Source organism: Triticum urartu, chromosome 3A (genome assembly GCF_056163025.1).
Source record: "Triticum urartu cultivar PI428250 chromosome 3A, HENAU_Tu73, whole genome shotgun sequence".
Taxonomy (NCBI): domain Eukaryota; kingdom Viridiplantae; phylum Streptophyta; class Magnoliopsida; order Poales; family Poaceae; genus Triticum; species Triticum urartu.
In genome coordinates, this window is record NC_141875.1 from 678,222,591 (window position 1) to 678,363,627 (window position 141,037).

The 141,037-nt window shown below is 43.8% G+C and overlaps 3 protein-coding genes, 2 long non-coding RNA genes and 1 pseudogene across 7 annotated transcripts; 5 read left to right on the top strand and 1 right to left on the bottom strand.

Annotated features, from left to right (window-relative positions):
* Nucleotides 1–27,232: 27,232 nt before the first annotated feature.
* LOC125545937 (uncharacterized) lies at nucleotides 27,233–45,539 on the top strand. Of its 3 annotated transcripts, XM_048709991.2 has the most exons (9): nucleotides 27,234–27,390; nucleotides 27,618–27,683; nucleotides 29,977–30,067; nucleotides 33,325–33,394; nucleotides 38,376–38,632; nucleotides 39,499–39,615; nucleotides 43,203–43,251; nucleotides 44,142–45,053; nucleotides 45,177–45,539. In XM_048709991.2, the coding sequence occupies exons 3-8, from the start codon at nucleotides 29,978–29,980 to the stop codon at nucleotides 45,035–45,037; spliced, it is 1,479 nt and encodes a 492-aa protein (XP_048565948.1). In that variant the 5' UTR covers nucleotides 27,234–27,390; nucleotides 27,618–27,683; nucleotide 29,977; the 3' UTR covers nucleotides 45,038–45,053; nucleotides 45,177–45,539. The 3 variants fall into 3 exon arrangements, with proteins under 3 accessions (XP_048565949.1, XP_048565948.1, XP_048565951.1); XM_048709992.2 differs by lacking the exon at nucleotides 33,325–33,394 and having other exon boundaries at nucleotides 27,233–27,390; XM_048709994.2 differs by lacking the exons at nucleotides 27,234–27,390; nucleotides 27,618–27,683 and adding an exon at nucleotides 37,639–38,125 and having other exon boundaries at nucleotides 30,045–30,067.
* Nucleotides 45,540–54,450: 8,911 nt separating this feature from the next.
* LOC147981478 (uncharacterized) lies at nucleotides 54,451–80,525 on the top strand. Its single transcript, XR_015598933.1, has 4 exons — nucleotides 54,451–54,556; nucleotides 54,950–55,014; nucleotides 76,263–76,311; nucleotides 80,146–80,525. It is a non-coding gene; the product is annotated as an uncharacterized LOC147981478 (long non-coding RNA).
* Nucleotides 74,057–74,827, bottom strand: LOC147981479 (uncharacterized). The gene has a single exon (XM_087545762.1). The coding sequence runs from the start codon at nucleotides 74,825–74,827 to the stop codon at nucleotides 74,057–74,059; it is 771 nt and encodes a 256-aa protein (XP_087401888.1).
* A 25,250-nt stretch (nucleotides 80,526–105,775) lies between the features above and the next one.
* On the top strand, nucleotides 105,776–107,278 carry LOC125549175 (F-box protein At5g49610-like). The gene has a single exon (XM_048712648.2). It carries the CDS (start codon nucleotides 105,887–105,889, stop codon nucleotides 107,063–107,065), a length of 1,179 nt encoding a protein of 392 aa, XP_048568605.1. The 5' UTR covers nucleotides 105,776–105,886; the 3' UTR covers nucleotides 107,066–107,278.
* Nucleotides 107,279–111,801: 4,523 nt separating this feature from the next.
* LOC125549156 (F-box protein At5g49610-like) lies at nucleotides 111,802–113,821 on the top strand (annotated as a pseudogene).
* A 145-nt stretch (nucleotides 113,822–113,966) lies between these two features.
* Nucleotides 113,967–115,851, top strand: LOC147981480 (uncharacterized). The gene is made up of 3 exons (XR_015599911.1): nucleotides 113,967–114,228; nucleotides 114,594–114,693; nucleotides 114,795–115,851. It is a non-coding gene; the product is annotated as an uncharacterized LOC147981480 (long non-coding RNA).
* Nucleotides 115,852–141,037: the final 25,186 nt, after the last annotated feature.

Sequence of the window (141,037 nt, forward strand, 5' to 3'; positions counted from 1 at the left end):
CCCCGGGGAGAAGTAATGGGCCATATGGGCCTTAGTGGAGAAAGAGAAGGGCAGCCAGGGTGGGCCGCGCGCCTCCTCCCCCTGGTCCAAATTGGACTAGGAGAGGGGGGCGGCGCCCCCCTTTCCTTCTCCCTCTCCACTTCCTTCCCCCTCCTAGTAGGAGTCCTACTCCTACTAGGAGGAGGACTCCTCCTTGGCGCGCCTACAGGGCCGGCCGGCCTCCTCCCGTTGCTCCTTTATATACGGGGGCAGGGGGCACCCCTAGACACACAAGTTGATCCATGTGATCGTTTTCTTAGCCGTGTGCGGTGCCCCCTTCCACCATAATCCTCGATAATATTGTAGCGGTGCTTAGGCGAAGCCCTGCGACGGTAGAACATCAAGATCGTCACCACGCCGTTGTGCTGACAGAACTCTTCCCCGACACTTTGCTGGATCGGAGTCCGGGGATCGTCATCGATCTGAACGTGTGCTAAAACTCGGAGGTGTTGTAGTTTCGGTGCTTGATCGGTCGGGCTGTAAAGACATACGACTACATCAACCACGTTGTGCTAACGCTTCCGCTGTCGGTCTACAAGGGTATGTAGATCACACTCTCCCCTCTCGTTGCTATGCATCACCATGATCTTGCGTGTGCGTAGGAATTTTTTTGAAATTACTACGTTCCCCAACAGTGGTATCAGAGCCTAGGTTTTATGTGTTGATGTTATATGCACGAGTAGAACACAAGTGAGTTGTGGGCGATATAAGTCATACTGCTTACCAGCATGTCATACTTTGGTTCGACGGTATTGTTGGACGAAGCGGCCCGGACTAGCATTACGCGTATGCTTACGCAAGACCGGTTCTCCCGACGTGCTTTGCACAAAGGTGGCTAGCGGGTGTCAGTTTCTCCAACTTTAGTTGAACCGAGTGTGGCTACGCCCGGTCCTTGTGAAGGTTAAAACAGCACCAACTTGACAAACTATCGTTGTGGTTTTGATGCGTAGGTAAGATTGGTTCTTGCTTAAGCCCGTAGCAGCCACGTAAAACTTGTAACAACAAAGTAGAGGACGTCTAACTTGTTTTTGCAGGGCATGTTGTGATGTGATATGGTCAAGACATGATGCTAAATTTTATTGTATGAGATGATCATGTTTTGTAACCAAGTTATCGGCAAGTGGCATGAGCGTTATGGTTGTCGCTTTATTGTATGCAATGCAATTGCGCTGTAATGCTTTACTTTATCACTAAGCGGTAGCGATAGTCGTGGAAGCATAAGATTGGCGAGACAACAACGATGCTACAATGGTGATCAAGGTGTCGCACCGGTGACGATGGTGATCACGACGGTGCTTCGAAGATGAAGATCACAAGCACAAGATGATGATGGCCATATCATATCACTTATATTGATTGCATGTGATGTTTATCTTTTATGCATCTTATCTTGCTTTGATTGACGGTAGCATTTTAAGATGATCTCTCACTAATTATCAAGAAGTGTTCTCCCTGAGTATGCACCATTGCGAAAGTTCTTCGTGCTGAGACACCACGTGATGATCGGGTGTGATAGGCTCTATCTTCAAATACAACGGGTGCAAAATAGTTGCACACGCAGAATACTCAGGTTATACTTGACGAGCCAAGCATATACAGATATGGCCTCGGAACACGGAGACCGAAAGGTCGAGCATGAATCATATAGTAGATATGATCAACATAGTGATGTTCACCAATGAAACTACTCTATCTCACGTGATGATCGGACATGGTTTAGTTGATTTGGATCACGTAATCACTTAGAGGATTAGAGGGATGTCTATCTAAGTGGGAGTTCTTTAGTAATATGATTAATTGAACCTAAATTTATCATGAACTTAGTACCTGATAGTATCTTGCTTGTTTATGTTTGATTGTAGATAGATGGCCCGTGCTGTTGTTCCATTGAATTTTAATGTGTTCCTTGAGAAAGCAAAGTTGAAAGATGATGGTAGCAATTACATGGACTGGGTCCGTAACTTGAGGATTATCCTCATTGCTGCACAGAAGAATTACGTCCTGGAAGCACCGCTGGGTGCCACGCCTGCTGCTGGAGCAACACCAGATGTTACACGGACTGGGTACGTCGGTGGAGCACCGAGGGGCCCACAAGGCAGGGGGCGCGCCCTAGGGGGGCGCCCCCCACCCTCGTGACCACCTCTTTGATCCCTTGCAGTAGGGTCCAAGTCTCCTGGATCATGTTCGGTGAGAAAATCACGTTTCCGAAGATTTTATTCCGTTTGGACTCCGTTTGATATTCCGTTTATCCGAAACACTAAAATAGGAAAAAAAACAGCAATTCTGGGCTGGGCCTCCGGTTAATAGGTTAGTCCCAAAAATAATATAAAAGTGGAAAATAAAGCCCAATATAGTCCAAAATAGTAGATAATATAGCATGGAGCAATCAAAAATTATAGATACGTTGGAGACGTATCAGGCATCCCCAAGCTTATTCCTGCTCGTCCTCGAGTAGGTAAATGATAAAAAGAGAATTTTTGATGCGGAGTGCTACTAGGCATAATTTCAATGCAAATCTTCTTAATTGTGGTATGAATATTCAGATTAGAAAGATTCAAGACAAAAGTTTATATTGACATCAAAAATAATAATACTTCAAGCATACTAACAAAGCAATTATGTCTTCTCAAAATAACATGGCCAAAGAAAGTTATCCCTACAAAATCATATAGTCTGGCTATGCTCCATCTTCCCCACACAAAGTATTTAAATCATGCACAACCCCGATGACAAGCCAAGCAATTGTTTCATACTCTAACTTTTTCAAAACTTCTTCAATTTTCACGCAATACATGAGCGTGAGCCATGGATATATCACTATAGGTGGAATAGAATGGTGGTTGTGGAGAAGACAAAAAGGAGAAGATAGTCTCACATCAACTAGGCGTATCAACGGGCTATGGAGATGCCCATCGATAGATATCAATGTGAGTGAGTAGGGATTGCCATGCAACGGATGCACTAGAGCTATAAATGTATGAAAGCTCAACAAAAGAAACTAGTGGGTGTGCATCCAACTTGCTTGCTCACGAAGACCTAGGGCAATTTGAGTAAGCCCATCATTGGAATATACAAGCCAAGTTCTATAACGTAAAATTCCCACTAGTATATGAAAGTGACAATATATGAGACTCTCTATATGAAGAACATGGTGCTACTTTGAAGCACAAGTGTAGAAAAAGGATAGTAGCATTGCCCCTTTTTATTTATTTATTTTTTGGGCCTTCTTTTTTTCTTTGGCCTTTCTATTTTTTTATTTGGCCTTTCTTCTCTTTTTTTATGGCCTTTCTCTTTTTTTATTTGGGACAATGCTCTATTGAATGATGATCATCACACTTCTATTTATTTACAACTCAATGATTACAACTCGATACTAGAACAAAGTATGACTCTATGTGAATGCCTCCGGCGGTGTACCGGGATGTGCGATGATGCATGAGTGACATGTATGAAAGAATTATGAAAGGTGGCTTTCCCACAAATACGATGTTGACTACATGATCATGCAAAGCAATATGACAATGATGGAGTGTGTCATAATAACGGAACGGTGAAAAGTTGCATGGCAATATATCTCGGAATGGCTATGGAAATGCCATAATAGGTAGGTATGGTGGCTGTTTTGAAGAAGGTATATGGTAGGTGTATGATACCGGCGAAAGGTGCGCGGTATTAGAGAGGCTAGCAAGGGTGGAAGGGTGAGAGTGCGTATAATCCGTGGACTCAACATTAGTCATAAAGAACTCATATACTTATTGCAAAAATTTAGAAGTTATCAAAGCAAAGTATTACGCGCATGCTCCTAGGGGATAGATTGGTAGGAAAAGACCATCGCTCGTCCCCGACCGCCACTCATAAGGAAGAAAATCAATAAATAAATCATGCTCCGACTTCATCACATAACAGTTCACCATACGTGCATGCTACGGGAATCACAAACTTCAACACAAGTATTCTTTAAATTCACAACTACTCAACTAGCATGACTTTAATATTATCACCTCCATATCTCAAAACAATTATCATGCTTCAATCTTTTCTTAGTATTCAACACACTCAAAATAAATTTTCACAAATCTTGAATACCAAGCATATTATTATTAGGCAAATTACCATGCTATTAAGAGACTCTCAAATTAATTTAAGTGAAGCATGAGAGATCAATAGTTTCTTTAAAACGAATCCACCACCGTGCTCTAAAAATCTAAGTGAAGCACGTAGAGCAAAATTATCTAGCTCAAAAGATATAAGTGAAGCACATAGAGCAAAATTATCTAGCTCAAAGGATATAAGTGAAGCACATAGAGCAAAATTATCTAGCTCAAAGGATATAAGTGAAGCACATAGAGTATTCTATCAAATTTTAATTCATGTATGGCTCTCTCAAAAGGTGTGTACAGCAAGGATGATTGTGGCATACTAACAAACAAAGACACAAATAATACAAGACGCTCCAAGCAAAACACATATCATATTGGTGTATAAAAATATAGCTCCAAGTAAATTACCGATGGAAGTGGACGAAAAGAGGGGATGCCTTCCGGGGCATCCCCAAGCTTCGACTTTTTGGTGTCCTTTGATTATCTTGGGGGTGCCATGGGCATCCCCAAGCTTAGGCTCTTGCCACTCCTTGTTCCATTATCCATCAAAATAATTCACCCAAAACTTGAAAATTTCACAACACAAAACTCAAGATAGAAAACTCGTGAGCTCCGTTAGCGAAAGAAAACAAAAGACCACTTCAAGGTACTGTAATTAACTCATTATTTATTTGTATTGGTGTTAAAACTACTGTATTACAACTTCTATATGGATTATAAACTATTTTACTAGCCATAGATTCATCAAAATAAGCAAACAACACACGAAAAACAGAATCTGTCAAAAACAGAACAGTCTGTAGTAATCTGTAGCTAGCGCAAAATATGGTACCCCAAAAATTCTAAAATAAATTGCTGGACGTGAGGAATTTATCTATTAATCATCTGCAAAAAGAATTAACTAAATATCACTCTTAAAATAAAAATGACAGTAGTTCTCGTGAGCGCTAAAGTTTCTGTTTTTTTACAGCAAGTTCAACAAGACTTTCCCCAAGTCTTCCCAACGGTTCTACTTGGCACAAACACTAATTAAACACAAAAAAACACAACCAAAACAGAGGATAAATAATTTATTTATTGAATAATAGCAAGGAAAAATATTGGGTTGTCTCCCCACAAGCGCTTTTCTTTAAAGCCTTATAGCTAGGCATAACGAGCAAGAATAGATCTAGGTATTGCCATCTTTGGTAGGTAATCCATAAGTGGCTCTCATGATAGTTTCATATGGTAATTTTATTTTATTTCTTGGAAAGTGTTCCATGCCCTTTTTTTAATGGAAATTGAAATCTAATATTCCCTTCCTTCATATCGATAATCGCACCAACCGTTCTAAGGAAAGGTCTACCAAGAATAATAGGGCAAGAAGGGTTGCAATCTATATCAAGAACAATGAAATCTACGGGCACATAATTCCTATTTGCAACAATAAGAACATCATTAATTCTTCCCATAGGTTTCTTAATAGTGGAATCCGCAAGATGCAAGTTTAGAGAGCAATCATCAAAATTACGGAAATCTAGTAAATCACACAAAGTCTTGGGAATAGTAGAGACACTAGCACCCAAATCACACAAAGCATAAAACTCATGATCTTTAATTTTAATTTTAATAGTTGGTTCCCACTCATCATAGAGTTTTCTAGGGATATAAACTTTCAACTCAAGTTTTTCTTCATAATATTGCATCAGGGCATCAACAATATGTTCGGTGAAGGCTTTATTTCGATTATAAGCATGTGGAGAATTTAGCACGGATTGCAACAAGGAAATACAATCAATCAAAGAGCAATTTTCATAATTAAATTCCTTGAAATCCAATATAGTGGGTTTAGCAACATCTAGATTTTTATTTCTTTCCATCCCAGTTTCATCAATTTCATCATTAAGGTCTAAACACTCCGAATTTTTAGAATGCCTTCTAGGTAAAGGAAGATCATATTCAGTTTCATCATGACTCATATTGCAAAATAAAGATTTAATAGGAGACACATCAATAACTTTTAGATCTTCATCTTGATTTTCATAGGTATTCGGTTTAGCGGCCATCTTATTGACTAAGGTGGCTTGCATGTCCGAAATTTCAGCAGTCATCTTCTCTAGACGAGCAATCTGGGATCTTATACCCTCAAATTCTTTAGACATATCATCAAGCTCTTTATTCATATAACTCATAAAACTTTTTTGTTCTTTAAGTTCATTTCTAAAGAAAATATTATGCTCAAATTGCAAAACCATAAACTTCCTAATGTTGTTTTCGATCTCCTCTAACCTTTTAAGGTGAAGATCACCAAATCTTGGTTGAGCCATCGCGACAAACAAGAAATCTAACACACGAGCAAACAAAAAGCAAGCGGACAAAAAGAGGCAACCAGAGAGGGAGGATAGAGAGAGAGGGCGAATAAAATGGCAAGGGTGAATTGGGGGGAGAGGAAAACGAGAGGCAAATGGCAAATAATGTAATGCGAGAGATAGGGATTGTGATGGGTACTTCGTATATTGACTTTTTGCGTAGACTCCCCGGCAATGGCGCCAGAAATCCTTCTTGCTATGTCTTGAGCTTGCGTTGGTTTTCCTCGAGGAGGAAGGGATGATGCAGCAGAGTAGCGTAAGTATTTCCCTCAGTTTTTGAGAACCAAGGTATCAATCCAGTAGGAGCCCACGCTCAAGTTCCTCGTACCTGCACAAAGCGATAGCTACTCACAACCAACGCGAATAGGGGTTGTCAAGCCCTTCACGGTCACTTACGAGAGTGAGATCTGATAGATAGAATATTTTTGGTATTTTTGATATAAATATGCAAAGTAAAAAGTAAAAGCAAAGTAAATAGCAAAACAATATAAAAGTGATGGAGATTGATATGATGAGAATAGACCCGGGGGCCATAGGTTTCACTAGTGGCTTCTCTCGAGAGCATAAGTATTCTACGGTGGGTGAACAAATTACTGTTGAGCAATTGATAGAATTGTGCATAATTATGAGAATATCTAGGCATGATCATGTATATAGGCATCACGTCCGTGACAAGTAGATCGAAACGATTCTGCATCTACTACTATTACTCCACTCATCGACCGCTATCCAGCATGCATCTAGAGTATTAAGTTAAAAACAGAGTAACGCCTTAAGCAAGATGACATGATGTAGAGAGATAAATTCATGCAATATGAAATAAACCTTATCCTCGATGGCAACGATACAATACGTGTCTTGTTGCCCCTTCTTTCACTGGGTAAGTGTTGGGGAACGTAGTAATTTCAAAAAAATTCCTACACACACGCAAGATCATGGTGATGCATAGCAACGAGGGGAGAGTGTGATCTACGTACCCTTGTAGACCGACAGCGGAAGCGTTATATTAACGCGGTTGATGTAGTCATACGTCTTCACGATCCGACCGATCCAAGCACCGAAACTACGGCACCTCCGAGTTTCAGCACACGTTCAGCTCGATGACGATCCCCGGACTCCGATCCAGCAAAGTGTCAGGGAAGAGTTCCGTCAGCACGACGGTGTGGTGACGATCTTGATGTTCAACTGTCGCAGGGCTTCGCCTAAGCACCACTACAATATTATCGAGGATTATGGTGGAAGGGGGCACCGCACACGGCTAAGAAAACGATCACGTGGATCAACTTGTGTGTCTAGGGGTGCCCCCTGCCTCCGTATATAAAGGAGCCAAGGGGGGGCTGCGGCCGGCCCTAGTAGGAGGCGCGCAGGAGGAGTCCTACTCCTACCGGGAGTAGGACTCCTCTCCCTTTCCTTGTCCAAGTAGGAGAGGGGGAAGGAAGGGAGAGAGGAGAGGAAGGAAAGGGGGGCGCCGCCCCTCCCTCCTTGTCCAATTCGGACTAGGGGGAGAGGGGGCGCGCGGCCTGCCCTGGCAGCCCCTCCTCTTCTCCACTTTAGGCCCATGAGGCCCATTAACCCCTCGGGGGGTTCCGGTAACCCCCCGGTACTCCGGTTTTATCCGAAACTTCCCCGGAACACTTCCGGTGTCCGAATATAGCCATCCAATATATCAATATTTATGTCTCGACCATTTCGAGACTCCTCATTATGTCCGCGATCATATCCGGGACTCCGAACCAACTTCGGTACATCAAAACTTATAAACTCATAATATAACTGTCATCGAAACCTTAAGCGTGCGGACCCTACGGGTTCGAGAACAATGTAGACATGATCGAGACATGTCTCCGGTTAATAACCAATAGCGGAACCTGGATGCTCATATTGGCTCCCACATATTCTACGAAGATCTTTATCGGTCAGACCGCATAACAACATACGTTGTTCCCTTTGTCATCGGTATGTTACTTGCCCGAGATTCGATCGTCGGTATATCAATACCTAGTTCAATCTCATTGCCGGCAAGTCTCTTTACTCGTTTCGTAATACATCATCTCGCAACTAACTCATTTAGTTGCATTGCTTGCAAGGCTTAGGTGATGTGCATTACCGAGAGGGCCCAGAGATACCTCTCCGACAATCGGAGTGACAAATCCTAATCTCGAAATACGCCAACCCAACATGTACCTTTGGAGACACCTGTAGAGCTCCTTTATAATCACCCAGTTACGGTGTGACGTTTGGTAGCACACAAAGTGTTCCTCTAGTAAACGGGAGTTGCATAATCTCATAGTCATAGGAACATGTATAAGTCATGAAGAAAGCAATAGCAACATACTAAACGATCGAGTGCTAAGCTAACGGAATGGGGCAAGTCAATCACATCATTCTCCTAATGATGTGATCCCATTAATCAAATAACAACTCTTTGTCTATGGTTAGGAAACATAACCATATTTGATTAACGAGCTAGTCAAGTAGAGGCATACTAGTGACACTCTGTTTGTCTATGTATTCACACATGTATTATGTTTCCGGTTTAATACAATTCTAGCATGAATAATAAACATTTATCATGAAATAAGGAAATAAATAATAACTTTATTATTGCCTCTAGGGCATATTTCCTTCAGTCTCCCACTTGCACTAGAGTCAATAATCTAGATTACACAGTAATGATTCTAACACCCATGGAGCTTTGGTGCTGATCATGTTTTGCTCGTGGAAGAGGCTTAGTCAATGGGTATGCAACATTCAGATCCGTATGTATCTTGCAAATCTCTATGTCTCCCACCTGGACTAGATCCCGGATGGAATTGAAGCGTCTCTTGATGTGCTTGGTTCTCTTGTGAAATCTGGATTCCTTTGCCAAGGCAATTGCACCAGTATTGTTACAAAAGATTTTCATTGGACCCGATGCACTAGGTGTGACACCTAGATCGGATATGAACTCCTTCATCCAGACTCCTTCGTTTGCTGCTTCCGAAGCAGCTATGTACTCCGCTTCACATGTAGATCCCGCCACAATGCTTTGTTTAGAACTGCACCAACTGACAGCTCCACCGTTTAATGTAAATACGTATCCGGTTTGCGATTTAGAATTGTCCGGATCAGTGTCAAAGCTTGCATCAACGTAACCATTTACGATGAGCTCTTTTTCACCTCCATATATGAGAAACATATCCTTAGTCCTTTTTAGGTATTTCAGGATGTTCTTGACCGTTGTCCAGTGATCCACTCCTGGATTACTTTGGTACCTCCCTGCTAGACTTATAGCAAGACACACATCAGGTCTGGTACACAGCATTGCATACATGATAGAGCCTATGGCTGAAGCATAGGGAACATCTTTCATTTTCTCTCTATCTTCTGCATTGGTCGGGCATTGAGTCTTACTCAATTTCACACCTTGTAACACAGGCAAGAATCCTTTCTTTGCTTGATCCATTTTGAACTTTTTCAAAACTTTGTCAAGGTATGTGCTTTGTGAAAGTCCAATTAAGCGTCTTGATCTATCTCTATAGATCTTAATGCCTAATATGTAAGCAGCTTCACTGAGGTCTTTCATTGAAAAACTCTTATTCAAGTATCCCTTTATGCTATCCAGAAATTCTATATCATTTCTGATTAGTAATATGTCATCTACATATAATATCAGAAATGCTACAGAGCTCCCACTCACTTTCTTGTAAATACAGGCTTCTCCAAAAGTCTGTACAAAACCAAATGCTTTGATCACACTATCAAAGCGTTTATTCCAACTCCGAGAGGCTTGCACCAGTCCATAAATGGATCGCTGGAGCTTGCACACTTTGTTAGCTCCCTTTGGATCGACAAAACCTTCTGGCTGCATCATATACAACTCTTCTCCTAGAAATCCATTCAGGAATGCAGTTTTGACATCCATCTGTCAAATTTCATAATCATAAAATGCGGCAATTGCTAACATGATTCGGACAGACTTAAGCATCGCTACGGGTGAGAAGGTCTCATCGTAGTCAATCCCTTGAACTTGTCGAAAACCTTTTGCGACAAGTCGAGCTTTATAGACAGTAACATTACCATCAGCGTCAGTCTTCTTCTTGAAGATCCATTTATTCTCAATTGCTTGCCGATCATTGGGCAAGTCAACCAAAGTCCATACTCTATTTTCATACATGGATCCCATCTCAGATTTCATGGCTTCGAGCCATTTTGCGGAATCTGGGCTCACCATCGCTTCTTCATAGTTCGTAGGTTCATCATGATCTAGTAGCATGACTTCCAGAACAGGATTACTGTACCACTCTGGTGCGGATCTTACTCTGGTTGATCTACGAGGTTCAGTAGTAACTTGTTCTAAAGCTTCATGATCATTATCATTAGCTTCCTCACTAATTGGTGTAGGTGTCACAGAAACCTGTTTCTGCATTGTACTACTTTCCAATAAGGGAGCAGGTACAGTTACCTCATCAAGTTCTACTTTCCTCCCACTCACTTCTTTCGAGAGAAACTCCTTCTCCAGAAAGGATCCATTCTTAGCGACAAATGTCTTGCCTTCGGATCTGTGATAGAAGGTGTACCCAACAGTCTCTTTTGGGTATCCTATGAAGACACATTTCTCCGATTTGGGTTCGAGCTTATCAGGTTGAAGTTTCTTCACATAAGCATCGCAGCCCCAAACTTTTAGAAATGACAACTTTGGTTTCTTGCCAAACCACAGTTCATAAGGTGTCATCTCAACGGATTTTGATGGTGCCCTATTTAACGTGAATGCGGCTGTCTCTAGAGCATAACCCCAAAACGATAGCGGTAAATCTGTAAGAGACATCATAGATCGCACCATATCAAGTAAAGTACGATTACGACGTTCGGACACACCATTACGCTGTGGTGTTCCAGGTGGCGTGAGTTGCGAAACTATTCCGCATTGTTTCAAATGTAGACCAAACTCGTAACTCAAATATTCTCCTCCACGATCAGATCATAGAAACTTTATTTTCTTGTTACGATGATTTTCAACTTCACTCTAAAATTCTTTGAACTTTTCAAATGTTTCAGACTTATGTTTCATTAAGTAGATATACCCATATCTGCTTAAATCATCTGTGAAGGTGAGAAAATAACGATATCCGCCACGAGCTTCAACATTCATTGGACCACATACATATGTATGTATGATTTCCAACAAATCTGTTGCTCTCTCCATAGTACCGGAGAACTGTGTTTTAGTCATCTTGCCCATGAGGCACGGTTCGCAAGTACCAAGTGATTCATAATCAAGTGGTTCCAAAAGTCCATCAGTATGGAGTTTCTTCATGCGTTTTACACCGATATGACCTAAACGGCAGTGCCACAAATAAGTTGCACTATCATTATCAACTCTGTATTTTTTGGCTTCAACATTATGAATATGTGTATCACTACTATCGAGATTCATCAAAAATAGACCACTCTTCAAGGGTGCATGACCATAAAAGATATTACTCATATAAATAGAATAACCATTATTCTCTGATTTAAATGAATAACCGTCTCGCATCAAACAAGATCCAGATATAATGTTCACGCTCAACGCTGGCACCAAATAACAATTATTTAGGTCTAATACTAATCCCGATGGTAGATGTAGAGGTAGCGTGCCGACCGCGATCACATCGACTTTGGAACCATTTCCCACGCGCATCGTCACCTCGTCCTTCGCCAGTGTTCGCTTAATCCGTAGTCCCTATTTCGAGTTGCAAATATTAGCAACAGAACCAGTATCAAATACCCAGGTGCTACTGCGAGCTCTAGTGAGGTACACATCAATAACATGTATATCACATATACCTTTGTTCACCTTGCCATCCTTCTTATCCGCCAAATACTTCGGGCAGTTCCGCTTCCAGTGACCAGTCTGCTTGCAGTAGAAGCACTCAGTTTCGGGCTTAGGTCCAGATTTGGGCTTCTTCTCTTGAGCAGCAACTTGCTTGCTGTTCCTTTTTAAGTTCCCCTTCTTCTTCCCTTTGCCCTTTTTCTTGAAACCAGTGGTCTTGTTGACCATCAACACTTGATGCTCCTTTTTGATTTCTACCTCCGCAGCTTTTAGCATTGCGAAGAGCTCGGGAATAGTCTTATTCATCCTTTGCATATTATAGTTCATCACGAAGCTCTTGTAGCTAGGTGGCAGTGATTGGAGAATTCTGTCAATGACGCAATCATCTGGAAGATTAACTCCCAGTTGAATCAAGTGATTATTATACCCAGACATTTTGAGTATATGCTCACTGACAGAATTGTTCTCCTCCATCTTGCAGCTATAGAACTTATTGGAGACTTCATATCTCTCAATCCGGGGATTTGCTTGAAATATTAACTTCAACTCCTAGAACATCTCATATGCTCCATGACGTTTAAAAGGTCGTTGAAGTCCCGATTCTAAGCCGTAAAGCATGGCACACTGAACTATCGAGTAGTCATCAGCTTTGCTCTGCCAGACGTTCATAACATCTGGTGTTGCTCCAGCAGCAGGCCTGGCACCCAGCGGTGCTTCCAGGACGTAATTATTCTGTGCAACAATGAGGATAATCCTCAAGTTACGGACCCAGTCCGTGTAATTGCTACCATCATCTTTCAACTTTGCTTTCTCAAGGAACGCATTAAAATTCAACGAAACAACAGCACGGGCCATCTATCTACAATCAAACATAAACAAGCAAGATACTATCAGGTACTAAGTTCATGATAAATTTAAGTTCAATTAATCATATTACTTAAGAACTCCCACTTAGAAAGACATCCCTCTAATCTTCTAAGTGATTACGTGATCCAAATCAACTAAACCATAACCGATCATCACATGAAATGGAGTAGTTTTCAATGGTGAACATCGCTATGTTGATCATATCTACTATATGATTCATGCTCGACCTTTCGGTCTCAGTATTCCGAGGCCATATCTGCATATGCTAGGCTCGTCAAGTTTAACCTGAGTATTCTACGTGTGCAAAACTGGCTTGCACCTGTTGTAGATGGACGTAGAGCTTATCACACCCGATCATCACGTGGTGTCTGGGCACGACGAACTTTGGCAACGGTGCATACTCAGGGAGAACACTTTTGTCTTGAAATTTAGTGAGAGATCATCTTATAATGCTACCGTCAATCAAAGCAAGATAAGATGCATAAAAGATAAACATCACATGCAATCAATATAAATGATATGATATGGCCATCATCTTCTTGTACTTGTGATCTCCATCTCCGAAGTACCGTCATGATCACCATCGTCACCGGCGCGACACCTTGATCACCATCGTAGCATCATTGTCGTCTCGCCAATCTTATGCTTCCACGACTATCGCTACCGCTTAGTGATAAAGTAAAGCATTACAGCGCAGTTGCATTGCATACAATAAAGCGACAACCATATGGCTCCTGCCAGTTGCCGATAACTCGGTTACAAAACATGATCATCTCATACAATAAAATTTAGTATCATGTCTTGACCATATCACATCACAACATGCCTTGCAAAAACAAGTTAGACGTCCTCTACTTTGTTGTTGCAAGTTTTACGTGGCTGCTACGGGCTTAAGCAAGAACCAATCTTACCTACGCATCAAAACCACAACGATAGTTTGTCAAGTTGGTGTTGTTTTAACCTTCGCAAGGACCGGTCATAGCCACACTCGGTTCAACTAAAGTTGGAGAAACTGACACCCGCTAGCCACCTTTGTGCAAAGCACGTCGGGAGAACCGGTCTCGCGTAAGCGTACGCGTAATGTCGGTCCGGGCCGCTTCGTCCAACAATACCGCCGAACCGAAGTATGACATGCTGGTAAGCAGTATGACTTATATCGCCCACAACTCACTTGTGTTCTACTCGTGCATATAACAACAACACATAAAACCTAGGCTCGGATGCCACTGTTGGGGAACGTAGTAATTTCAAAAAATTTCCTACGCACACGCAAGATCATGGTGATGCATAGCAACGAGGGGAGAGTGTGATCTACGTACCCTTGTAGACCAACAGCGGAAGCGTTATATTAACGCGGTTGATGTAGTCGTACGTCTTCACGATCCGACCGATCCAAGCACCGAAACTACGGCACCTCCGAGTTTCAGCACACGTTCAGCTCGATGACGATCCCCGGACTCCGATCCAGCAAAGTGTCGGGGAAGAGTTCCATCAGCACAACGGCGTGGTGACGATCTTGATGTTCAACTGTCGCAGGGCTTCGCCTAAGCACCACTACAATATTATCGAGGATTATGGTGGAAGGGGGCACCGCACACGGCTAAGAAAACGATCACGTGGATCAACTTGTGTGTCTAGGGGTGCCCCCTGCCTCCGTATATAAAGGAGCCAAGGGGGGGTGCGGCCGGCCCTAGTAGGAGGCGCGCAGGAGGAGTCCTACTCCTACCGGGAGTAGGACTCCTCTCCCTTTCCTTGTCCAAGTGGGAGAGGGGGAAGGAAGGGAGAGAGGAGAGGAAGGAAAGGGGGGCGCCGCCCCTCCCTCCTTGTCCAATTCGGACTAGGGGAGAGGGGGGGCGCGGCCTGCCCTCGCAGCCCCTCCTCTTCTCCACTTTAGGCCCATGAACACTTCCCCGGAACACTTCCGGTGTCCGAATATAGCCGTCCAATATATCAATCTTTATGTCTCGACCATTTCGAGACTCCTCATTATGTCTGCGATCATATCCGGGACTCCAAACCAACTTCGGTACATCAAAACTTTTAAACTCATAATATAACTGTCATCGAAACCTTAAGCGTGCGGACCCTACGGGTTCGAGAACAATGTAGACATGACCGAGACATGTCTCCGGTCAATAACCAATAGCGGAACCTGGATGCTCATATTGGCTCCCACATATTCTACGAAGATCTTTATCGGTCAGACCGCATAACAACATACGTTGTTCCCTTTGTCATCGGTATGTTACTTGCCCGAGATTCGATCGTCGGTATATCAATACCTAGTTCAATCTAGTTGCCGGCAAGTCTCTTTACTCGTTCCGTAATACATCATCTCGCAACTAACTCATTTAGTTGCATTGCTTGCAAGGCTTAGGTGATGTGCATTACCGAGAGGGCCCAGAGATACCTCTCCGACAATCAGAGTGACAAATCCTAATCTCGAAATACGCCAACCCAACATGTACCTTTGGAGACACCTGTAGAGCTCCTTTATAATCACCCAGTTACGTTGTGACATTTGGTAGCACACAAAGTGTTCCTCCGGTAAACGGGAGTTGCATAATCTCATAGTCATAGGAACATGTATAAGTCTGAAGAAAGCAATAGCAACATACTAAACGATCGAGTGCTAAGCTAACGGAATGGGTCAAGTAAATCACATCATTCTCCTAATGATGTGATCCCATTAATCAAATAACAACTCTTTGTCTATGGTTAGGAAACATAACCATCTTTGATTAACGAGCTAGTCAAGTAGAGGCATACTAGTGACACTCTGTTTGTCTATGTATTCACACATGTATTATGTTTCCGGTTTAATACAATTCTAGCATGAATAATAAACATTTATCATGAAATAAGGAAATAAATAATAAATTTATTATTGCCTCTAGGGCGTATTTCCTTCAGTAAGGACACCGCAAGATCGAACCCAAAGCTAAGCACTTCTCCCATGGTAAGAACTACCAATCTAGTTGGCCAAACCAAACGGATAATTCGAAGAGACTTGCAAAGATAACCAATCATGCATAAAAGAATTCAGAGAAGATTCAAATATTATTCATATATAGACTTGATCATAAACCCACAATTCATCGGTCTCAACAAACACACCGCAAAAAGAAGATTACATCGAATAGATCTCCACAAGAGAGGGGGAGAACTTTGTATTGAGATTCAAAGAGAGAGAAGAAGCCATCTAGCTACTAACTATGGACCCAAAGGTCTGAGGTAAACTACTCACACTTCATCGGAGGGGCTAGGATGATGTAGAAGCCCTCCGTGATGATGGCCCTCTTCCGGCGGAGCTCCGGAATAGGCCCCAAGATGGGATCTTGTGGATACAGAAAGTTGCGGCGGCGGAATTAGGTTTTTGGCTCCTGTTCTGATCGTTTGGGGGTACGTGTGTATATATAGGAGGAAGGAGTACGTCGGTGGAGCACCGAGGGGCCCACGAGGCAGGGGGGCACGCCCTAGGGGGGCGCCCCCCACCCTCGTGACCACCTCTTTGATCCCTTGCAGTAGGGTTCAAGTCTCCTGGATCACGTTCGGTGAGAAAATCACGTTTCCGAAGATTTTATTTCGTTTGGACTCCGTTTGATATTCCGTTTATCCGAAACACTGAAATAGGCAAAAAACAGCAATTCTGGGCTGGGCCTCCGATTAATAGGTTAGGCCCAAAAATAATATAAAAGTGGAAAATAAAGCCCAATATAGTCCAAAACAGTAGATAATATAGCATGGAGCAATCAAAAATTATAGATACGTTGGAGACGTATCATGTATACGATGAAAACCTTGTGACACAAGAGATGATACCAAGATATGCACCAATGATGTATGTATGCTATGGGAAGTATGATCACTAATGTGCACAAGTCACGTTGCCGGCAATACTCAAAGGCTAGTCTCGATGGTAAGCGACGCAAAAGAGGAAGGCTATGATGGCTAGCAAAGTAATGGCAAGAATGATGTATCACGATACCAAGATGAGGGTACCATTCTTGCTTACGGTATGGTGTCAAAATGGTGTAGCGGTTGTTGTCGATAACGCGTCCATGGCGAAGATGAGCGGCGGTGATGTTGATGTCGAACCGTACCTAAATAGCCGAAACACAATAGGATACGGAACCGCAACTCAAATTCTCAAAGCACAATGTGGCAAAAATGTAGCGGAGTGCGAAACAAGTAAGCAATGGTGGTTGCGGAAAGTGGTGGAGGTATGGGTATGTGTATGCGGAAGTGGGGCGGTGGCTGCAATTTTCGAGGGGGGGGGTTCAGTTTCGTCAAGGTTTTACGGACGTCCGAGGGTTTACGGTCGTCCGGTCGTCGGACGTCCGGTGCCTGGGCGAAATTCGGGCACGGGAAGAACGGCTAGGGTTCGCGATGGGGGGGACGAAATTCGTCGAAACCGAGCGATTTCGTGGATGGAAAAGGTGGAGACGAAGGGGAAAAGCTAGATCCACTCAAGGAAAAGCAAATCCACGGATCAAATCCAACAAAATTTCATCACACCAACAAATCACAAAAAATTGGGGCTATTTTTGCGGGGAATTTTCGAATTAGGAACAAAATCAACAAAAACAAAGCTAGAAACACAACGGGGAGACTCCAAAATCGTGATCAACGTGGCTCTAGATACCAAGATGATGTAGGGTGGAACCCTATGTGGCCGATCTTTCACGAAAGGAGCGGATCCCAATGAAGAACACGGGGAAGAACAAAGGGAAATCACAAGGGGAAACACTAAAACCAACAAGAAATAGTCACACATATGCTAGATCCTCAAACACATAAAAGATACATGATCCACGGTCAACTAAGGATGGTACAAGTAGCACGATCTTCTCCATGAGGAGGTCTTGAGGTTCTTCCCATGAAGGGGTCTTGAATCTGCTTGGGGGATCTTCTTCGAGGAGGCGCTATCTCCGAGGAGAAGGTAACCAAGTGGATGAGCAAAGCTCTCATACAAAATATGAGCTAATCCTTTGCTAACCCTAACTAGGAGGAGGGAGAGGTATATTTATAGTCTTAGTGCAAAAGAGGGGCGAAGTGGAGGGGTACATGGGCTTCGGCCCGAAACTGGACGCAGCCTGGGTCCGGTCGTCCGTGAGACGCCGGTCGTCCGGAGGCTCGCGGAGGTACGGACGTCCGTAGATCTTCGGATATCCATAGATTAGGTTTTGTTGCCACGGCGTCGGACATCCGTAGGTGTCCGGTCGTCCGGTCTTCCTCGGACTTCCGCTAATTTTGTTCTGTTGGCGTAGCGTCGGTCGTCCGGAGGGTTTCGGTCGTCCGGAGCCTGGGAGTCGTCGGACGTCCGGTCCTGGTCGGACATCCGGTCGCTGTAGCTTTCGTTGGCCTGAGTTCCTGGGGCTGGCGTGACCTTCAGGGGCCGGACGTCCGGGCTGCGCCGGTCGTCCGGTGGCTGTAGCTTCCGTGGCAGTTCTTCTTCTCCGTCTTCACGTCCACCTTTCTCTTCGGATTCTCCTTGCTCCTTAGCTTCTTCATGGCTAACTCCTTAATACCTGAGTATGCACAATGTCTCCGTTTGAGGTAGTAGCCATGTCTCATGTGCATTGAAGTGGACTTGTGAGAGGAGAGATGTCACCTTGGTTTCGAGAGCTCTTGCACGTGCTTGTATCATGGGTCCACTAGGCACTTGGTGCGACGATGGTAGGTCCATGGGGATGACCTTGGAATGCTCTGCATCATAGTCTCGTCCGACAACTACAGTAGCACTTTCTCCGGTCTCAGCTAGGAGAGATGCATCGGTATTTATTTTGACTACACCTTGAACTGGCGGGATCCATTTTTCGTCGAGCCTTTTGGTTATACAAACTGGTTGTGCAGTAGCCTGGGTACAGTTCCCCTGATCATTTTTCTACAGCCTTCCCCCATACTGGTCAACTGAAACCTCTGCCTTTCTTAAATCTTCCTCGTATTGTTTCAGAAACTGCACAGACCCTTTGATTGTCTCCCTGCCATTATTTCTCAAGCAATCCTCCCTGTGGTACCAACATCGCCAGAGTAACAACAGGATTTTGGCGCGCGTTTCCTCGTTCTCTGTGTCCAGTACTACTTGTAGCCAGTTCTCGCCCGTGAAGCAGAATTTATTTTCAGCAGGTAGGTTCTAGACCTCTCTCGTAGCAGCTCTCAACGCTCTACTCCATGTACACATAACCACTGCATGATGTTCATTTTCTATCCCATTTCCACAAATACTGCAGGTAGCATCCAGTTCAAGTGTTGTTTTCCATTTGTTCTCCTTTGTTGCTAGGGTATTGGTGGCCATCCTCCATCCAAAGATTCGTACTTTCCCTGGCACCTTGGATTTCCAAATTAGGTCCCATATGCTCCGGCCGTTTGGGTCCCTAGCCGAACTTGAGGCATTTTGTGCTAGTTGGGGGAGGCTCATCGCAACAAGTTTGTAGGCGCTTCTCACCGAGAACTCGCCATTTTTTTCGTGATGCCATGCCACGCAGTCCTCCACACCCGAGGACGGAATATGAATTTTGCATATTTCATCTGCATGTAACTGTTTACTTCTACCTCTTCATCAATGAAAATCAGCAGTCTGCTACTTTTTCGTCAAAAAAGATGCCAAATACTTGACATGAGAAATCACAGGCCCTAATCTTGAGTGATACTGAGTGTTAGATTTGATTCTAGACACCAATGAAAGGCAATCAGATGCCATATTGATGGATAGCACACCTTCAGTTTGATAAGCTTTCATAGCACGCCGAAATAGCTAAAGCTTCAACAACTTCAGGATCGGGCATCCCAGGAAATCGTTCATTGCATGCAATCGACGGTGATTCCTAGCAATGAAACCAATACCCATACAGTGAACATCAGGAAAGATTGCGGCATCAACATTGATATTAACCATACCTGCTTCAAGTCTTTCTGGCCGAGATTCCCTCGCTTCCACACTACGGTGCAGAGGGCGTGGGATCGCCCAGTCGCCTCAAGCTGTGCTTTCAAGAGAATCAGCACAAAGCTCGTGCGAATGGCCCGAGACCTGAAGATTTGGGCCAAGGGCTTCTTCAGCGAGACAAAGCTTCAAATTCACTTCGCAAACGAGATCGTGCTCTGCCTCGACATAGCTCAGGAAAGTAGGCAACTGACAGTAGATGAACTCCAGCTGCGGAAATGGCTCAAGATGCGAGTCCTTGGACTCGCCGCCATCGAGAGGGCGCGTAAGAGACAGGCCTCGCGCGTCACCTGACTACGTGCGAGGCGACGCCAAGATGGCGTTCTTCCAGGCAAAAATCTACTCACGGCGCTAAAAAAACTTCATCCATGCCCTACACACCCGAGACTCCATTGCCACCTCCCACGGCAACAAGGAGCGGATCATTCATGAGCACTTCCGATCCTCGCTAGGCACAAAATCGCCTCGCAGCCGAACCATCAACGGGGAATCCATCCACCTGCCGTCCTTGCCGGTAGCCGGCCTCGACAACCTCTTCACCGAGGATGAGGTGTGGGTGGCGATTTGCAAATCTCCGGGGCCGGACGGCTTCAATGGCACTTTCTTCCGCTCATGCTGGTCCATCGGCGATCAACAACGCTACAATCATTCTCCTGCCAAAAAAGGATGGGGCAACGGAGATCACCCACTTCAGGCCCATCAGTTTGATGATCCATTCGATAACCAAGCTATCTCCAAGGTTCTCTCGATTAGATTGGCGTCAGTCATCGGCTCCATCATCTCACCGGCGTAGACGACATTCCTGAAGTCGAAGTGCATCCACGACAGCTTTCTTTTCGTACAGAACTCCATCCACGCCCTTCACCGTCGCAAAACGCCGGGCCTGCTAGTAAAGTTAGACATAGCAAAGGCGTTCGACACCGTCTCCTGGGAATACCTGCTGGAGCCGCTCCAACAGCTAGGGTTTAGTGCGCGATGGCGGGACTGGGTGGCTCGTCTGCTCGTCTCGGCTTCTTCAGCGGTCTCTCTCAACGGCTCGGTCGGCCCAAGCATCCTCCATCACCGTGGGTTGCACCAAGGAGACCCGCTCTCCCTCTTCCTCTTCATTTTGGCCATCGACCCACTGCACCACCTCATCGCGGCGACACTAGATCAGCAGCTGTTACATCGCCTCCCAGGCCGCGACCTGGTGCTTCGTGTAAGCCTCTACGCCGACAACACGGTTATCTTCATAAACCCTAGACGAGAAGAGGTAGATTCTCTGTTGCACATCCTTAGCAACTTCGGCAAGGCAACTAGGCTCTGTATCAACCCGGCCAAATCCACGGTCTTGCTGATCCGTTGCGAGAACATCAACGCCAAGGAGGTGCTCCAGGGTTTTGCAGGCTCCATCGCCCCCTTCCCCATCAAATATCTTGGGCTGCCGGTCTCTACAGGCCGCCTTCGTTTGGTCCACCTCCAGTTCATCATCGACAGAATCAAGGCAAGGCTTGCGGGCTAGAAGGGCAAACTGCTACCGATGGCCGGCCGCCGCGTCCTCGTCCGATGCACGCTGAGTGCCATGCCAACCTTCGCCCTCACCGTCCTACGTGTCCCAAAGAAAATTCTCAAGGAGATCGACAAGTGTAGGCGACGTTTCCTCTGGTGCCAGGACGACGAGATTTCGGGCGCCAGCTGCAAGGTCAACTGGCCAGCGGTCTGCGCCCCGACGGAGCAAGGAGGCCTGGGCATCCCTGACCTGCATCGTTTTGGCAGAGCGCTACGGCTGCACTGGCTCTGGATTTCCTGGCACCACCCGGAGCGGCCTTGGGTGGGCACCGAGCTGCCTTGCGACGGCGCGGACAAGGCGCTCTTCGCGGCCTCCACCAGCGTTGCGATCGGCGACGGGGCTCGGGCCTCCTTCTGGCTCTCTTCATGGATCGGCCAGGGCTGCCTCTCGCAACAACTCCCACAAGGTTGTTCAGCTACTTGCGGCGCAAGAACAGATCGGTGCGGGAGGCCCTCAGAGACGACACGTGGATCCGCAACCTTGTCCACGACAACAACCGCCATCTCCTGCCGGACGTCCTCGCCCTTCATCGTCTGCTCCAGGGGACGGACGCGCAACTACAACCAGGAGTGCCGGATGACCTGACGTGGAGTAGAGCGAGCTCAGGAAAATACACAGCGAAGTCGGCCTACCTGGCGCAGTTCTAGGGTAGAACAGCGACCCATTTCAACCGTCTGGTTTGGAAGGCCTGGGCGCCTGGCAAAGTCAAAATCTTCGCCTGGTTGCTCCTCCAGGATCGGCTCTGGTGCAATGACAGACTCCAGAGGCGGGGCTGGACAAACGCTTACTTCTGCCAGCTCGCATCAGAAACCTGGAGTCCTCGCGCCACCTCTTCTGGAGCTGCCAGGAAGCAGGACGGGTGTGGGCCGAGCTGGGACTGTGGCACGGCTGCTCGGCTCTCACCCCGGCCGAGAGCTGGCGCCACGACAGCTCCACCGCGATCGTGCAAGGCATCCTGGAGCAGACCCCACACCAATGGCGAAAAGGGAGTACGGCCGCTGTGCTGGCTGGCTTGCTTGCTGTGAGATATGGCAGGAGAGAAACCACTGCACCTTCAGGCAGCATCTGCCGTGCGTGGCAAGAATCATCAAGCGCGTAAGAGACAGCATCGAGTTATGAAGAACCACAGGAGCTACATGCTTAGAGAGCCCCTTCGGGGACCCCCCTTGAGAGCTAAACCCCTCCTTGTTTCTAGGGTTTTTGGCCGTGCGTGGCACTCCCTAAAACTTTGATCCTAGGATCCTCACCACCATTGTTGTTTTTCCACTGCTTTCTGTTATGATCAATGAAAACGCCAGCAATTGCTGGATCTTAAAAAAATGATTTGTAGATGAAGAATTACATCTTACTACAGTCCTAGATTTTGAGCAATACTGTACCACCATATGGACATAAGCACTTATCTTTCTTTGAAGCTACTCTCTGAGGATCCACACTAGTAGCATTGTTACGGACATCATTACAAGTGCCTCCCAAACATGCAAGAGAGTCATAGACAGACCATAGCCTGAAGTTGCGATGTCGTGGAGAGAAAATCAAAGAGCCAGTCGAAAGCATTGCAAGGATTTTCTATGCAAACTGATACAAAATTCCTCCTTGACACGACACCAAACCAAACGAGCAAAAGGACATGGAAGAAAGAGATGTTAAATGGACGCAGAGTTCTTGCACCCGAGCTGTGAACAATAAAATCGAAACAAAATGAAAAATAATTGAAAAATTCCAAAAAATTTAAGAAACATTTACAAAAGTTTTAAGTGCTTGCAAAAATTCGTCATGAAATCACATTCCTAGAAGGCGTAGCAAAAAAAAAACAGAATCGGTACTCTGAAAATGCTACTTTCAAAAGCATTTTGGAGCACTGAAATTTTTTTTCCACGCCTTACAGGAATGTGATTCCATGACGAATTTTTGGAAGCACTTAGAACATTTTTCCAATGTTTCTCTCAACAAAAATTTAGATTTTTTTGATTTTGTTTTGATTTTACTGTTCACCGAGCTCATTTGAGCTCGGAGCAGAAAGGCATTTTTTATGTTAAATATGCTTTGTACGATTGCGGAAGCAACAACTACCGTCATCAGATATATGCATGGCTTTTAACCATTTGATGTCCCAGCGACAAGCAATCCTCTGTTACACTCCAAAGGACAATCTCCATTTTATTAGGACGGTTTATAGCCCAAATGGTCTTCCATTGCTTCTCTCGTCATTGAAGAGTAGAGGACAAGCCCTGCCCTTTGTTACTGTTTGAAGAAAAGAAAGACTCACACCTGGCCAAATTTGTAGCCAGACTTCACTTATAAGATGTTGTTCTTGTCATGAGACCATGAGAGGAAATCCTCCCCTCACTAGTAGGAAAAAGGCTATATATGATATGAACATTAATGGCGCACCATATATGTGATGCACCATTGCTATATAAGAGTGGCGCACCAGATACATGTGCGTCATTATTGACATATTACTAATGGCGCATCGCACCTGGTGTGTGGTGCGCCATTAGTAGTTTTGAAAAAAAAATTGTTACTAATGGCGCACCATGGGATAGTGCGCCATTACTAGTTGACATAGTAATGGTGCACCAAACCCACCGTGCGTCATTAGTAGTTTTGAAAAAAAAATATAAAAAATTTGTTAGTAATGACGCACCAGTGGACAGTGCGCCATTACTAGTTTTAACTAGTAAACTAGTAATGGTGCACTATCCCATGATGCGCCATTATTAACATTTTCTTTCAAAGCTATTAATGACGCACCATACATCACGTGCGTCATTAACTAACCTTGGTGCTAAATGCACCCCCCGTGGACCGCCTTTTCAGTTTTTAAAGAAATAAAAGAAAATGATAGAAATGTCAAAAAATAAAATAAAATAAGTTACCCATGTGATATGTGGTCTAGTTGTTGGGAAAATTTACAAATATGAATTTCGACTTTATTTGCAAAATCTCTCTGAAATTTAGTAAAATGGGCATAACTTTTGCATACGAACTCGGATTAAAAAGTTTTTTATATGAAAAATCATCTACTCGAAAAGTTACATCCGAATTGAACCGGGAAAACCCCATTCAACATCTTCAAAATCCCTAAAAACCTAACAGAACGAAAGATATAGGGCTTTTAAGATCTAGAGGGGGAAATGAAAAAAAAATCAAACTTACTAGTGGCGTACCATTTGCTAGGTGCGCCACTAGTAACAGAAAAAAAAATTGGTTTAAAAAAATTGGATTTTTTTTCAAAATATGATATGTAATATGACCAGGAAGTTTGAAATATTTTTTTCAAAATTTCATCACACTCATCAACATGAACAAAGTTCTAAACATCAACAAGGTTAATAGGATTGATATGATAGATATATCAACAAGTGCCTATGAAGTGAGTTGGTGCTGGGGTTGGATAGAACTGCGAAGTTAAGCTTGTTCCGGCTAGAGTAGTGTGAGGATGGTTGACCTTTCGGGAAGTTTGACCAAAGAGTGCGATTTGACTTGAGATTAAGCATTGACCCGAGATTAAGCCATAGTGACCTGAAATTAAGAAAAAAGCGGAAAAAAATTATTATTATTTTTGAAAAAATATTTTTTAAAAAAAAAATAAATTTTTTTATTAGAAGTGCGCCATTACTAAGCCAGATAGTAATGACGCACTATAGGTGCGCCATTACTATTTTGTTACTAATGGTGTGATAATAGTGGCGCCCTGTACCACCATTAATGGCCAAGACAGGTGCGCCATTAATTAGCCCTTTTCTAGTAGTGCCTCCCGTAATACTGGCAGGTACCAATAGGATCTGTTTGACAATAATATCAACAAACAAACTACGGACAACCTCTTTATTCCAAAATAATAAAGAACCATTAAGCAAGAATTGAATATTGTATTTTCTAGGTTGGGTAGCAAGGGAGTAAATGTACTAGGCAAGAAGCCCGGGATCCGGTTGTCCTTTAATATTATAATCTTAGCATCATTAACAGCCCCCTACCCCACAAGCTCATTTCTGGATGAGTTCACAACCGAATAACAAACTTCTCCATGTGAAAAAAGAGGATGTTTGGTTGTGTATCATTTCAGAAAACCACCATCACGGAAAATACCGCCCCTTGAGCACCCTTGCCCATAAGGAATCAGGTTCAGTGATGAGGCCAACACTATCGTGTTAGCATAGCTTGATTGAACAGTACCATGTCACGAAGCCCATCCCACCCAAGAACTTCGGCGTAGATAACCACTCCCCAGAACACCAATGCATTTTCTTCCAACCTTCCTCCATGTCCCACCAATGATTGGCGATGCTAGATTTCATTTGCTCACATGTTGAGATAGAAAGTTGGATGCAGCTCATGGAAATTTTTTGGGAATCGCATGTGCCACTACCTTAAAAAACCTCTTTTCCCCGTTCTGGACATGGGTCTACCACTACAACCATTAAATCCGCTTCCACACACAATCTGGCTTTTCAGAGCCGAACAAGACAACTCTTGGAAATGCAGCATAGGAAATTGTCCCGCCAAGCGGCCGGATGTATGAGAAATCCTTCTTTTGTGCAAGTTGGCCATCTCCTTCAACATTCCCAATACCGAGGTGATTTATGTCACCTCGGAGGCAGATCAACAGTAATTTTGTTTTTCATAAGTCATGGCAAATAGAAAATCATTGCAATTTTGCTAGGTGCTTGTGTTCACTTTTTTTAACATAGACCATGAAAAAATTGCTAGTTGTACTCTATGACGACATTTTTCTTTTCGTAGGTACTTTTTGTGTAGTAGTTTAACAAGTATAACATTGCAATTTTATCAGCTTATACAAGTATATTATGTTAGCTATTTTTATAATATGTATTTCTAGATTTTGGTGGCATTTTTATTGTTAAATATTTTTTCCTTAGTTTCTAAGTAGGTTTTCTGCATTTTTTTTCATGTTTACTACGTAGATGGCCTAGAATTGGACCCATTCCAAATAGCGAGAATTAGGATTGTTGATCCCTCTCGATCTCTCTTTCAATTCGAGGATCTAGAGAGGTGTTTTCATAGTTATCTCCGAGTATTTTCCATTCCCTTGTCAGCTCGTGCTACCATTTTTTTATTTTTTTAGGGCAGCCATTTTTTTATTTTGTTGAGTAACAGCCATTATTCTAGTTTTTTTAGGGAAGCCATTATTTTAGTCGAGCAGTGTCATTTTCCTGTAGGTTTTGTAGGGATCGTCAAGTGTTGCTACAAAGGCCCAATAGGAAAAGCCCACATGTAAATCTCTTAACTTTTGTGCACTTGTAAATATAGCTGGCCGAATGGGTCATGCCAACCAGGCCAGCCCGCGAGCACGCCCTGCACGGCCCGCCATGGGCCAGGCACGGCATGCAGCATGCGGCACGCCCTGCGCCGTGCTTGGGCTGCTAGGCTGAGCACGTGGGCCAGCACGACAGGCTGCATCACACGGGCCGGCACGACACGGCCTGTATAATAATCGTGCCTGGGCCGGGCCGTGCCGGACACGATTAGGATGGGCCGGGCCGGCCCGTTCGGCCAGCGCTTGTAAACCCGATTAGCTGAGGTCTGACACCGCTGCAACGGCGGAAGAACCACCAGATTTTCCAAATTTGGCTCCAGAAACCCTTTATCGCCCCCGCCCACCGATTGCCTCGAGGAGTCCAGGTGCGCCGCCTCCCCCTCCTCCAAGAGGAACCCTTCCTCTCCCCGGCCGCGCGGCGCGGCGCGTGGTGTCTTCCGCCGGTCGATTCTCCCGCGGAGTTCAGGTGCGCCGCCTCCCCCTTCCCTCTCCTCCGCCCCTCTCCTCTACCCCCTCTCCCCCCGACCCCGCGCCGCCTCCTCTGCAAAAAAAATCCCCAATGTCTTTTTGTTGACCGGCAAAAGAAATCCCCATCGACGGCGCATCGATGTGGCTAGTTCCCAAGCCTAATTTGTTTCAACAGGTTCCGTGTCGAGAGTAGTTCTCGACTCAAATCGCTTTGTTTTTGTGCAGAATCTCGGGTTTCTCAAGATACGTGGGCTTGGGACGGGTCGGGAACATCAAGAAATTCAGATTCAGGTAAATCCAGCATTCATTGCCACCAGTGGTGATATTGTTTCATGATGAGATTTATGCTCTGCTCTATGCACATTCCAGTGGTTAAGTCGAGGGCAAAGAAGAAGAAACCGGATTAACCACATACATTCCTAAATGTCGATACATCTTTACTTATGCACTAGAACGCAAGTAGAGGAGGGTAGGACACTTCTGAAAGTGGTGTTTCTCCCCTTGTTACTTTATATATGTGTACTGTAAGGGAAATCCTGTTAAAAGAAGTTCCAATAGATGTTTCCTTTATCGTACATAAAGGGGGCGACGACAGGGAGAGGCCTGGCATCTCGATTTTGGTGGTTTCAAAGTACATTTCACTGAAACGCATCTGCTTATAGGATAGGATAAAATCGTGGTAAATAAGAAGTAAACTTGATAGCCTATGACCCAATCCCATTTTGCAATTCCCCTATCGAATCTCATCTTTCACTAGGTTGCCATTTCCACTGAACCTAGGCAAGCTGACAATATTATTTTCCAAATCAAATTCCCTAACCCCAATTTACTTTTGTCTCTTGCTAATTAATTCTTAAGTGACTATTAGGCATTGTTCTAAATATCGGCCGATATCTTTACCTAATAACAAAGTGCCGATGGCTTTTGTTCATCCGTCATCGCACATTTGCAGAAAAGTCCCTGCACTTTCATGAAATCAACCCGCGGTCCCGATTTAAGTGAGAACATCCCCCCTTGGTTTCGGTTAATCAACTTACAGTCCTATTTTAAATGAGAAATAGAAAATGTGTCACTTTTTTGCAGAAATCCCCCTAAGATTTTGGTTAATAAACCTGCTGTCCGTCTAGAAAATAACATTTTTTATATAAATTCAAATGCTTTTAGAAAAATATTCATATATTTTAAACCATAACTCCAATTTTAACATGTTATATATGAAAATTGATTAGAAAAATGTGTAGAATATGAATATGATGTTATTTTTACCCGTTAATCGTTTTAAATGTTGTATAGGTATAGATTCAAGTGCTTCAATAAAAATATTCATATCTTTTAAACCCTAACTCCAATTTTAACATGTTATATATGAAAATTGATTAGAAAAATGCATAGAATCTGAATATGATGTTGTTTCACCTATTAATAATTTTATAATGTTGTTCAGGATGCAACGTTAATTAGTAGTGCATGACCCGTCTTTCTTTCGTACTGGTGCCGATTCAAATGGAAAATGAACACCTCAACAAAAACAAATTGGAGATGAAAGAAATCATCTATGACCATGCTTGTCTGTCGGCAAGAGTGGAAAGGATAAACGGCAAGACTGATAAGATGCCATGTTGAAATAAAGGACATGGACCTATTGGGGTCTTGAGTCATGGTTATTGTGTTAGGGGCGTGTGGTATTTTTTCTCTCCCGTCACGGATGCGATAACGCATATCCATCGCATTAGCTGGTCTAGCTGATTAATCAGCTGTCAGACCGATTTATCCATGTGGTCTGATTAATTGAATAGAGGGAGAGAGAAATTCAGGCTCCAAAATTTGGCCCGTTCCCTACTTTACCCCAAAATTGGGCGTTTTAGGCTAGGTCCCTTCCTTCCCTTCTTACCCTCCCCTCCCCTAGTTACCCTCGTTGGAGAAGGCGAGGAGCAACAGCTGCCGCCCCTCTCTGCGCAGTCGCCCCCGCCCTGAGCAACTGTCGGTGCTGTTCGCCAGAGGCGCCTCCAGTCCTCCAGGATCCAGGCACCCAGCCTCTTACTCCTGCTCGAGCTCGCCGCCCCATCCCTCACTCCTCTAGGATCGATCTAGTCGATCATCACAGCTGCACGGCAGACGAGCTCGTCGCCCCCTCCCCTGAGCTTGCATCACTTCCTGCTCTAGGTCATCGCCCCCTCCCCAAGCAGGCGTCCCCTCCCCCAACTCCTCTTGGATCCAGTCGATCCCTCGAGCTCGCCACCCCCTCACCTAGCAGTCGCCGTCCCTGTCCCCTGTCCATGGCGCCACTAGCAGCCGCAATTTTCCTTGTTATATTCATGTGTACAATAGCATATTTAGACGTTTAGTACATTGCATGTTGCTATGTAGCCTAAGATATATAGATATGGCCCTAGCTAACCCACCGATAAACGTGTTACCGATAAACTCAGTTAATAGGCTGATTCACCGATTAATTTGTACAATTATTTATTTATGTAGTTTAGTGTTGATATTGAGGTATGCATTTTATTTAACTTAGTTGAGTGTGTGATTCTTAATTTTCCTAGTTAACACAACTTTTTATTGGTGTACTTGGGTGGCTCAGAATGGACCTAATACTTCCGTTTAAAGTTGGAGATGTCGTAGAGACAAGATCCTATAATGTTGGTTATAGGGGTGCATGGTTCCGTTGCAAGGTACAACTTGCAATTTCTTTAACCATTGCTTGTTTATGTATGTAAATACATCTCTCTTTAGTACGTTTTGTCAAATTACTATGCATATGCATTTTCATAAATGATACTTTCCTAAATTATACTCCCTTTGTTCCATAATGTATTTTATACAGCTTTTTGAAAATTTAAGTTTGGTATACTTCGACAAGTTTATATATAGAGAAAATGTCTAAATTTTGGAAAATGTCTAAATTTATGACACGAAATATATATCATTAGATACATCATGAGACCTACTTTGATATTGTATTTATTTGGTTTTAGTAATGTTGATATTTTTCTCAATTAAGCTGATCAAACTATACAAGGTTTGACTTACAAAAATAGTAAGCTATATGCTCTATATTATGGAACAGAGGAAGTATTATTTACTTTTTGTGGTTACTATGACACATTTCATAATTTAGCATCTTAATTATGTAGCTATATCCCTGTCTTTTACCTCATTAGAAAAGTACTCCCTCTGTTCGGGTTTATCAGGCCCATTTCCAAATCTGAAATTTTGAGATTACAAGGCCCTTCATCTATCCTCCTAACTGTGGTGGTATTTACTCAGTGTCTCTCAGTTTCCAAATTGACATTAATTCCCCTGCATTCATGCAAGCCATTTTTGCCTTGTTATGAGCGTTTTTGGCATCAAATCACACTAATTCTCTCTCTTCTTGCTTTGCCTTGGAACTAGTGTTCTTTCAAGAAGGGCCTTGTAAACTCGAACAGGGGGAGTATGATCAAGAGTATTGATTCAACTTTGACATTCTCATATTTTGTCATGTTTGTTAATTTGCACTATATCTTGTGAACTTTTTCCATGCCAAGTTTGAGTTTAAAGATGCAACTCCAAAATCTTTTATTTGACACCCTCTATTTGTAGAGATCTCCTGCTATGCGTGTAATATCTCAAATTTAAACTCCAATTTTGCCTTTAGCTTCTCTTAGAATTATTATTTTCTCTCTTGCTTATGTATCGTAGCTCGTCCAACCTGACAGTGGTAGGAGTGCCAAGTTGCGTACCATCATTATAGGATTAGATAAGAGTAAATAGCATAAAACCACCACAATCAGTGTTAGGGTTCTGGAAAGTCTCCACATTTCAACTTCGTTCCCATTACCATTGATATTGTGCTAATTTTTTGCAAAAAACACTGATCACACAATTGGTTAATTACCATGTTTATGATTGGTTTGGGCCCATTCGTCAGGCTGTCGCATGAGATAACGATTGTAGGCGATGGACGCTATGTGGACGTTAGAGGCATTCTCTCAAATACTTGGATGTGCTGATGCTGCCATAGCTGGTTGTAGTGTGCGTTAGTCACGATACACTTTCCCCATGGCGAGCTGGTGTCGAGCACCGTCCAGGAAACACTCGACATTGTCGCTGCCAGCCATGAGCGTTGTGCCTTGGTTGAACAACACTAGAAAGTCCACTTTTTGTCGTGGTCGTAGCCAATGTCCACCTTGAGCCAAACCACCATGTCCATTAGCTTCACCTTCCGTTGTAGAGCCTCCCTCCAAATTAATTGGACAGAATCGGTGTAAATCGACAGCATGGTCTTCATCTTGTTCGTCACTTGGTATCTCCAGGACCTCCTTCGGCTCACCTGGGCTTTGGCTGTAACGCTGGTGATCTCCTCCCGCCTGCCATGGCCACCTAGTCACACCATTGCGCCTGGAGTTGCATGCACATGCTTGCTGCTAGCATGCCGTGCCAGCTGCTGCGGCGACCCCGATGTTCATGAGTGTTTCGTGAGTTGTCCTACTCTAGATCGACCAGGCATCCGATGGCTAGTAGTTTGCTGCACGTGTGAAGTTACCTAGCCTGAAGGATCCATCAACGCCAACTCTACGTGCATGTGTCTTTTGGGCAATTCGATCTGCATGCGCGTGATGCCGCGGCTCTACATGATAAGATCGTGACGTGCGGTTGTGACACACTCCATCTTCAAGGACCGAGGCCGGTGTGTGCGGTCAGCAAAACGTCACCGTCGCCAGGCGCTGGTGTGGGGGAGGTCAAAGACAAGAGGATGCGGCAATGATTTGTGGAGGAACAGGGAGGCTTTGAGGGATGGGAGCCCCGCCTCCCCAAATGCCTCGGCTGCAACGCCCTCAGTTTTCGCGAGCTCAGTGGGGACATTCTTGATGGCAGAACTACACAGGCGACGGGATGATCTGCGTGGTGTGGTCCACCTCGATGGCACATGCGACGGGGATGCATGGCGTCGGCGCACTGGTGGCAGGGAGGAGCAACTCATGCTCCGGTCGCAATTGCGTCAACATGCACGCAAGCTGTTCGAGGAAATGTTGTAGAGAGAAAATGATTTAAGAGAGGAGGGTTGATGCTGATGGGGGAGCCCCACACCCAACTTAACGGTCAATACAAATGGAGTTGACATTTTGTGCCATGTCCATGCTTACATGCAAGCTTGACTTTTCATATGCGTAGTCAAAACTAACCAACTGCGCCATTAGTGTTTTTATTAAAAATTAGCACAACATCGGCGGTATTGGGAACAAAGTCAAAATGTGGTGGTTTTCCAAAACCCTAACCCAAATTGTGGTGGTTTGATGCTATTTACTCGATTAGATGGACACGCCTAAAGGTGAGGATTCATCTTTCATGCCATATCTTGGCCATATGTATACCAACATTTGCGACACTTGGTACTTTTAGTGCTTGACAAAGTGTAGTAGTCCATGGTGGCCGCCGTGTCAAGGTCAGACTAGATCTCAATAAATACATGTCTCATGAGGTTGGTTGGTACCTTGATGATTGACAATGGACCACCAAACAGGAGGATGACACCCTATAGAGCAGAATTCTTAAGGTTTCACTACTTTCTATTGGCATAATCTCCACCCTAGAGGACTAAGGCACAACCCATGATGGTTTTGACGTAGACATCTAGCTACTGGACTTGTGTTATTTCATATGTCGTTGACGTGAGCCATCTCTTGGTCGTGTGGTTTAGTTGGGAGGTGTGTGTCTCTAGCAAAGAGTTAGAATCATGGTTCTCGGGGGCTACTTTATAGTCTTTTTGTAAAAAAAATGTGCATTTGAAAGAAATGTACCTTAACTAATAGTCTACTTATCTCATTTTGTGATAATCCATCTCGTACGTTCCACCTTGCATATTTTTACCTTTTGGTTTGGACAAAGGCCTATTTTGTTTTGTATTGCGAGATTGGATGTTGCTAAATCATCTCAATTTTACTCTCAGATCACCGATATGTGTATCAGGAGCGGTCACATGGAGTGTCAGGTGGAGTATATAGACTATCCAGATGAAAGTAAGGATTTGTTTTATGTTGAGAAATCAAGAATCTAATAATATTAGTTTCTTCTTTGAAATTTGTTATTTTGTGCTCTAGGTCTGCCCGAGTGTTTGTCTATTTGGATAATTGTTCTAATTCTTTGGCCTTACTTTTTGAGGGGAAGTTATGCTGATTATTGTAGTCGAGGCTATCTTGAGTTGACGGTGAACTTCACAAAAAAATTGTAGCTTAGCTCACTTTCCACCACTTACATTTCTTGTAGCTTACTAAGGCAAACACAAGGTTGTGAGGAGCAGCTTCACCTTGCTGCCAGATCAACACATGTTGAAGGCAGCAGCAGACCTTTATTTATGGCCTTTTAGAAGCCTTTACATCTCATATAGTTGAACACTCTAGAAAACATTACTTAAGATGCAATATTCCACTCATAGCTAGAAGGCTCTAAAAACTAGTAGATAAAGCTAAGAAAACAAACAAATACTAGGTTGTAGAAATAGTCAAATGGATTTGCCTTATGATTTTATTTTATTTTTCCCTCTATTGTTCCTCATCATTCTCCCCTGGTTGTTTGGAACTCGACCTCGAGTTATCTTCATAGAGCGCTTCTTCTGGGTGGTGCAGAGTCAAGTCTGCAACATGGAAGTGTTGGATATACCCATCTCGATTGGAAGATGTATCACATAAGTATTATCATTTATCTTCCTGGGAATAGAGAAGGGCCCATACCTTCGCTGCCCAAGCTTCCTTTAACACCTCCATGTGGATCTATGTTGGGAGTTGTTGCGGAACTCTGTAAGAGATTAAGCCAAATCTCATTGTCCCTTCTCTTTCTCCACAAATGCAACGGATTAGATTATCCAAAAAATTCTTCACTACTTTTGTTTGTCCATCTGTTTGTGGATGGGCAGTGCTACAAAATTTTAATTCAGTGTTGAACCGCTTCCACGAAGTGAGCTAAAATGCAGCAAGAAACTTGCTATCACGGCCTTAGATAATGTACCTTGGAACGCCATCAAGTCTAACCACTTCTCAAAAGAATAGGTTTGCCACATGATGAGCATTCATTGTCTTGCGGCATGGAATGAGATGAGCCATTTTAGAGAATCTGTCCACGACCACAAATACAACATCACTCCCTAGTCTTGTTCTTGGCAAACCGAAGACGAGTCCATAGGGATGTCCTCCCTTGGAGCAACAGGAACAAGCAAAGGCATGTATAGTCCTTGCAGGTTTGACATATGGGGCACCGTGAACAAACTTTCCAGCATTTCTCTTTAGCTGTGGCCAAAAGTAACGAGCTTCCAGGTTAGCGATAGTCTTGTCCTGTCTAACATGGCCACTAGGATCACCTGAATGGAGCTCTCTAATCTGTTTGTCACTTAGATAACTTCTTGGAATGCGTGAACAATCATTCTTGAAGAGAGAGCCATCTTGCACGAAATAGTCATCACCCAAAGTTATCGTCATCCTCATACAACTCCTTTATTTGATGCATGCTCGGAAGTTCAACCTAAAAATAAGTTAGGAGACATGCACAACAACTCGAAGCATGGGCTACTCGATTGGTTGCTCCAAATTTATGCACTGTTAAGCCTCTCTAGATATGTTGCCCAACTTGCTAGCATACGATCAACATGCTTTTGATTTCTAAAATGCTGGATTGATGTCAGTGTAAATGATGAACTCTTTAGGCAGCAAATAGACTTCTGAAGTTTTTAAAGCTTGGAAAGTGCATACAATTCTTGCTGACAAGTACTCCATTTCTGCCTTCGCTTAACTTCACGCCCCAACTCAAAATTCTTGTTGAAATAGGTAGCACTAGGACATGAGCTTGTGATAGTTTTTGCTTGATCTCATTGAAACTAGGTTCAGCTGCATCTGTCCATTGGAACTTTCCTTTCTTTAGATACTTGGTAATTGGTGCCATGATAGTGTTGAAATTTTTCATAAATCATCTATAGAAAGTTGCAATGCATCAAAAATTCTGACCTTCGAAACGGTCTCCAGAGTTGGTCATTCTTGGATTGCTTCAACCTTAGAATCGTCAACACGAATACTGTCGCATGTTATGACAGATCCTAGGAAAAAAAGTTGTGTTTGCAGGAAAACACATTTCTTAGAGTTGACTTAGAGCTCATTTTCCTTTAATACTCCTAGCACCTTTCAAGTGTGCTCAAAGTGTTCATTCTTGTTTGCTATGGATCAAGATGTCACCAAAATAAACCACAACAAATTGGGATTAGAAGGGGCGAAGGACTTGATTCATCAAGTGCATAAAGTTACTTTATGCATTTGAGACTCCAAATGGCATGACCAGTCATTCAAACAACCCTTCCTTTATCTTTAAGGTTGTTTTCCATTCATCCTCGGGTCTGATACAACTTTGATAATAACAACTTCTTAAATCTAGCTTTGTGAACACTCTTGCTCCACTAAGCTAATCCAACATATCATCTAGACGAGGAATAGGTAATCTTTACCTTACAGTGATTCTGTTAATGACTTAACTGTCCACACATGCGCCAAAATCCATCTCTCTTTGGCATGAGCATGGTTGGTACAACACATGGGCTAATATTTCCTTGAATGTGCCCCTTTTGCAACAATTCCTCCACTTTTTCCTTCAATATATCATGCTCTTTTGGGCTAATTCGGTAGTGTGGAAGATTAAGAAGACTTGCTCCTGGAATTAAGTCAATTCTATGTTGAATTCCTCTCATCGGTGGCAGGCCTTGTGGCTCTCCAAGTATGTTATGAAATTCAACTAATAAGCCACGTACCTTTATCGGAGATGCAATTGTCGGGTGCTCTTCTCCTTTTACAATAAGTGTAGCAAACAAATTTGCCTCCTTCAAGTCTTCCATAAACTCATTAGAGGTGTGGGAGATAGCTAAGGTACTTCTCCCCTCCTCCTTAGAGGTATTATTACCATCAATTTGGTTTGGTAGAATAATGATATTTCTCTTGGTCCAAATAAAAGAATAAGAACTTTTCTTCCCTTTATGTGTAGTATCCACATCAAATTTCTAAGGTCTCCCAAGAAGAATATGGCTGACCTCCATATCAATCACACCACGCAACATATTTGAGCGATAATTCTTGTACAAAGAAAGTGGCAGGTTGCATTGTATGGTGATTCTCATATTCACTCCTTTCTTGATCCACCAAATAGTGTGGGGATTTGGATGATCATGAGTTTCAAGCTTTAAATGGTTCACCAAATTATGAGAGATAAGATTCTCGCAACTGCAACTATCAATCGCTAATTTGCATACTTTGTCATCACCATGCATTTGCTCTCAAATATTTTCTTCCGTTGTGTGTCGTCAGGTGTGGTGTGGAGCATAGGAGACGCTAAATCACACATACCACCTCTCCACCTTCTTGACAAACCTCTTGTCCCTCTACATCTTCATATTCGTATTCTTCCTCGTCGTCTTCACCATCATGGATAGTTGTGTTAACAAATTTCTCAGTGGGCAACCGCTGGATACGTGTAAATGTTCACCACATTTATAGCATTTTGGGCCTTTATGTGCCTTACCCTTGCCTCTAGTTTGCTTCGGGATGCGTCGATCGTTTTGCCTTTGGTGGAGCGGTCTTTTCTTCCACTCTATTAGTGTAACTCTTCGATTACAGTATGAGGATATGGGGCCTTAGTTGTCCTTTTTGTCCTCACAAACCTCTCGGCCTTTAAGGCTATAGCTTGTGCTTGATCAACTGTCCGGATTTGCTGCATTATCAATTGATCTTGAATAGTATCATTGAGATCATTGATGTACCTTGCGACTTGTTGATCTTGAGTCTCACAAGGTTGCACCTTACTTGTAGCATTAGAGACTCCTCCGTGTAATCTGAAACAATCTTATTTCCTTGTGCATAGTTCTGAAATTGGATAAATAGGATCTTGTCATATCAACAGGCAAAAATCCCCCTTTCAAAAGACTCTTCATTTGCTAAGTTCTCCTATAAGCATGCATTCTTCTTGAAGTCGATGCCAACATGCTTCGGTTCCTCCTTTCAGCTTGTACGCGACCAAAGGAACTCTGATCTTTCGGAATATCCATGACCTCAAAGAAAGTCTCCACTAAATATAACCAATCAAGGCACCCTTCAGTATCAACCTTACATTAAAAGTTGGGGTCTCAGCGTTCACCTTATATGTATACCTGGCATATGTAGGGCACCCTTCAGTATCAACCTTACATTAAAAGTTGGGGTCTCAGCGTTCACCTTATATGTATACCTGGCATATGTAGGGTTGGGTACTCTTCGATATGCAGAGATCGGATTCTTCACCTTCAAAAGCTTCAACATAAGTTGGCCTTCTTGAAGTATGCTGAACTGTACGTTCTTGTGGCGGTGTTGCACCAAGATTACATCCCTTTCTTCATCGTTGAACAAGTCCTTCTCTTGATAAATCTTTTTCATTGGTAGCAGGGGAACACACCTTTTCTTGTCATCTCAACCAGCTGATCGAATCTGCGGTTAAGATCTTCATGCGATGCTTTCATTTGCTGTTCTCAGGCATCTATTCTCTTCTCCAATTGCTTTATTGCTTGTTGTAACTCGCTCTCAAAGAAGAAACCAAGAACTATTATGGATCAACAAGGCTCTAGTACCACCAGAGGCAGCACAAGATTGTGGAGGAGCAACTCCACCTCGTTGGTACAAAGTGTACAACACAAGTGTTGAAGGCACTACTTCAATGTCCCGTACTAGATATTGCTCTACATGCAGAAATAGGTGAATCTGCCCTGCATTGACCCAGTCAACTTAGCAAGATGTTTTGCCGTGTTTTAATTCTAATAGATGTTGTACACTACTCGTGTGAAGTTGAAAATGTATCAGAAAGATTTTTTTTGTGATTTTGAGTGTTGGACTTTAGGTTAGAAGAGTAAAGTACTGTACAATTGTGCTAACAGACCTGAAATAGCACATAATTTATCTGAGACTGTCTCTAGTTTTCTAAATTATTCCTTTTATGTACTGACAGGAAGGAAATGGAATAGACTCTTCAAAATCCCCCCCAAATGCCGTAATCAGAAAGCAAGTCAGAATAGGGAGATCATGCTACGACCTCCTTTTCCTCGGTGGTGTTGGGAGAATGATATTGCTGAGCTTGGGCCACAAACGGATGTTGTAGCAGTTGTAAGCAGTCCTTGGAAAGTAGGTGACTTGATTGATTGGTGGTACACTGATTGTTTTTGGACTGGGAAAATTACCGAGTTGATGAGTGATGACAAAGTTAAGGTAATAATTTATTATGGTGAACACTAATGCCACTTGCTTGGCCCTTCTGTGAAATCAAATAGCTATCCACTGTTATTTGAACTCATTTTAATTGCCTTGTTCAAAAAGTTAGCAAAATTTTCATGTTCAGAAAATCACATGAGGGTTGGAGTATGAATGAATATTCTTGTTTATTTATATATAATGATTTCTCAACTTATTATGCTTTTTTGACTAGATGCAATTTATTTTTCTTTTTTGATTGAACACAAGTTATTTTACTGTTTTGACTCAAGTTTTTATGCTTGCCATATTTGCACATGATTATTTATTGAACATGTTGCATGCATGCTGATTTCAATTGTGCTTGCTATATTTGCAAATTATACTAAATATTAATGTGTTGTACTGGTGATGCGATAATGTGAAACGACGAAGGGAGTAAAATACAAGTTGTAATTTATCACACATTTAATGTTCCTTAATGGTAAGACAGAGACATTTCTTAAAAAAAATCACATTCATAACACTAGGAGAAGAACCACAACTGTAAATATATCTGCCACTAGTGTTGTTGGTACCAAATTTTGCTGGTGTTATAGATGAAAAATTGAGACTGGTCTCAACCAAAGTATGAGGGGTATGGCATCCGAAAGAAGGCAATGCTTTCTATTCTAGCAAATTTTTTTGAACGTCTCTTTGCACATATTGTTTTGTTGTTTTGTGTGTAATGTAATGCTTTCTTGTTGGCTTTTATTTGTAAGGATAATAAACTTATTTTGCTTTTCGTTGCTCTAGAATATATTTTACAATACCTGCATTTATGGCTACATTTGGTGGTTACATTTAATATGAGTTGTATTGTGCTTTCTCTACTTGGTTTACAGATAATTTGTCCTGAAATACCATTAGGTGAAGGTGGATGTTGGGTTGCCGATCCCAAAGACCTGAGGCCAGCGCTTGATTGGTCCCTCGAAAAAGGTTGGAGTGCCCCTCTTTCACAGGTAATTGCACCATCATCCACTGCTTGATGAAAAATTCCTATTTGATATCATCCTTCTTGATAGTGCTATAAATCGTTTTTCGAATACCAACGAACACATTTTTAACGGGTGGTAAAGATCATGTGCAATTAACAAGATTCTACATCGTATGTTAAAGTTCATATGCAACTAACATAAATCTACATCATAGTTTCAAATACAATAGTGAGCTGATCATTTAGATCCTAATAGCTAGGATCTTCAAGTCCATGTCATAGGATGATTCTCTATTATGAAAATGTAGAGAAGAGCACTACTAGAAATTATTATTAGCAAGAGCAAAATTAACCTTTTACTCCATACTCAGTGGCTCTTTCTGAGTGTCTACTTGATTATTGTTTTTCCTTTTTCTACCGCGCCCTTATTCGATAGTTTACTGAATCCAATAAAGTTAATCTCTTAAGTGGTCATGTGGACTAAAGGCTTTGTTGTTGTTGTTGTTGTTGTGGTAAGTGGATTAGTGTCATGTGGCATACAACATGATATGGAATAAAAACACAGATGTGGGGAAAAGACAGAAAAATAGATAAATCAGATCATTGTTGGTACTCTAAAGACTAGGGGGTAAAACGTTGAAAAATACTCTAATATAAAAATTTCCTTGATTGTATGAATTGATCAACTCCCTAACAATGTGTCTGAAATACAAAGCGAAACTAAAAGCAGAGAGAAATCTTGAAATTTTTTGATCGTGATCTCTTATCGCTACCTTTAGAGGTGTTGATATCATATGCATCCATGAAACCAAATGGAAGGGGTGGAAGGTGAAGGTGGAGGATACCGACTTCAAGCTGTGTTAACGGGGACAACTACAAACAAAAATGGAGTAGGCATATTGATCAACAAGAGACTCAAGTATGGAGTCGTAGACGTCAAGAGGCAAGGGACCGGATTATCCTAGTCAAGATGGTCGTTGGGGACTTAGTTATCAGCGCATATGCCTCGCAAGTAGGCCACAATGAGAGCACCAAGAGGGATTTTTGGGAAGGCTTGGAGGAGGGCATAGTTAGGAGTGTACCTATTTGCGAGAAGCTCTTCATAGGACATCTCAATAGCCACGTGGGTACATCTAACACATGTTTTGGAGGGATGCGCGAGGGCTTTGGCTACGGCGGTAGGAATCATAGAGAGGATGTCTTAAGCTTCGCTTTAGCCTATGATATAATCGTAGCTAACACCCTCTTTGAAAAGAGAGAATCCCATCTAGTGACTTTTAGTGGCGGTCAACACTCTTAACCAAATTGATTTCGTCCTCTTGAAAAGAGAAGAAAGTCATGCTTGCCTGGATTGTATAAGGTGATACCTGTAGAGAGTGTTGTCCCTCAACATAAGCTTGTAGTGTCCGATTTCAGCTTTCAGATTCGTGTCTAAACGGGATAAGTGCGTCGAAGTCGTTAGAACGAAGTGGTAGAAGCTCAATGGGGAGGCAACTCAGGCTTTCAAGGGGATGGATATCAAGGAGGGGCCCTTGGGAGGAGGGCGGTGATGCAAACAGTATGTGGATGAAGATGGCGAGTAGCGTTTGGATGATGGCTTAGTTTGGGGTGACCAGGGGAAGTAGAAGTGACCTGGTGGTTGAACGATGATGTCCATAAGGCTATTAAGGAGAAGATCGTTTCAGATGCCTACATGTGGATAGGAGTGTAGATAACATAGAGAAGTACAAGGTGGCAAAGAAGGCCGCAAAGCGAGTTGTGAGTGAGGCAAGGGGTCGGACGTATGAGGACCTCTACTAGCATTTAAACACAAAGGAAGACGAAATGGACATCTGAAGATGGCCAAGGTCCGAGAGAGGAAGGTGAGGGATGTCAACCAAGTTAAATGCATGACGGAGAAGATCAGCTTCTGGTGAAGGTGGCGATCAAGCACAAATGGCGAGAGTACTTTGACAAGCTGGTTGATGAAGAGAATGATAGCCCTACCATTGAGCTGGACGACTCCTTTGATAATACCAACATGTGTTTTGTGCGACAAATCCAGGAGTCCGAGGTCAGGGAGGCTTTATAAAGGATGAAAGGAGGGAAGGCAATGGTCCCTTATTGTATCCCATTGAGATGTGGAGAGGCCTTGGAGACATAGCGATAGTATGGCTACCAATCTTCAAGAACAAGGGGAGTGTTCAAAGTTGTACTAATTACCGTGGAGTTAAGCTGAAGAACCGTACAATGAATCCATGGGAGAGAGTCATTGAGCACCACTTAAGAATGCCAAGCGTGACCAAAAATCATTTGGTTTCATGCCTAGGAGGTCGATCATGGCAGCCATTTTCCTGGTGTGACAACTTATGAGGAGATATAGGTAGCAAAAGGACATGTATATGGTGTTCATTGACTTGGAGAAAGGCTGCGATAAAATTCCGCGGAGTGTCATTTGGTGGGCCTTGGAGGAACACAATATCCCAAAAAAGTACATTACCCTCATCAAGGACATGTACGATAATGTTGTGACAAGTGTTTGAACAAGTGATGGTGACACTGATACTTTACGATTAAAATAGAACTGCACCAAGGTTGCTTTGAGCCCTTTTTTGTTTTGGTGATTGATGAGGTCACAAGGGATATCCCATGGTGTATGCTATTAGTGGGTGATGTGGTGCTAGTCGATGATAGTGGGACAGGGGTTGATAGAAAGTTAGAGCTGCGGAGAAAGACTTGGAATCGAAAGGTTTTAGGCGTAATATAGAACTAAAACTGAGTGCATGAGGTGCAATTTTAGTACTACTATAGGTGTTGAAGTGTAATATGGATTGCCTAGCCTATTCCATCAGTTTGGACTTTTGGTTGCATTGACTAGTGCATGAAGCTACCATGTGTGATGTGGAAAGTCAACACGTGAATAGACTCAGAGGTATGGCTCAGGAGGCCTATACGTGGACACAAAGGGGGAACAACAATTTTTGGACAAATTGCAAAAGCTAGGAGACCTTGGACCCTGATACCATATTAAGCTTCATGCACTAGCCAATGCAACCCAAAGTCTGAACTGAACCTGGGCATTTCTTAGGCCGGGCCGGGTTTTGGGCTGGGCTTTTAAAAGACCGACACTCAATAGTCAAGCCTGAGCCCGGCCCGATCAAAGAACTAGCCATAGACAGGGGTGCGTGGAAGTTAGCAATTTACGTGCCAAAACCATGACTTGGTTTCAAGATCTTGTGGGTTTCAACTCTAACCTACCCCAACTTGTTTGGGACTGAAAGGCTTTGGTGTGTTGTGTTCTATCTGTTCACACTTTACAATCTGATTGTCGGTCCTGATACGGCTTACCAGTTAGATTATTTGTCTTTAGATATGGCTACCCAGTTAGTAAATTCTCTAAGATGGAAATAAATAAACAAAGAAATATGCTTTTAATTTTAGCAAAATTTAGTACTTCCTCCATCCCATAATATAAGGCTTTTTGTAACACTACACTAGTGTCAAAAAACGTCTTACATTATAGGACAGAGGGAGTATCAATTAATTATGTAACTAATATATATATTTATTTATTCAATCAGTTAGATATTCATTCCCATATAGTGGAATTAACAGTTCATTTTATTGTACCAGGAAAACGGCGAATGCTGGCATACTGCTCGTTTGATTGCAGGGAACCAAGGTATTACTATTACATTTAATTGTGACATGCACAATTTTAATATTAAGATTATTTTCTGCTTATATGCAGAAATTTCTCACATAGTTAAAATTGTAAGGACTTAATTAGCGAAAATTGCTTTTGGAGCTCGGCCTCCATGGAGGCCTCCAAATTCAAAATTCATACTTTTACGTTTCAAAAAATTCTGAAAAAATACAGATATGCATGAAGGCATAACAGACATTTGTTTAAATTTTCAGTGCAAAATATGTTGAAATGAGGGCTGTGCAAAAAAAAATCTGGAGTTTCTTAACACATGATACTATTCGTCCTCCCAGGCCATGAATTTGTCTTTTTTGTACAGATGGGATTTCAAGGTATTTCATCCTAAAAATTTACACACATACACATAACATCCTTGTTTACTTGCACAATTTTTTTTCAGATTTTTTTGGAACCGTAAAGTTTGAATTTTTCAAAATTTTCGAGCTCCAGTGAGCTCGGTCACCAAAACGATGTTCTCCTTAATTAGTATTCTACACAATTTTTTGAAACTATATATCCAATTCCACGGCAAGGCGCGGGGTATCATCTAGTTAATAAAACCCTTAACCCATTGCGACTAATCCTTTTCCAGGAAATGACCAATGCAGTACATGCCTTAAAGAACTTCACAATGATCACACAAGCCTCCTATAATCTCAAGCAAAAATACCTCAGAACCATCACTGTAATGCACCCTCTTGCCACTTGCCAGTGCTGCAAAACCCTCATCACTTGCCAGTGAAATCTTAGTGATTACATTATCCAAAACCGTCATCACTAACGCTCAAATTATTTTTAGAGTTACCTTGTATACTAGGGCACTTAACTTTTTTGCACCGTAATATTTGTTTGCTATTGGTATACAGATACATTAAGTAGCAGCTCTGATGAGGAGGACATTGAGCAATCTTGTGATGGTAACAAGGTACTACAAAGATGCTTGAATGGATCATTTGATTCATTGGAGCAAGAAATAAGAAAATGCCTGAATGGAGCATCTGATACACCAAAGGAGTTGGTCGATCAAGATGTAAAACAGCCAGCCAATAGAAATGGCAGGTGCTGCCTGGAAAGTCAAACAGACAGTGAAGGGGAACCACAAAAATGCATGAATGAAGAGCCTGGCGTGTCTCTGGAGGCCATCTGTTCAAAAGTGCAACTCGCTCCCAGTGAAACTGGTGAATGTTGCATGAACAGCCAAGCAGACTGTCCGACGTCTCCTGTGGCCAATTCAGGACAGTCTCCTCAGTTCATTACCAATGAGCAATCAAGTACCCCCAATTTCAAGAAACTCAAGACCTCAAGTGAGCCTGACGCTTCTCTCGAGGTCACCAATACAAAAGTGCAACTCGCACCCAATGAAAATGGTGAATGTTGCATGAACAGCCAAGCAGACTGTCCGACGTCTCCTGTGGCCAATTCAGGACAGTCTCCTCAGTTCCTTACCGATGAGCAATCAAGTCCCCCCAGTTTTAAGAAACTCAAGACCTCAAGTGAGCATGCATCAGTTAAGCCTACTGGCACCGTTAGCGAGGCCACGATGAAACTGCGGGAACTAGTAAACAAAGTCAAGACCTCAAGTGAGCATGTATCAGTTAAGCCTACTGGCACCGTGAGCGAGGCCACGATGAAACTGCAGGAACTAGTAAACAAAATCAGACGGGCCCAAGATCTCCTGCAGTCTGTTGACTATGCTCCATCAAGCATAGTGCTGGCACCTTGGAAATTTCAGGAAAATAACCCATGGCAGAAGCGTAACTGAAGTTACGTTTATTCTGGTAATTAATCGTCTTGCTCAGGATTTCCTGTTGCTAGAAGTTAGCTTCTCTATACCATCTGATGTCGCTAATCTCAAATGAATCTTTTTTTAATTAGTGCACCAAATTTCTTTTGCCGTGCAGTGCCTGAAGATATATAGCGGTAGTGCAGATGGACTGATCCTGACTCGGTTGTCCTGTTCGGACAGGGAGTGATACCTGACCATCTGTAGATAGTGATTCAGAAAGGCAACTGGTCATTTCCAGTATTGTAGCTAGCAGCTGTTGCATCATTTCATCGTACATAGCTCGGTGGTGTCGTTTGGTCAGTGTCTGTATGCTCGTGCGCCTATGATTGTAATCTGATGTGCGCAGGGCCGTCTCATGTCCAAGAAAGACCATCTTTCTCTGCATGATCAGGTTAAGACACTAGGAACAGTCTAGTTTCTGTTACTGCTATCTGCAATTAAATTTACTGTCAATAATCAAGAGTTCTGTTATTGGTAATTGGTTTGAGAATGGATGTACTCTAACCTTGCATCATCGTAGATGAACTTGTGTGCTTTTTCCAACTTTCGATGGACTCTCATGCCATAGGCCATAGGCTGTCTTCAGACCGGGTCGATCTCAGCATTCGGGCCATCATGTACATTTCTGGTTCTCTCTTGAGATGACTAGATTGTTGGCAGTGTATGTGGGGCGTTGGAGAAGCTGAAACAGTGGATTTCCGGGGTGCACGAGGTGTGTTTTGGTCGTATTATTTTCTCTTTTTACACATGGTATAAATGGTCATGTCATTGCACAAAAGCTATTTGAGATAAAAATAAAATATTTTTTAAATGGGTCATACCTGAATATTTTTTCAAACACATAAAGGTATACTGTTAGATAGGTTTTATAAATTGGATTCAAAAAATCCTTGGTGCCTTTGCAAGGGAGCTCCTATTCCCCGCTTCATGAAACATGTTGCTATATTCTCACAATTTTTTTCTTGAGACAAAAAAAACTTGTCGGTCGCGATTTGTTGTGTTTATCTTGTTTTTTTCACTCTCTTATCTACCCTTGCTCTTCTGGCTCAAGAAAAAAAGGATGATATGTTCTTTTTAAAATTGGTGTAACCAAAAAATGTTTGGAAACTATTCCTGAATTTTGAATTTTTTGCCAACTCAAAATTAAAAAAAGATATTTATGAATTTAGAAAATGACCGCAATTTGAAAAATTGTTGATTTGAGAAAATATTCATGGTTTTGGATTTTTTAAAACAATTTAAAAATGAAAAAAAAGAGAAGAAGTAAAATAAAAAGATAAACGGCAAATACCAAAATAGAAAAGACAAGAAAGATCTCTTCTATATCTAAATAGCTAGCCCCCACTAATCTATTTCTCAAGCATGACACCTCATCAAGCAACATGCATTAGAAAAGGTACAGCTATATTTCCTATTTTTTTTCCCACGAAGACCTTTTGCTCGCGAGATCCTATTTGACCGTCTGTGGCTCAAAATGTCGACTAAACGCACACAGGGGCGGGATCAATCGGGCCGGGCCATCTCCTGCAGTACGCATCCATTTAGGAACCTTCTAGAGGTTTCCAGCCAGTTTTTACTGGTTTAGGAAAATTTGTAGAAGGTTACTGAACCGGTTCTTCTCGTCCTTTTTTTTCTTTTATTGTTTCTTTTTCTTTCTTTTTGTTTTTTCTGTTTCTTTTTTATTTTCTTCTTTTTCGTTTCGTTTAGTTGTACAATTTAGAAAATTGTTCCAATGTCCAAATTTGTTTGTGTTTCCGAAATTTGTTCATTATTTTAAAAATTGTTTGCAATTTTTCAAAAAATAATTCATGCTTTACAAAATATGTTTGTGTTTTTTTTCGAAGTTTTAGAAAAAATGATTCCATTTACATTTTTTTCATATACACAAAAAGTGTTTGTATTTTCAAAATTGTTCGGGATACTCAAACTGCACCTAGTTTCAAAATTTTGTTCTGGTTTTCAAAATTTTGTTCTGGTTTTCAAAATTTGTTCCCATTTTAAATTTTTGTTCACCAATTTAAAAAAGTTTGGGTTTGAAAAAAATGTTCAGGATTTCAAAATTTGTTCCATTTTTCACAAATAATTCACCAATTCAAGAAAAGTTTGTGTTTTTAGGAAAATGATCTGGATTTTAAAAAATATTTATATTTCTAAAAATGTTCTCAAATTTTAAAAATGTTAGCATTCTAGCAGTTTTTCCAAATTTGAAAAGATGTACATTCTTCAAGTCTTTTGTACAAATTCAAACAAAAAATATTTGCTTTTTTGAAAAATGTTTGAGAATTTTAAAATTCTTTTGCTGTTTGAAAAGACGTTTTTCAATTTTGAAATTGTTCACGTTTATCAAAACTCCTAAAATTTCAAAAGTGATCAAAATTTGAAATTTTGGTTGCAATTTCTTAAGTAATGTTCAGTTTACGCTGCTGCTCATAGTTCTTTACGGGTCGCGCTACGTAATATCAACAAAACTCTGTAGCCGTGCTAGCTCCTGGCAGGCGGCCATGGCGGAGGCCGCAAGGGCAGGAACTACGTCTCCTCACCGTGGCCTCCCGGATGAGATCGCCTTCTGGGAGAACCTCCTTCGCTTGCCCCCGAAATCCCTCCTTCGCTGCCGTGCCGTCCACCGTCCCTGACGCAGCGCCACCTCCGCCCGTGACTTCCTCCTCGCCCACCATGCTCGCTAGCCCACCCTCCCCCTCGTCTACGTCCGCAATAGACTCGGTCGCGACTACTACAACATCAGCGACTACCTAGACATCACCCCCTTCGACCACCGAGCCTCCGTCGACCAGCTCCAGTCCGTCACGGGGCTTGATGAAGCCTCCGACCTCTATAGTCTGGAGGCCTCCTGTGATGGCCTCGTTTTCCTCTCCTTTGGCGACTCCTTCCATTCCATGCCACGCACTTCGACATCTTCAACCCGGCGACCCGGCAGTATGCTCCCCTTTGTCTGCCTTCTGGCTTCAACTTCGTGGGAATGTATCGTCACCCCCCAATCGGTGAGTAAAATTCTAATTGAGAATCTCTGGCTGTTACATAGCTGCATGAAATCTATGCTTGTGTCGATACTCTTTTCAGAAATAATGAATTATTGTGAGTGTTGGTGCCAAAATTACCAAAACATTTTGGTGTGTGTTTGAAATATGTGCTAACTATTCTGCCCCATGTCACCTTCAACTGGAGAATTGAATTTGGTATTTTTATGTAGGCCTCTAGGAGTCTTCTAGTACTCACTACCAGTTAGCAATCTACCTGCCTCATGTCTCTGTTTCCCATTTTATCTAGGTCTTCTTTTTCTAAGAGATTATCTTGTTGCCTCCATAATAATCAATATTTAGCAATGCATATGTGTTTCATGCTTCTTTGTTTTGTTTTGTTTTTGTGATTGTCAAATGTGTCCAGATTGTTCTCTATTTTACTTGCAAGCTGCACCTGACTCTTAGAAAAGCCTGAGCACTGCTCCTCAAATTAAAGGGTTAATTTCTATATGCCACTGTGAACTTCGTGTATGCAAAAAGTGCCACCGCAAAGAAGGGTTAATTCACAGTTTCCAAGTGTTGGCAGTGACATTTTTTCTTAAATTTTCTTCATAGTTGCATTTTCCAAATACGCGAAGTTGGCAGTGGCAAAAAAGAAAGGGTTGATTCGGTATATGGCGCTGGCACAGTGGCATATATCGAAGTTTCCAAGTGTTGGCAGTGGCATTTTTCTTAAATTTTCTCCACAGTTGCATTTTTCAAATGCGTGAAGTCGGAAGTGGCATATATCGAATTGGTGCTTCCATGTCCATGATGAAACTGCTGGAACTAGTAAACAAAATCAGACGGGCCCAATATTTCTTGCAGTATGTTGACTATGCTCCATCAAGCATAGCACTGGCACCTTGGAAATTTCAGGAAAATTACCAATGCCGAAGCGTAACGGAAAGTTATGTTTATTCTGGTAACTAATCGTCTTGCTGAGAAAGCTGCTTGAAGTTAGCTTACCAATTGTGAATATGTATGTGTAGGTCATGGATGCAAAGGGGGAGGGGTGGCATTTTGGCTCCCGGGAGCACATGGTCCTGCGTGAACAGTAACCGGAAAGCAAATAGTAAATGTTTTCAAAAAATTCTAACTTTTTTGTGGATGTTCGTGTTAGTATCGCAAGCATGCTTGACAATTTTCGTGCAGAACAGAGCATCCGTGTTTCGTCGAATGTTCTAAGTCTAGTTTATTCTTGGTTTTCAATTCGTCAAATGACCAGAAATGTCACTTCAGTTTAACAAGTATTTGAATTCAATTTTTTCCTGAATTGGGTACCTCCTCATTTTCGTCATTTATGAGAAAATAATCAGACTAGCTCATGATTTGATCAACAATGACACTACATCTTACCTGTGCTTCCGCAGTTCCATGTACCATATTAAATCATCAATGTGTACATCACAGGTAAATAGGTGAAATGGCACAAGTAAAACAAATTAAACTACAGTAATAAATCCTCAATTCACCGATTGGTCATTGACATGCCTCCTTCACACGTCAGATTGGAGAAGAAGCTCTCAACTCTCAAGACACTTGAGTTCAGTCCTCATGGATGTGTACTTGTGTTACTACCTGAGGCCTTTAGTAGCTCATACACACAAGATCAAACATTCATACCTTTGCAGACCATCATCGTTGCAAAATTTTCACAGGGAAATTACATACTCCCTCCGATCCGAATTAATTGACGCAACCTCATACTGCGTCAATTAATTCAAATCGGAGGGAGTACCAACTTCAAACTTATTTTTTCATACGGAAGGAGGTCCGTCGTATGCAGCCTCAGTTGATGCACGTCACTCCATCCAAAATTTCTACATATTGACCGTAGTTGCTTGCCAAACCTTTTTCATGGCAAGGGCGAAGAAACGGGTACATAGCAGTGCTTCTCTCTGAGAACAACAGTTGCGACTTCCATTACTTCTAGGGTGGCGCCACACCTGGAAGTAATGAAGTCGATCTCAGCATTCGGGCCGTCATGTATATTTCCATTTCTCTTTTGAGATGACTAGATTGTTGGCAGTGTGTCGGGGGCTTTGGAGAAGCTGAAACAATGGATTTCAGGGTGCACGCAGTGTGTTTTGGTCATATCATTTTCTCTTATTACACATGATACAAATGGTCATGTCATTGCACAAAAGCAATTTGAGATAAAAGTACATTATTTTTAAATGGGTCATATCTGAATATTTCTCAAACACATAAAGGTACAACATTTGATAAGTTTTATAAATTGGATTCCAAACATCCTTGGTGGCTCTGCAAGGGAGCTCCGATTCCCCGCTTCATGAAACACGTCGCTATATTCTCGCAAAAAAGGAAGAAGAAAGAAACATTTCTTGCATAGACTTACCCCTGTAGAAAAAGAAAGAAATATGTCCGGCCGGGAAGTTGGGAGGCCTTGCCTTAGAAGAGCGGCAAGAGCATCTCCTTCATAAACTTACCCCCATAGAAATGACCTTTGATAGCCCGAGTGGGGTCCTCCTTCCCACTGAACATTCACATTGGATGTGCTCAGGCCTGAAGGGGCTGGATGCCATGGCTGAGAGACACGTACATCACCCGATCCAGAGTCAGCTCCTTAACCCAGCGAGCCACCTTCTCGACGATCCTGGCCACCTCCTTGGAATCATTCGAGGTGTTGTTCCTCGGCCTACAGGAATTAAGCTTGGAGGAAGGCATCAGAGTGAAGGGAGTGACTATCCCGGCCAGAGGACGATTCTCCAGTGGCATATCCGAGATGTAAAACTACTCTTCCTGCGAGTTCTTGACAGTCCCGATGAACGTCCCCTCTAGGTAGCTGGCACCCTGATCTTGTTGATCGTCGCGCCACCGCACTCACATGCCTCTAGGCCATTGCTTTGTGGCTTCACCGTGAAGAATTGGCACCACAACTCAAAGCTTGGCTCCAAGCATAAGAATGCTTCACAAAAGATGACGAAGCAGCTTATGTACAAAAGCGAGTTCATGGCGAGGTGGTGGAGTTGCAGGCGGTAGAAGTGAAGCAAGCCTCGGAGAAAGGGGTGGATTGGAAAACGGAGGCCGCGCAGGAGGTGGGAAACAAAACATAGCTGCTAGCCTTCACGGGGTTTGGGCACCCTCATGGAACAGAAGCCGGCGTCCCTGGTGACTAGAGCAGAACGGGCAGAGATGAGCTCCAGCGCAATCCCTCCATTCCAAAATAGATGACTTAATTTTGTATTAACTTTATACAAAGTTGAATCACCTATTTTGGAACGGAGGGAGTATCTGGTTGAAGATAGCCTGCCCAGCTGATCCCGCATCACCGTGTAAGATCTCCACTTCCTCCTTGTCTGGGAAGCAACCAGAGGCTCTGCCGCCGACGTTCGAGGACTTCGCCGCCGACTTTGTTTCCCCTCTATGGGAATGGTCAGGCGAGGGTGGGGAAGGAAAAGGCAGTGACTTTGGCTCAGGCGTGTGGGAAACGTTTGGGCATAAGAACTCGAACAGGAAGATGAAGATTGAGAGGAATCAGAACGTAAAACCATCCTCCCCATCGCCTCTGGCCCTTTATAGGTGGGGCGAAGCACGAAAAGACGACAATATCACGCCGTGTTACAACAAATCTCCCATTTTCCCATGCGTCATGTGTTAATCACACATGGGAATCTGAGGGGCGATTGATAATTATTGTACTGTCCTGTTTACTCTGCATATTAGAATTCTCTGAAGTCAAACTACCGTATTTATATGAAAAAATATCAACATCTGCCATGTTAAAGTTATACAATATGAAACTTTAAGTCATGACACATCTATTGATATTGATTTTACATTGTGAATGTTGGTACTTTTTTCTATAAAGTTAGTCAAATTTTACGAGACTTGACTTCAGTCAAATCTTATATGCGAACTAAAAAGACCGGAGGGAGTATCTCTTTTCTGATGAGACGTGACGATGGCTGGGCCTCGGCCCACGTCCACACACCATGCTGATAGTCAAGACACCCATGCCTTATGGCCACGTGGGCCCATGGATGGGATTGTTCTATATTGTCAGAGCTAGGCCAGACCATCATCATGAGCCAAGCATGAGAATACTTTGCGACTAAGGAACGGCCGCGCTGGAGAATCTTCGACATGCGATGCTTCACAGAAATGATGAGACGCTTAGCGGAAACCAGGTGGTCTTGGGGACCTCGGATACGATCCAACGATCAAGACTTGACTTTGGAGGACTAATTCGTTGAACCAGTCTTCAATACTGATGACCGGAGATGAAGATCTGCTCGAAAGATCCCAGGTGCGTCCAGACATGAAAACCGGCTTAGGGGCTGGGTTGAGGATCCCTGTGTATGAAAGGAAGGTTCCCAAAGACTTGTCGTATACTCCAACAAGATGCTAGAAATCGTCCACAACTTATTCTGCTTGTACATAGCTGACTAGGATGTAACCCTAGAACCCCCTGATATCTATATAAACAGAAGGGTAGAGATCATAGGAGACTCCATCGAAAAGCAATAAAACATGAGCATGACATAGGGTTTTATCTCCTTCGGAGAGTCAGAATCTGGGTAAAAACTTGTGTCATTGTTACCATCGTCTCTAGACTCTTAGTTCGGGACCCTTGCCTAAGATGTGCCGGATTTAGTTCCATCGCTTAGCGACATATGTATGAAGACCTCCCAGCTATCATTGAGAAAGTCAAGCCAACTCCGGTAGGGGCCGTTCGGTGGTCAGAGACCTCGATGTATTTTTATTATGTTTGAGATGCTTTGTATTTTGATGAACATTTATAACAATCTAAATCTTTTTCGAAAAAAAGGAAAGGACATACATGATCCAAGCAATAAAAATCCTATTAATCTTCTAAATCTGATGCTAATTAAGAAGAAAAGAGTTGCACGATAATTAATAAAATTATGGGGAAAACATTTATAACCTTGCCGATGAGCAAACTCAAATACAACTCACGCCACTGCTAAGAGAACCTCATTAAAGTTGCAGATTGGCTTCACCGTCCTCACTTCTCCTAGATTAACCGACTCCGACTTCGTCGTGAACGACCATCAATCAAACTTGCATCGCAAAGTACCCATGCTAAATTTGCAACCCCTCAAAACTTGACAAATTAAGGCTATAGAGGTAGTTTGTGGAGTAGAGTTAAAATACGGAAAAGGGGGTAGAAATACTCTTAAGCAATAAATAAAAATCCACTAGTCTTTTGAATTTGGGGAGAAATCTCTAAACTTTTATGCACTTGTAAACTTGATTAGAGCAATGCTACACACACACGGTCCATCGTAGTGGCGGTATCTTTTGATTTTTTTCTGAGAAGACGGCGGTATCTTTTGATGGGATAAAAATAAGGCGAGAGGCCCATCTCGCTGAAATTTTAGAGGGCTCCTATTTGGCAGCACGCTTCCTCCTCCTCCCACGCCCATTTTGGGCTAGCCCATGCACAGGGCAGGCTGCACCCTACTTTTTTCTATTTCATATTTTTGTCTTTTTGTCTTTTATTTTTTAAACGAATTTTTGCTTTCAAAAATATTATAAATTTCAAAACCAATGTGAATTTTAATTTTTTTTCAAAAAATCATAAAATGTTTGTGGATAAAAAATTATTGTGGATTAATAAAAATGTTCGTGATTTTGCAAAAAATGGTAGCATATTCAAAAAATATTCATAAGTTCGAAACAAATGTTCATGATTTTTCCGAAAATGTTCACAAAACTAAAAAAAGATTGTGAATTAAAAAAAAATTCATTGATTTCAAAAAAGTTCATTTCAAAAAATGTTTGTCCAACAAGAATGTTCATTAATTTCAAAACTCTTTTCCAAATTTTATGAATGTTCGTCAATTTTAAAATTTTCAAGAGTTTCGAAAACAATGTTCACGTTCCAAAAAATCTTGTTTTTGAATACGGAAATTTTTCACTATCAAAAACAATGTTTGCGAATTTGAAAAATGTTCACGACTTTAGAATATTTTTCTTGATTTGAAAATAAGTTCAAGAATTAGAAAACATGGTCGCAAAATGGAAAAGGAAAATTGGAAATGAAAGAAACATGAAAAAATGATAAGGAAAAAGTAATAACAAAAAAGAAAAAAGGAAAGAAATAACTAAAATGTAAAAATAAAGTAATTAACGAAAATGAAAAAACCCGAAAGCACGAAATAAAAAACCGGAAAAACTAGTTGGGCCGTCCCAAAATGTGTACGTGGTGGAGGAGATTTGTTTGCTTTTTAGGGGAGGAGATTAGTTAGAAAGATACTCGTAGAATGTCTGTAAAAAGCCCATTGGATTAGCCGAGCGGCCCATTAGCGCGGAACAGCCAGATTTTCCAAATTTGGCTCCAGAAACCCTTTATCGCCCCCGCCCACCGATTGCCTCGAGGAGTCCAGGTGCGCCGCCTCCCCCTCCTCCAAGAGGAACCCTTCCTCTCCCCGGCCGCGCGGCGCGGCTCGTGGTGTCTTCCGCCGGTCGATTCTCCCGCGGAGTTCAGGTGCGCCGCCTCCCCCTTCCCCTCCTCCGCCCCTCTCCCTCGTCTCCCCCCACCCCGCGCCGCCTTTTCTGCGGGAATTGTCCTTTTGTTGACGAGCACCGCTGTAGGGACGATAGTTTTTCAGACGGAATCTGCACGACAGATCAGATCATCCATTAGATTGTATAATCATTTCGCAAATCAGCACCGTTTTTTCAAGATAGGCGTCGTCCAGATTTCGTCCGTGCACTATCGACCGTTTGCAGAGGAGTTTCGTTTGTTGAACGGCAAAAGAAATCCCCCCATCGATGGCACCGCACATTCAACTGGCCAGTTCCCAAAAGCTCTTTGTTCAACAGGTAGGTTCCGTGTTTGACAGTAGTTCTCGACTCAATCCGTTTTGCTTTTGTGCAGAATCCCAGGTTTTTCAAGATACGTGGGCAGGGACAGGCCGGGAACATCAAGATTTTCAGACTCAGGTAAATCCAGCAGTCATTGCCACACCAAAGTTTTCCAGTGGTCAGTATTGGTGATATTGTTTCGTGATGATATTTATGTGCTATTGCGCCACTCTATGCACATTCCAGTGGTTAAGTCCAAGGCAAAGAAAACAAACCAGAATTGTCTTCGTTTATGTATACCACATACATTCCTAAATGTCGATACATCTTCACAGAACACAAGTAGAGGAGTGTAGCGCACTTAGGAACTGGTGTTTCTCTCCTTATTGCTATTTTGTTGCAAATATCACATATCATTCAGCGTATGTGTATAAGGGAAAAAGGCTGGTAAAAAGAAGTTCCAATAGACTTTCTTGGTATCATACATAAAGGGGTGGACAGAAGGGAGAGGCTTGGACTTTCTTGATTATGGTGGATTCAGTGCACATTTCACTAGAACACATCTGACTATAGGATAGCACAAAATCACAGTAAAGATAAACAAACTTGATAGCCATATGGTCCAATCCCATTTTGCAGTTCGCGCATCAAAGCTCATCTTTCTTTAAGTTGCCATCTCCACTGAACCTAGGCAAGCTGACAATATTTTTCCATATCAAATTCCCTAACCCCAATTTACTTTGCTCTCTTTTGCTAATTAAGCCTCAGGACTATTAGGTAAAGATGTAACTTAATTGGATGAACATATCATACAATCTACGGGTAATAAATAAGGGAATGGAGATTAAAAGAAGAATCATAGTCAAAATAATCTGCCTATTTTACATGATAGACATGTTTACGAACGTGGGATCAATTGTTTGCCCGTGCTTGCAGTATTCAATCGTAGTAGTAGGATTATGATGCTAAAAGTTCCTTCTATTATCCTCAGAGGCCACCCAACGCTTGAGTTGCAATTTTTTATTCTGCCTCTGCCAACCTTTTTTTTTTTGAGAACCCTCGGTTTGTGTCCATATTAAGATATAGAGGGGTTACAATTAGAAGGAGATATTCAAAGGTCTCAGATATAACCACGCCACAACCACAACTAAGGCTAAGTAATCATTCTCATTAGACTACCATTGTCTACCAACTTCCGTTGTCGGCATTGATCTTTGATTTGGTTAGTTACATTGCTGCTGACATGAATTTCTTCTTGAAATCACACTGATTTCTTTTCGGTCAAATATATCGCATGGTGCAGTGGCCATCCAATTGAAACCACCGCTAGTCATAATGGGGAGCCAGTAACTAGTTCTTTCCTATCAAATGGATTGCATGGTGTTGTGGCCACCAAGTTGAAACCACCCCTAACCACAGTGGGGAGCCACTATCTGGCTAGGCTCCATGAGGACTGTAACATGTCATGCCTTGTAGGAGGCAACATCAATTCATCACATGATACTGACGCACACCTTGCGAGAGGATAGACAACCGACTAGGAGGTGGTTGATAGTTTTCAGTGACCTTGTACACAAAGGGCACACATCTGGATGTGGAAGGGCGGGAGGCTGCAACACGCTAACCTCTCAAAGGTCCAACATCTATCTAGCAGTGCAGACCAAGCAAAAAAGCTTATATTTGGGCGCATCCCAAGGTTTCACACTAGCGCATACATGCAATACCGAAGCCCAGGGTACCTGGTAAGCAATACACCAGGCCTACTGGGGAATGGCGCAAGTTCAGTCGGCATTTCCCAATGTCGAACTTGATCCGCACTATCACACTCAACCATATTCACGCACAAGCCCGAAGCCCCCACGAACACCTCTAGAAAGTGTCGAAGGTAGGCATGGTCAACATGCATGGTCACACCTAACCACCACGGCATTGAGCATGTTGATGACTAGCATGAAAAGCATCAAAGATTGGTCCCCCTATTGTAGGACACAAGCATGCCAAATGAGGTCCCTCGGGCTACCATTGATGATGACCCGAGCTAATGGTGCACGAAAACAATGCAAATTGCTCCCTCCGCCTCAGACCAAACCGAATCAAAGTGCGCGAATTGTCGAGCTTAATGAGAACGGCATCAACTTCCTTTCTATGCATCATCTTGAGCATTTGCTAAACCAGGAAAAAGTTTCGGAATGCTATGACCCTTCGCAATTGCTCCCTTGTTTGCTGCGTCAACCTCAGGCAGGCGAGACACAAGCCGATTCTCCATCATCTTAACAATGAGCTTCGAGGAGTGAACTTGGCTAAATAGGATGGAAATCCCTTTCATTTGTCTCCAAATCTTTCTTTGGAAGCAGTGTCTAGAAAGCCTGAATGAGAAGGTGTAACAAGCTTCCACTGAGATGGTACAATTTTACCATAGCCACCAATAAATCAACTTTGACTGTTACTCAACGGGATTGGAAGAACACGGGAAAACACTCGTCCAAAGCCCAGAGTCATCTCCTTAGGCAAAGCATGGATCATGGCTCACACCTCCATAGAGAGAGGTAGCTTGAACTTGGACAGGTTTATCGCTAGATGCAACTCAGTAGATCAATGCAATTGGCGTGTTCCATGGGTTCGCCGAGGATGGACGAGAAAAGTGACGAAGCGAGAGCTTCCATCTCTTGCTACGACAAAGCCACGGCACCATCTAACCAAAGCTCGGAATGGAGTTCAGTTCGCGACGCTTGCTCACATGGATGTGGAAATAATTGCATGTTCGTGCCCCCTCCTTCATTCACAACAGGCGGAATCGCTACCACACTGTTGTTCCTTGAGGAGAGGCGAGGCCTAGAAAGTTGTGTTTGAGCTTAGGACGAAGCCACAACCTTTTCGGTTGAAAGCCGATGGAATTCTCTGAGACACCTTTGGTGGCTAGATCATTTCTTTATGGCTTATTTCTAGATCTTTTTGTGTTACCCTACATACATTCAGATGATTTGAAACCCTAGTTCATGATAAAAGATGCAACCCTTCTAATGTAAGTGTTGGCTATTTAGGTAAATTTGAATGACTGTTTGTTATGCGTATGCGTGACCGTGTCTTGAACTTTTGATATTTTAACCCGTATGGATCTAGCTATGCATTGTGTGTGTGTAATTTTTTTACTTTTGGTGAACATTTGGCACACGAATACATTCATTTTTGTAATTAATTAGTTGACAGACAAATATGCATGTATCTCAGAATATGAGCTCAGGTGTTGCATGTATCACGTGTTGAGGTTTACTTGGTTGCTAGTGCTCAAATGAGTTAGTATAGTGCTCTCAAATTGTTCTTTATGTGTACATTTGTTGTTATACCTAATCTTTGGTATTCCTCTTTTCATCAAGCAAGATCCAAAATGAAACTCAATGCTTGAATGCCAAATACAACACCTTCTCCATATGTTCCATATTAGAGGGTGTATCGTTTTTTTCTAAGACCAATGACACCTCCAGGGGGCACAATGTTCCTTGACGCTTTCGGTGCTGAGGGTTCTTTTACCTCGAGCCTCCACTCCGTGGAGGGGAGGTAGTCGAGGACCTGGCTGAGCGCCGTCGTCGGCGGATTGGATGACGCGTGTGCGGTCTGTTTTGGTCAGGGTCATGACAATACCTATGGAAACCTTGTTATGACTTCTCCTTCCTCTAAATGATAAGGTTTAATGGGCTTCTCGCGACGTTGGGGGCAGCGAACCACCCCCGTCATTGCGATTCAAACACTTGAGCGGACCACTCAATCACTAGGAGAGACGTGCGGTGTGTACAAAGGGTTGGGATGTAGTCAACGCGAGATGATGACTCGCGCTTACTAGGCATTCCTCATTGAAGACCAACAATTGCAATGATCTATCCCCATCACGATGAAATTTCCTCTTTTCATCAAGCAAGATCCAAAAGGAAACCCAATGCTTGAATGCCAAATACAACACCTTCTTCATATAGTTCATATTAGAGGGCATATCGTTTTTTTCTAAGACCAATGACACCACTAATTAGTCCTTGTGCTCACTCCCACATGCCTCAGGCCACACATGTTGTACCAAAATTAACAGTGGGCTATAGCATGTTGCATGGTCACCATCAATTAGCATGCGCTTTGTGCAGCAATTAGCGGGAATCGCTCGCATGCATGGCCACGAACAATCAACACCATGTAACAATTAACAGGGAAAGGTTAATGGCAAAGTAAATGAGGTGCTATTCAAAGAGTGGTGCCAACTATTGAAAGGGTGGTGCCAAGGCAGATCCCCTTTCACAGAGGCTCATGAAAGGGGATCTGCCTCCTGCCTTGGTGCTTCAGGTTCGGCCATAGCGGGCTTCTTCCTCTTCTTGGCAGCCATCCTGGGGTCGATGCCAGGACGCCCAAGGGCCTTGCGCTTCTCAGCCTCATTGTAGGCTTGCACACACCTATCAGCCAGGACCTTCATGCGCTCACGAGAACTCTGAGCTTCTGCATGTTTCTTTAGAAAGGCTTCCTTGAGCTCGTGCAGCATAATCTTGAAATTCTTCACGTCTTGCACGCTGAGCTTGGCCATATGCTTCTTGAACTGAGATTTCTCAAAGTCAATCTTTTGCTTCAGTTCAACAATGCGTTGGGCGATAGCTAACTCTGAAGCAATGGCGCCATGGAAGGCGACACTGAGGCCAATGGGTAGTTGGAGATCGTCGAAGCTGATGTTTGGCGTGTCAAACCATTCATCAATGAAGTTGTGGATGATTGTTACATCAAAGAGAGGCAGATCATTGAAGATTTCTGCTTCTTCTTTGCTCTTGATGAGTTTCTCAAGAGCGTCATCTGCAAGATCTTTATCACTTGACAGATCAATGGCATCATTGTGCAGAATGGCAGCAGCTGTTAGCTCTTGGCCGGTGCGTGGCAGAGGCATCTTGACCTTCTGGGGCTTAGAGATGCGTGATAAATCTTCGGACTGCACACTGTCTTCAGGAGGTGCAGTTGCCAGTGGCTTCGCCCGTGAGATTTTTGGTGAAGGGGCAGGCTTTGAAGCTTTAGGCTTCTTCAACTTCTTTGGCTTCGGCGCTGCAGGCGCTTCATCTGATTCAGCGTCAGCTGCAGGCTCATTCACTGCAGTCCCTTGAACCAAGATATGGGTGATGAGGCCTTCAAGGTTGTAGAAAGGACCGACGACATTGGGTTCTGCATCTCGTGTGCCATCAGCCCTTGGAGCTGAGGGACCAGGGTTGAAGTCTAGTCCCAATGTCTTCTTGTTTTGCTTCGCTGAGTTCTGGGCAAACTGGAAGTTGCGCTTGAATAGAATGTCGTCACGACACCATAGTAGTGACGATGGGTGTGCATCAGCAGGCTGTGGCCCACGGACCATGCAGGGATAGAAGCCTTGTTCAATGGCTTTATCTCTGGACCTGGGTTGAAGATTCTTGTATAGGATGTCGCCCCGCGGTCTCTTGATGGCACTTTTCTCAGCATATTCCTAGGTTACAAATCGGTATTTGAATCATTGTTCTGCCCAATATCTTCGAATCCATTGGATTCGGGTCTTGCGCTGATTGTAATCCTCTTCAGGATCTGTCTTGTACAGTTCTGAGAGGTCATCTGGCAGATCTCTAGATGTTTCTCCACGACGCTTTCTGCCACCCTTCCTTGCTGATTTCTCTGAAGCCATGAACTTTAAACTGAAAGGCTTCAACACGTTCAAAGGCTTCAAAGATTTTCGCTTGCTGGACAAACAAGAACTTGCTTCGGGAGAATTTATATGATGCTGTAAGAATTCTGCAAATGAATGCAGACTATGAGAACCAAGGGATTCTCCCACGGACATGTACCTGTGACAGCATTAAGGTGCGAGGGAAGGGGAAGAGGTCATATGCATTCTCAGAAGATTTTGAATATAAATCAGTTTAGAAGACATTGACCTCATCGTGCGAAGACATTCACTCATAGATAAGGAGTTGGTTCCAGATTTGTACGAATCCAGAGATCAGTACAAGTGAGGAATCTAACTACTTTGTGAAGCATAAGTGAATATACTAGGCATGTTATGAGATGCAGTATGAGAGAGATCTAACTTGTGTGAATAGAAACTGCTTGTGGTAGAAAGTGATAAAGCCATAGGATCAACGGTGCCGTAAAAAGGAAGTTTTATTTACCACACTAAGAACTGCTAGACGGAGTGGAAGATGAGGCCGAGCAGTTCGATCTTCCGTGCCCTAACTTGGCGACGGAGGACACCTACGGCGACGGCGGAGAGGACGATGTCCGCGGTCGGCGTGAAGACGGCGTCGGAGAGGTTGCGGCAGCGAAGCGCTTCGTTGTCGGCGTCGTCGAGGGCTAGCGGTGGCGCTAGGGTTCGTGCGAGAGTGGAAGAAGAGATAATGACCGCCGTGAAGTGTGTATTTATAGGTACAGGGGCGACACCGCGTTATTACACAGGTGCCCCTGGTGATTCGCATCTGAGGAACACGTGGCCATCATGCAGAATTTTGGGGTTTGTTCCACGTCCCACGCACGCCTGGATTGTCGGGTGGTCGTTCCTACTTCTCCGGGTTTCATGTGGAGGAATGAGCATTGAAAGTGGACTTAAGGTTTGTCTTTGTATCTTCTGCTGACAAGGACGCAGAGAAGACATTCGACAGTTTCAATAGAATGCATATGATTTGGAGAGATAGAGTTTGAGATAGATAGCATAGAGAGGTTAGGATCCGATCACATTCACTTAGTTCAAAAGATTCAACAAGAAGACATAGCTATAAGTGAATGCTGTAGAGCACAGAACACTAGTATATTTATATATATATTCAAAAGATTCAACATAGTGAAGATAATCATGAAGACATGTTGAGATTGAAGCCAAACCAAATGTGAAGACATAGCAAGGTAACGCCATGAGTGAAACACTTCAAAATAGAACATTTGGTGGTGGCGTTACCCACCGTATAGGAAGTATTAGACCCAGACACGGCGCACAATTATCGTGGCGCTCCGAAGTCAAATTCCACATTAATGTATTCACACTTAGAATGTATGTCTTCATTGATTGAAGATATACTTTACTTCGTGTGTTGCACATCTAAGTCATCAATATGCATAAGGGTTAGGATGTGTGCTTAATCACAGGACATTTGAGGATTCCAGGATATTTAGCTCACACCGTAACTTGCAAAATCTCTTCTCATCCAAGGGCTTGGTGAAGATATCTGCCAATTGCTCTTCAGTGTTGATGTGTATGATATCAATATCTTCCTTCACAACATGATCTCTGAGAAAGTGATGACGAATTTCAATGTGCTTTGTCTTCGAGTGTTGAACTGGGTTGTTGGCAATCTTGATGGCGCTTTCGTTATCGCAGTAGAGTGGCACTTGCTTCAGATGAATGCCATAGTCTTTGAGCGTTTGCTTCATCCACAAAAGCTGAGCGCAGCAAGATCCAGCAGCAATGTATTCAGATTCAGCAGTGGAGAGAGATACACAGTTCTGCATTTTGAAGACCAACATACAAGTGATCGTCCCAGAAAGTGACATGTGCCTGATGTAGACTTGCGATCAACTTTGTCACCAGCATAATCAGCATCCGAGAATCCAACCAGATCAAACTCTGAGCCCTTTGGATACCATAATCCTAGAGTTGGGGTGTGAGCCAAATATCAAATAATTCGCTTCATAGCTAAGTGATGCGACTCCTTTGGTGCCGCTTGAAATCGAGCACACATACAAACACTAAGCATAATATCTGGCCTAGATGCACATAGATAAAGTAAAGAACCAATCATGGAGCGGTATACCTTTTGATCAAACTCTTTACCATTGTCGTCAGGACCCAGATGATGCTTGGCTGGCATTGGCGTCGTGAAGCTTTTGTAGTCTTGCATACCGAACTTCTTGAGGCAATCTTTGAGATACTTCTCTTGAGATATGAAGATGCCGTTGCGTTGCTGTCGTATTTGAAGACCGAGAAAGAACTTCAGCTCTCCCATCATAGACATTTGATATTGCTCTTGCATCATATATCCAAACTCTTCACTGTACTTCTGATTGGTGCAGCCGAAGATAATGTCATCCACATATATTTGGCACACAAACAGTTCACCATCATATGTCTTCGTGAAGAGAGTGGGGTCGAGAGAACCAGGTATGAAGCCTTTGCTCTTTAGGAAGTATTTGAGTGTGTCAAACCAGGCCCGAGGGGCTTGTTGAGGCCATACAGTGCCTTGTTGAGCTTGTATACCATGTCAGGATGTTTTGGATCTTCAAAGCCAGGAGGTTGTGCAACATACACTTCTTCTTCAATCTTGCCATTGAGGAAGGCGCTCTTCACATCCATTTGATAAATAAGTATGTTGTGATGATTTGCATAGGCCAGCAGTATGTGTATGGCTTCAAGTCTAGCCACAGGAGCAAATGTTTCATCGAAGTCAATGCCTTCCACTTGAGTATATCCTTGAGCAACGAGACAAGCTTTGTTTCTGACAACTTGACCATGCTCATCTTGCTTGTTGCGGTATATCCATTTGGTGCCTATTATGTTGTGCTTCCGAGGATCGGGACGCTTGACCAGTTCCCATACATTATTCAGCTCAAACTATTGAAGCTCGTCTTGCATAGCTTGAATCCATTCAGGTTCCATGAAGGCTTCTTCAACTTTCTTGGGTTCTGTTATTGAGACGAATGCGAAGTGCCCACAGAAATTTGATAGCTGAGTTGCCCTTGAATGAGTGAGTGGACCGGGTGCATTGATGCTATCAATTATTCTTTCAATCTGCACTTCATTGGCAACGCGAGGATGTACAGGGTGAAGATTTTGCTCTTGCTGATCATTGTCATTGTTAGAAGGAATGTCTTCAGGCTGAGCATTGTCTTCATGTTGATCAGGTGCTGAGATGATAAGTTCTTCTTCAGGATGAGCTTCAGAAGGTATAATTTCTCCAGTTCCCATTAGCTTGATTGATTCACTGGATGGAACTTCATCTAGCACATTTGGCAGTTGCTCTCTTTGTGAACCGTTGGTCTCATCGAACCGCACATCCACTGTTTCAACCACTTTGTAATGAAAGAGATTGAAGACTCTGTAGGAGTGCGAATCCTTTCCATATCCAAGCATAAAACCCTCATGTGCTTTTGGTGCAAACTTTGAGGTGTGATGTGGGTCCTTGATCCAGCACCTGGCGCCAAATACTCTGAAGTAACTGACATTTGGCTTCTTGCCAGTAAGGAGCTCATAAGATGTCTTGTTCAGAAGCTTGTGAAGATAAACACGATTGATTGTATGGCATGCAGTATCAATGGCTTCAGGCCAGAATTTTCTTGGAGTCTTGTATTCATCTAGCATCGTTCTGGCCATCTCAATGAGTGTTCTGTTCTTGCATTCGACGATCCCATTCTGCTGTGGCGTGTACGGGGCTGTGAATTCATGTGTGATGCCCAAGGTATCAAGATATGTATCAAGGCCAGTGTTCTTGAATTCAGTGCCATTGTCACTTCTGATATGCTTTATCTTGGCGCCATAGTTGTTCATTGCTCGATTGGCGAAGCGTCTGAAGACATCCTACACTTCAGTCTTGTAAAGGATTATGTGCACCCAAGTATATTTAGAATAATCATCAACAATGACAAAGTCATAGAGACAAGCAGTAGTAGTAAGAGTTGAGTAATGAGTGGGACCGAAAAGATCCATGTGAAGCAGTTCGAAGGGTCGAGTAGTGGTCATGATTGTCTTCGAGGGATGTTTGGCCCTCGTCATCTTTCCTGCCTCACAGGCACCGCATAAGTGATCTTTCTTGAACTTGACGCCCTCGATGCCTATGACATGCTTCTTCTTTGCCAGGGTGTGGAGGTTCCTCATGCCAGCATGCCCAAGCCTCCGATGCCAGAGCCAGCATTCTGAAGCTTTTGCTAGAAGACATACGGCAAGCTGTGGTCCTGCTGAGAAATCTACCACGTACAAATCATCTTTTCGATACCCTTCAAATACTAGAGACTTGTCAGATTCCATTAGAACAAGGCAACGATATTTTCCAAATATTACGATCATGTTTAAATCGCAAAGCATTGAGACAGACATTAAGTTGAAGCCAAGGGATTCAACAAGCATGACTTTATCCATGTGTTAATCCCTTGAGATTGCAACTCTACCTAGACCCAATACCTTACTTTTACTAGTGTCAGCAAATGTGATGTGGCTCTTGTCAGATGGACGTAAGGTTGAGTCCATAAGAAGGCTTCTTTTGCCAGTCATGTGATTTGTACACCCACTATCAATAATCCATTCTGAAGACGCTGGTGTCGTACCCTACAGTGCAGTTAGGAGGATAGGCTTCACGAAGAGCATTGTGAAGCAAAAACATTTGACGAACCAGTGGGTTATGAAAGCTTAGATCCAGATTAGGACTAATAGGGAGAGTAGCAAGCGATTCAGGAACGAAGTACATAGTAAGACCATTCGGGCATTTGATCTTGCGCCCTACAAGATGTTTAAGGTCCCCAGCAATAGCGTCAGACGATTCTGGTTTTCTGCTGGAGACCTTTCCCTGCAAAAGAGAGTTAAGCTTTCTTAGCCACCCACATCTTCAAGGGTGGCTTAGAAGCAATAAGTCTAAGTGCAGCATCTGAGAACTTTGGCTTTGGAGCCCTAGCAAACAGTCTTGCAGGCGGACAATAGTACTCATAAGAATAAGCAGAATAGTTCTTGGTCTTATATTCATATGCCTGAGTATGGTTTCCCTGCAAAACATTTGCGTTAGTGCGACTCAGGTGAGTCCTCTGTCTGTATGAAGCCTTTGGACTGTATGAAGCCTTTGGTCTGAGGTTTGTCTTCTTCACGTGAGGTGTCATGATGACATTCACAGGAAGATTCTCCAGACACCTTTTCAGAACCCAGATCTTCTTCATAGGCGGTCCATTCCTGCAGTTAGTACCAATGTACCTGGCAAACACTTCACCATTCTGATTCTTAAACAGTTTATAGTTTGCATCAAGGGATTCATCAATGATAATGGGGTTAGCACAAGTGAAGCCACATAGATTGGATGGATCTGCTGAAGGTTCCTTTGCAGCAACCCATGTGGTTTTGGGGTACTGCTCAGGTTTCCAGTAAGAACCATCAACATTCATTTTCCTTACGAACCCAACACCCTCTTTCCTCGGGTTTCGGTTCAGAATCTGCTTTTTGAGGACATCACATAGTGTCTGATGCCCTTTAAGACTTTTGTACATCCCTGTTTCAAGCAATGTCTTCAACCTAGCATTCTCATCAGCAATAGCAGTGGTATCCTCAGCAGAGGGGTTAGTTACCACATCAACAGTTGAAGATATTGCAACAGTAGTAGCAGTAGAACATTCAGCAACAGAAGTAGCATTATCACGCTCAATGCATTTAAGACATGGTGGTTCAAATCCTTCCTGAGCGGAACTGATCTGTTTGGCGCGAAGTGACTCGTTTTCCTTTTGAAGATCTTCATGAGCCGCTCTCAATTTCTCAAGATATTGCTTCCTTTGAAGATAATCATAGGAAAGCTTTTCATGAGTTGTTGAGAGAGTTTCATGACGACTTTCAAGTTCCTCATACTTAACGTGAAGATTTTTTATGTCTTCAATTAAGGATTCAGATCGAGTCATTTCAGCACCTAACAGATCGTCGCTTCTGTCTAACAGTTTTTGAATATGTTCCATAGCTTTCTGTTGTTCAGTTGCAATTTTAGCAAGTGTTTTGTAGCTGGGTTTTGAACCACAATCAGAGTCATCGTCACTAGATGTTTGATAGTGAGTAGTGCGTGTGTTTACCTTGGCACCACGTGCCATGAAGCAGTAGGTAGAAGCGGAGTAGTCCTTGCCATTTGCATCGGTGTCGGTGATGAAGTCATTGTCTTCAGTGTTGAAGATGGACTTGGCAACGTATGCTGTAGCCAGACTTGCGACGCCTGAATCGGACTCCTCCTCAGACTCCACCTCCGCCTCCTCAGAAGCGGACTCCTCCTCTGAATCCATTTCCTTGCCAACAAACGCACGTGCCTTGCCAGATGAGCTCTTCTTGTGTGATGAAGACTTTGAGGAAGACTTGGAAGAAGACTTTGAGTATTTCTTCTTCTTCTTGTCGTCAGAGTCATATTCCTTGCTCTTCTTCTTCTTCTTCTTCTTTTTGTTCTCATTGTCCCACTGTGGACACTCAGAGATGAAGTGGCCAGGTTTCTTGCACTTGTGACATGTTTTCTTCTTGTAGTCGTGAGCAGAAACTTCATCATTCCTTGAGCTTGATCGGGAAGACTTTCTGAAACCTTTCTTCTTGGTGAATTTTTGGAACTTCTTCACAAGCATAGCAAGTTCCCTTCCAATGTCTTCAGGATCATCCGAACTGCTGTCAGATTCTTCTTCAGATGAGGAGACAGCTTTTGCCTTCAAGGCATGAGTTCGCCCATAGTTTGGACCGTAGATATCTCTTTTCTCAGAAAGCTGAAACTCATGTGTGTTGAGCCTCTCAAGTATGTCAGACAGATCGAGTGTCTTGAAATCAGGACGTTCTTGAATCATCAGGGCTAGGGTGTCAAACGAACTATCAAGTGATCTCAGTAGTGTCTTGACGACTTCATGTTTGGTGATCTCAGTAGCGCCGAGGGTTTAAAGCTCATTGGTGATGTCAGTGAGTCGGTCAAATGTGAGCTAGACATTCTCATTGTCATTTCGCTTGAAGCGGTTGAAGAGGTTGCGAAGGACACTGATTCTCTGATCTCTCTGGGTTGAGACGCCTTCATTGACCTTGGAGAGACAGTCCCAGACCAGCTTAGATGTTTCCAAAGCACTCACACGGCCATACTGTCCTTTGGTCAGATGACCACAGATGATATTCTTAGCAGTAGAGTCCAGTTGAACGAACTTCTTGACATCAGCAGCAGTGACACCTTCTCCAGCCTTGGGAACGCCGTTCTTGACGACATACCATAGGTCGACGTCAATGGCTTCAAGATGCATGCACATCTTATTCTTCCAGTAGGGATATTCAGTTCCATCGAAGACGGGGCACGCAGCGGAGACTTTAATTATCCCTGCAGTCAACATAGTTAAAACTCCTGGTGGTTAAACCGAATCACACAGAACAAGGGAGCACCTTGCTCTGATACCAATTGAAAGTGCGTTATATCGACTAGAGGGGGGTAATAGGGGATTTTTATGAAAGTCTTCAAAACATGGAAGTTATGAAGACAAACGATAGAAATAAACATATTACCCTGCAGCGGAAGGTACACTACACTAGGCAAGCCATAGTCAAGTATTCAATAGAGTGAAAGCACAATGACTAATAGCAGGAATGTAGTAAGGATCAGGTAGGAAGATATTGTGAAGCCACACAGAACACGCAGTCACTCAGTGAAGACAAAAGATAGTGCGAACATACAATGACTTCACAAGGAGTAACAGTAAGTAAAGGGAAGGGAAGATGAAACTAGTGACTCGCTGAAGACAATGATTTGTTGGACCAGTTCCAGTTGCTGTGACAACTGTACGTCTGGTTAGGGCGGCTAGGTATTTAAACCTTAGGACACACAGTACCGGACACTTAGTCCTGAACACGCAGCTCAGGACACCCAGTCCTCACCGTATTCCCCTTGAGCTAAAAACACAGACCTCGCCCAATCACTCTGGTAAGTCTTCAAGGTAGACTCCCAAACCTTCACAGACTTCGTTCACCGGCAATCCACAATGTCTCTTGGATGCTCAGAACGCGACGCCTAACCGGCTGGAGGATGCACAGTCGTCAAGTGTAATAAGTCTTCAGATCACACAGACAAGAAGACTTAAGTGATGCCTAATTCTCTTTGGCTCTGGGTGGTTAGGGCTTTATCCTTGCAAGGAATTCTCTCTCAAAGGCTTCGAGGTGGGTTGCTCTCAAACGACAAAAGCCGTACTCTGAATCTGAGCAGCCAACCGTTTATGGTTGTAGGGGGTGGGCTATTTATAGCCACTTGGCAACCCGACCTGATTTGTCTGAAATGACCCTGGGTCACTAAGGAACTGACACGTGTTTCAACGGTCAGATTTCAAACTCACACGGCAACTTTACTTGGGCTTCAAGCAAAGCTGACTTGCCCGACTCTGGACAAGATTCGCTCTCAAAGTCTTCACTCGAAGACATAGGTTTTGTTTAAGCATCACTTCAGTCATTCTGACTGGTTCTCTTGGACCCCACTTAATAGTACGGTGGTTCCTATGATTCAACACATAAGAAAGAGAACTACGAAAGATCTAAGTCTTCGAGCTCCATAGGCTTCATGTGGTGTCTTCACTTGTCATAGTCTTCAATGTGAATATCTTCATATACCACCTTTGGCTTTAATGTCTTCATACATTTTTAGGGGTCATCTCTGGTAGGAAAACCGAATCAATGAGGGACTTCTACCTGTGTTATCCTGCAATTCTCACAAACACATTAGTCCCTCAACTAGGTTTGTCGTCAATACTCCAAAACCAACTAGGGGTGGCACTAGATGCACTTACAGGGAATATGGTGAGGACTGGGTGTCCTGAGCTGCGTGTTCAGGACTGGGTGTCTGGGATTGTGTGTCCTAAGGTTTAAATACCTAGCCGCCCTAACCAGACGTACAGTTGTCACAGCAACTGGAACTGGTCCAACAAATCATTGTCTTCAGCGAGTCACTAGTTTCATCTTCCCTTCCCTTTACTTACTGTTACTCCTTGTGAAGTCATTGTATATTCGCAGTATCTTTTGTCTTCACTGAGTGACTATGTGTTCTGTGTGGCTTCACAATATCTTCCTACCTGATCCTTACTACATTGCTGCTATTAGTCATTGTGCTTTCACTCTATTGAATACTTGACTATGGCTTGCCTAGTGTAGTCTACCTTCCGCTGCAGGGTAATAGGTTTATTTCTATCGTTTGTCTTCATAACTTCCATGTTTTGAAGACTTTCATAAAAATCGCCTATTCACCCCCCCTCTAGTCAATATAACGCACTTTCAATAAGTGCACCAGAGTCACTAGAATGAAGTGGGGAAGCTCAAGGGGGAGGGGGCAACTCATGCTTTCAAGGAGACGGGTTAGTAAGGAGGGCCCTTGGGAGGATGGAGGTGCTAAAAAATTGTGGATGAAGATGGCCACTTGCGTTTGCAAGGTGGCTTTAGAGGAGTTTGGGGTGACCAGGGGAAGTAGAAGCGAAGCTAAAGATACCTAGTGGTAGAACGATTGTGTCTAGAAGGCTATTAAGGAGAAGAAAGATTGTTTCAGACCCCTACATGTGGAAAGTAGTGCAGACAACATAGAGAGGTACAAGGTGGCAAACAAGGCCGCAAAGCGAGCTGTTAGTGAAGCAATGGGTATTAAGGAGAAGAAGTCGGGTGTTCGAGGACCTCTACTAGCGTTTAAACACAAAGGAAGGCAAAAGGGGCATCTATAAGATGGCCAACATCCAAGATAGGAATTTGAGGGATATAACCAAGTCAAATGCATCAAGGACGGAGAAGATGGACTTCTAGTGAAGGTGATGATCAAGCACAAATGGCAAGAGTACTTTGATAAGTTGTTCAATGGAGAGAATGATAGCTCTACCGTTGAGCTGGACAAAGTAAGGTGAAAGGGACATCTATAAGATGGCCAAGATCCAAGAGAGGAAGACAAGGGGATATAGCCAAGTCAAATGCATTAAGGACGGAAAAGGTCGACTTCTGGTGAAGGTGATGATCAAGCACAAATGGAGAGAGTACTTCGATAAGTTGTTCAATGGAGGGAATGATAGGTCTACTATTGAGTTGGACTACTCCTTTAATGGTACTAATAGGTCGGGAAGGCTTTAAAAAGGATGAAAGGTGGCAAGGCGATGGACCCTGATTGTATCTCCATTGAGTTATGGAGAGGCCTCAGAGCCATACTATAGTATGGCGTATGGCTAGTGAAGCTTTTCGACCTCATTTTTTGGCAACAAGTTGTTAGAAGAATGGAGACATAATATATTAGTACCAATGTTCAAGAACAAGTGGGTGTACAAAGTTGTACTAATTACCATGGAATGAAACTATTGAGCCATATAATGAATCTATGGGAGAGAGTCACTGAGCACTATTTAAGAAGAAAGACAAGCGTGACCGAAAATCAGTCTGGTTTCATGCCTGGGAGGTTGACAATGGAGGCCATTTTCCTGGTATGACAACTTATGGAGAGATATAGGAAGCAAAGGACCTGTATATGGTGTTCATTGACTTGGAGAAGGCCCACCATATACCGTGGAATGTCATGTGGTGGGCCTTGGAGAAACAAAAATGCCAACAAAGTACATTACCCTCATCAAGGACGTGTATGATAATGTTGTGACAACTGTTCGAACAAGTGATGAAGTGATGACTTTACTATCAAAATAAGACTCCACCAAGGGTTGGCTTTGAGCCCTTATCATTTTACTTTGATGATGGATGAGGTCACATGAGATATATAAGGAGATATCCTATGCTGTATGCTCTTTGTTTATGATGTGGTGCTAGTCATTGATACTCGGGCGGGGTTAATAAAAAGTTAGAGCTGTGGAGACAAACTTTGAAATCGAAAGGTTTTAGGCATAGTATAACTAGGTTTCAGTACTACTAGGTGTTGGCCTAGTCTCGACGCCGAGTACTTTCCGGCGACGATGATACGACCGACGACGAATAACGACGATGAACGAAGCTTGCTGATGAACTCGACGAAGTGCTTTACGTCGAGACACCCCACCATAGCAAACTCGCCACCAAATATGCACGTACAAACTAGCACCCTTGATCCCTTGTCAAGGCACGTACCAGTGCTAGTTGGTATAATAGCCAAAGCTAGCTAGCTATCGATCAGCTTGATCGATTCTAGCCGGCAACACAAACATACACACTTTGATAGCCAAAGGCTCGTCTCGATCCTTGTTTACTTTATTGATCAACTCACGGTCCGGTGTCTACAAGGGGTACGTGGATATATATACTACTCAGGGTAGCCAACTAGTACTAATCCTATTCCACGTCTAACACTAATCCTACACCGACACGATGCATATACACGTATACGTACAAGACGCGGACACGGACGTTGGGTTTAATTCCAACAATCATCCCCTAAACACGATGTCATCACGTCACTGCATTGACGCCTATCCTTCTTCGTATCTTCAAGAACTTCTCTCGATCCAAAGCCTTGGTTAGGATGTCCGCCAGCTGATCATCAGTGTGATTGTAGTTGACTTCCGTCTTCCCTTCTTCCATGTCGTCCTTCATGTAGTGATACATCGTATCAATGTGTTTGCTCCTATCATGCCGCACTGAATCCTCGCGTAGAAAAGTCGTAGACTCACTGTCAACATTGAGCACCACTGGATCCAAATCTCGATCCATGAGATCACCGTGTAGTCTCCCTAACCACACACCTTGACACTCTGCTTCACTTGAAGTTGATGTCACCACTTTATGTTTTCGTGATAGCCAGCTTACTATGCCTTCACCAAGGAAATATGCCACGTCCGAGGTACTCTTAGGGTCATCAACAATCCCTTCCTTGAAACTACCACTATAGCCGAGTAGTTTCACCAGCTCCTTCTTGCTCAGCTCAAGACGAGGTTTCATTGAAGCGACAATGTGATTGCAACTTTCATGCCACGGCTTTCAAGTACCTTCCTTGTGTATGCCTCCTGGCATAGTGTGATCCCCTACGGTTTTTGATTTACCTCGATCCCGAGGTTGCAACTCAATAAACCTAGATCATCCATCTTGAAAAGCTCCTTCATTTGTAGCTTGAACGTTGCAATCACCTCTTCATCTGCTCCAGTTATCAATACGTCGTCGACGTAGATGCCAACTAGTAGACGATCCCTTCACCTCTCTTGTACATCGCATGCTCTAGTGAGGCTTTCTCAAATCCAAGAGAAATCATCGTCTGATCAAGTTTGATGTTCCACGTCCGAGAGCCTTGCCGTAGCCCGTACAAGACTTTGTGTAGCTTCAGTACCTTGTGTTCCTCTCCCTCTTTGATGAATCCCGGTGACTGATTTACATACACATCTCCTTGTAACTCGCCATTCAAAAACACAGATTTACATCCATGTGATGTATCTTCCATGATTCCTGAAGCGCAAGAGTGATGAGTAATTCCACCGACTCCATCTTTGCAACGAGAACGAACACTTCTTCAAAGTCCACACTTTCCTCTTGCACGTACTCTTTGGCCACTAGCCTTGCTTTGTGCTTCACGGACCCTTCGACATCTCTCTTGATCGTAAATTCCCACTTGAGATCCATGGCTTTTTCAATGTTGGGAAAATCCACAAGCTCCCATGCATTGTTATCGTGGATCGACCTCAACTCCTCTTCCATAGCCTGACGTCAATACTCCTTTGCATTTGCGTCTTTGAGTTCCGCCGGTTCCTTGACGCTTGCTAGACACAGTCGCCCACTCCGTTTCACCTTTTCTGAGTCTTTTGTCCAAAGAGCTTCCTCCGGACATATATCGATCACCGGGCGTAGACGATCGGTTGTAGGTAGACATGTCCTTGCTTCCTTCATGAGCACAGGCGTTACGTTTTCGTTCCCATCTCCACATGTGGACGCGGTCCCTCCTGGACCTCCACTGTACGAGCCACCATGCATTAGTAACTTGCCACACCTAGTTGGGCTTCCTCCGGCCGTGTAGGCCACTTGTGGAGCTTCTCCACTTGATGGGACAGGTCCATCACGTCTCGTTCCTTGCCCGCCTACTGGAGACGTACTCCTACCTGTACGTGGGCTGCAGCAATCTTCATGTCCATCGCTTGTTACTAGGTAGCATGGCACGGCTATTGCACACGTGCCCACTTTGGCATCAACATATTTCGCTTCGTGGTCTTCAGGCGCCACGTACGCCGAAGTGATGTTCGTGTCCGTAGCATCGACACAAATTTCAGAATTATGTCTCGCGTCAGTAGCCTCGACACGAGTTTTGGAACTATGATTTTGAGAGTGAACTTTTTCTTCACGGAGCTTGACAATTTCTTTAGCCGACGCTTGAAGAACTGGATCCTCCTCGTCCACGAGTTCACACATCAACATCATGTCACCTTCATCTCCTTTCTGGACCATGAGTGCCTTCTCCTTCGGGGGATTCTTGCACTCCGACTTGAAGTGTCCGAGCAGATTATAGTTGTGGCAGCGGATATTCCTTTCGTCGAACTTTTTCTTCCTTGGCTTCTTCGACTATTCGTCGGTGTCCTTTGCGGGACGGTACTTTCCGCCGCTAATGGATGCCTTGTCAAAATTATTCTCCTTGGAAACCATTGCCTCCCATTGAACACGCGTAAGCATCAGATACTCATCCTGCTTCGCATCGCCGTAAGTCAACTTCATCCGCTTATCATGGGCCTTGAAGCGACCAACCAAATCATCCAAAGTGAGAGTCTTGAGATCAACACATTGCTCGATCGCTGACACAATCGGCATGTAGCGCGGTGGTGCAGCACGTAGAAAACGCCGGACCATGGAGATGTCCTCTAGCTTCTCCCCGAGATCGCGAATCCCGTTTACCATCGAGGCAACCTTCGCTGTGAAGGCGTCCACCATCTCATCTTCTCCCATCCTCAGATTCTCGTAACTCTTCAGCAAAGTTTGCAAGTTCGCCTCGCGCACACGCGAGTGCCCTAGATGCAACATCTTGAGCGTGTCCCACGCCTCCTTCGCTGATGTCTTCGAGATAAGATGCTGTTGCACGTCCACCAGCATCACCGAGCAGATGGCCGTGATAGCCTGGTTATCCTTCCGATACAAGACACCACCCTTCAGGTACTCGTCACCGCCGGGGTCAACGGCTTCCCAGAGCTCATTGGCCTCGAGCGCACACTCCATCATGGTCGCCCACACCACGAAGTTCCCACGGTCGAATCGTGGATACTTCGATCTCACTGGAGTAGCAATTACTTTAGCCACATCGGAGTACTCCGCCAGCTGCTTGTTCTTCTCGTCGTCTGACATGATCTCTCATTACTAGAAGATCAACCTTGCTCTGATACCAATTTTTGGCCCAGTCCCGACACCGAGTACTTTCCGGCGACGATGATACGACCAGCGACGATGAACGAAGCTTGCTGACGAACTCGACGAAGTGCTTTACGTCGAGACACCGCACCGTAGCAAACTCGCCACCAAATATGCACGTACAAACTAGCACCCTTGATCCCTTGTCAAGGCACGTACTAGTGCTAGTTGGTATAATAGCCAAAGCTAGCTAGCTATCGATCAACTTGATCGATTCTAGCCGGCAGCACAAACATACACACTTTGATAGCCAAAGGCTCATCTCGAGCCTTGTTTACTTTATTGATCAACTCATGGTCCAGTGTCTACAAGGGGTACGTGGATATATATACTACTCAGCCTAGCCAACTAGTACTAATCCTATTCCACGTCTAACACTAATCCTACACGGACACGATACATACACACGTATACATACAGGACGCGGACACGAACGTTGGGTTTAATTCCAACAATAGGCATGAGGAGGAGCAGGAGGTTAGCCTTGATGGGCATGTGGTACCTCAGAAAGACCCGTTTCAATATTTGGTGTCAACGTTGTAGAAGGATGGTGATACCGACGAAGATGTGAGCCATCGAATCAAAGTTGGATGGATCAAGTGGCACCAAGCTTCTAGTGTCCTGTGTGACAAGAGAATGCCACAAAAGCTAAAAGGAAGATTCTGTAGGATGGCGATTTGACCTGCGATGTTTTATGGCGCCAAATGCTTGTATGTCCAACAGTTGTGTGTAGTAGAGATGAGCATGCTGAGATGGATATGTGGCCACACAAGAAAAGATCGGGTCCAACATCACCTGAGATGGTTGGGGCATATACAACACTGGCCTCCAGGAGTGCCAGTGCATCGCAGACAGTTAAAGTGTGTTGATAATGTCAAGAGAGGTTGGGGTAGACCGAACTTGACATGGGAGTAGTCCATGAACACAGATCTGAAGGACTGGAATATCACCAAAGAACTAGCCATGGACAGGCGTGCATGGAATTATTCATATTCTATACCTTACTTGGTTGATCTTACGTGTTTCAACTCTAACCTACCCCAACTTGCCTGCGGCTGAAAGACTTTGTTGTTGTTGATCTTATCCCTGCCTTTCTATTCATGTTTTACATTGTGGTCATCAATTCTGGTACTTGTTAATCCAAAAATAATTCAACCTAAGATTATCTCACTGACAACCTTGATTATTTATATTTAGATACAGCTTACCAGTTAGTAAATTCTCTAAGATGGAAATAATATAAACAAAGAAATGATTTTATGGTGTCAGAGTTTAGTATCAATTAATTATGTAACCAATATGATTTTATCATTCAACTAGTTAGATATTTATTCCCTTATACTGAAATTAACAGTGCATTTTATTGTGCCAGGAAAACAACAAATGCTGGCATACTGCTCGTTTGATTGAAGGGAACCAAGGTATTACTAATTCACTGAATATGAGTTCTTCCATTATGGGGATGCTAATGTGGATAAAAGTCATGTTCCTGATGATAGAATACTCAGTTTGGTGGATAACTTGTCTCCTATTTTATCTAGAAGAGCTAAGAAAAATCTTAAAAAGAAGAGTGTTGAGAAATTTTTTAATGTGGTGTCCCTTAGTGGCATAGTATCCCTAAGTAGGACCGGCAAAAACTACCCTTTGAGTGAGATTGTTTCAGGCCCTAGGACTCGCAACAGAACTAATAAACATCAATGATTGGTCTCATGGAATTGCAGCAGGGGTGGGAAAGAGAGGCATGTCTTCCTGTTTGAGATCTTCTTTCTGATGATAATGTTGACTTTGTGGAGCTCTAGGAAACTATGAAGGAGCATATTGACTCCTGTGTAGCGGAAATTTGATACTGGGGCTGTATGCTCTTGGTTTTGGTCCCCTCCATGGGCAAGTCTGGTGGGTTATTATGTGCCATCAAATCCCCTAGATTTGATATTCATGATAGTGATGTTGGTAGATTTTTTGGTGCGGGTTTTATTGACTGATAGAAAATCACTGCATAAATTGTACTTGGTGATTGTATATGGGGCTGCTCAGAATTGTGATTAAGAATCTTCCTTAGCTACTTTATCCGATTTGTGCGTAGTTCAATTCATTCCTTTGTTAATAGGTGGTGATTTTAATATTTTGCGTTTTCATAGTGATAAGAATAAAGTTGTGAACACATACAGATATATGGACATGTTTACTTCTGTTATTAAAATTCATAAATTAAGGGAGTTGCATATGGTTGGTGGGGCATATACTTGGTCTAATAACCAAGAGGAGCCTACTTTGGAGAAGTTGGATAGAGTTCTGATTAACGACAAATGGGAATTGACATTCCCACTAACAACATATGTCAGGAAGTTGCCTAGAGCTGTCTCAGAACATAATCCCTTGATTATGGACATTGAGGAGATTTGTGAACAAAGGAGTAAAGAATTTAGGTTTGAAACCTCTTGGCTCTCTCATCCTGAGTTTATGAGAAGAGTTGATCTTGCCTGGCAGACTCAGGTTTATGCCAAATATAACCTTGGAAGATTCCTGTTGAAACTGAAAAATGTGAAGGCCAGTCTCAAAGGTTGGGGGATTAATTTGAGAGGTGATATTGTCAAGAGCAAAAAGGAGTTGCTTGCTGAGCTTGCTAATCTGGAAAGTTTGGAGGAACCCGTGTTTGGGGTGGGGTGTTGTATGCTAGAAAAAGTTATGTGGAAGAGCAATTGTTGCATATATATGAGGAGGAAGAGAGATTATGGCATAAAAGATTTGGAGAAAGATGGTTGTTGCAAGGGGATGCTAATACAGAGTTTTTTTCCACAAAATTGCTAATGGCAGAGTTAGAAAGAAAATGCTCTACACTATGAAGAATGGGAATGAAGTACTGCAGCGACGGAACATATATATTTTAAAACAGGCTACTGAATATTATAAGGTCTTATTTGGACATGGAGAAGGAAACCCGATTAGCATGAGCAATGATACCTGGGATACGGGTGGTGTGCTTTCTGACTGACTGGGAGATGTTCGATAGAGTTTTCTGAAGATGAAAGGTTGCCATTGATAGTATGGCTGGTAAGTGGTAACAGGGCACCTGGACCTGATGGTGTTCCTATTGAGTTTTACCAAAAGTGTTGGCATATCATTAAAGATGATCTAATGGAGTTCATTGAGGATTTGTGCTCACATAAACTTGACTTGAACAGAATCAATTTTTGTGTGATTATTCTATTGCCAAAAAACTGGGGATGCTGAAACTATTCAAAAATTCAGGTTGATTTGTTTTTGCAAGTTCTGTTTAAAATATTTTCCAAAGCCTTGACCATAAGAGCTAAGCATTTATGAGCAAGTTAATAGCTACCTGCCAGTCTGCCTTTATCAGAAATAGGAACATTATGGAGGGTTTTTGGTTCTTCATGAGGTGTTCCACAAAACCAGGAGAAAGAAGTCACAAGAAGTTTTTCTGAAACTGGATTTCGAGAAGGCATGCGACAAAGTTAATTGGGCATATCTGAGGAGGAGATGTGTTGAGCTGAGAGGATTTAGTATAAAGCAGGTCAAGTGGATTGACCAGATCGTGCACGCGCACCGGGGGGGGGGGGGGGGGGGGGGGCATGTTGTGTGTTAAGATCAATAACTGCTGTGGGTCTTACTTTGGCAGTCATCGTGGGTTTAGCCAAAGAGATCCATTATCGCCTTATTTATTTAATTTGCCTGCGGATAGTTTGAACAGGATGATCAGCAAGGCTTAGTCAGCTGGGAAATCGACTGGGCTTGTACCACAACTTATCGATAAAGGATTGTCGATTTTGCAATACGCCGACGATAGTACTATTTTTTTGCAAGATTATGAAGAGGAAGCGTGTTAACATGAATCTCATATTGTATTTATTTGAAGCTATGTCTGGGCTCAAAATAAACTTCGACGAGAGTGAAATTATTATGATACTAGATGATAGTGAGAAAGTTCTGAAATTTGCTGATTTGTTTGCAGTTGGCCTATCAAGTACTTAGGAGTGCCTGTCTGTGGGTCCAGGCTGCATGTGAGCGGCTGGGGCCCTCTCATTGACAAGACGGTGAAGTGCCTGGATGGATGGATTGGCATGATTTTGTCCATTGGGGGCAGATTAATTCCGATTTACTCTACTCTTAGCAGTGTGCCCATCTTTCATGTGTCAATGTTTTTGTTGCATGACTCGATCCTAGAGGAAATGAATAAGATTATACGCCGGTATTGCTGGCAAGGGGGAGCCCTAAAAGAAAGTACCACTTGGTCAAATGGGCATTGGATTGCAGACCCAAGTGCAAAAGTGGCCTTGGGATTAAGAACTTGAAATTGTTTAATGTGGCCATATTTTATGTAAGTGGCGGTGGAAGCTGGAGTATGGAGATGGTCCGCGGCAACAGTTGGTTAGAGCAAAGTATAAAATTCATAATGGAATAATGCAGGTTGAGCACAAGCAGTCTGACTCCACGATGTGGTCTGATTTACTCAAGGTCAAGCATGTTTATTTGGCCGGGAGAAAGATGATGATTGGCAATGGGACCCAGACTGACTTCCGACGGGATTCCTGGTGTGGTAGCAGTCCTTGGAGTGCTATCTTTCCTGGCCTGTAAGATATTAGTTGTGACACGAATAAAACTGTAGTTGATCTTGCCGCATCACAATGCTCTTTGAGGTTTAGAAGGTGGTTGTCGCCTAACTTGGAACGATAGTGTAGTGAACTTAGGACATTCATGTATGGTATAGCCCTGCTGACTATCCCAATTGGAGATTTTCCAGATCTGGGATGTTCTCCGTCTAATCAGTTTACCAGCATTTATTCAGCGAGGTCCGGATAGGTCTTTTAATCCTTTATATGGAAAGCCAAGATCCCTCTGAAGATCAAAATTTGGCTCTGTTTAATCTGGCATAATGCCATTGCAACCAAAGATAACATGAAAAAAAGTAAGTGGTTGGAGACTTTTCCTGTAGTTTTGTGATGAGGTTGAATCCAAACATCATCTTTTCTTTGTGTGTTCGGCTGCCACTTATATGTGGAGCTCGATTTGAACTCAGTTGGCCTTCTTGATAGGCCTACTTGCTTCTTGCATTATTTTTTGTGGGCTGATGATAAAATCCATTTGGGAATTATAATATACATATAGTTGGTATCGCTGCTTTTTGTTGCGCCTTGTGGAGAACTTGTAACAAAGCTTGCTTTGATAAAAAAAATGGCTGTCGGCTCCTATTGAGTTGATCTATTTCATGTGTGTCTTTTTGCGTCATTGTTGGGCAGGTCTACAAAACGAGGCGGATAAACAGGTGCTGCTGGAGGGAGCTTCATCGATTCAGAATTCTGCTGTCAGGGTGCATGAAGAAACTCGCACATCGCCCCCTGGGATCTCTGAAAGGGAAGTGGTGGAGGATGATATTGAGGAGAATGAGGAAGGTGTTCGCCTTTGATCTCTACATCCTGGGCATGCCACTATTAAGAAGTTTGGCTGTCCGGTCTAGTGTCTTTTCCTGTAGTATGTAAGTTTGATGATGGGCAACCTGACATCCTGGGCATGTCTTTGTTATGAAAAACGACATCTGGTTCTTGATCTTGTGGTCTGGTCATTTTGGAGATTGACATCCTGGGCATGTCGTTGTTAATAAAGAAATTTGGTTGGCTGATCTAGTGTACTTCTTGTCTAGTCTGTCAGTTTGATGATGTGCAAACCTGGCTTCCTGGGCATGTCTTTGTTAAAGAATGTTTGGCTGGCTGCTCTGGTTTCTTAATCTTGTAAGTTGTCACTTGGAGATGTGTGTCTCTTGTACGATCTGGTGCTTTGTTTCTTGATTTCCTGTAAACTAAATGGTTTAATAAAACTCTTCTTCAGTTGTAATGGCGTGTTTACCTCTATATAAGGAGCTAATTAGTATGTCACATTTTGACGTGTGCCACCTCATCACCAGAAAGTAGTTAGAATCTTAGCTGGATTGTGCTCTAGTTGGCTCCTCATCTTAACCAGGTGCAGTATTCAGCTGTCTCTTGTCCTTGTGAATAGAGATCTTAATGAAGCATTATCCATATGTATATATATCATCAGCAGTTGATAACTCTAGCCTCCTTGTCTCCATCAAGAGGAGTCGGGAAATCAGAGCCAAGTATTAACTCCTTGCTTCCAGTGACTACCAATGCTTCCTCATCTCCTAAATTCAGTGATTCCATCTCTTAAAAAAATGACTGCATTCCTCCTTACTTGTCAGTGTCTTCATCAGAGCCCTTATCTACAGTAGCTCCTCAGTCGTCATATCTATCGGCGACCCCTCCATCAACAATGCAATCTAACATGTACTGGCAAGTCTTATTAATGAAAACTCTTAACCCGTTGAGGCATCGAGTAATCCTTTTCCAGTAAAACCAACGCAACGACATGTTTTAGGGAGCTTTGCTATGATCACATGAGTGTCCTATGACCTCTCACAGTTAGCAATATCATTAATATCATCCATATGATACTAGTCTATGATACTAACTCCATAGTGCATGGTCCCAACCCAGACACCGCCGGTGGCCCATACAACACACGACGTCGCTGGTTCATGCACTGCTATAGTCAGCTACAGGAAAAGAAGCACCAGCGACTGTAAAACACAGCTGCTTCCAGCTGGCTGCTTGTGCGTCTGCTATTTGACGGTGCAAGATCCTGTTGGCCACTTCTGTAACCTTTCCTCAATATTTTGCCGAAATTACTGAGTTATAATAAAAAAAAGTGTAAGTATATCTTGTGCCTGATGACCCGAGAGGGTCGGGTCACCCGGCGGGTTCAAGCATGGGTCTGATTAAGACCCATGGGTAGGGTCGTGGGTTGGTGATAAACCCGATTATTGTTTCAGGCATGGGTCTTGGTAAGGTCGACCCGGCCAAACCCGACCCGATTGTCAGGTTGAGTTGCATTGCATGAGGATGCATGATACTGCCTATGAGCCTGGTCTGTATCATTTCATATGATGTGGGGTCATATCATGATACTCAATCCTCTCTTTCCTCATTTTATTGTGTGCCGCCTCAGGAAAAAATTCTAATTGGATACTACCTATGATACTCCCGTTGTGACCAGTCTGATACCCCATTCTGAGAGGTCTAATCTCAAGCAAAAATACCTTAGAACCACCACTATAATGCAACTTATTGCCAGTGCTGCAAAACTCTTGTCTAAAGTGAAATCTTAGCGATTACATTATCCAAAAGCTTTATCACTAACATTCAAATTATTTTTCTGGAGTTACCTTGTACTGGAGCAATCACCTTTTTTGCACCGTGATATTTGTTTGCTATTGGTACAAGGTAATACAAAGATGCTTGAATGAGTCATTTGATTCACCGGAGCAAGAAATAGGAAGATGCCTGAATGGAGCATCTGTGACACCAAAGGAGTTGGTGGATCCAGATGTAAAACATCCAGCCAATTCAAATGGCAGGTGTTGCATGAAAAGTCAAAACAGACAGTGAAGAGGAACAACAAAAATGCATGAATGAAGAGCCTGACACGTCTCTGCAGGTCGTCGATTCAGAAGTGCAACTCACACCCAATGAAACTGGTGAATATTGCGTGAACATCCAAGCAAACTGTCCAACCTCTCCAGTGGCCAATTCAGGACAGTCTCCAGTATACCCCACGGTTGCATCATTTCATCGTAGATAGCTCGGTGACGTTGTTTGGTCAGTCTCTGTATGTTCGTGTGCCTATGATTGTAATCCGATATGCGCAGGGCTGTGTCATGTCCAAGAAAGACCATCTTTCTCTGCATGATCAAGTTAAGACATTAGGAACAATCTAGTTACTGTTACTGCTATCTGGAATGTAATTTACTGTCAATAGTCAAGAGTTCTATGATCAATCATCGGGTTGAGAATGGATATACTCTAACCTTGCATCATCGTCAATGAACTTGTGTTTTTTTTTCCCCGAACTTTCGATGAACTTGTGTTTACCGGGGGGTGACAAGAGCTCCCATGACATGGAGAGTCATATACGACATCTTCCGCAAGCATCAGGGGACAAGGATGAACCCTGATAAATCTTGATCACTGGGTCGGTGATAGAGGCGGCTCTCATTGTGGAAGATCGGTTTGAGCATTCCTAGGTTAGGGTAACACATTCATAGGAGAGGTAGAGCTAATCAACAATCGAAGGTCAGGCCAAGGATCGCTACATGTGCTGAAAGATAAGATGCTTTCTCCTTTGATAGAGGAAGAGAAGGTGAACTAGCAGCCACCATCAATGTTTTGTCATGGAGGTTATTATTCCGATTACGAAGAAGAAGAACAGTGTTAGGGGACAGAGACTAGGGCGAAGAGAAATTTTGTTTGGGTGATGAAACCCTGCTGTCGTGGATTTGTCACAGCAGATGTCCTTAGTGTCAGGACTTAGTCGTGAGGCCAACACATCTATGCGGTAGCTTCAAGGGGTTGGTCGGAACCGAGAGACGCGAGGTTTTACCCAGGTTCGGCCCCTCATGGTGGAGGTAAAAGCCTACATCCCGCTTCATTGATATTGATGATGATGAACACGATTACAGGGGTGCTCTATCTCGAGAGCTGTAGACTTGTCTATCTAAACCTAACTTGTGAAAACTCGTGGAACCTCTCCCTCTTGGGGTGCCCTGCCCCTCCTTATATAAGTTGAAGGGGCGGGTTACATGACTAGTCCTAGTAGGATTAGGATTACTTTATTACAAGTGGAGTCCTAGTCTTGCTTCCTTTGTAAGGGAATATTCCTTTATGCCTTTCATCTTAAGTCGGCCCACCATAACATAAGCCGGTCTTCTGGGCCTCCGGGTCTTGTCAGTCCTCTAACCCGCCTGCCGGGTCACCAATAAGTCACCTGGCTCTTGATACGTCTCCAACGTATCTATAATTTTTGATTGTTCCATGCTATTATATTATCAACCTTGGATGTTTTATATGCATTTATATGCTATTTTATATGATTTTTGGGACTAACCTATTAACCTAGAGCCCAGTGCCAGTTTCTGTTTTTTTCCTTGTTTTAGAGTATCCCAGAAAAGGAAAATCGAACGGAGTCCAATTGACCTGAAACTTCACGGAACTTATTTTTGGACCAGAAAAAGCCCACGGAGTATCGGAGTTGGACCAGGAGAGTCCTGGGCTGCCCACCAGGGTGGAGGGCGCGCCCCCTGCCTCGTGGACAGCCCGGAGGTCCACCGACGTACTTCTTCCTCCCATATATACCAATATACCCTAAAAACTTCGGGGAGCACAATAGATCGGGAGTTCCGTCGCCAAAAGCCTCCGTAGCCACCGAAAACCAATCTAGACCCGTTGTCGGTGTCAAAACCGGCGGATCTCGGGTAGGGGGTCCCGAACTGTGCGTCTAAGGCGGATGGTAACAGGAGGCAGGGGACACGATGTTTTACCCTGGTTCGGGCCCTCTTGATGGAGGTAAAACCCTACGTCCTGCTTGATTGTTCTTGATAATATGAGTAGTACAAGAGTAGATCTACCACGAGATCAGAGAGGCTAAACCCTAGAAGCTAGCCTATGGTATGATTGTATGTTGTCCTACGGACTAAACCCTCCGGTTTATATAGACACCGGAGGGGGCTAGGGTTACACAGAGTCGATTACAAGGAAGGAGATCTATATATCCGTATTGCCAAGCTTGCCTTCCATGCCAAGGAGAGTCTCATCCGGACACGAGACAAAGTCTTCAATCTTGTATCTTCATAGTCCAACAGTCCAGCCAAAGGATATAATCCGGCTGTCCGGATACCCCCTAATACAGGACTCCCTCAGTAGCCCCTGAACCAGACTTCAATGACGATAAGTCCGGTGCGCAGATTGTCTTCGACATTGCAAGGTGGGTTCCTTCTCCGAATACTTCATAGAAGATTTTGAACACAAGGATCGTGTCCGGCTCTGCAAAACAAGTTCCACATACCACCGTAGAGAGAATAATATTTCCACAAATCTAATCTGCTGACGTACCCCGTAGTGTGACATCACTTTTATTCGAATCGTTTTTCATAACCTATCTCAGCGTGTTCCGCGAGGCGGTTTCCTTGGCACGTCTTGTCGAAGTAGAGATCGTGTCCCCTTATTACGGGATTCCCATCAATACGGATGTGGGTAACCCAACCGCGCCATCAATTACGGCGCTTGGGGGATAAGCGAGTTTTACCAGGCTAGTGGGGGCGCATAGTTTCGTCCGCCCTTATAAAGGGATAAGGTTTCAGCACCATCAATTACAGCACCAACTTGACAAACTATCGTTGTGGTTTTGATGCGTAGGTAAGATTGGTTCTTGCTTAAGCCTGTAGCAGCCACGTAAAACTTGCAACAACAAAGTAGAGGACGTCTAACTTGTTTTTGCAGGGCATGTTGTGATGTGATATGGTCAAGACATGATGCTAAATTTTATTGTATGAGATGATCATGTTTTGTAACCGAGTTATCGGCAACTGGCAGGAGCCATATGGTTGTCGCTTTATTGTATGCAATGCAATCGCGCTGTAATGCTTTACTTTATCACTAAGCGGTAGTGATAGTCGTGGAAGCATAAGATTGGCGTGACGACAACGACGCTACGATGGAGATCAAGGTGTCGCACCGGTGACGATGGTGATCACGACGGTGCTTCGATGGAGATCACAAGCACAAGATGATGATGGCCATATCATATCACTTATATTGATTGCATGTGATGTTTATCTTTTATGCATCTTATCTTGCTTTGATTGACGGTAGCATTATAAGATGATCTCTCACTAATTATCAAGAAGTGTTCTCCCTGAGTATGCACCGTTGCGAAAGTTCTTCGTGCTGAGACACCACGTGATGATCGGGTGTGATAGGCTCTACGTTCAAATACAACGAGTGCAAAACAGTTGCACACGCGGAATACTCAGGTTATACTTGACGAGCCAAGCATATACAGATATGGCCTCGGAACACGGAGACCGAAAGGTCGAGCGTGAATCATATAGTAGATATGATCAACATAGTGATGTTCACCAATGAAACTACTCCATCTCACGTGATGATCGGACATGGTTTAGTTGATTTGGATCACGTAATCACTTAGAGGATTAGAGGGATGTCTATCTAATTGGGAGTTCTTAAGTAATATGATTAATTGAACTTAAATTTATCATGAACTTAGTCCTGGTAGTATTTTGCAAATTATGTTGTAGATCAATAGCTCGTGTTGTTGCTTCCCTGTGTTTATTTTGATATGTTCCTGGAGAAAATTGTGTTGAAAGATGTTAGTAGCAATGATGCGGATTGGATCCGTGATCTGAGGTTTATCCTCATTTCTGCACAGAAGAATTATGTCCTTGATGCACTGCTAGGTGACGGACCTATTGCAAGAGCAGATACAGACGTTATGAACGTTTGGCTAGCTCAATATGATGACTACTTGATAGTTTAGTGCACCATGCTTACTGGCTTAGAATCGGGACTTCAAAGACGTTTTGAATGTCATGGAGCATATGAGATGTTCCAGGAGTTGAAGTTAATGTTTCAAGCAAATACCCGAGTTGAGAGATATGAAGTCTCCAACAAGTTCTATAGCTAAAAGATGGAGGAGAATCGCTCAACTAGTGAGCATTTGCCCAGATTGTCTGAGTACTACAATCGCTTGAATCCAGTGGGAGTTAATCTTCCAGATAAGATAGTGATTGACAGAATTCTCTAGTCACCATCACCAAGTTAGTAGAACTTCGTGATGAACTATGATATGCAAGGGATAACGGAAACGATTCCCAAGCTCTTCGTAATGCGAAAATTGACGAAGGTAGAAATCGAGAAAAACATCAAGTGTTGATGGTAGATAAGACCACTAGTTTCAAGAAAAGGGCAGAGGGAAGAAGGGGAACTTCAAGAAGAACAGCAAGCAAGTTGCTGCTCAAGTGAAGAAGCCCAAGTCTGGTCCTAAGCCTGAGACTAAGTGTTTCTACTGCAAAGGGACTGGTCACTGGAAGCGGAACTACCCCAAGTGATTGGCAGATAAGAAGGATGGCAAAGTGAACATAAGTATATTTGATATACATGTTATTGATGTGTACTTTACTAATGTTTATAGCAACCCCTCAGTATTTGATACTAGTTCAGTTGCTAAGATTAGTAACTCGAAACAGGAGTTGCAGAATAAACAGAGACTAGTTAAGGGTGAAGTGACGATGTGTGTTGGAAGTGGTTCCAAGATTGATATGATCATCATCGCACACTCCCTATACTTTCGGGATTAGTGTTGAACCTGAATAAGTGTTATTTGGTGTTTGCGTTAAGCATGAATATGATTTGATCATGTTTATTGTAATACAGTTATTCATTTAAGTAAGAGAATAAATTGTTGTTCTGTTTACATGAATAAAACCTTATATGGTTACACACCCAATGAAAATAGTTCGTTGGATCTCGATCGTAGTGATACACATAATCATAATATTGAAACCAAAAGATGCAAAGTTAATAATGATAGTGCAACTTATTTGTAGCACTGCCGTTTAGGTCATATTGGTGTAAAGCGCATGAAGAAACTCCATGCTGATGGGATTTTCGAATCACTTGATGCTTGCGAACCATGCCTCATGGGCAAGATGACTAAGACTCCGTTCTCTGGAGCGAGCAGCTAACTTATTGGAAATAATACATACTGATGTATGTGGTCCGGTGAGTGTTAAGGCTCACGGCAAGTATCATTATTTTCTGAACTTCACAGATGATTTGAGCAGATATGGGTATATCTACTTGATGAAACATAAGTCTGAAACATTTGAAAAGTTCAAAGAATTTCAGAGTGAAGTGGAAAATCATCGTGACAAGAAAATAAAGTTTCTACGATCTGATCGCGGAGACAAATATTTGAGTTACGAGCTTGGTCTTCAATTAAAACAATGTGGAATAGTTTCACAAACTCATGCCACATGGAACACCACAGCATAATGGTGTGTCTGAACGTCATAACCATACTTTATTGGATATAGTGCAATCTATGATGTCTCTTACCGATCTACCACTATCGTTTTGGGGTTATGCATTAGAGACAGCTGCATTCACGTTAAAAGGGCACCATCTAAATCTGTTGAGACGACACCGTATGAACTGTGGTTTGGCAAGAAACCAAAGTTGTCGTTTCTTAAAGTTTGGGGTTGCAATGCTTATGTGAAAAAGTTTCATCCTGATATGCTCAAACCCAAATCGGAAAAGTGTGTCTTCATAGGATACCCAAAAGGTTACTGTTGGGTACACCTTCTATCACAGATCCAAAGGCAATACATTCGTTGCTAAGAATGGATCCTTTCTAGAGAAGGAGGTTCTCTCTAAAGAAGTGAGTGGGAGGAAAGTAGAACTTGATAAGGTAATTGTACCTTCTCCCTTATTGGAAAGTAGTTCATCACAGAAATCTGTTCATGTGACTACTACACCAATTAGTGAGGAAGCTAATGATGATGATCATGTAACTTCAGATCAAGTTACTACCGAATCTCGTAGGTAAACCAGAGTGAGATCCGCACCAGAGTGGTACGGTAATCCTGTTCTGGAAGTCATGCTACTTGACCATGACGAACCTACGAACTATGAAGAAGCGATGGTGAGCCCAGATTCCGCAAAATGGCTTGAGGCCATGAAATCTGAGATGGGATCCATGTATGAGAACAAAGTATGGACTTTGGTTGACTTGCCCGATGATCGGCAAGCAATTGAGAATAAATGGATCTTCAAGAGGAAGACGGACGCTGATAGTAGTGTTACTATCTACAAAGCTAGAATTGTCGCAAAAGGTTTTCGACAAGTTCAAGGTGTTGACTACGATGAGAGTTTCTCACTCGTATCTATGCTTAAGTCTGTCCGAATCATGTTAGCAATTGCCGCATTTTATGAAATCTGGCAAATGGATAAACAAAACTGCATTCCTTAATAGATTTATTAAAGAAGAGTTGTATATGATACAACCAGAAGGTTTTGTCAATCCTAAAGGTGCTAACAAAATATGCAAGCTCCAGCGATCCATCTATGGACTGGTGCAAGCATCTCGGAGTTGGAATATACGCTTTGATAAGTTGATCAAAGCATATAGTTTTATACAGACTTGCGATGAAGCCTGTATTTACAAGAAAGTGAGTGGGAGCACTACAACATTTCTGATAAGTATATGTGAATGACATATTGTTGATCGGAAATAACGTAGAATTATTCTGCAAAGCATAAAGGAGTGTTTGAAAGGAATTTTCCAAAGAAAGACCTCGGTGAAGCTGCTGACATATTGAACATCAAGATCTATAGAGATAGATCAAGACGTTTGATAAGTTTTTTTCAATGAGTACATACCTTGACAAGATTTTGAAGTAGTTCAAAATAGAACAGTCAAAGAAAAAGTTCTTGTCTGTGTTACAAGGTGTGAAATTGAGTAAGACTCAAAACCCGACCACGATAGAAGATAGAAAGAGAATGAAAGTCATTCCCTATGCCTCAGCCATAGGTTCTATAAAGTATGCCATGCTATGTACCAGATCTATTGTATACCCTACACTGATTTTGGCAAGGTAGTACAATAGTGATCTAGGAGTAGACCACTGGACAGCGGTCAAAATTATCCTTGGTGGAATAAGGATATGTTTCTCGATTATGGAGGTGACAAAAAGGTTCGTCGTAAAGGGTTACGTCGATGCAAGTTTTGACACTAATCCAGATGACTCTAAGTCTCAATCTGGATACATATTGAAAGTAGGAGCAATTAGCTAGAGTAGCTCTGTGCAGAGCATTGATGACATAGAAATTTGCAAAATACATACGGATCTGAATGTGGCAGACCCGTTGACTAAACTTCTCTCACAAGAAAAACATGATCACACCTTAGTACTCTTTGGGTGTTAATCGCATAGCGATGTGAACTAGATTACTGAATCTAGTAAACCCTTTGGGTGTTGGTCACATGAAGATGTGAACTAATCACATAAAGATGTGAACTATTAGTGTTAAATCACATGGTGATGTGAACTAGATTATTGACTCTAGTGCAAATGGGAGACTTTAAAGTTATCATTTATTTCCTTATATCGTGATAAATGTTTATTATTCATTCTAGAATTGTATTAACCGGAAACATAATACATGTGTGAATACATAGAAAAACAGAGTGTCACTAGTATGCCTCTACTTGACTAGCTCGTTAGTCAAAGATGGTTATGTTTCCTAACCATGGACAAAGAGTTGTTATTTGATTAAACGGGATCACATCATTAGGTGAATGATCTGATTGACATGACCCATTCCATTAGCTTAGCACCCGATCGTTTAGTATGTTGCTATTGCTTTCTTCATGACTTATACATGTTCCTATGACTATGAGATTATGCAACTCCCGTTTGCCAGAGGAACACTTTGTGTGCTACCAAACGTCACAACGTAACTGGGTGATTATAAAGGTGCTCTACAGGTGTCTCCAAAGGTACATGTTGGGTTGGCGTATTTCGAGATTAGGATTTGTCACTCCGATTGTTGGAGAGGTATCTCTGGGTCCTCTTGGTAATGCACATCACATAAGCCTTGCAAGCATTGCAACTAATGAGTTAGTTGTGAGATGATGTATTACGGAACGAGTAAAGAGACTTGCCAGTAACGAGATTGAACTAGGTATTGAGATACCGACGATCGAATCTCGGGCAAGTAACATACCGATGACAAAGGGAACAACGTATGTTGTTATGCGGTCTGACCGATAAAGATCTTCGTAGAATATGTAGGAGCCAATATGAGCATCCAGGTTCCGCTATTGGTTATTGACCGGAGACGTGTCTCGGTCATGTCTACATTGTTCTCGAACCCGTAGGGTCCGCACGCTTAAGGTTTCGATGACAGTTATATCATGAGTTTATGAGTTTTGATGTACCAAAGTTAGTTCGGAGTCCCGGATGTGATCACGGACATGACGAGGAGTCTCGAAATGGTCGAGACATAAAGATTGATATATTGGACGGCTATATTCGGACACTGGAAGTGTTCCAGGTGATTTCGGAGAAAACCGGAGAGCCGGAGGGTTACCGGAACCCCCCCCCCCCCGGGAGAAGTAATGGGCCATATGGGCCTTAGTGGAGAGAGAGAGGGGCTGCCAGAGGTGGGCCGCGCGCCTCCTCCTCCCTGGTCCGAATTGGACTAGGAGAGGGGGTGGCGGCGCCCCCCTTTCCCTCTCCCTCCCCACTTCTTTCCCCCTCCTAGTAGGAGTCCTACTCCTACTAGGAGGAGGACTCCTCCTGGCGCGCCTACAGGGGCCGGCCGGCCTCCTCCCCTTGCTCCTTTATATACGGGGGCAGGGGGGCACCCCTAGACACACAAGTTGATCTTCGTGATCGTTCCTTAGCCGTGTGCGGTGCCCCCCTCCACCATATTCCACCTCGGTCATATTGTAGCGGTGCTTAGGCGAAGCCCTACAACAGTAGAACATCAAGATCGTCACCACGCCGTCGTGCTGACGGAACTCCTCCCCGGCGCTTTGCTGGATCGGAGCCCGGGGATCGTCATCGAGCTGAACGTGTGCTAGAACTCAGAGGTGCCGTAGTTTCGGTGCTTGATCGGTCGGGCCGTGGAGACGTATGACTACATCAACCAAACGCTTCCGTTGTTGATCTACAAGGGTACGTAGATCACACTCTCCCCTCTCGTTGCTATGCATCACCATGATCTTGCGTGTGCATAGGAAATTTTTTGAAATTACTACGTTCCCCAACAGTGGCATCCGAGCCTAGGTTTTATGTGTTGATGTTATATGCACGAGTAGAACACAAGTGAGTTGTGGGCGATATAAGTCATACTGCTTACCAGCATGTCATACTTTGGTTCGGCGGTATTGTTGGACGAAGCGGCCCGGACCGACATTACGCGTACGCTTACGTGAGACCGGTTCTCCCGACGTGCTTTGCACATAGGTGGCTTGCGGGTGACAGTTTCTCCAACTTTAGTTGAACCGAGTGTGGCTACGCCCGGTCCTTGCGAAGGTTAAAACAGCACCAACTTGACAAACTATCATTGTGGTTTTGATGCGTAGGTAAGATTGGTTCTTGCTTAAGCCCGTAGCAGCCACGTAAAACTTGCAACAATAAAGTAGAGGACGTCTAACTTGTTTTTGCAGGGCATGTTGTGATGTGATATGGTCAAGACATGATGCTAAATTTTATTGTATTAGATGATCATGTTTTGTAACCGAGTTATCGGCAACTGGCAGGAGCCATATGGTTGTCGCTTTATTGTATGCAATGCAATCGCGCTGTAATGCTTTACTTTATCACTAAGCGGTAGCGATAGTCATGGAAGCATAAGATTGGCGTGACGACAACGACGCTACTATGGAGATCAAGGTGTCGCGCCGGTGACGATGGTGATCACGACGGTGCTTCAATGGAGATCACAAGCACAAGATGATGATGGCCATATCATATCACTTATATTGATTGCATGTGATGTTTATCTTTTATGCATCTTATCTTGCTTTGATTGACGGTAGCATTATAAGATGATCTCTCACTAATTATCAAGAAGTGTTCTCCCTGAGTATGCACCGTTGTGAAAGTTCTTCGTGCTGAGACACCACGTGATGATCTGGTGTGATAGGCTCTACGTTCAAATACAACGGGTGCACAACAGTTGCACACGCGGAATACTCAGGTTATACTTGACGAGCCAAGCATATACAGATATGGCCTCGGAACACGGAGACCGAAAGGTCGAGCGTGAATCATATAGTAGATATGATCAACATAGTGATGTTCACCAATGAAACTACTCCATCTCACGTGATGATCGGACATGGTTTAGTTGATTTGGATCACGTAATCACTTAGAGGATTAGAGGGATGTCTATCTAAGTGGGAGTTCTTAAGTAATATGATTAATTGAACTTAAATTTATCATGAACTTAGTCCTGGTAGTATTTTGCAAATCATGTTGTAGATCAATAGCTCGCATTGTTGCTTCCCTGTATTTATTTTGATATGTTCCTAGAGAAAATTGTGTTGAAAGATGTTAGTAGCAATGATGCGGATTGGATCCGTGATCTGAGGTTTATCCTCATTGCTGCACAGAAGAATTATGTCCTTGATGCACCGCTAGGTGACGGACCTATTGCAGGAGCAGATACAGACGTTATGAACGTTTGGCTAGCTCAATATGATGACTACTTGATAGTTTAGTGCACCATGCTTAATGGCTTAGAATCGGGACTTCAAAGACGTTTTGAACGTCATGGAGCATGTGGGATGTTCCAGGAGTTGAAGTTAATATTTCAAGCAAATACCCGAGTTGAGAGATATGAAGTCTCCAACAAGTTCTATAGCTAAAAGATGGAGGATAATCGCTCAACTAGTGAGCATTTGCCCAGATTGTCTGAGTACTACAATCGCTTGAATCAAGTGGGAGTTAATCTTCCAGATAAGATAGTGATTGACAGAATTCTCTAGTCACCATCACCAAGTTAGTAGAACTTCGTGATGAACTATGATATGCAAGGGATAATGGAAACGATTCCCAAGCTCTTCGTAATGCGAAAATTGACGAAGGTAGAAATCGAGAAAAACATCAAGTGTTGATGGTAGACAAGACCACTAGTTTCAAGAAAAGGGCAGAGGGAAGAAGGGGAACTTCAAGAAGAACAGCAAGCAAGTTGCTGCTCAAGTGAAGAAGCCCAAGTCTGGTCCTAAGCCTGAGAATAAGTGTTTCTACTACAAAGGGACTGGTCACTGGAAGCGGAACTACCCCAAGTGATTGGCAGATAAGAAGGATGGCAAAGTGAACATAAGTATATTTGATATACATGTTATTGATGTGTACTTTACTAGTGTTTATAGCAACCCCTCAGTATTTATACTAGTTCAGTTGCTAAGATTAGTAACTCAAAACGGGAGTTGCAGAATAAACAGAGACTAGTTAAGGGTGAAGTGACGATGTGTGTTGGAAGTGGTTCCAAGATTGATATGATCGTCATCGCACACTCCCTATACTTTCGGGATTAGTGTTGAACCTGAATAAGTGTTATTTGGTATTTGCGTTAAGCATGAATATGATTTGATCATGTTTATTGTAATATGGTTATTCATTTAAGTAAGAGAATAAATTGTTGTTCTGTTTACATAAATAAAACCTTATATGGTTACACACCCAATGAAAATAGTTCGTTGGATCTCGATCGTAGTGATACACATAATCATAATATTGAAACCAAAAGATGCAAAGTTAATAATGATAGTGCAACTTTTTGTAGCACTGCCGTTTAGGTCATATTGGTGTAAAGAGCATGAAGAAACTCCATGCTGATGGGATTTTGGAATCACTTGATTATGAATCACTTGATGCTTGCGAACCATGCCTCATGGGCAAGATGACTAAGACTCCGTTCTCCGGAGCGAGCAACTGACTTATTGGAAATAATACATACTGATGTATGCGGTCCGATAAGTGTTAAGGCTCACGGCAAGTATCATTATTTTCTGAACTTCACAGATGATTTGAGCAGATATGGGTATATCTACTTGATGAAACATAAGTCCGAAACATTTGAAAAGTTCAAAGAATTTCAGAGTGAAGTGGAAAATCATCGTGACAAGAAAATAAAGTTTCTAAGGTCTGATCGCGGAGACAAATATTTGAGTGACGAGTTTGGTCTTCAATTAAAACAATGTGGAATAGTTTCACAAACTCATGCCACATGGAACACCACAGCATAATGGTGTGTCCGAACGTCATAACCATACTTTATTGGATATAGTGTAATCTATGATGTCTCTTACCGATCTACCACTATCGTTTTGGGGTTATGCATTAGAGACAGCTGCATTCACGTTAAAAGGGCACCATCTAAATCTGTTGAGACGACACCGTATGAACTGTGGTTTGGCAAGAAACCAAAGTTGTCGTTTCTTAAAGTTTGGGGTTGCAATGCTTATGTGAAAAAGTTTCATCCTGATAAGCTCAAACCCAAATCGGAAAAGTGTGTCTTCATAGGATACCCAAAAGGTTACTGTTGGGTACACCTTCTATCACAGATCCAAAGGCAAGACATTTGTTGCTAAGAATGGATCCTTTCTAGAGAAGGAGGTTCTCTCGAAAGAAGTGAGTGGGAGGAAAGTAGAACTTGATAAGGTAATTGTACCTTCTCCCTTATTGGAAAGTAGTTCATCACAGAAATCTGTTCCTGTGACTACTACACCAATTAGTGAGGAAGCTAATGATGATGATCATGTAACTTCAGATCAAGTTACTACCGAATCTCGTAGGTAAACCAGAGTGAGATCCGCACCAGAGTGGTACGGTAATCCTGTTCTGGAAGTCATGCTACTTGACCATGACGAACCTACGAACTATGAAGAAGCGATGGTGAGCCCAGATTCCGCAAAATGGCTTGAGGCCATGAAATCTGAGATGGGATCCATGTATGAGAACAAAGTATGGACTTTGGTTGACTTGCCCGATGATCGGCAAGCAATTGAGAATAAATGGATCTTCAAGAGGAAGACGGACGCTGATAGTAGTGTTACTATCTACAAAGCTAGAATTGTCGCAAAAGGTTTTCGACAAGTTCAAGGTGTTGACTACGATGAGAGTTTCTCACTCGTATCTATGCTTAAGTCTGTCCGAATCATGTTAGCAATTGCCGCATTTTATGAAATCTGGCAAATGGATAAACAAAACTGCATTCCTTAATAGATTTATTAAAGAAGAGTTGTATATGATACAACCAGAAGGTTTTGTCAATCCTAAAGGTGCTAACAAAATATGCAAGCTCCAGCGATCCATCTATGGACTGGTGCAAGCATCTCGGAGTTGGAATATACGCTTTGATAAGTTGATCAAAGCATATAGTTTTATACAGACTTGCGATGAAGCCTGTATTTACAAGAAAGTGAGTGGGAGCACTACAACATTTCTGATAAGTATATGTGAATGACATATTGTTGATCGGAAATAACGTAGAATTATTCTGCAAAGCATAAAGGAGTGTTTGAAAGGAATTTTCCAAAGAAAGACCTCGGTGAAGCTGCTGACATATTGAACATCAAGATCTATAGAGATAGATCAAGACGTTTGATAAGTTTTTTTCAATGAGTACATACCTTGACAAGATTTTGAAGTAGTTCAAAATAGAACAGTCAAAGAAAAAGTTCTTGTCTGTGTTACAAGGTGTGAAATTGAGTAAGACTCAAAACCCGACCACGATAGAAGATAGAAAGAGAATGAAAGTCATTCCCTATGCCTCAGCCATAGGTTCTATAAAGTATGCCATGCTATGTACCAGATCTATTGTATACCCTACACTGATTTTGGCAAGGTAGTACAATAGTGATCTAGGAGTAGACCACTGGACAGCGGTCAAAATTATCCTTAGTGGAATAAGGATATGTTTCTCGATTATGGAGGTGACAAAAAGGTTCGTCGTAAAGGGTTACGTCGATGCAAGTTTTGACACTAATCCAGATGACTCTAAGTCTCAATCTGGATACATATTGAAAGTAGGAGCAATTAGCTAGAGTAGCTCTGTGCAGAGCATTGATGACATAGAAATTTGCAAAATACATACGGATCTGAATGTGGCAGACCCGTTGACTAAACTTCTCTCACAAGAAAAACATGATCACACCTTAGTACTCTTTGGGTGTTAATCGCATAGCGATGTGAACTAGATTGCTGAATCTAGTAAACCCTTTGGGTGTTGGTCACATGAAGATGTGAACTAATCACATAAAGATGTGAACTATTAGTGTTAAATCACATGGTGATGTGAACTAGATTATTGACTCTAGTGCAAGCGGGAGACTGAAGGAAATATGCCCTAGAGGCAATAATAAAGTTATTATTTATTTCCTTATATCGTGATAAATGTTTATTATTCATGCTAGAATTGTATTAACCGGAAATATAATACATGTGTGAATACATAGACAAACAGAGTGTCACTAGTATGCCTCTACTTGACTAGCTCGTTAATCAAAGATGGTTATGTTTCCTAACCATGGACAAAGAGTTGTTATTTGATTAAACGGGATCACATCATTAGGTGAATGATCTGATTGACATGACCCATTCCATTAGCTTAGCACCCGATCGTTTAGTATGTTGCTATTGCTTTCTTCATGACTTATACATGTTCCTATGACTATGAGATTATGCAACTCCCGTTTGCCAGAGGAACACTTTGTGTGCTACCAAACGTCACAACGTAACTGGGTGATTATAAAGGTGCTCTACAGGTGTCTCCAAAGGTACATGTTGGGTTGGCGTATTTTGAGACTAGGATTTGTCACTCCGATTGTCGGAGAGGTATCTCTGGGCCCTCTCGGTAATGCACATCACATAAGCCTTGCAAGCATTGCAACTAATGAGTTAGTTGTGAGATGATGTATTACAGAACGAGTAAAGAGACTTGCCGGTAACGAGATTGAACTAGGTATTGAGATACCGACGATCGAATCTCGGGCAAGTAACATACCGATGACAAAGGGAACAACGTATGTTGTTATGCGGTCTGACCGATAAAGATCTGCGTAGAATATGTAGGAGCCAATATGAGCATCCAGGTTCCGCTATTGGTTATTGACCGGAGACGTGTCTCGGTCATGTCTACATTGTTCTCGAACCCGTAGGGTCCGCATGCTTAAGGTTTCGATGACAGTTATATTATGAGTTCATGAGTTTTGATGTACCGAAGTTAGTTCGGAGTCCCGGATGTGATCACGGACATGACGAGGAGTCTCGAAATGGTCGAGACATAAAGATTTATATATTGGACGGCTATATTCGGACACCGGAAGTGTTCCAGGTGATTTCGGAGAAAACCAGAGAGCTGGAGGGTTACAGGAACCCCCCCGGGAGAAGTAATGGGCCATATGGGCCTTAGTGGAGAGAGAGGGGCTGCCAGAGGTGGGCCGCGCGCCTCCTCCCCCCTGGTCCGAATTGGACTAGGAGAGGGGGGCGGCGCCCCCCTTTCCCTCTCCCTCCCCACTTCTTTCCCCCTCCTAGTAGGAGTCCTACTCCTACTAGGAGGAGGACTCCTCCTGGCGCGCCTATAGGGGCCGGCCGGCCTCCTTCCCTTGCTCCTTTATATACGGGGGCAGGGGGGCACCCCTAGACACACAAGTTGATCTTCGTGATCGTTCCTTAGCCGTGTGCGGTGCCCCCTCCACCATATTCCACCTTGGTCATATTGTAGCGGTGCTTAGGCGAAGCCCTGCGACGGTGGAACATCAAGATCGTCACCACGCTGTCGTGCTGACGGAACTCCTCCCCGACGCTTTGCTGGATCGGAGCCCGGGGATCGTCATCGAGCTGAACGTGTGCTAGAACTCGGAGGTGCCGTAGTTTCGGTGCTTGATCGGTCGGGCCGTGGAGACGTATGACTACATCAACCAAATGCTTTTGTTGTTGATCTACAAGGGTACGTAGATCGCACTCTCCCCTCTCGTTGCTATGCATCACCATGATCTTGCGTGTTCGTAGGAAATTTTTTAAAATTACTACGTTCCCCAACAGAAGGGCCTGTCCTGGGGTTCATCGGTGGAGCTGGATGGACTCCAGAAGTGTATCCGGAACATGATAAGCAAGAAACTTAAGCTTGTCAACATAGTCCAGGTCATGTTCTTCCGCCAGATCCTCCTGTGTCAACAACGGGCTTTCAACTTATGGGAGTTCGACCCGGCCCAGCACCAGACTCTACGCGAGCTCTTTGACACGACGCATAAGGACGTCTGGAAGGTGCTGTTCAAGGGTGCCGAGGTCCCTTCTTCTCTTACCGAGGACCGCGGGCTAAGCGTGAAGCGCCCTGCGAATCCGGTAAGTTCTGTACATCTGGTAGGGTATTTATTTTCCACAGCTTAACCATGTGCGGGGTCTGAGCTCCCATGCCTTTGACAGGACTGGGTGGAGACATCGGAGCAGATTAACTGTCCGGCCCCTCTGCCCGAAGACCCCGCGGACGCTCTCCAGACGGAGATGCGGGCTCCGGCTCCTTATGAGGTGCCGGAGAAGACCAAGAAGAAGGCCAAGGGAACCCGAAAGAGTTCCCGGTGCCAGGTGGTATCGGACTCATCGTCCAGTAACTCCGAGATGCACCCCTCCCGTGAAAACGAGGAGGAGGAAGATGAAGACTCTCCCCCTCCAGCCGGGGGGGACAAGAAAAGGAAGGCCGCCCCAGCTGGGGAGGCCGAAGGGTCCAAGAAGGGAAGGACTCTCCTTCTGGACTGTTCCACCACCGCCGCCCACGGCGAAGATGATTGGTTACTCAGGGCCAAGCCCCTGGCGAAGTCGTAAGTATTCAGATACCAGAGTAACTCATAGCATACTTTTATTGCACTTCTTCTCCTAATCGTCGAATATGATCATGCAGTCCGCCCCGAGCCCGTATCGACGTATCGTCGTCAGACGGTTCCTTGGACTCGTCGGATATGGATAGTGATACACTTCCAACCGCCTCCTCTCCTCACCCTACGGACGATGTCGAGGTACTATCTCAAGGGGCACCGAGCCGGGGGGAGACAGTCCCGGAGGCGCCTCAAGGCGACCTTCCGGACTCCAGGCGTGAAGGGAGCAAGACTCCCACGGGCTCCAAGTTCGGCCCCCAGCCGAACGCCGCACCGGAACCTCCAGTGGTTCCGGACTCCGGCAGGCGGCCCCCTTCCAAGAGGGGCAAGCCGCCCGTGCTGGTGACCTCTGTCCATCCAGAGGCACCGGACAACCTGCTGGGAGCGCTTCGCGGCGCTTCCATCGACGAAGAGCACCGCACTATTATGAGTGCGGTGATCAAGAAGGTTCAGTCCGCCAAGAGCGGACTGACTGAAGCCTATGCCAGCCTTCTAACAGGCTTTGAGGTAAGTATTCAAAATATAGGAAAATATTACCGCATAGACAGTAGCCCCTGATGCTCTGTTTGGTGTTCACAAAGAAAAGCCGAATAGAGGATCAAATAATATCTGTAGGAGTCTAATATAAGTATGTCTGTATGCGTATGCAGGCTTCGTTGCTGACCTCTGCCGCACTGACTGCGGAGGTCGCTGCACTGAGGCAGAACCTCGAGCGGTCCGAGAAAGAGCTCAGTCTTGCCAAGAGGTAGCTCGAGGAGAACAAAGGTAAGTAATGCCTTGTCCATATAAAAAAGATGCGGTTGCAAACTGATAGGATCATCATGGATGTGTCAGGGGCTACGACCGAAGTGGCGATCCTGAAGCAAGCGTTGTCCGAGGCTGAAAACAAAGCGGCCAAGGAGCGCACCGAGCGGGAAAAACAAGAGGCACGGGTGGGCGAGGTGCAGCAAGAGCTCCAGGCTCTCGTGAAGAAGCACGAGGCTTTGGAGTTTGACTCGAAGACGTGAGAGTCCGAGCTTGCCGCGGACCTCGAGAGCAAAAAGCATGCCAAGGCTGAAGCCCAAAAGTCCCTCCAGGAAATTGAGGCGAACATGAGTTAAATGACCCTGAAATTGAAAAGCACTACAAATGAAATCTAAAAAGGTTGAACGTTGGCATATTATCATCATTTCACCCGCATAGCATGTGCTAATAAGTTGAGAGGGTTACGACAAAAACTGGATGCACTTCGTGTACAAAATGGACAATCTTTTTTGAAGTATCAGGGTTTAAGACGAAAACTCATATGTTACAAAGGCATTTCATTTTTTTTAACTCATTTTAACTTTAGACTTTCTGTGCATTCAATATGCACAATTCAAAGCCATGTCATCAATTTTCAACCCTTTCTAACTTAATTTGTTATTTTTCATGCATTTAATGATTTTTAGCTAAATGACACTGAAATTGAAAAGCACCACAAATGAACTCTGAAAAGGTTGAAACTTGGCATGGTATCATCATTTCACCCACATAGCATATGCTAAAAAGTTGAGAGAGTTGCGGCAAAAACTGGATGCACTTCATGTACAAAATGGACAATGTATTTTGAAGTATAAGGGTTTCAGACGAAAACTCATTTGTTACAAAGGCATTTCATTTCTTAAACTTATTTCAACTCCAGACTTTTTGTGCATTCAACATGCACCATTCAAAGCCACATCATCAATTTTTAACCTTTTTTGACATCATTCGCTATTTTCATGCATTTAATGAATTTTTTGAGCTATAAAACTAAAAGAGCTAAACATAATATGTTTTTGATTAAAACACCCATTTAAAATAACCTAAAAATTACCAAATTAAATATATTGATAAAACACACTAATATTAAACAGCAGGAAAAAGAATCACTCAAAAATCTATTTTTAAAGTAAAGTTATTCATAAACTAGTGATTCACACAAATTTCAAAGAATTCAAATTTAAAAACTACTGGCACCAACAGGAAGTTTATAATTCTGTGATTAAAGCAAAAAAGATTCACTCAAAACTGTAAATATTTGGCTGTAAGTAGAAACAAAAGAAAATAAATAAAGCAAAAAACTGGAAAAAAAACCTTTAGTCCCAGTTGCCACCATAAATCAGGATTATAAGTTAAAAAATTAACAAAAAAATGTCGGCCTAGTAGGCCACCACGGCCTGCATACGACTAGAACCCAACTACTAGTTGGGCCAGGATGCAGGCCCGCAGGGCAAGTAGGCCCACAAGGCAGTGACAGGTTCGTTAGGCCCACACAGGCCTGCTTTAGAGAGGAGCTCGAGGTTACAACCGCGGAGGGGCTTATAAACAGGTCTGAGCGCACTTCACTTGGCGAGGTGGGACTAAACTTTCACTGCCCCTCGCCATCACTAGTAGAAAACGGAACTTTAAAACCGGTTTGTAAGGGCCTTTAGTGCCGGTTCCATAACCGGCACTAAAGGGTGGGCACTAAAGGCCCCCCCTTTAGTACCGGTTCGGCACGAACCGACGCTAAAGTGCCACCATGTGGCATGAGCTCGCGCCCTGGTATGGGGGACCTTTAGTACCGGTTGGTGTTACCAACCGGTACTACAGGTTTTTTTTTTTGAAAATTTTGGAAATTTTTTTTTTGATTTTTTTCGATTTTTAATTTTTCTGAATTATTTGATGATTTAGTCTCTAATCACACCTTTTAACTGCTCAAGTGTGGATCACTCATTCCAAATCGCCTAACTTCTCGGCCGGTCACCCATCCTCTCACTCCCCCAGCATGAGCACGCTTAACTTCGGAGTTCTATTCCCCCTACATTCCAAGTCTACACTTGTTGTTTTCCTGACAAATGTAAGCTGTCAATCCTATTAACTCTCAGCAGTTTAGCTTGAGCATTAGGTCACACGTTTCACCGTTTGAGTTTGAAACTATTATTCTAAAAACAGTAATTATTTAGTAACACTAATATTTTTTGAATAAGTTTGACCATAGTTTGACCACAGTTTGACCAAAATTCAAAAAATTGAAATAATTATTTAGTAACACTATTATTCCTGAATAATTATGTAGTAACATTAATACTTCTTGAATAAGTAGTTTGACCTGATTTAACCAAATTTTTTTTAAAAAAAACTGAAATTTGACCATATCTTTTTTTCCTTTTGGAATTTGAGGATTCTAAAAAATTGCAAACAGGCCGTAGGCGGTCTCCGTCGGATGCGGATTTTCGTGCTGAATTTTTTGATATATTATACATTTTTTTCCGACATCGTATGCAAAAGTTATAGCCGTTTTACATTTTCCCTACACTTTTTGCAAAACATGTCCAAATTTAAGTTTTTAAATTTTCCTAACTAGCAGATGTAGTAATATAACTACCTCTCGAAGGATTTTATTTTTTGAAGTTTTTATCATTTTCTTTTGATTTTTTCTAAACTGAAATGGCGATACACAAGGGGGGTAGAGTTCGAAAATTGCCCTATAGTCCCGGTTTGTGTCTCCAACCGGGACTATAGGTCAGACCCCTTTAGTCCCGGTTCGTGGCATGAACCGGTACTAAAGGATAGCCCTTTAGTACTGGTTTGTGCCACGAACCGGTACTAAAGGTGATCGTGGGGCCCCGGCCTGACGCCAGCCTGCCACCACCCCTTTAGTACCGGTTCGTGGCACGAACCAGTACTAAAGGTTCAACACGAACCGGCATTAATGCATAGCCGTTCGAACCGGCACTAATGATACCATTAGTACCGGGCCAAAATCGAACTGGCACTAATGTGTCTCACATTAGGTCCTTTTTCTACTAGTGCATGCCAGGACCAGACCTTTAGTCCCGGTTGGTGGCTCCAACCGAGACTAAATGCCCCCCCTTTAGTCCCGATGCGTGCCACCAATCGGGACTAAAGGCCTGGGCTTCCCGCCACTTGGCCTGGTGAAATTCAACATATGGCATGAATGAGCTTGGGAGGAAAGGGACTTCTATATATATGGGCGCCATGAGCTAGAAAAAAGAAAGAAAGTAATCAGAAAGAAAAAAATTGACTGAGGAGTAAATTTATCAGAATTGATTGGTTCAATTTTGTACGTTCGACTAAGTGGTTAGGCAAATCATTCGTCTGATTTCGAAGCATGTTCTGTGCATATGATACAGTTTGTTTTATGTCCAAATATGCAAATCAAATGCATTTCGGGTTGAGTCGTACATATGGTTTACTATTTCATCATTTGAACACTCTCCTTCAATAGTTGGCAAGTCATGTGTGTTGTCAAAAGAATTTGTTAACTATTCTGAGGTAATTATGATGCTATTTAATATGATAAGATAAACCTCCATGTGTGTTGCGAGTTTAGTCCCCTGGGTTTTTTCATTACATCAAGGATCAAAATGACGGAGTAACCGAGGAACAGGCTACCATTAATAAAGAGTGGTGAACTACGAAGACAACCCGATCAAGGAGGATATGTTGGATAACATATATAATGTCCCAAGGGGTTGAAAGGAGCGGTTGTTATCCAAGGTGGAGAACGGCACCAACGACATGAGCATCGTGTTCTGCAACTGACAGAGGCGGCCATGAAAAAGGAAGATGAGAGGTGACATGGGTTTAGTATTTAATGTCGTATTAAAATAGATTATTTGAATGTCCAGAGTGGGGATTATCAATGCTAATTGATTTATGGACCTTTGATTTTTTTTCTCTCTCGTTGCAATGCACATGCATGTTTGTTACAATTATTCTAATTTGGACAATCCGATGAATGTTCGTGCTTGAGAATTCTGAAAAGTTGTTTATCCCCCGATTCTTGTGTTTTGTATTTTAGTAGGAGAATACAAAGCTATTTTTTTCTCCCATCGCAACACACAGACACATTTGCTATAAACATAAAATATATTGTTTCAGTCTAATTCATAATAACAAAAACATATTAGAAAACATAAAATATTTTAGTATGCGTACATGGATTGCAAATAGGATTATAATCATTATCTCAAACATATAAATGATTTTAATTACTACCGATGTTGATATGGTCGCATTATTTATTGCAATAAATTGGATCTGCAATTGTAGATTAGACTTGAGTCTCGACATCTGTAGTCATGTAATTAGTTTGCCTCTCCATAGGCTTTTAGGTTTTTGAGTTTCACCTCCGTGTACATCAACCATGTATGTTTCAATCTTGTTTTATTTCCATTTTGAGAGTATGTTAATTCTTATGTTTTTATTGTTTGGGTAAATCACAACACCAGTGTTACGACGACAAGGAGGACAAGCGGTAACACGGGTGGGGTGGCATGTTGAAATGGAGGACGTGTGCCTATGTGTGTGCCCGTGGGGGGGGGGGGGGGGGTGCAGTGTTAGGGTTGTGTGATGCTTTCTTTTCGAGAGAGAGTCTTGCGGCATATTTTTTTTTTCAAGAAATTGCGTCATACTTGTGAGGTTAGGAGTGTGTGATGTTTTTTCCCACTGCAACGCAGGGGCGGCATGTGTCCTAGTATTATTTAACATGACTACATGAGTATGTTTCCAATACCTACGTGCACAATGTTATTCTAGATTTGATTCTAAAAAATATATTTTATTCTAGATTTTATATAAAGCATGAAATATTTTTTCTAAGATTTATTATAAAGGTTCTTTTAGCAATAAGATTTATTATAAAGTGGTTCTCAAAAATCCTCTCCGGTGGGTATGTAGTGCGTGGAAACTGTGAAGCTCTAGGCTGAAATTAGGCTGGACTAACAAAGTGTTTGGTTCGGCCCAACCCCGTTCATGTTTTCTTCCCACGAAGACATTGTGCTCTCAGCTTTCTCTTCTCCATCGTCACTCCCACTCCACTCAGGGTGGACACAGTCCGGGCCGGTGTTTGGACCGGCTGCCGGCGGTCCGGTCCAGACCGGACCGAGCAATGTCGCGGTCCTGTTTTCAGGGATCGGACCGGCAATGGCCGAGCTCGGGCCGGACCGAGAGGACCGGCCAAGACATGGGCAGAACGCGCTCTGGAGCTTCGGCAACGGCTCATCGGAGAAATATCTTGCTAGAGGAAGCGCATCTCATCGAAAAGATGTCTAGGAGCTTGAGAAGAATCAGAGGAAGCTACATGATCAAGAAGAACACCAGAGAGAGCTTATCGGCGACGAATCTGACACGACGGCCGATGGACGGAGATGAAAGGAACGATGGCTGATGCGGCTATATAGGACCTCCCTCGTCGATTTTTTTGACGGAGATGATAGATCTCACGACGGAGAAACTCCTAGACATGATGGTTCGTCGCTGGAAGGCTGATGGCCTTGGTGTTATGCGGTGGTGCTCTGTTTGTGCGTTGGACGGCGACAACCACGGCATAGGTGCATGGCTCTGTCACGACTTGGCCGCCACGCACTCGCCAAGCCCCCGCCATGCCCCCCGCCACGCCCCCGCCCCGCTCTGGCCATGGCCCCGCCATGCCGCCGGCTGCTTCTTCGGTCCGCTCGGTCGGCCCGAGCTTTAACCGGACCGGACCGGCTGATTTTCAGTCTTGTTTTGAAGGACCGGACGGGCCGATTTTTTTGTCGGGCCAGGACCGAGCCAGCCCGAACCGAGCGGGCCACGAGCCGGTCTCGTGCCGTCCACCCTGACACTCCACCACCACTCTTCCACCCTGCTCCCGTGACAGATCGAGAACCAGGACCAGATCTGGGCCGGCGGCCATGGCAGAGGCCGCAAGCGAGGGAGCGACGCCTCCCCACCATGGCCTCCCGGATGAGATCTTCATCTGGGAGATCCTCGTCCGCCTGCCCCCCAAATCCCTCCTCCGCTGCCGCGCCGTGTGCCGCGCCTGGCGCAGCGCCACCTCCGCCTGCGGCTTCCTCCTCGCCCACCACGCCCGCCAGCCCACCCTCCCCCTTGTCTACGTCCGCAACAGAGACTTCAACGACGGCGTGTTCCCCTACGGCCACGACGGCAACGGCGCCTCCCTAGACATCATCCCCGTCGACCACCGGGCCGCCGCCGACCATCTCAGGTCCGTCGCGCGACTTGATCAAGCCTCCGACTTCTATCGTCTCGAGGGCTCCTGTGACGGCCTCCTTGTCCTCTCCTTGGACGACGACACGCACTTCGTCATCTGTAACCCGGCGACCCGTCAGTATGCTCCCTTCTGGCTGCAATCTGGCTTCATGTTCCTGGGAATGTACCGTCACCCCCCAACCGGTGAGTACAGACTACTGATGTGCCCGTGCTGGTTTTTGGCTCATCAAGTGATAGCTGGGAGTAAAGATGACTGCTACGTTTTATCGCTGGGCTCCGGCCAGCCGCCGAGGAACATCGGGCCAGAGCAAACGCATAAACTGATATCCGACACCAGGTCTGTGCTATTCCGTGGTAGATTGCATTGGTACCGGGTGCAGGAGAAGGTCAAGAACAACATGATAATTGTGTTTGACATCACAGCTGAGTCATTCCGACAGATGCATGTTCCTGTTCGTGGCTGCACTGGTGATGACCTGTTTGAAATGGATGGCATGCTCGGCATGTCCAGTTTCAGAGACACATGGACAATCATTGATATCTGGGTGTTGCAGGACTATGAAAGCGAGGTCTGGACCATCAAGTGCAAGATTGAATTGCCGCTTATGGAGATCAGGGCATGGTGTGGAAAGGATGATGAATTATGCGAGCTGGTGGTTGTGCCTGGAGATGGTGAGCTGCTCGTGCTGATCAAATTTGCCGAGTGGCTATTTCAGGTTGGCATGGATGGCAAGTTGGTCGCCACTTTCCATCGCAAAGGCGTCCGTCCTACTCAATTTCAGCTCAAACAAACTCTTGTTCAGCATGACTTCTTTCCAACACTAGAGGGTTATGTTGTGAACAATTTTCCTTTCATCTGAAGGCTGTTGGGTGAGCTGATACTTCGTGATGTCCTTCATGTTTGTATCCCAATGAGCTACAATATGTATTAATTGGATCTGCTATGAGCCTACTAGCTTCTTTGTTGATGCATGTAAGCTTCTAATCAAGAAGCTATGGCTGTTACATAGCTGTATGAAATCTATCCTTGTGTCAATACTCTTTCGGAATTAAGGGATTATTATGCGTGTCAATGTCAAAATTACCAAGTTTTTGGTGTGTGTTTGAAATATGTGCTAACTAATCTGCCCCGTGTATCTATTTCGTTGAATTAGAGAACTGACTTTGGTTTTGTATGAAGGCCTCAAGGAGTCTTCTTAGTAATTAGTACTAGCTAGTTAGCAATCTAGCTAGCTAGTTAGAAATACTTAATTTAACTCATTCATGGTCATAGCCAGGCTCAGGTTCCACATTGTGTTCCTCTTGAGGCGTTGCATAGTTGCTGTTCATGAGCCATGTTCATTTTCATCTGTATGTGGCGCTAGACCATTTCGTCTGCCGATAATTGAAAGCACAATTGCCTTGTCTCAAGCAGAGGATAGCACCAGGAATTAAGTGGGCAATGCCATTATAGAAGCAGGTTGAAAGCTCAACTAGTTGCTTCGCAGGTAGGCTTACTTCATGTGCACCTCACTTGATCGTCCTTGAATCTTCATGGCATCTGATGTATTTGGTACTGGCCAAATAGAAGTTGTTCTCTACAGTTACAGTACTGATGTTCCCCACTATAGTACGAAATATTTCTTTTCATCATTCTTCTTATTTATACAGGGTAATGTGAGGTGATGCCAGACCAAAGGTTGTGAACAGATTTCTCCCCTGCCTGAAGGTAATCCAGTTAGATGATTATGCATGCATATTCAGTTCTGCCACGACGCTTCTTCCATATCAAGGCGTGTGGGCGCATCTAGAATTTCTTTAGAAGAACCTGGAGCACTTCCCCTTAACTAATATGTGCACCATAGTTATTTTTTCTTCATGAATCCTTGTCATCTGGTCAGGCATGGAGAGTAAGCTCACTATTATAGCGACACTCAACACTTAGTGACATGCTTATATTTATCTCCTTGTACTTGCAGGCATTTATATTTTCCTAGGAAAGGAAATTGTTGGTACTAGGTAGTTAATATCTATATATCTTGTTGCAGACACTGGTTAAGTAGGAAATCTGCACCCATGGATAAATTAGTAGCTGGGCTCTGACAGTAAAATATTGTGCATGTTGATGATATTCTTCCTGAAGACCACCCTCTCTGCCTTAATTTGTACAGGCACATACTTCTCCAGCAGCAGTGTTTTGGGCGATGGCTGTAACTGTAATCCATCATGAGCTTTCAAGAATTGGTGATCCTGAGGGTTAACCCTTCCTTATAGCATTGTGCCTGTTGTCATAGATCTCCTCCTTGTAGGTGCCATCATCTTTGTTTTCCTACTCCCAAGTTTCACTGCTACCTCCCCTTTCACATCAAAGTTGAACCAATCAGAATTTTGCACTTCCCCTACAGTTTCAGTTCAAAAAAAAAATCACTTTCCCGTGCTCATCCACTTCATACATTATTGCTACTGTTACTGGATATAGTTTCATATGTATGTTGATGCACTAAAGTACAGGTTTAACACGTCCTCCTCATCTTTTGTTGTTTGTGGCATATCACTACAGTACCTGTTAGCAATCTACCTGGCTCGTGTCTCTGCTTCCCATTTTATCTAGGTCTTCTTTTTCTGAGAGATTATCTTGTGGCCTCCTTAATAATCAATATTTAGCAATGTATATGTGTTTCCTGTTTCTTTGTTTTGTTTTTGCTAATGTGTCAGATTGTTCTCTACGTTAGCTTGCAAGCTGCACCTGATTTTTAGAACAGCCTGAACATTGCTCCTCAAATTGAAGGGTTAATTTGATATATGCTACTGTATTCAAGAGATGCCATTGCAAAAAGGGGTCGATTCACAGTTTCCAAATGTTGGCAGTGGTATTTTTCTTAAGTTTTCTTCACAGTTGTATTTCTCAAATATGCGAAGTTGGTAGTGGCAAAAAGGGTTATTTCGATATATGGCACTGCCACAGTGGCATATATCAAAGTTGCCAAGTGTTGGCAGTGACATTTTTCTTAAGTTCTCTTGACGGTTGCATTTTTCAAATACAAGAAGTTGGCAGTAGCATATATCGAATTGGATTCTATGTCCTTTTGTTGCCATCTTTAGAATTATCTTTATCACTTTAGGTGCAAACCATTTAAGAAATACTCCATAACTTCTTCATGGTCATAGCCAGTCTCAGGTTCCACATTGTGCTCCTCTTGGGCACTGCATTGTTGCCATCCATAAGCCAATAACTGAGAGCAAAATTTCCTTGAGCAGAGGACATCACCAGGAATTATGTGGGCAATGCTGTTGTAGAAGCAAGTTGAAAGCTCACCTATTTGCTTCGCAGGTAGTGGTAGGCTCACTTCGGGCTTCTTTGATTCAAAGGAATTTTACAGGATTTCTGGAGGATTAAAATCCTTAGGATTTTTTCCTATATTGGTCCATTGATTCATAAGATTGGATCCCATAGGAATTTTTCCTATGGAATCTTTTGTACTACATTTCATAGGAAATTTAACATCCACTCCAACCTCTTTTTACAATTCCTTTGTTTTTCCCGTGGCATCAAACAATCATTGCTAATTCTATAGGATTCAAATGGGCATGCCACTCCAACCCTACACTTTTCCTATTCCTACGTTTTCAAAATCCTATGAATCAAAGAGGCCATGTGCACCTCACTTGATCTTCCTGGAATCTTCATGTCCATCTCTGACATATTTCCTACAGGCCAAATAAAGGTGGTATGTACTCTGCACAGTTACAGTACTGATGTTCCTCAGTATAGTACAAAGCATTTCTTCTCACCATTCCTCTCATTTATACAGGGTAATGTGATTGTGAGGTGATGCCAGAGCAGATGTTGCGAACAAGATTTCTCCCCTGCTTGAAGGTAATCCATTCAACATATCGGCATGTGTGCGCATCTAGAATTTATCTCTCTCACGCGCGGTTGCTTGCCCTTCGATCGAGTTGAGTGCCGAGCCAACACCTAGCCTCAGACAAGCGCACACTCAGTGAGCAAGGGCGAAGCTAGACTGAACAGCCGACACTCACCAGGATTACATGCAAAATTTCGCGTCTTGTTCTAACTGATTATGAAATGTGGCAAACAGCCGTATATGTTGACTTGCGAGTTGTACCCTTGATTCTTATAAGAACCTGGAGCAACCTCCCCCCCCCCCCCCCCCCCCCCCCCCCCCCCAACTATTATGTGCACCATAGTTAAATTTCCTTCATGAATCCTTTGAAAAAATTGTCATACTAAGCAGTTAAATTCATCTTGTTGTGGACACTGGTTTAGGTCGGAAATCAGCACCGATGGATAAATTACTAGCTGGGCTCTGACATCAAAATATTGTGCATGCCTGTACTGTTAATGTTATTATTCTTCCTGAAGACCACCCTCTCTGCCTGCATTCTCTGACTGCACCTTTGTACCTCCATCATCTGCACTATACCTCCCCTTTCTCATCCGAGCTGAGTCAATCAGAAATTTGTCCTTTCCCATACAGTTTCTGTTCAAAAATTTGCACTCACCCACTTCATGCATTATTTCTACAGCTACTGATATAGTTTCACCTGCTCTATGTTGATGCACTCCAGTACAGGTTAAACTCCTTGTCTTTTGTTGTTTGTTTGTGGCTTATCAACCATTGTGGGGTTGCTTTTGGTTCAATTTTTTGCTCGCCTGTTTTTAGAGATACATTTTTTTTCACTGGAACATTTTTATCACCGGACTTTGCACTGTAAATGTACTTCTGTAGCTTCCTCAGTTGTGAACAAATTTGTGTGACGTGGATTTTTGGCTCTGGGGAGCATATGCTCCCTAATGAACAGTAGAATCAAAATAAATTTTGAAAATACCGAACTTTTTTTGTAGATGATCATATTAGTGTAGCAAGTGCGCTTGACAATTTTCATGCCATATGGGATAGCAGTGCTTCGTTGGTGAAAAAACAAACTTAAGTTTAATATTTGGCGTTCGACTTGATTTTTTTGCACAAGTCAAAATGCTTCAGTTTTTCCCCTTGAAATTTGCATGTACCATGTGACAATGAACACATCTTTTTTTTGACATTTGTAAAATCCATTTTTAGCACGCAGGATCATGTGCTCCCTGGAGCCAAAATGGATTTCAGCACTTTCTGCCTCCATACAAAGGCTGCTGGTCAATCCTATTTTGTTGTTGCAAAACCTGAGTAGTAGTAGTTACCACCGAAAGTGCTTTTATGAGCTCGAGCTCATGTGAGATCGAGTGAATAGTAAAATAAAAAAATGAAGAAATTCTGATTTCTTTTGTAGCAAACATTGACAAATGTTCTCATTGCTTGCAAAGTCTCAACAGAGAAGGGGAGCCTTGGCGCAGCGGTAAATCTGTTGCCTTGTTCGAGTCCTGGAAACAGCCTCTTGCAGAAATGTAGGGAAAGGCTGCGTATTATAGACCCAAAGTGGTCGGACCCTTCCCCGGACCCTGCGCAAGCAGGAGCTACGTGCACCGGGCTGCCCTTTTTGTTAAAAAAGAAATCAGATTTTATGTTTCAAAACACATGAGCTCGAGCTTTTGGAGCATCGATTAATAGTGGCAGTACTAGTATTACATTTTTTTCAGGATATTTTTTTCTACTTCCGTATGGTCTCTTAGAAAATAAAAACTTGTGTACTGTCTTTTTTTAGGATAACCTGTGTACACATCCTATAATTTGGGAGAGAGAGGAAGGATTTTTTTAGAATCACTATTTGAAAGGCTTTTTGAGAATCACTTTTTATGGCTTTTTGAGAATCACTTGTGTACTACTCCCTCCGTATCAAAATATAAGATGATGTTGTACGTTTTTGTACAAAAGCGTCTTATATTTTGATACAGACTTACAGAGGTATAGTAGTATAAGTCAATAGCAATCTCCTTCTGGGCTCAACCTAGCCAGGAAATAAAAAACGGCCCAGCCCGTTAGTACTCCGTCTCAGATTTACTGTATTATATACCTACGCTAAGCCCATTTTCAACTAAAAAGCCCTATGCTCAGCCCATTCCATGTCCGTTGACTCCATTCTTGCTGTATCCATGGCCCTCCCCTCCGCCGCCGCCACAACCGCACCTCCACCTGCGGACGGGAGCAGCGGCCAGATGAGCTCCCCGCCGGCGACGACCGTGGCCGAGGCCGCAACAGCAGGAGCCACGCCTCTCATCGGCGGCCTCCCAGATGAGGTCGTCATCTGGGAGATCCTCGTCCGCCTCGACCCCAAATCCCTCCTCCGCTGCCGCGCCGTCCGCCGCTCCTGGCGCCGCGCCACCTCCGCCCGCGGCTTCCTCCTCGCCCACCACGCCCGCCAGCCCTCCCTCCCCGTCCTCTACGGTTACAGCTGCGTCGGGAACGACGTCATGTCGTTATCCATCATCCCCTTGGACCACCGGTCAGGGCTCGCCGCCGACGACCAGCTCCAGCCCGTCGCGCGGCTTGGCCACGCCCTCGTCCGTCCGGAGGCCTCCTGCGACGGCCTCCTCGTCCTCCATCCTCGGCACCTACTTCGCCATCTGCAACCCCACAACTCGTCAGTATGCTCCCCTCCGTATGATTTCTGAGTTCAGCATATTGGGGATGTACCCTCACCGGCCCACTGGCGAGTACAGATTACTCATGCACTCTTCGAAAACCGCGAAGCAGGCCTCGTCTGTTCTTTTTGGCCCCTGCACCAGACCGTCACCTGAAAATCAAGTTGGCTGCTACGTCCTAGCACTCGGCTCTGGTCAGCTGCCGAGGTACATTGAGTGTGCGGATGCCAAGGAACTGAAATTGAGCAATAATTCTGTGCTATTCCGTGGTTGCTTACATTGGTACCCAGTGCGACATGGAAGTGGCAACATCATGATAATGGTGTTCGACACCACAGCCGAGTCGTTCCGGCTGATGCGCGCTCCGGTTTTTCCTGGCGGCTGTGATGACCTGTTTGAGATGGATGGCATGCTCGGCATGTCCAGCTCTAATAAGGCAAAGACAATCATTCGAATCTGGGTGCTGCGGGATTATGAAAGCGAGGACTGGATCTTAAAGTGCAAGATTGAATTGCCGGTTATGGAGATCAGGGTGCCGTGGGACAGTCACGACCATGAAATTTTTTGGGACGTGGTGGTCGTGCCTGGAGATGGTGAGTTGCTTGTGTTGGTCAAATATGTGGGGCGGCTACTTCAGGTTGACATGGATGGCAAGTTGGTCACCACTTTCCACCACAAAGGCGTCCGTCCTACTCAATTACAGCTCAAACAAAGTCTTGTTCCGCATGCCTTCTTTCCATCACTAGAGGGTTATGTTGTGAACAATTGGCCGTTCATCTGAATGACGTTGAGTTAGCTGGTGCTTCTTAATGTCCTAGGTGTTTCTATCCTCATATGCTGCAGTATGTGCAAATTGGATCCATCATGAGCCTACTAGCTTCTTTGTCGATGTAAAAAATTATAATCAAGAAGCTCTGATTGTTGCATAGTTCTATGAAGTGTATGCTTTTGCTGATACCCTTTTGGAAAGAAAGGATTATTGTGCGTGTCAATGCCAAAATTACAAGTCATTCTGGTGTGTGTTTGTAATATGTGATAACTAATTAATCTGCCCCATGTATCTATTTTCTTGAACCGGAGAATTGACTTTGGTTCTTTACCTAGTCCTCTAGGGGTCTTCTTGCTAATTATTACTCCCTCCGTCCGGAAATACTTGTCTTAGAAATGGTTGAAAATGGATGTATCTATAACTAAAATAAGTCTAGATACAACCATTCCTAAGACAAGTATTTCCGGACGGAGGGAGTACTTGCAATCTACCTCCCTGGTGTCTCCATTTCTTGAACTCAAGAATTGACTTTCCCTTTTTATCTAGGTCCTCTTTAATGAGAGATTATCTGGTGGCCTTCTTGAAAATCAATATTTGGCCATCTACATGTGTTTCCTGTTATTTTTTGTTCTACTTGGCAATGAGATGTGGCAAATTATCCTCTATGTTGACTTGCAATGCACCTAAGTTTAGAAGAGCTCGGACCCCTACTCCTTGATTAAAGGATTGCACCATAGGTAATTTTCTTTATGAATCCACTGCATATGGTTAGCTATGGAGATTAAGCTCACCACTTAAGCAAGAGTTCATTCTGGCAGATATGGTTAAGCAGTTGTTGTAGTTTTTCTTCCTAAGAAAAAAAACTGTTCTAAAACAATGTTCTTGTTGTAACATTAGTTGATCTGTTGAAAAATCGAACTGGAAGGTTAATTTTGTGCTTCCATGTCTTGTTCAGAATTATCATACATCATTTCACTTTAGGTGCAAACCATCCTAAGTAATGCTTCATGTAATTGGTTCATGGTCACAGCCAGGCTCGTGTCCCTCATTTTGTTCCTCTGCGTAATTGCCATATTTGTTCCATGTTTATTTTCATCTGTAGTTATCACCAAATATTGGAATCAGAATCGGCTTGTCTCGAGCAAAGGACAGCACCAGGAATTATGTGGGAAATGCTTTTTTAGAAGCAGAAGCAAGTTACTGTATGTATTATGTGCCGTCGCAAGACAACTGATCATTCCTTACTGCCGATGCATTATGTACCATAGCAGAGAATTGCTCAGCTAATCATTCCTTACTGCAGATACCTGGTTACATTTTACACCATCGGATGCAGCATACAAATTCAACGTTCAGATCCTCTCCAGGCCCTCGTGGCAAGTGTCGTACCCTGTTGGCACACATGTGGCAAGAGCAAGTTGGGCAAATGTGGCGGGAGATGGCTGGGTGCATCGGACTCGACTTTCAGGTCGTCTCTGCAATAAAGGTTTGGTGGCGCAACCACCGCCTTTCAATATGTTTTCACTTCTCTGAATATACCTTGGGAGTTGTTACTACTTTATTAGTAGGAAGCATGGCTGAAAACACTGTATATCATCTAATTGACAGCATTAATTTTCAGTCTCTAAGTTGAAAATTTCCTAATTATTATTTTCTGTGCTTGGAGCTACAGCTTCAGTTTCCACTCTACTAACATGTGCTTTAGTTCACTCGCCTCAATGTATGTTTACAAAAAGGTAGAGAAGCTAATATAGACAGTTTCCGTAGGTAGCAGCAGTCCATATGCAGTGGTTTGAGTATAAGCTTTAATTCAGGAAAGGTGAAAGCAATATGTTAAATCTTAGTCATCTCAGCTGGTTGGCTCTTTTACAAGTTCACTTATACACAACGGTGTTTTGATTTAGGGAAAACTTGGTTTAGAAGCAGCAAGTAATAATGGGGTCTCTAAAACTCTGCACTGATTTTCAGAGCACCAGACATTCAGAATTCAGATGAACAGTTTTAGCCATAGTTTTGTAGGTTGTTCAGCTACGATTGTATTGCTGTTATTTAGACTATTTATTTCTACCGTAGTAATCTCTACATTCTAATATTGCCATTATTCCTATGTTTTGGTCATTAAGCTGAGCTGCTTTGTAGTTTTCTCAGGGTTTGGAAAATTTTCTGGATCGCCACATGGTCAAACTCTGGTTTGATTTGTATTTTTTGACAGATAAATGTACCGATGGTTGGCTTTCTTCAGGTATCACGATTCACATTAGTCTTTCCCTTCTACATTTGGGGGAAAGACACCTTTTCTTCCAATTACTTTTGGTAGAATATTAATATAGAAACAGGATGCTTCTAGTAGTATGTTTGTGGTTGGTGGAAAGAATGCTTTGGCCATTCAGTTTGCAATGAACAGTCTATCTATAGTAATAAAACATTAATGTCAAAACATTATGCTTCTTATTCTTCTACTTCCTGTCAGTGAAAGCAAAAATATCTAGTGCTTTCATTTTTTGGGGGTCAACCAAGAATATAAGAGCTTACAACCAAGAGGACCTAGGACTAGGACAGCTTAAAATTACATGATATACAAGATAATCCCCTCTTGTTGTTATGGGGGAGCAGTCCGCGTGCTCTGCACCTCGGACTGGGAGGAGGCACATGGCGAGTGTCATCTCCGCTGCCTCGCATCCGTCGTGTTGGATCATTGCCCGCTCCTGCTAGACTGCTCTCCCATGCCTCCAGCTCCAAGCCTCACCAGCTGGAGTGCCAAGTCGACAGGCAACATCAGGGATAAGATGTCCATTTCCCGGGAGCTCATTGAGCGCTTCGACGAAGGCCCAGGAGCTCCGGGAGATACGCATGGCCTGCTCGGGACCATGGATGTTATGCGGCGATTTCAACTTGATCCTCCGCGATGAGGACAAAAACAATGGCAACCTGAACCAGCGCATGATGGGCAGATTTCGCCGTCTTGTTAATGACCTCGCCTTTTTTTTGAAAGAAAAGGTAGATCTTGTTCTACCTTATGCATTCAAAACAGGCCGTAGCCCGATAGACCGAAGTCATTTTACATGAAGGCGGTGTGAGCGCCACACAGAGTGTGCAGCAGGCTAGCGCCAAGCCTAAAAGGGAAAGCAAGAGAAGGAGAAAGGAGAAACAGAGGCTGGAGGGCTTATGTGTAGCTACTGTTGCAACATTACATTAGCCCAAGAAGTTAAAACCTCCCTTGCATTTCCTCCTTGTGCTCTTAGCCTCCAGAGCATGAGAGTAGCTGAGCAATCTCAGTAAGAACCTTTCCAGCCATCCAACAAACGTTATGAAAGACTTGTGCATTTCTGGCATGACAAAGCGCCACTGCACCAGCTGTGAAGAAAACATGCCAGAGCGCGCCATATGCTTCCCTCGCTACCCCAGAGGCTAGAAAGTCTGCAGCAGTTTCAGTGGAGCTTGCCAAATCCAGGAGGCCGACCTTGGCCCAAACAACTTGGGCAAGTTTGCATCTGAGCAAGATATGATGCATGGTCTCGGCTGCTGGACATAAATCGCATCCGTTGTGTTTTACAATCCTTGTCCATTGCTTTCTTAACATGTTATCCCGAGTATTGTGCCTGTCCCTGATGGCCAGCCATAGAAAGACACGGTGTCTTTTGGGTATAATTGGATCCCAAATATAAGGGGCCGAGGGGCAGTCCATGCCTTTGAAAGTGAGCAGCCTATAGAAATAAGCTGTTGAGAGCTTGTGATCAAACGCCGCCGGCCTCCTAATGTCTGACGTATCAGGGGTTGGTGAGATGCTGCGCAGAAGATCATTCAGCGTTTCCAGCTCATGCGACGCCGTGTAGGAGAGATTAGGATGTAGCTGCATCATCCAATGGCCATTGACGTACTGTGAGGTGACAGTGCAAAATCTAGCTTTGGAGAATGTAAAAAGCGTCGGAAAGGAGTGAAAAAGCCGGCCACCCTCCATCCAATGATCAAACCAGAAAGACACCGTCTTGCCATCTCCAAGCTCACACCTTGTGGACTGAATTACTAGCTGCAGAGAGGATTTGAGGCATCGCCATATAGCAGTATCTGCATTATGCACTGTAACTGGTATTTCCGTACGACAGTATGCTGATGCGAACTGGTATTTCCGTACGACAGTATGCTGATGCGAACCATTGGTAGCACGGGACATTGCTGCATTGCAGTATCCTCGCCGTTACCTTGCATATCATTGCCTTGTTGCGTGCAGCAAGATCACGTACTCCCATTCCTCCATTCTGCTGCGGCATAGTTACATAATCCCATGCCACAAGACACTGCCCCCCCTTTGCATGGTTCTTTCCCTGCCACAAGAATCCCCTCATAATCTGCTCTAGCTGCTGGATAGATTGTCTTGGCCATAGCAAGCAGCCCATGAAGTAGCTGGGTATCGTTGCTAGAACAACATTAATCAGAGTGAGCCGTCCTCCCCATGATAGAAAAGTGGCCAGCCAACCTGCCAGTCGTTTGTCCACTTTATGAATAACAGGCATCAACAGTCCATGTGAGATCTTGTGTGTGGATAGGGGTAAACCCAGGTAGGTGCATGGGAAGGCAGAAGATTGACATTGTAGTACTTGCTCAATCTGTTGGCAAACCGTTGGATCCACGCAAATAGGAACAAAGGAGCTCTTTTGGAAATTGATTGTGAGGCCAGTGAAACCCGAGAACAAATGAAGTATCCTTTTGATGATGCCAACCTGTTGTGTATTTCCTTGTATTAGCAGAAGCATGTCGTCAGCGTACTGAAGGACGGGGAAGGGTCCCTCGACCCCCAGTGGGTGTTTACGCCGACCAGCTCGGTACTCTCTCGCAGATTCGTTGTAGGACATCTGCAAGCAGTATGAATAGGTAATGACCTCGCCTTGAAGGAGATATACCTCAACGGACGCCGTTTTACTTGGTCAAACGAGCAGTCCCCACCCATCTTGGTGCACCTGGACCGCGTGCTCTGCACCTCAGACTGGGAGGAGGCACATGGCGAGTGTCATCTCCACTGCCTCGCATCCGTCGTGTCGGATCATTGCCCGCTCCTGCTAGACTGCTCCCCCATGCCTGCAGCACATCGGCGTTTCCACTTTAAGGATTTCTGGCTCAGACTTGATGGGTTCCACTACACAGTGGCCACGGCATGGGGCTCGGTCCATGCCGAGGACCCCTTCCACCGCCTCATGATTCGCATGCAGGCCACAGCTCGCAGCCTCACCAGCTGGAGTGCCAAGTCGACAGGCAACATCAGGGATAAGATGGCCATTTCCCGGAGCTCATTGCACGCTTCAACAAGGCCCAGGAGGTTCGCGTGCTTACCCCTCTAGAAGACTCATTGTGGAAGCAGCTAAAGTTCAAATATCTCGGTCTTGCGTCCCTCGAGCGCACCATCGCCCGGCAGCATGCACGCATCACCACACTCAAGGACGGGGACGCCAACACTGGCTTTTTCCATATGCAGTGCTCCTTCCGAAGGTAGAAGAACAGGATCCTTAGCCTGACCGTGGATGGGCACATGCTCACCGACCATGCTGAGATGGCGCAGGCGGCGTTCAAGAACTTCAACGGTATCTTGGGTACGTCCGCGACGTGACGATGGACTTGGAGCAGCTCATTGATCCGAGTGATCTCGCGAGCCTCGACGCGCCCTTCACGGCGGAGGAGGTTTGGGACGCTGTTAAGCGCCTCCCCGTCCATAAGGCTCCGGGGCCGGATGGGTTCACCACGGAATTCCTCTAGGCCTGCTGGGGCATAGTAAGGCAAGACTTCATGGACGTTTTCCAGCAGTTGTACGTGATGCGGGGACATGGATTCAGCAAGCTCAACCAGGCCCTCATGATCCTGCTGCCCAAACGCACTGACACCCACCAGCTTCGCGACTACCGACCGATATGCTTGATACATCTCGTGGCCAAGCTCTTTGCCAAAGTCCTATCGCTGCGTCTTGCCCCAAGGCTGGACAGCCTGGTTAGCCGTAATCAGAACGCGTTCATCACCGGCCGCAGCCTACAAGACAACTTCATTCTTGTCAGGCAATCGCTCAAGATGCTTCATCAACTTGGAGCCCTGCGGATCGTGCTCAAGCTTGACCCCACGCGCGCCTTCGACTCCCTATCTTGGCCGTTCCTCTTCAAGGTACTATACCAATACGGATTCGAAGACCGATTCCAGGAATGGCTCGCGATCCTGCTATCGATGTCTAGCACCCGTGTTCTGATCAATGGCGAGCCGGGCCCACCGATTTGGCATCGCAGCGGGCTGCACCAAGGCGACCCGGTGTCCCCACAACTCTTTGTGCTCGGCCGTGGACACCCTTGGCAGACTGATGTGTCGCGCCATTGACTCCGGCATTCTACAGCAGCTCCGCCCACACTGGCATATCCCGACGACCTCCCTGTACGCCGACGATGTCATGTTATTTTGCCATGCCACGCCGGGCGACGTGGCTACCATCAAGGGTATCCTGACCCTGTTTGGCGATGCGAGTGGACTAGAGGTGAACTACGTCAAGAGTTCTGCCACTGTTCTCCATGGAGAACCCGCGGCAGACACGGTGATTGCCTAGCTCGGATGCCCGGTAGTGCAACTCCCTGTTGCCTACCTTGGCATTCCCTTGACGACGCGCCACCCTACCGCCGCCTAGCTACAACCATTGGTGGACTCAGTAGCCGCCAAGCTGCCCACCTGGAAAGCATGGCTCATGAATAAGGCTGGGCGCCTTGCTCTGGTCAAGTTAGTGCTCAGTGCTATCCCCGTACATCAGATGCTGGCATTCGCCCCTCCAAAGAAGACTCTTTTTTTAAAAAACGGAGGCGAAAGATTTGCCTCATATATTAAATAAGGAGAGAAGAGTTTGTTACAACACACACCCAGAATATGGCATGGCAATTATTCTCGCAATAAAAAAGACCCTAACTTCTTTGCCCCGGCGGTGATCCAAAGGTTTGCCTCGTCGGCGATGGTGTTGAGTAGAATTGGCGGAGGCGTGCTCTTAAGTCGGAACACTCTTGCGTTTCTCTCATTCCAAATGATCCACGACACAAGCATGGTGATCGAGGCCTTCGCTTTTCGGTTGGTGGTGCCCACGGCGCTCGTGCTCGCCCACCATGAAAAGACTCTTAAGCAGCTAGAGAAGATCCAGAGGGGATTCCTATGGGCTGCACGTGCCATTGCCAAAGGAGGGCACTGCCATGTCAACTGGCGACACGTTTGCCGCCCCATCGAGTACGGAGGACTAGGGGTGCGAGATCTGGAGCGCGCTGGGATGGCGCTTCGGCTTCGATGGCTATGGTTTACACGTGTGGGCACGGACCGTGCTTGGCAGGGGCTTGTCCTCCAATTCTCGCAGGAGGAGCGCGTGCTGTTCTTTGCCTCCACCACCATGATAGTTGGGAACGGCCTTTCGGCCCTGTTTTGGGAGGATCGTGGGTAGTCCATCCAACGGGCAGTCCATCCAACGGGCAGTCCATACGCGAGCTCGCACCACTGCTCTACTTGTGCATCCCCAAACGGCGACGAAATTCTAGGACGGTGGCGGAAGGGCTGCTCGGGAACTCCTGGATGCTCTGGAAGCACAAGAACGCGTGCGTCTTCGACAATGCGACACCCTCGATCGATTTGCTAGTAGATAAGATTAAAGACGAGACCCGCTGTTGGGCTAGAGCCGGTGCCCAGGGGCTTAGGGTTTGTTCTGCCCACATCCTGGGATGTACACTGATCGGCCAATGCCACTGTAAAACTCACCTCCTAGGAGGCTTTTTCCACCTCCCTTTTCAATGAAATGAAACGCAAAAGCCTCTTGTGTTTTCTCGAAAAAAGATAATCCCCTCTGCTTCATTCACATTATGTGCCTAATTGAGTGGAGGTTATCGCCTCACAACCTTTGCCCATTGTTGAAATCAAGATGAGTTCTGTTTTCCATGTGCACGCATGCTTTTTTGCGACCCTGGAGAGGTTAATGGCATTCTTGTTGGACTTTAGGCTGCTTTTTTATCTCCACTAACCAAATGGGTGAAACATTGAACTAGATGCTCAATTTAAAGCTTTACGACTGATCTTGTTTCGGAAGCTTGCCAAAATCTGTGGACTAGCATGTCGTGGGAAAACAAATAAAGTAGGCCACCGAGGGAAAGAAAGGATTAAGGTTGAGTGAACTTTTGCCATCGGTCCTGTTTTATTGAATACTGAATATCGCTTCCCTATTACGCGTGCAGCTCATAAGTTGCTGGAGAAAACACTGGAGAAATCAATAACTGGGCCTGCTGCCAAACATTGAAGCGACAGTTGTATAGTCTTTACACCTCATGGCCCCTGGTTCGAAGTGTTGCCAAATGTTTGGTGTGTGCATCTCATGGACCGTGCATGATGCGGTCTCATCCGACAGCAGTAAGCCTCCAATGTCTCATAAGAGTTGTTTATGAACAATCAGTTTCTATTACATAATACAAGCATTGAAACTATTATAGAAATCTACAGGTGTTTTATAGGAGCGTTGAAGTTACATATGTACTCCCTCCATTCCAAAATAGATGACTCAACTTACTGGTTAAGCAGTAAATAGGAGTGCTTGTATCCGACTAGTTGTATTCGACCTGTGGCATATTTGCACCGAATCATCGAACGTTGTACAAGTGTTGCCAAATGTTTCAGGCTGAAGAGGTGCGTCTGCAGTCAGTGCATGTAGATGTGGCCATGGCAATTTCCACTCCCTAGGAAGGTGGCCCGTTCAACTCCATGGCATGCCCCTACAGAGAAGGTTGCCAAGCAACACCGACAGCCGTTCCCACTGCAAGCAAAATTAAGAGCAGTTCTCCCACCATAGCTGGTGGTTCACTATGGAGAGCAGTGATCTTTCTTATGAACGATTACTTGTATTCATGAGTTTCTTTAGATTGTTCTTGAGTATTTTTCTTGCTGGGAGATCAATCTTATTCGTACCAAAGGAACCGTATTTTCTCAGTTCAATTTTGTTCAGAGTATTCCTATTTTTCACCGATTTTATGTATGGATGAACACATACACATTTAGGTACATCCAGATGGACACAACGTACGACGGCAACAAACACACAACGTTCAGTGCAGAAATACCACAGCCCACAGGTCAAATCCAACGTACGATGATTCAGTGCAAACATCCGAATTCTATGTTGTCTGTATGACATTGCGGCTGCTCTGACCAAGATTTTGTGGCAGTGAACATGAAAGAAGCAAAGCAGCCCCCGAGCGGACTTCACCTTAAGTCCCTCATGTAGTTGTTCCCGAGACATGGAAGTTCTGCAGTACTGGTGCGGTGATATTTCTAAGGTCAAACAGTCCACAGACTATTCAACATTAGTAAACTGTACATGCTTTGCACATCATTCAAATCTTTTCTTTATCTAATATTAAAGGACGGATACCTTCATAGTTCTCCATATGTCATCATTTTAGATCCGTTAATTTTACGTTAATTACCTAATATTAAAGGACGGATACTTTCATATATAGTTCTTCATACGTCATCATTTTAAATCCGTTAATTTTATGTTAATTACCTAATATTAAAGGACGGATACTTTCATAGTTCTCCATACGTCATCCTTTTAGATCCGTTAATTTTACGTTAACCACAAAGATTGATGGTGTAGATCTAAATAAATTTGGTCCACACATATTTGTCCACGCCGTCCGGACATGTCGAGCGATTAGATGCCCAACCCCGCAGCCGCTACCTCCGGAGCACTGGCCCCGAGCGCCTCCACCTCTCGCCGCCGCTGGAGCTCCACCTTACCCTGCCTGCCTTCTCCTTCGTCCCCTTCTCTCCCTTCTTTCCCTTCTTCTCCCTTCCTTCCCTTCTTCTCCCTCTCACCTTGTCTCTCGTCAACAGGGACATCAAGACGCCAAAATAATAATAATTCTGGACCTCGAGACGCCATGGATGCCGACGGAGCTTGCCCCTCAGCCGCCGGCCGTCATTAGCCTCCGGATCCCGCCGGCGCCGACGGGATCCAGCCCGTCCCGTCCTCCTCTGCCGCCTGCCGCGTCTCCGCCTTTCCTTTGACCCGAGCACCGCCACCGTCATATGCGAGCCGAACGCAGAGCGCCGCCACCGCTCGCGCCCGATGCGTGGGCTGCATCGACCCCGGCCAGTCCAGCCGGCCCATGGCCCTCGATTCCTCCTCCCGCTCGCGCCTCCCTCCCTGGTCGCCACGCCTCTCAAAGCTGCTGCTGCAGTCGTCCTTGTGAATCGCAACACCTCTCCATCCCACGGCTGCCGACGATGACGGGATGATGAGGTTGGCTAGGCGGGCAGGCCAAGGGTGAAGTGAAGTGGGAGGCGCATCCGTTAGTGCAGCTGGAGGTCTAGGTTAGCTCATTTGAATCTCACAGGCCACCACGGGGAGAGCAACCATGCAGGCGCATCGACCTCCCCCACCAGGTGTGTTGATTTGAACCTTCATTATTAGTGGAGCTAACCATCTCCAACAACAACAACAAATGTTGTGCATCCATCAGCAACATCCATCAGCACATCGGCCTCCCTCACCAGGTTTAGGTTTCTTGCTGTGTGTGTGGATTTTGAATTGGAAGAATATATGACAGTACTCATTGGGATGCAACAACTGTTAGTTTGTTCATTCAGAGGACTGTCAAGAACCAGTTTGATTTGTGCTATAATGCTCTTGCAAATATTTATAGATGTTAGTGAAAACTGCAGGTGTTGTAGTGTTCAGGAAGGGGCGCAGATACAGCAACGGTCCATCTACAACCGCGTCCACAGCCACAGGGCACCTAATCTCAGGTGACCTCCTGTTTTGACGTCATCCTTCGGTAGCTGCAAGCGTGGTGACCGAGTGTGGAAACAACCTTGGCGTACAGCGGCAGCCATGAGGCTGTACATGCTTGCCCTCGGCAACCGGCTCCTCATTCAGGTTGTTCCTAGACCACTCCACCTTTGAAATGTACAACCTCATGTGCTTTCTAGCTATTCTATTTATATCTAGCCATACATTGGTACAGTTAATTCATAAACATGATTCAATAAGATTTGATCTTTTTTCATGTCTCATGTTCTTAGTTCTTCCCTCTTTGCGTGCAACTTTTTTTACAGGAATTTGGTGTGCCAATAATTTCCTACTTTCTGTAGTTGTAGTTCTTCTCACTGTCAGAGCAGATTAAAATTCAAACTATGATATTAGTGGTGGTTAGCTGATAACTCAATCATAACATGGGGCACACTATCTTCTTTCTTTTCTTCTCTAACAAATTCTTAATATTATCAGAATGTTGCATTGGTTTCTTCTTTCATAATTTGACAAAATAAAATTTCCCCTAATTTCAGTTTGGACAAGCTAAGGTTGCTCTGAATGTTGTTTTGTTCTCACACGTGTGTTCCCCGTCCCACCGGTTATATCAATTTTTTCCTAACATAATGCCTTGGTATATAAACCTACAATATATTAACATTCAGCAAACACTAATTTTTGTCTGCAGCTACGCAATCCAACTACTCGAAGGAACATACAGTTCTAGAAGTAAGAACTGTTGGGCTATTACAGCGCAACTTTGGGATGATGGATGTTCAGGATAGCTATGCAGACCTCCTATATGTAGTTTATAAGGTAAATGTTTTTCCGTCTAATTTACATGAAATGTCTTGTTAACTTGAACTAATAATGAGTAACTAACGAATGCTGCCTGAATGAATCCAGAATGTATTGGAAGCACCAACGTTCAGTTGGAGAGGGAGCTATCTGGAGAAGTCACGAAGAGTGCATCGTCGTGGCGACGGCGAAGGCAGTTTCCGGAGCAGGAAACTGTGCCATCTGTTGAGGCTGTAGACACGGCCATGGCGACCAAGAGGACCTGCGGATGCTGGGGACTACGCATCCAGCCACTCCTTGCGCCACTCGACCAAGGCCGGTGTCGCCGATCACCATGGTGGAAAAGGATGACCAGAGGAGCCTGTCCAGCGCGCATGAGGAGAGCATGTGGCCATCAATGTCCTCTCATCAGTGGTGCCTGTGCCTCACCTGGAAGCGTGCCGGGAAGCTGGGCTTGCCGTGGGTGTTTGCAGGAAGTATAGGTGGAGGTGGTATAGGTGTCAGTGGTGGCGCGGTGAGAAAGTTGCGGTGGCTGTGGCAGTGTCATGTCACCTCTCGCCTGACTCACTCCCATGGGCTTTTGCATGCATCCCTGCTTAACAGGAAAATGCAAAAGACAAACAACGGCTACTAAAACCTCTACCATTACTGAATCTCATTTGAGGCTTTGAGCACGTGTTTCTCTGTTTCCCAGATGGTACCGGATATTGCATTTGACTCTCTGCACTATAGCTGTTCTGGATTTTGGCTGTGGAGTAGCAATTTTTGGGGCATACTTTCATTTTATGAAGGAAAGTTTTGGATATAATTTTATTTTATGAAGGAAATTTTGGGACATACTTACTTTGACGTGATGTGTTACATAGTTTCCACCTGATTACTTTTCTATATAATCCACTTAATTACTATTATCATAATTTATTTATTTTTAAGATGGAATCCTGCTCCTGGAGGTTAATAAAATGCATGTAAAGATATTGCTCCTTAATACTATCTGGTAAATTTGTTCCTTTAGGGCTATGTTATTTTTCACATCATGAATCCATAATTGTTTGATTTAGCCAGAGTAATGTTTTCTTCTCTAATAATTTTTTTATAGCATTGCTTATATCAGGTCGAGAAGCCTCTCATAATGACATATTGCATTTGTTTTTACAGATAAACTTATTTTTAAGGGATGGAGGACCTCACAACCCAACCATGTTGGGAGCCTGTGAAGAAACAGCATGTACGTTGCTATTGGAGGAAGCCTTTAAATAACTCATACTACATGAGTTGTGATCCTGGGTCAAACCTCCACTTTGTGACACTGATGACAATTCCAGATATTGTCTGGTATTTTTAACCCCACCTGACCTGATTTTATTAGTTATAGGCCTCAATTTGTTCTCAACATTTGCTTTATACTAAATTCAGAAAGATGATCTTTACATATAATAAAAACTGTGCATACTTTTTTAGCTTTGTGCTGAACATTTGCATGGTTATGCAACTGTCTCTTGCAAATTAGTTTCATCATTTTTTCGTGAGTTTTGATTTATGTTTTGCTGGTTATTGATGCGTGAATGCATGATATGTAACTGGCTTCTGCTTTGCAAGGCTGTGAAATACATGGGTTGATCTGACGCAAGCAACTTTGTCAACGCACTATTTTCTAAAACGAGTAATCTTGTTACTACCTCCCATTATTGTGTGCAGATCATGCTATGTTTACGGACCTCTAGCTTACATGGCTGGCTCTCTATTGCAGTTTCATTTCAGATGCAACCTTCAACTAGAGGTTTATGTTTCCTAATGGTCGATTTCTTCTTTGTGGATTTTTCTTTTGATTATGTTCACAAGAAGGTGTGCAATTGTCTGTATTATCTGCCAAGTTTCATGGAAAACCTTTTGTATGGCAGATTTTTGTTTTTGAAGGTGAACTTTGTATGACTATTTTATGGTACAGATACTGAATCCCCCCACCCCCCCTCCAATTTTCCTTTTTTGTGAATTACGATCTTGAAGTGCAGGTTTTTAGTTGACAAAATAGACATGGAAAAAAGTAAGGCAAACATCTCTGAGAAATAATCATCTATATAATAAAACATGTCCATTGTCCTGTAGCTATGAAAAATTGGTTGTACAACATGTCTTTTTATGGTGAGGGCGTGAAAGAGGATAAGTGGCATAGTGATATCTGTGTCATGCGGTGGCCAAGATCATCGCCCTAGGATTGGCCACATTCGGAGGCATTGCGATCACAGTGGACACCCTCGGTACGGGCGTTTAGGAGGATAAGCGGTGATACGGGTTGGGCACTGTATTAAACAGAGGACCTAGACCTATCGTGGGCCTTAAAGTGTCGCTTATTGGAGTAGGGGTGTACAGTTTTTTCTCCCGTTGCAACGTACGGGCATGTTTCCTAGTATATATAAAATGCATGGAAAAATATATTTGAATATATATTTCCTTCCTAGAATCGTATTGGGCAAGATCCAACTTGGTTCTTACCTCATTAGAATCCAGATTGTTCTTGTCCCCCCCCCCCCCCCCCCCCCCCCGCGACCTCCTCTCCCCCGTGCAGCGGTGCCGCGCCGCACCAGGGCCAACCTGCCGGGCCTCCTTCTACCCCCAGCGAACGACCCTCCCACCGCCGCCGCAGCGGTGGCGGCGGCAACCTTCCTCGGCCGGTGATCGGATTTGGGTGGCGGCGACCCACTCCGGCCGATTCAAGGGCGGTGGCGCAGGCCAGCGGCAACCAGGGTTGTCGTGCTGGCGGCAGCGACGAAGAGATCACGTCGGCTGCTAGGGTGCCCGATCTGGATCCCATTCGGATTTGGGTGGTGGTTCTTCGAGCCGTCATGCGCACCCTTTGTTCCGGCGCGGCAACCGGCCTCTGGACTAGGCCCGCGACACGAGGACGTCGGGGGCACCGGCCCTGGGCGTGGAGATGGTGTCCATCTTCTTCGCCGGAGGTGGTCAGCTAGATGGTTGTGGATTCTCGCATCCAGACCTGGCGTTGAGTGGGGAGACGAGGCTGCCGGCGAAAACCGTGCTATGACTCGGGTCATGGCTATTAACGCTAGGTTTAGATAATAACTTTAGGTCAACTGCTCTACCTCTCAGGGTGGCGTTGTATTCATATATATAACAAGGTTACATGTACAGGTACGAGTTGTATTCAGAGTACAAGTCATATACGGAGTCTAATACCCTCCCTTAATCTCAACCGTGTTACGCAAGTTGAGATTGCGCCGACAATCTTCAAACAAAGGTAACGACAATAGCTTGGTGAAGATATCCGCAAGTTGATCTTTAGAGGAGATGAACTTGATCTGAAGTAGCTTCTATGTAACACGTTCTCTGACAAAGTGGTTGTCAACTTCGATGTGTTTTGTTCGTGCATGAAATACCGGATTGGAAGATAGGTATGTAGCACCAATGTTATCACACCAAAGAACAGGTTGCTATTGTTGAGGCACTCTGAACTCACGAAGCAAAGACTGTATCCAAATAAGTTCTGCGGTCGCATTGGCTATAGCCTTGTACTCAGCCTCTGTACTGCTGCAAGATACTGTGGCTTGCTTGCGAGCACTCCAGGCGATCAAGTTAGGACCAAAAAATACCGCATATCCCCCCGTGGATCGCCGATCATCAGGATTGCCTGCCCAGTCTGCATCTGAAAAAGCCGAAAGAACACCAGAGGGAGAAGAACGAAGATGTAATCCATAAGAGGCAGTCAGGCGAACATAACAAAGAATGCGCTTGACAGCAGAGCGATGCGAATCTCGAGGTGCATGCAGGTACTGGCAAACACGATTAACCACAAAGGCAATATCTGGTTTGGTGATAGTGAGATACTGCAGGCCACCAACAAGACTACGGTCACTACAAGAAATATGTCAACATGTGACCACCACTATTGGTCACTGAATGGTCACAAATTTCCATTTGTGACCTTTTTGTGACCAAAAATATAAGGTCAAAAGCTGGCCGTCATAAACTGACTATAGCGACCTTTCTTCTGGAATGGTCGAAGACGTTTATGACCAAAATACGTCTACTGTGGCGTTTTGGTCACTAGCAACCTCCCCAGGCCACGTAGGCATCCAGCGTGGCAATTTGACGTGGCACAAGATTCAGCCCGGTCCAATTCGATTTTCTACATGGGCCTAGCCCAACAATTCGGCCTTTTTAATGTATATTTTTCCTATTAATTTTTGCTATCTACATGGGCCTGGCCCAGCAATTCAGCCTTTTTATTTCTAGATGCGGCCTTTTACAGCGTATGATCTTTTATTTTTTGCCATTTTATTTTCCACTGTTTTACATTTGTCCCAAATATCATAATATCATACACTGGTCCCACGCGTCAGAAATTTCAAATGTGCTAAAATTATTTTGATAAGTGGGTTGCATGAGTCATGTTTCCATTGCACACATTTTCAAATCACATACGTAATTACTATTTCATATGAAACAGAAATTGTAGTTCTGAAACATACATGAAATTCAAAGAGAAAATACATTAAATCACATACATAATTACTATTTCATTCACAAATAGATAGAAGATACATTAAATTCCCAGATAACCCTTCCCCTACTGCTGCTACTTCTGATGTACAAAAGCAGGATCATCAGGTTTTACCAAACGCCAACACTCTCCTACTCCTTGTGCTCACCCTTCTGATGTATAGACACCTTTTAGATGAATTTGTCTGCGGAAAACATCAAAGAATCTAGTAAAAAAACTGGAATCATCAGGTTCTAACAGACTGAAAGCAACACTGAAATATATTTAGATCAGGGTAAAAACAATAAACCAACAGGAAATACAGAGTTAAAAAGCATTGGAAATACACAAGAAAATAAGGGCGTTAATGTAGCTGCAATTTACAATGTCAGAAGACTAGGAAATTAGAGATAAAGCATGGAGTATGATAAATGTGGGACTTTACATTGTAATAGAAATTGAGGATACGCGGTGAAAAAATAGAGGAATTCCACTGTAAATACCTGCAGTTTATACAATGTATAAAATGGGTTATTTACAGTGTAACTCCCTAAAAAAATCTTAGGTATTCCACTGTAATACCTACAAGTTTTACAATGACTATGCAGTAAATTACACTGTAAAACTGGGCGATATTACAGTAAAATGAAACTGAAAAAGCACACTATAGGAATGACAACAATGAAGTAGGCACAAAGACAACATTTTAGACACATCAGAGAAAATTCACTGAATAATAAGTCAGCACTCTTAAGAAACCATTTTAAACGACCAATGATCCACCACTCATGATGTAATGGGTCTACTTACAAGTGGACGCATGATTCACTTGGTGTATTGTTGCAGAAGTGAAGAAAACAAACCCATGGTGGATGACCGACAGTTGGCACTTGATGTGCGCACCCACCCTAGCTGAACAATCCAGCTCAATCGGGTCTACTAGAACAGAAGGAAAAACTAACACTGTAAATCTACGGAGGATCACCAACAACATCCCACACTTGGATGCACACCCAGCAAGCAGATAGACAGCAACAAATGGACATTCTATATGAGAACAAAACAACATTGATCAAGCAGATGTTACGAGGATAGATATGTGACTGCTACAGATGAGTGAATTATCAAAAAAAGGAAGAGCTACAGATATGCATCTGCCTGCCAAATACACAAGACTAGTGCAGCTAAAGGATGATGGGAAATTTGCATCTAATGCTACCAATTAATTTCAGTGCATGACAAGACAAAAAGCATGGCATCAACAACATCATCAACAGCATACTACCATCGTAAATAGCAGCACAATAGCAACAGTAGGTAGTAGAAGTAGAAGAGTGAGGGCGCTATCGTGCACAGGGGCACGACCAGGAGTCGGGGAGGACGGGGCCGGAGTAGGTGAAGAGGCCATCATCCTCCTTGTGGTGCATGTCGGCCGTTGTGACGGCCTTGACTTGCTGGCCATCGCCTGATTTTGCTCCCTCACCCGCTGCTCCGCCTGCAGGAATATATACCAATAAAATGAGAACCAACAGAGCACAATTCTGCAGGTATATACCAATAAAATGAGGTGAAATGAGAATCAACGGCACAATGTCCAAAAAAGGCCAGCAGGATGAAGCTATAGCCAGCTAGCTATGCACCATAGGTGTTTGTACAGCCAGGTCAGAAGAATAACACGGCTAACATAAGGAGCGACACAACAGTTGTTGTGCTACCACAGAAAAATTGGGATTCAAACCTACTGTAACTATCACTCCATCCATTATTTAAACTACCAAAACGTCTTTATATTGAGAAACATAGGTACTGGTTGCATATATAGACTAGTAGCAGTACTATGTGTGGCAGTTTTAACAAGTCAAATAATTTTACTGTAGACAAGTTGCATATATAGACTAGTAGTAGTACTGTAATCTAACAGTGGCTAAAGCATACAAGAAACATATTGCAGTGTACTCTAGCCCAAAGGAATTCCCACCCATGCCTTGTTTCAGATTAGAAACTTTCTTACAACTGAATTCCAGATACAATTGGTTTAAGCTCCATGTGTACTAATTAAGAAGGAGGCGACAAGTAGCCATTGCATGTGATGGCAGGCAGACAGGAAATGGTTAGGAAGAAGAGGAGCAGTGGAGCACTGACTGATCCATTGGAGGCCCTGGTCTTGTCCTTCTTGAAGACGACTCCGAATCCCCGATGCACTCGCCGTCGACCACACTGGAGGCACTGACTGAATACAAACAAGAACATAAGACAAATAGTACATATATTAGTAAGATAAGTAGCTGTAACATAACAGGAACTGGAACGAACAGTGAGCCATATGCCTGGACCCTGAACCTTGAAGAAAGCAGTACAAAATAACTGAATACTGATCCTAGAATGCACAAGGTGGTTACTGATCCTAGTGTTAACTGATAATTTCTCAATAAAGTTTCTGTACAACAGTACAAGGTGGTTAACACAAAGGGGAAACAAAGAATTAACATGGCAGCAGAGCAAACCAATACAGCTTGCAACTAATAAGCACATGATATTGCTTGGCAAATCAATTAAGCTCTGGTTAATTATTAAGCGGTGAGAATTTCTTATTTGCACGTTCATGTTGATAAGCAAGTTCTAGTGTTCTACTGAACAATGACATGTCATTCGCTACGCATCTATACGTGAGACAAAAGTTGAAGGCAGGAAGCATGATGGATGGATGTATATGCGTACCTGAATCCAGGGGAAATGCCGGAAGGAGACGGAGGGCGTGACAGCAGTGTTCATGTGCGCGCCGGAGATGTGGCCGGTGGCGTAGATCACTGCGGTGATAATGAGGCCGCCGACGAAGGAGTGGCCGAGCTGGGATTCGCGCGTCACATCGGCGCCATAGATGGACGCCGCCCCGCACATCACGAACACCAGCAGGAACGTCGCCACCACCTCCAATATCACCTGCACACACGCAAGAACCCCTCAGACTGGATACTCGAACTTGTATCTTTGAAACCTATTAATCAACTTCAATTTGCAATTTTAACACTATGCACGCGTCGACCAGAGGACGACCGGCGAGGTCCCCAAACGGAAGAGGAGCGACGGGAGAGGGAGGCGCCCAGGCACGTACCTTGGTGCTCTGCTGCCACTACTATCGCGCTCGATCTGCTGCATAGCCGGGGCTGGGGGAGAAGGGGGCGGACGATCTGGTCGAAGGGGGCGGCTGATCTGGTCTGAGGGGAGGATGGAGCGGAAGGGACGGGGTCGCGGTGGTGTGCTAGGAGCCGCAGATTGCCGCCGGAAGTCGCCGGGATCGGCCGCCATAGGTGGCGGCGGCGAGGAGTCGTGGGGAGAGAGAGATGGGGTTCGCGAGAGGATGGGGGTGTCACGGGAGGTAGGGGAGACCGGAGACAGGCAATCAGGTCGCCGGTGGAGCAAGGTGGCTGCCAGATCGGCGGCAGTGGGAATCACGGAATGAGGGGCGGCCTCGATCAGATCTGGGGGAAGGGTGGGTTGGGGAGTTGGGGGAGGAGAGGGAGCGTGAGAAGGTGGAGAAGGGAGCGAGGGGCTGGCGGGGAGGGTGCGGCGTCGCGAGAAAGAAGACGGCGGGGAGGAAGGGGACGGGATCGAGAGGAGCTCCACCGGATCGAGAAGGGCGCGATGGAGGAGAAGAGAGCGAGGGGAAGAAGGGAGGCGGGGGGGGGGGGTGGATGGAAAATGACCACAGAGCTAGGGTTTCGGGGTTAGTGTGGAAGGGCTGAGGACTACCGTTGGATCCCCGAGTATCCGACGGTGTCTGATGCACGATCCGCGTGAGATGTCCACGGACCAATCAGAAAGTAGTACCACGTTATGACCATTTAAATTGGTCGTGGTTGACTAAAAATAGCGTGTTAAAATCATATCAACTATTTTATGACCTGAAAAATTCAAAAAGGAAATGGAAAACCTTCTCATTGTGTCACCAAATGTGAATAAGTTTTTAGGAAAAATAACAAACATGAAATAAGATAAATATCTTTAAAAATGTGTCGTGAGAAATGAGTTTTTTGGCAAAAAAAACATTTTCCATTTTCCGAGTGTCCAAAATGAGTTTTTTTGTAAAGGACCTACCATATATTTGTTTCAAAATTGTACCAAATCAATTTTATAAAATACTAGGACATATTTAATGCACAATTGACTAAATGGTCGGGTGTCAAAAGTTTTGAGCCACCTCTCGTGAAAAAGACAAATTTCCGCCGATTTAGTAGGAAGCGGGTCAAATTTGAACTGCAGCTGCCTCATAGTTTGCTCTTTATTTTTTCCAAAAATCATTTCTAGATACATAAGTATCTATTTAATCACAGAAATATCAAAAGTTTTCCAAGATTCAACCACTAGCTAGGAACGGTCATTCCCGCCGTTTTGACCGCATTTTGAAACGGGCATAAAAAATTCAAAAAAAATCAAAAAATTGGGAAACCTTCGCATTGTGTCATGATATGTGGCCAAGTTCCCAGGAAAAATAATAAACTTGTAATACTGCAATTATTTTAAAAAGTGTTATTAGAAACGAGCTATCACGTGTGGAGATCAATGGCTTTCAAGCCAAATGATCAATCTTATGGCCACATTCATGGCATAGTTTGTTCAAATAATCTCATATTGTGCACAAGCGTGCATATTGGAATGGCAAACAATGTTGCCTAAGGAAGTTTTTTTTTCTTTGGACGAAAGAACCATTTTCCATTTTTCGAGTGCCCAAAAGGAGGTTTTTTGTGAAGGACCTCCCAAATAATTGTTGCAAATTGGACCAAATCATTTTTCTAAAATACTAGTCCATATTTAATGCACAATTGGTCAAATGGTTGGGTGTAAAAAGTTTTTATCCACCTCTGGTGAAAAAGACAAATTCCCGCCGATTCAGTTGGAAGCGGGTCAAATTTGAACTGTAGCAACCTCGTAGTTTGCTCTTTATTTTTTCCAAAAATCATTTCTAGGTACATAAGCATCTATTTAATCAGAGAAACACCAAAAAAAATTCCAAGATTCAACCACTAGCTAGGAACGGTCATTCCCGTCGTTTTGACCGCATTTTGAAACGGGCATAAAAATTAAAAAAATTAAAAAATTGGGAAACCTTCGCATTGTGTCATGATATGTGGCCAAGTTCCCAGAAAAAATAATAAACTTGTAATACGGCAATTATTTTAAAAAGTGTTATCATAAACGAGCTATCACGTGTGGAGATCAATGGCTTTCAAGCCAAATGATCAATCTTATGGCCACATTCATGGCATAGTTTGTTCAAATGATCTCATATTGTGCACAAGGGTGCATATTGGAATGGCAAACAATGTTGCCTAAGAAAGTTTTCTTTTTCTTTGGACGAAAGAACCATTTTCCATTTTTCGAGTGCCCAAAAGGAGGTTTTTTTATGAAGGACCTCCCAAATAATTGTTGCAAAATTGGACTAAATCATTTTTATAAAATACTAGTCCATATTTAATGCACAATTGACCAAATGGTTGGGTGTAAAAAGTTTTTATCCACCTCTGGTGAAAAAGACAAATTCCCGCCGATTCAGTTGGAAGCGGGTCAAATTTGAACTGTAGCTACCTCGTAGTTTGCTCTTTATTTTTTCCAAAAATCATTTCTAGGTACATAAGTATCTATTTAATCAGAGAAACACCAAAAATTCCAAGATTCAACCACTAGCTAGGAGCGGTCATTCCCGTCGTTTTGACCGCATTTTGAAACGGGCATAAAAAATTCAAAAAAAATCAAAAAATTGGGAAACCTTCGCATTGTGTCATTATATGTGGCCAACTTCCCACGAAAAATAACAAACTTGTAATACCGCAATTATTTTAAAAAAAGTGTTCTCAGAAACGAGCTATCACGTGTGGAGATCAATGGCTTTCAAGCCAAATGATCAATCTTATGGCCACATTCATGGCATAGTTTGTTCAAATGATCTCATATTGTGCACAAGGGTGCATATTGGAATGGCAAACAATGTTGCCTAAAGAAGTTTTCATTTTCGTTGGACGAAAAAACCATTTTCCATTTTTCGAGTGCCCGAAAGGAGGTTTTTTTGTGAAGGAACTACCAAATAATTGTTGCAAAATTGGACCAAATCATTTTTATAAAATACTAGGCCATATTTAATGCAAAATTGATAAAATGGTTGGGTGTAAAAATTTTTTATCCACCTCTCGTGAAAAAGACTCATTTCCGCCGATTCAGCTGGAAGCGGGTCAAATTTGAACTGTAGCTGCCTCATCGTTTGCTATTTATTTTTTCCAAAAATCATTTATAGTTACATAAGGACCTATTTAATCATAAATACATGGTTTGGTGGCGATACGTCGAGGTTTGGGCGGTGGCCGAGGGCCCCAACTCTAGAGCGCATAAACTCGCATGCCCGTCGCGTGGTCACCGCGTGACCGTAATGTTGCCATGTGTTCTGGGTGGCCTAGGCATGTCTAGTGGGTTGGGCACTCCCCAGGTTGGTGCTAGGAAGAAAACTACAACATAAGATTCTCACGAGGAGACCGATCGATGCTCAAATATGAATTAGCGGCCAAGTGTTTGATTAGCGGTACGGGAAATGCACATGGCCAATGGGCGTGAGTTTTGGCTAAGGATGATCATCTACTAAGGAGAATGTCTTCACAAATTTTTAGCTCAAAATGAGGATCCTAGGTGGTACTTGCTTTGCAAAGTACCACGCTGGAAAACAATATGAATGTTGAAGCTGGGCTCAAAATAATGAATGGAGTGAGCTGAAATTTTGTGGAGGATGGTTATTTGGGCATAGGAAAGCATTGTAGAAAATTGATACCATTTGGACATGCCAAAGTAGTACTTCCTTCACAATGCTCTTCTATGGACAGAAACTTGGGAAAACTAGTGAGAGAGATTGGATGAATGAAATGAGCTCAAAATTGGTGTAGGTAAGTTACTTAGGTATGGTCATGCGCTGGTAAATTTTCAGATCATTTGGGTAAGACTAGCTAGTACTTACTTCACAAAGCTTCTCTCGAGGTAGAAACTTTGGAAATTTCCCGAGAAAGATTTACTAGGAAAATTGAGATGAATATTATCATGTGGAAATTATTTGGGTATGGAAGAGTGCTCGAAAAGTTTGAGGGTAATAGGGGGGGTCTATATAACACTTGCTTTGCAACGTGCCAATTTGGCCATAAAATATAAATTGAACCTGGGCTCACATAGATGATTTGACCGAGCTGCAATTTGGAGGAGGGTGATAATTTGGGCATATGAAGGAACTGTATAAATTTCATGTCATTTAGAGATATAAAAAAGGTACTTCCTTCACAATGCTTCTAGGTGGACAAAAACTTTGGAAATTTGCCGAGGGAGATTTGCTAGGCAAATGGAGCTGAATTTTGTCATGCGGTAATGATTTGGATAGGAAAGAGTGCCCAAAAATTCCGAGGGCAATCAAGAATATATAAATAGCACTTCCTTCATAAAGTGTTGTTGTGAACAGAATAGGAAAATGAATATTGTTGAATTAGTTTTGAACTAGGCAAGGAAGGATTTTTACATATTTGATGAAGATATGCCCCAAAGAATTTATGAGATTTTTTTGGGAATTTTGGGAATGTTAGAAATATAGGTTGCTTCACAACCTAGGGCAAAAACTGCCACATGGACATGACACATAGGCAAAACTGATGAGATGGCGCCTAGTCATCACAACCCACCACAATCTACAAGGCTATGACCATCTATATTGGTCATTAACAACTAGAAATAAGGCAGCGGACTAGCACTGTTTGCTTTGTGACCATTTCATGTAAGGAAATTACGACCTTTCTGACCAAAATGGTCGCAATGGTTTAGGGTTTGGAACCCCCTGAACAGCTTTTGACCAATTGGTCTAAAATGGTCATAAATTTATGACCAATTCTTCGAGGGTCACTGACAGAAGGTCATAAGTTGACATATTTCTTGTGGTGGGTACTCAGTAACATCATCAGGAGATAGAGGATCACCATCAATAGCAGAAATCTTGTCAGTAGCAGACATGGGTGTGGAGGAGGGGTTGCATTTGAGCATACTAGCACGACGCAAGAGATCCAAGGAATACTTCTTCTGAGATAAGTAGAGTCCATCAGAAGTGCGAGCAACCTCCAAACCCAGAAAAAAAATGAAGCTTGCCAAGGTCCTTAATAGCAAAGTCAGAACGAAGAGCTGACAAAAGACGATTGGCAGCAGGCACTGAGGAACTGATAAGAATGATATCATCAACATAGACTAGAAGATACATAGTGACATTTGAACGCTGGAAAAGAAACAGTGATGTATCTGCCGTTGAGGGAACAAAACCATGAACACGGAGAGCACTGGCAAGACGCGCATGCCAAGCACGAGGAGCCTGCTTCAGACCATATAGAGCTTTGTCCAAGCGACAAAGATGATGAGGATGATCTGGATCAATAAAACCTGGTGGCTGCCTCATGTAAACTTCCTCCTCTAATACACCATGAAGAAATGCATTCTGGACATTCAACTGTCGGAGAGACCAGCCACGAGTAACCGCCAAAGATAGCAAGAGGCAAATGGTGGTGGGCTTGGCAATTGGACTGAAAGTACCCTCGTAATCAAGACCATAGCGTTGTTTGAAACCTTTTGCAATCAGACGGGCCTTGTAGCGCTCAATAGAGCCATCAGAATGCTTCTTCACTTTAAACACTCATTTAGAGTCAATGATATTAACACCTGGACGAGCAGGAACCAAACGCTATGTTTTATTATGAAGGAGAACTTGATACTCTTGTTCCATAGCAGTCCGCCAGTGTGGAATACTCATAGCAGCCTAATAATGATGAGGTTCAGATGTGGGATCCGAGACAGCATGAGCCATACACGCTGCTAACCAAGCAACTGTGCCATCAGTACGTTCCTTGGGACGGACTATGCCACTCCGACCGCGAGTATGAGGTCTCGAGACCACATGAGCGGGAGCAGGCGGTGGCAATGTTGCGCGAACAGGAGGTGAAGCAGTACGTGGTGGTGACGGTGCTGAAATCGCCTGTGTAGATTGCCCAGTAGACGAGGATGGCGCGGTCCGGACGGACAAGGGCGGACCATCAGTCGACAGCTCCACAGGGGAAGGAGCCCCAGCTGGCGAAGTTGACCCAGATGCGGGCGGGCGAGCTGGCGAAGACGGGCCAGGCGAGGATGGCCCGGCTGGCAAAGAACGCCGCGCCAGTGTGGGCGATTCAGGCCGCACAAGCGCAGCCGACCCAGACGAGGGGCTCTCAGCTGGGAACGCCGTGGACACATTTGTCCCATCTGCATGGATGGGATTACGTGCATGCACATGCATGTTGCTCGTAGGACCATTTGGAGTGTTCGAATCGTCCAGCAGCTCAAGGCGGGCACCGCGACCAGCACCTGCACCATGGTTAGGCAACAAAATAGGCGAGTATGCAATATCTTCAAATTAGTCAGACGAAAAATTGGTGGGACGCAAGGATTGTGGAATGTCAGATGTTGTCGGAAGGTTGGAAAACGGAAAAGAGTTATCGTCAAAGATAACATCACGAGAGATGTAGACTCTGTTAGAGGGGACATGAAGACACTTGCATCCTTTATGAAGTGAACTATAGCTAAGAAAAACACACTTTTTCAAGCGGAACTCAAGTTTACGACTATTATATGGGCGAAGATGCGGCCAACAAGCGCACCCAAGCACTTTAAGAAAAGTGTAATCTGGCACTTCATTAAGAAGGACTTCCAGAGGAGTTTTCAAATTAGGCATGCGATTAATAAGAAAACAGTCAGTAAAGAAGGCATCACTCCAAAATCAAAAAGGAACTGAAGCATGAGCTAACAAGGTTAAGCCAGTTTCAACAACATGACGGTGTTTTCTTTCAGCAGTACCGTTTTGCTGATGTGTATGAGGGCAAGACACACGATGAGAAATCCCGAGCTGCTGAAAAAAGGTGTTGAGGTTGCGGTATTCGCCCCCCGCCCCCCCCCCCCCCCCCCAGTCCGGCCGAACATGAATAATTTTATGCTTGAGAAGACGTTCAACATGCGACTAGAATTTAATGAAGATATCAAACACATCAGATTTCCGCTTAAGAAGATAAAGCCATGTAAAGCGACTATAAGCATCAGTGAAACTAACATAATAATTATGACCACTAACAGAAGTTTGGGCAGGGCCCCATACATCAGAAAACACAATCTCTAGAGGACTGTTGACAACTCGACTCGACGAAGAAAACGGAAGTTGATGACTCTTGCCCTGTTGACAGGCATCACACACTGCTATTTCTTTATTATTACTAGACACCACAGGAAGTTCATGACGATGAAGAACATGACGCACTATCGGAATAGCTGGATGCTGAAGACGTGAATGCCACTGAGACGACGAAACACGAACTCCACTGAAGACTTGAGAAATGTGTGGCACACCCAGAGAGTAAAGACCGCCGCGATAGTGACCTCTAAGGAGTACGTCCCGTGTGGCTCGGTCCTTACTAATAAAATCGGATGGGTGAAATTCAACAGAGACATTATTATCATAAGTAAGACGAGGGACAGACAAAAGATTACGGGTGACAGATGGAACCCGTAGGACATTAGAGAGGTTAAGTTAGCGAGATTTAGACGTTGGAATAGATGATTGACCAATATGAGAGATATGCATACCTGACCCGTTTGCTGTATGAACCATGTCATGGCCCTGGTAAGGCTCATATGTACCAAGCTTGCTGAGGTCGCTCGTCAGATGGTCCGTAGCACCGGTTTCCATGTACCAGCTAGGATCAACCGGGTAGGAAGGGGTGTGCCCTTGTGTCGCCATGGCTGCTTGACGCTCATTATTGCGTCCATCGTTACCGATGCCAAGGAAGTCCTGCTTGAAGCGTTTATGGCAGCGGGAGGCGAGGTGACCCGGGATACCGCACAGCTGGCAAGGAGGGCGGTTGCCCTGGTTACCACACACCAGGTAGCCTGAGCGAGAGGAGACCCCTTGGCGACCACCATTGGCGCCATTGGCAGCCGTCGTTTGCTGAGATGGTGTAGAGAGTAGGGGTGGCTTGCCGGTGGAGCGGTTGTTGGAGCGAGCACCAGAATTGGGGCGAGAGCCACCCCGGGACACCGCATTGGAAGAGGAATTGTCGTGGTAGACCTCTGCAGCCCAGCGGGTCTCGATGCGTTGCTCAATCCCAAGAAGACGAGCATAGAGATCGCGAGGAGCGATTGCTGGCTCACGACCATGCACCGCCTCAACAAGAGAATCATAGTCACTGTCAAGACCGTTGAGAACATACGAGGTAAATTCCTCATCGCTGAGTGGTTTGCCGATGGAAGTAAGCATGTCAGCGAGAGCCTTGATCTTGTTGAAGTAGACCGAGGCAGAAAGGTCGCGTTTGTTCAAGTCCTAAAGTTGGCCACGAATCGCCATAGAGCATGCCGTGGACTAAGACGCAAAACTCCCATC

What these genes read in the sequence shown, in the direction of transcription:
- LOC125545937 (XM_048709991.2), top strand. Translation starts at nt 29,978, where the DNA reads ATGGACCTAATACTTCCGTTTAAAGTTGGAGATGTCGTAGAGACAAGA. An exon ending in TATAGACTATCCAGATGAAA is followed by an intron (nt 33,395 to 38,375) that starts GTAAGGATTTGT and finishes ATGTACTGACAG; the next exon opens with GAAGGAAATGGAATAGACTC. An exon ending in TTTGATTGCAGGGAACCAAG is followed by an intron (nt 43,252 to 44,141) that starts GTATTACTATTA and finishes ATTGGTATACAG; the next exon opens with ATACATTAAGTAGCAGCTCT.
- LOC147981479 (XM_087545762.1), bottom strand. Translation starts at nt 74,827, where the DNA reads ATGTCAGACGACGAGAAGAACAAGCAGCTGGCGGAGTACTCCGATGTG.
- LOC125549175 (XM_048712648.2), top strand. Translation starts at nt 105,887, where the DNA reads ATGGCAGAGGCCGCAAGCGAGGGAGCGACGCCTCCCCACCATGGCCTC.